General features: G+C 46.2%; 8 protein-coding genes and 1 pseudogene across 28 annotated transcripts; 3 read left to right on the top strand and 6 right to left on the bottom strand.

Moving 5' to 3' along the window:
* Positions 1–13,504: 13,504 nt before the first annotated feature.
* RPS26 (ribosomal protein S26) lies at positions 13,505–16,015 on the bottom strand. The gene is made up of 4 exons (XM_035002408.1): positions 15,808–16,015; positions 15,365–15,542; positions 14,273–14,403; positions 13,505–13,610 (listed from the first exon to the last, which is right to left on the bottom strand). Exons 1-4 carry the CDS (start codon positions 15,808–15,810, stop codon positions 13,575–13,577), a joined length of 348 nt encoding a protein of 115 aa, XP_034858299.1. The 5' UTR covers positions 15,811–16,015; the 3' UTR covers positions 13,505–13,574.
* Positions 16,016–19,856: 3,841 nt separating this feature from the next.
* IKZF4 (IKAROS family zinc finger 4) lies at positions 19,857–42,939 on the bottom strand. 10 transcript variants are annotated; one of them, XM_035002415.1, is made up of 9 exons: positions 42,699–42,711; positions 35,633–35,769; positions 35,426–35,476; positions 28,742–28,846; positions 27,460–27,720; positions 26,611–26,778; positions 23,454–23,603; positions 22,807–22,938; positions 19,857–22,196 (listed from the first exon to the last, which is right to left on the bottom strand). In XM_035002415.1, exons 3-9 carry the CDS (start codon positions 35,463–35,465, stop codon positions 21,436–21,438), a joined length of 1,617 nt encoding a protein of 538 aa, XP_034858306.1. In that variant the 5' UTR covers positions 35,466–35,476; positions 35,633–35,769; positions 42,699–42,711; the 3' UTR covers positions 19,857–21,435. The 10 variants fall into 10 exon arrangements, with proteins under 10 accessions (XP_034858306.1, XP_034858301.1, XP_034858302.1 ...); XM_035002410.1 differs by lacking the exon at positions 35,633–35,769 and having other exon boundaries at positions 35,426–35,473; positions 42,699–42,939; XM_035002411.1 differs by lacking the exon at positions 35,633–35,769 and having other exon boundaries at positions 42,699–42,939.
* A 632-nt stretch (positions 42,940–43,571) lies between these two features.
* SUOX (sulfite oxidase) lies at positions 43,572–49,726 on the bottom strand. Its single transcript, XM_035002419.1, is given in 5 exon segments — positions 43,572–45,111; positions 45,113–45,475; positions 45,714–45,891; positions 46,162–46,218; positions 47,695–49,726. Coding segments are annotated over 5 exon segments (1,887 nt in total). The 5' UTR covers positions 47,937–49,726; the 3' UTR covers positions 43,572–44,064.
* A 71-nt stretch (positions 49,727–49,797) lies between these two features.
* On the bottom strand, positions 49,798–68,194 carry RAB5B (RAB5B, member RAS oncogene family). Of its 3 annotated transcripts, none has more exons than XM_035002422.1 (6): positions 68,133–68,194; positions 55,046–55,308; positions 53,778–53,899; positions 53,390–53,512; positions 52,738–52,831; positions 49,798–52,405 (listed from the first exon to the last, which is right to left on the bottom strand). In XM_035002422.1, exons 2-6 carry the CDS (start codon positions 55,206–55,208, stop codon positions 52,290–52,292), a joined length of 618 nt encoding a protein of 205 aa, XP_034858313.1. In that variant the 5' UTR covers positions 55,209–55,308; positions 68,133–68,194; the 3' UTR covers positions 49,798–52,289. The 3 variants fall into 3 exon arrangements, with proteins under 3 accessions (XP_034858313.1, XP_034858311.1, XP_034858312.1); XM_035002420.1 differs by having other exon boundaries at positions 53,778–53,929; positions 68,133–68,193; XM_035002421.1 differs by lacking the exon at positions 68,133–68,194 and having other exon boundaries at positions 53,778–53,929; positions 55,046–55,365.
* Positions 68,195–69,480: 1,286 nt separating this feature from the next.
* CDK2 (cyclin dependent kinase 2) lies at positions 69,481–75,088 on the bottom strand. 2 transcript variants are annotated; one of them, XM_035002423.1, is made up of 8 exons: positions 74,738–75,076; positions 73,948–74,025; positions 73,724–73,844; positions 72,882–73,052; positions 72,304–72,405; positions 71,476–71,619; positions 70,969–71,172; positions 69,481–70,687 (listed from the first exon to the last, which is right to left on the bottom strand). In XM_035002423.1, the coding sequence occupies exons 1-8, from the start codon at positions 74,851–74,853 to the stop codon at positions 70,583–70,585; spliced, it is 1,041 nt and encodes a 346-aa protein (XP_034858314.1). In that variant the 5' UTR covers positions 74,854–75,076; the 3' UTR covers positions 69,481–70,582. The 2 variants fall into 2 exon arrangements, with proteins under 2 accessions (XP_034858314.1, XP_034858315.1); XM_035002424.1 differs by lacking the exon at positions 71,476–71,619 and having other exon boundaries at positions 74,738–75,088.
* Positions 75,089–75,845: 757 nt separating this feature from the next.
* Positions 75,846–83,514, top strand: PMEL (premelanosome protein). Its single transcript, XM_035002889.1, has 11 exons — positions 75,846–75,921; positions 78,114–78,224; positions 78,372–78,518; positions 79,440–79,574; positions 79,939–80,100; positions 80,380–81,078; positions 81,824–81,940; positions 82,176–82,260; positions 82,370–82,575; positions 82,684–82,771; positions 83,349–83,514. The coding sequence occupies exons 1-11, from the start codon at positions 75,846–75,848 to the stop codon at positions 83,491–83,493; spliced, it is 1,971 nt and encodes a 656-aa protein (XP_034858780.1). The 3' UTR covers positions 83,494–83,514.
* A 190-nt stretch (positions 83,515–83,704) lies between these two features.
* Positions 83,705–104,493, bottom strand: DGKA (diacylglycerol kinase alpha). Of its 6 annotated transcripts, none has more exons than XM_035002426.1 (24): positions 104,332–104,493; positions 98,883–99,027; positions 98,402–98,475; positions 97,941–98,070; positions 97,612–97,686; positions 97,133–97,182; positions 96,702–96,776; positions 96,393–96,512; positions 96,165–96,279; positions 95,002–95,090; positions 94,758–94,877; positions 94,463–94,561; positions 94,184–94,267; positions 93,893–93,966; positions 93,657–93,731; positions 93,164–93,249; positions 92,983–93,072; positions 85,913–86,073; positions 85,600–85,664; positions 85,268–85,358; positions 84,787–84,985; positions 84,561–84,681; positions 84,304–84,364; positions 83,705–84,031 (listed from the first exon to the last, which is right to left on the bottom strand). In XM_035002426.1, exons 2-24 carry the CDS (start codon positions 98,944–98,946, stop codon positions 83,948–83,950), a joined length of 2,202 nt encoding a protein of 733 aa, XP_034858317.1. In that variant the 5' UTR covers positions 98,947–99,027; positions 104,332–104,493; the 3' UTR covers positions 83,705–83,947. The 6 variants fall into 6 exon arrangements, with proteins under 6 accessions (XP_034858317.1, XP_034858316.1, XP_034858318.1 ...); XM_035002425.1 differs by lacking the exon at positions 104,332–104,493 and adding an exon at positions 103,503–103,576; XM_035002427.1 differs by lacking the exon at positions 104,332–104,493 and adding an exon at positions 99,396–99,415.
* A 3,133-nt stretch (positions 104,494–107,626) lies between these two features.
* PYM1 (PYM homolog 1, exon junction complex associated factor) lies at positions 107,627–125,834 on the top strand. Of its 4 annotated transcripts, XM_035002433.1 has the most exons (4): positions 115,506–115,622; positions 116,596–116,686; positions 124,450–124,543; positions 124,940–125,834. In XM_035002433.1, the coding sequence occupies exons 2-4, from the start codon at positions 116,662–116,664 to the stop codon at positions 125,421–125,423; spliced, it is 603 nt and encodes a 200-aa protein (XP_034858324.1). In that variant the 5' UTR covers positions 115,506–115,622; positions 116,596–116,661; the 3' UTR covers positions 125,424–125,834. The 4 variants fall into 4 exon arrangements, 3 of the variants coding, with proteins under 3 accessions (XP_034858323.1, XP_034858324.1, XP_034858325.1); XM_035002432.1 differs by lacking the exons at positions 115,506–115,622; positions 116,596–116,686 and adding an exon at positions 107,627–108,092; XR_004678741.1 differs by lacking the exon at positions 116,596–116,686 and having other exon boundaries at positions 115,530–115,622; positions 124,940–125,366.
* A 10,544-nt stretch (positions 125,835–136,378) lies between these two features.
* On the top strand, positions 136,379–138,011 carry LOC118008436 (annotated as a pseudogene).
* The last annotated feature ends 1,075 nt before the right edge of the window (positions 138,012–139,086 follow it).

The raw sequence follows: 139,086 nt of genomic DNA on the forward strand, positions 1-139,086 counted from the left end.
AGAATAAAGAATTCTCAAAACTCAATAAAGGGGCACCTGGCTGGCTCAGTCAGTGGAGGATGCAACTCTTGATCTCAAGGTTGTAAGTTCAACCCCCATGTTGGGTGTAGAGATTACTTAAAAATAAATAAATAAATAAAAACTCAATAAAAATAAGCAAACTGATTTTAAAAACATGGGCAAAAGATTTGAACAGACATTTTACCAAAAAGATATAAAACCATAATGAGACAGCAACTATTGTCACCAGCTAGACCCCATGACCAGGCCTTTACTGCCCACCTGCTTATACTCACTAACCTTTGTCGTACATATTTTCCTAGGCTCTTCTTCCCAGCTTTCTCCTTAACTCAGACAAACGAAACCCAAAACCACTCCCCAGCTGATGGCAACTGCCCTGATAAGACCTCCCACTGCCCAGATCACCCAGACCTTTTGAGCTAAACCTGACTGGTGCCTGCGCAGATGATCATGGAGTGACCTCTGGAATCACCTACAATTACACTCACCTCATTGTAATACTAAAATCTCTGTCCATTTACATAACATACATGTAGGTGTAGGCATGTTTTCTCAAGGCGCATGCATGACCTTATGCCGGCTGCTAGGTAGACAAGGTTTCCCTATCTAAATATTCAGACTGAACCTAAACAAAAGGAACCCATTCACCCTTTCTTGGGGAGTCCTGGCTTTGGAAGCCATTCCCATGATCTCTTTATTTGCTACAAATAAGTTTTCTTTGTGGGACTACTCAACCTGGTGTAGTTTCAGGAGCGAACTCATGTTGGTTCGGTTACATTATGTACCTATTAGAATGGCTAACATTAAAAAACAACCGAGTGCTGGAGAAGATGTGAAGAAACTGGAACTCTCATACTCTGCTAGGAGCAAAGTAAAATAGTACAATCATTTTGGAAAACAATTCAGCAGTATCTTTTTAAAAATTTTTTAAAAAGATTTTATTCATCTATTTGTCAGAGAGAGAGAGAGAGAGAGAGACAAAGCACAAACGGGGAGAAGCAGGCTCCCCGCCAAGCAGGGAGCCCCACGCAGGACTTGATCCCAGGACCCCGGGATCACAGCCCGAGCCAAAGGCACTCAACCGACTGAGCCACCCAGGCATCCTCTTCTAAAAATTTTTGACAATTTCTTTAAAAGTTAAGTATACACTTACAGTGTGACTCATCCAGCCAGTGATTCCATTCCTAGGTATTTACCCAAGAGAAACAAAAGCATATGTCCACAGAGACTCTGTACATAAATGTTTATAGCAGCTTTATAATAGCCAAAAACTAGAAACACCCGCAAGTGCCCATCAGCAAATGAATGGATAAACAAACTGTGGTACATCCACACAATGAAATCCTACTCAGCAATAAAAAGCAATCATGCAGCAATGATGAATCTCAATATAATTATGCTGAATGAAAAAAGGCAAGATAAAAAAAGTATATATTGTGTGATTTAATTTATGTAAAATTCTAGAAAATGCAAACTTATGGTGACAAAAAGCAGATTAGTGGTTGCCTTGGGACAGGGCTGGGAATGACAGGATGGTGAGATTATAAAGAAGCAAGGGGCAGTTTTGGGGGTGATCCATATGTTCATGATTTTCAGAATGGTGATTGTTTTATGAGTATACATATACTTCAAACCTTTTAAAATTATATACTTTAAATGTCTACAGTTTACTGTATATCAATTACCCTCAATAAAACAATTTTAAAAATTGAGTTTTTAAGGGGCGCCTGGGTGGCTCAGTCCTTAAGCGTCTGCCTTCAGCTCGGGTCATGATCCCAGCATCCTGGGATCTGCCTGGGTCGGGCTCCCTGCTCCGCGGGAAGACTGCTTCTCCCTCTCCCACTCCCCCTGCTTGTGTTCCCTCTCTTGCTGTGTCTCTCTCTGTCAAATAAATAAATAAAATCTTTAACAAAAAATTGAGTTTTTAAGACATAGCGAAACTGAAGACTGGGCCAGGAATAGTAACTTCTGCCGTTTGTAATGTTACGTTATCTAACAGGTTCTATGCAAAGTCCCTTGCTATGTTATTTCATTTATTTTTTTAAAAAATATTTTATTTATTTATTTGACAGAGAGAGACACAGCGAGAGAGGGAACACAAGCAGGGGGAGTGGGAGAGGGAGAAGCAGGCTTCCCGCCGAGCAGGGAGCCCGATGTGGGGCTCGATCCCAGGACCCTGAGATCACAACCTGAGCCGAAGGCAGACGCTTAACGACTGAGCCACCCAGGTGCTCCATGTTATTTCACTTAATTCTCCAGTCCTGTGAAGTACAACGATTACAATTTTTTTTAAAGCTTTTATTTTTAGGGGCGCCTGGGTGGCTCAGTCGTTAAGCATCTGCCTTCAGCTCTGGTCATGATCCCAGGCTCCTGGAATCGAGTCCTGCATTGGGCTCCCTTCTCCGTGGGAAGCCTGCTTCTCCCTCTCCCACTCCCCCTGCTTGTGTTCCCTCTCTCACTGTCTCTCTCTGTGTCAAATAAAAAAATAATCTAAAAAAAAAAAACATTTTATTTTTAGGGGCACCCGGGTGGTTTAGTCTGTTGAACACACAACTCTTGGTTCCGGTTCATGATCTCAGGGTTGTGAGATTGAGTCCTGCATTAGGCTCTGTGCTGAGTGTGGGGTCCGCTTAAGATTCTCTACCTCTCCCTCTGGCATACCACCTCCCCAGCTTGAATGCTCGTTCTCTCAAAAAAAAAAAAAAAAAAAAAAAAGACTTCTTTTTTTTTTTTTTTTTGATCGTTTGTTTTCCTCTTTCACGGCCCTCTGAAGTCAGGGTTCATCATCAGAAAAATCCCCACCTCAACATTCCTTTTATCATGGGCTCTAAAGGAAACCTGGCTCTCCCCCAAAGGACCCTTGACCAGTAACTGAAAACCCTCCATAGCCTCCATTTTGTTTTATTTATTTTTAAGGATTTTATTTATTTGAGAGAAAGAGAGCGGGGGAGGAGGGGCGGGGGCAGAGGGAGAGGGAGAGAATCCTTAGGCAGACTCCCTGCTAAGGTGGGGCTCAATCTTATGACCAACCAACTGAGCCACCCAGGTACCCCCGTATTTTCCATTTTAAGCATCCTACTCTTTGGGGCACCTGGGTGGCTCAGTTGTTAAGCGTCTGCCTTCCGCTCAGGTCATGATCCCAGGGTTCTGGGATCAAGCCCCGCATCGGGCTCCCTGCTTGGAGGGAAGCCTGCTTCTCCCTCTCCCACTCCCCCTGCTTGTGTTCCCTCTCTTGCTGTGTCTCTCTCTGTCAAATAAATAAAATATATATAAAAAAAAATCCTACTCTTTGACTTCCTATTTTTACCAGCTCTACTGTCATAACTCCAACCAGAACTCAAACCCATTGATCATACCCCCTTTCCTTTGGGCCTCACCCTCCCCACGCCTTATCCTTCCTCCTTACCCACCTTAACTTCCATGGTCAGTCATTATAATCACTCCCAGTTATATATTCTCAATTCTTTTGCCCCCTCACTTCAGTGTGCTCATTTGGCTAACCCACAGCTCTGGCTAAATCCAATTCTCTATCCATTGTTTTGTTTTGTTTTTGAGAGAGAGAGAGAGAACATGCGCATGAGTGGGGCGGGGGCGAGAGGGAGAGAGAGAATCTGAAGCAGGCTCCACACTCAGCCCAGAGCTTGACTCAGGGCTGGATCTCATGACCCTGAGATCATTACCTGAGCTGAAATAAAGATTCAGATGCTTAACCAATTGAGCCACCCAGGCGCCCCAATTCTCTATCCATTTTGGATCTATACTCATACAACCAAATAGTTGGGAAAAAATACATAATCGTGCCATGGTCTGACTTTAAATTACTGCCCTCTAACCTCAAATGCTGCTCAGCAATCGCACTACATCAGACTATACTCCCTGGCCCACTCACTTTCCATTCCCCAGATGCCTATTCCATTCTTTCTTCTGTCTCTCTTCAAACCTCCAACTCCCCCTCCCTGAATTCTTATTTTCAGCTGATAACCTTGCCTCCTACTTCATTGAGAAATAGAAGTAGCAAACAACCTATCTGCTTTTGCACTATATATTCTAAATTGTTATTATTATTTTTTAAAGATTTTATTTGTTTGACAGAGACAGTGAAAGAGGGAACACAAGCAGGCGGAGTGGGAGAGGGAGAAGCAGGCTCCCCGCTGAGCAGAGAGCCCGATGCGGGGCTCGATCCCAGGACCCTGGGATCATGACCTGAGCCGAAGGCAGACGCTTAACGACTGAGCCACCCAGGCGCCCCTCTAAATTGTTATTTACATAAACTGTCCATGCTCCTATTCAAGGCCAACCTCTCCACCTGTGCCCTGGACTCCACCCCTTGTCTGTTTAAGGACATGGCTTTCTCTGTCTCCTACATCATCTGCTTTTCTCTATTTCTCTCAGCTTTCCCATCCTTAAGCAACCATGCTGATGTTTCTACCATTTTACAAAATCCTTCTCTTGACCCCACTTCTTCCAGCCACTGCTCTCCTTCCTTTTTCAGCAAAACTGTTTGAAAAAGATGTCTTCAATGTCCTCCCATCCCATTCTCTCTCTCTCTTTACAATTAGTATCATATTTAACAATGATATATGTTAGAGACATTCTGCCCATTCTCTTTTGAACCCATTCTGATCATGCTTTTGCCCCACCTCTTCATTAAAACTTTTTTTTTTAGGGGCGCCTGGGTGGCTCAGTCATTAAGCGTCTGCCTTCGGCTCAGGTCATGATCCCAGTGTCCTGGGGTCGAGCCCCGCATCGGGCTCCCTGCTCAGTGTGAGTTTGCTTCTCCCTCTCCCACTCCCCCTGCTTGTGTTCCTGCTCTCGCGATCTCTCTCTCAGATAAATAAATAAAATCTTCAAAAAAACCCACAAAAAACAAAAAACTTTTTTTTAAAGCCAGTCAAATTTAGCCGTGGGGGGTTGTATACCAACTCTAGTGACACTGATGTTAATAAGTTTTGATAACCCACTACCATTGGACCAGCCTCACTAAAACTCAAGGTCACCAATAATTCCATATTCTCAATTCTTAACTCAGTTAACCTATTAACAGCAGTTGGCACAGTTGATCACTTGCTCCTCCTTGCAACATTTTCTTCACTTGACTTCTAGGACCCTCATCATATCCTAGTTTTCTTCCTACATCATTGGGCTTTCCTTTTGTCTCCTGCTGGTTTCTCATCTCCCTGATTACTAAACCTTGAAGTATACAGGATTCAGTCTCTAGTCTTCTCTTTCGTCCTCCCTCCCATCTATATATTCCTTTCCTAGCCAACCTCATCCAGTTTCATGAATTAAAAACCAATTATAATGTGATGATACCCAAATTTTTATTTCCAGCCTAGGCCTCTTTCCCTTAAACTCCAAATCTTTATATCTGTCTATTTAACATTTTCACTTGGATGTAAAATGTGAAGAAATATATACATACATAATATCAGTACAAAGAAATTAATGTGGATGATGAACGCTAACTTCAGTGTCGTGGTTACCACTCGGAGGGAAAGAGTGGGATGCAATTAGTGGGGAGTTCACAGACTGATCCAACTCTACAGGTAACCCTTTCTTTCTTTTTTTTTTTTTTAAAGGAAGTTTTCTTGTTTTTTTGGGGTTTTTTTTTTTAAAGATTTTATTTATTTATTTGAGAGAGAATGAGAGAGAGCACATGAGAGGGGGGAGCGGGAGAGTGAGAAGCAGACTCCCCGCTGAGCAGGGAGCCCGATGCGGGACTCGATCCCAGGACTCCAGGATCATGACCCGAGCCGAAGGCAGTCGCTTAACCAACTGAGCCACCCAGGTGCCCCTAACCCTTTCTTTCTTAAGCTGGGAGGTGGATATATAAATATTTGTTGTAGGTCTTAAATATTGCATTATATGTTTTACCACTTCCCCTATGCCTTCTGACCTTGCCCTCTTGCTCAACACCCTCTGTTCCTCAGCCATCCTTATTTTTCTTTTTGGCTTCCCCTTTCTCCCAATTGATCTTGGACTCCTCCATCCACCAATCATGACTGAAGCAACACGGTAATTTCCATGTTTCTATTCCCAAACTAGAGCAAATCAATCATGCATATTCTTTTTTTTTTCTAGTACAATTCCTTAATATTTTTCAAAGAATGGCCTGTACACCCATTGTATCAGATTCACTTGGGATGTTATTAAAATGCAGATTCCCAAACTCTACCCTCAAGATCTTTGTTGTTGTTGCTTTAGGTAAACTCTATGTCCAACATGGGGCTGGAACTCAGGATCCTTAAGATCAAGAGTCACATGCTCTACCAACTAAGCCAGCCAGGTGCCCTGTACACTCAAGATCTTTGAATCCTGCTTTTTTGGAGGTAGGATTAGGAATGAAATTTATTCATTTGGCAGAGGTGATTCTTATTCACACAAAGGAGATTATTTCATTCATCCCTGACTTTTCAATAAGCCCAGCATATTTAGTTATCCACAAATGTTGAGCACCTGTTGTATGTCAGGCAATATAATTGACCATCTAGATATTGTCCCTGACCTCATAAGCTTACAGCTCAAGAGACATTTCCAATGGACATACATGGGATGACTTTGGGTAGTATCATTTTTGGTGATAAAAACCATTTTGGTGATAAAAATAGCAATAAACTTTTTTTTTTAAAAGATTTTATTTATTTATTTGAGAGAGAGAGAGAGAGAGAGAGAGAGAGAAACAGCATGAGAGGGGATAGGGTCAGAGGGAGAAGCAGGCTCCCCGCCGAGCCAGGAGCCCGATGTGGGACTCGATCCCAGGACTCTGGGATCATGACCTGAGCCGAAGGCAGTCGCTTAACCAACTGAGCCACCCAGGCGTCCAGCAATAAACTTTTTAAAAAAGATTTATTTTAGAGAGAGAGAGGGAGAGAGAGCACTTGGGGGAGGGGCAGAGGGAGAGGGAGAGAACATCTTTTTTTTTTTTTTTTTAAGAGTTTATTTATTTGAGAGAGAGAATGAGAGAGAGAGAGAGAGCATGAGATGGGGGAGGATGAGGGAGAAGCAGACTCCCCGCCGAGCAGGGAGCCCGATGCGGGACTCGATCCCGGGACTCCAGGATCATGACCTGAGCCAAAGGCAGTTGCTTAACCAACTGAGCCACCCAGGCGCCCGGGAGAGAAAAATCTTAAGGAGACCCTGTCTGAGTGTGGAGCCCGACACTGGCTTAATCTCATGACTTGGAGATCACCACTGGAGCCAAAACCAAGAGTCAGACACTCAACCAACTGTGCTGCCCAGGCATCCCAACTTTTTTTTTTTTATTTTAAAATCTTATGTAGTTTGTTTTTGAAAAAAACATTACCTTCTATTTATGGCAAGTTATTAGTTTTCCATTTAGAATACTGATATGATTTCCTTTTTCATGATAAATATATATAAAAAGTGAGTCAATTCAAAGAAAATGACAGTGTAGATATGACAGAAATAGCAAAAGAGGCACACAAATGCTTGAAGTTGGGAAATACTCATCTAGCATTTCAGAGGTAGTTGTGGTATAATAAAATGAATAGCCAAGACTCATCCCGAACTCAGAGATCTAAGTCAGATCATGTCACTGCTGTGCTCAAAACTCTCCAAAGGAAAAAACAAATAAATAAAAAAAAGTAATGGATTACCATCACACTTTATTTTTTCACTTTATTTTTGTAACAGCTTCACTGAGGTATAATTTACATACTACATAATTCAACAATTTAAAGTGTACAATTCAACTGTTTTTAGTATGGTTCACGGAGCTATGTAACTATCACCAATCACTTTTAGAATATTTTCATTACCCCTAAAAGAAACCCCACGCATTTAGCAGTCACTCCCCTCTCCTCCAACCTCCCTATCCCTAGGTAACCACTACTCTACTTTCTATCTCTATAAATTTGCCTATTCTGGACATTTCATGTAAATAGAATCATACATGTGGTCTTTTAAGACTAGCTTCTTTCACTTAGTATGTTTTCAGGGTTCATCAATGTAGCACATAGTAGCACTCCATTTCTTTTCATGGCCAAATAATATTCCTTTGTATGGATATACATTTTATTTATCCATTCACCAGGTAAGGAACATTTTGGTTGTTTCTACTTCTTGACTAGTATGAATAATGCTGCTATGAACATTCATGAACAACTTTTTGTGTGAATATGTATTTCCATTTCTCTTGAGTATATACCTAGGAGTAGAATGGCTGGGTCCTATGTTAACTGTAACGTTTTGAGGACTGTGTTCCACAAGTGCACCATTTCACATTCCCACCAGCAGTGTACAAGGGTTCCAACTTTGTCACACATTGTCCAGAACTTGTCTTTCATAGTAAAGCCATCCTAGAGGGTATGAAGTGGCATCTCATTGTTTACCATCACTTTTTTTTTTTTAAGATTTTATTTATTTATTTGAGAGAGAGAATGAGATAGAGAGAGCATGAGAGGGAGGAGGGTCAGAGGGAGAAGCAGACTCCCCGCTGAGCAGGGAGCCCGATGCGGGACTCGATCCCGGGACTCCAGGATCATGACCTGAGCCGAAGGCAGTCGCTTAACCAACTGAGCCACCCAGGCGCCCCTATCACTTTCTGAGTGAAGTCTAGAGCTGGCCAGGGCCTACAAGGCCCCACATGATCTAACTTTGTGTACCACAGGTAGGTAGACAATCTCTTATCAGCTCTAAAACAATCTCTTATCAGCTCTAAAACAAATCAAAACAGCTCTAAAACCCAGGATTTTTGGAACTCATATGGCAACAAAACCTGATATGAAACTCATGTTGGGTAATTTACATGACTATTCTTGTATTTTGCTGCAGAAATAGAAATGTTTTGATCCTGGGTACTGCTCCAGATCCCTTTGAGGATGTTACATGTTAAATAGTATATGCTCTGTATTACTGTTCTAATGTCAAAATAAATTCAAAAGCAAGTAAGATCTCAAGGATTTCATATAAAGGATTGTAGATCTGAACCACTTTCCCCTAGCTCACTTGAATTTAGCCAGACTGCCTTGCTTTTTCTGTGACATGCCAGGCATACTCTTTCCTGAAGACATTTGCACTTGCATTTGCACAGCTCCCTCTGCTAGGAAGCTCTTTCCCCATTTATCCGAACAGCTTGATCTTTCTAGTTTTCTGATCAAATGTTATCTTACAGACATAAGGGCATTTTATATAAAACTTACATGAAAACTACAGCCCTTCTTCACACCCGATCACCCTCTCACACTGCTCCCCCACTAAAATGTAAGCTCTATGTATTTTTATCTTGGCCACTGCTAATATCTTCAGTATTTAGAAATGGCTGGCACATTGTAGGTATTCAATAAATATTTCTTGAGTAAGTGATTGTTTTATACCACTTAAACCTCACAAAAATACTGTGAAATAGGAATGATCACCTAAAGATTAGAAAATTGAAGAGAGGGGTGCCTGGCTAGCTCAGTCAGTAGAGCATAGGACTCTTGATCTCAGAGTTCAAGCCTAACATTAGGCATGGAGCCTCCTTAACAAAAAAGATTTAAAAAAATAAAACGAAAAAGTTGGTTGGAGAGGTTAGATAACTCACCCAGGGTCACACAGCTAGAATTATCAGAGGGGAGATTTACATCTAAGAGTCTACTCTCTTAGGTTCTTAACCCGACAGCTCTGTTTAACGGGAGACTGGACTGAGAAACTTAAGTGCCAAGCACAGTGGCAAGTGATACTTATTGAATAAATGAACGAATCTGGATTCTAGCCTGTTCTTTCATCTACTGGCTCAGCTTCCTTTGACAAACCTATTAGCTTATTAATGCATATGAAGTGAACACCCCTCTATACCTAATAGTTACTAAAATAAATTAAATGTATAAACCAAAGAAGCAGGATATTAACCTAAATAGTGTGACAATAATTTTGTTCTCCTACATGGTAAGTTATGGTAATGTAGGCAAAAACAAAACGAAGTACAGGATTTGGGGTTGAGGCAGAGTGGCCCAGGACATGAATGAATCCTGATTACCACAGGGAATTGACTTCAAATCCAATTACCTCAAAGGCAGACCAGAGACTAGAATAGCCCAGAGACTTGCACCTGGCTTGAATACTTTATACATTGAGATTGGAGGATACTTCAGAAAGTTAGGGAGGTGCTGAGATTGCAACTAACTTTTCCTCACCTAATAAAGTCCACTCAAAGTAGGTGGGAGTGGGAGATAGGGACTCAGATGTCTACACCATCTTTTTGGCGACCAGCTAGTAGAAATTTAGTCCACAATAGTTTAGCAGAGCAGGCTGTTCATTTTACTGCCCAACCATCTAGAGAACCTCAAGCTGACTTGTGGGGCACTTCCAATGGCATGACATGAAAACGATGTCCTGGCTGCCCATCAGACAAAGCAAGGTTTGAGTTACTTGCAATGGGTGTTGGGTTGGGAGGTGGAATGGGGCTACTTTACTGCCTGAAGCCCATGAAAATCTTTGTCATCTCTGGCACTCCAAAATCTCAATGAATTTGGGATTATCTGCAAGTAGAAAAATTGCTCAACCAATTCTTAGTTGTGTTAGGCTCTGGAATGTATGCTCCCTGGAGATAGGATCACATTTTTTATTTTAAGATTTTAAGTAATCTCTACACCCAATGGGGGCCTTGAACTTACAACCCCAAGACCAAGACTTGCACACTCCAACTGAGTCAGCCAGGCCCCCCTGGATCACACTTTAAGAATGCAAAAACCTGGGGGGGGCCTGGGTGGCTCAGTCAGTTAATCATCTGACTTGGCTCAGGTCATGATCTCAAGGTCCTGGAATAGAGCTGCTCAGGAGGGAGTCTCCTTGTCCCTCCGTCACTCCGCTAGTGCTCTCTCAAAAAAAGTGCACATATCAGGGGCGCCTGGGTGGCTCAGTCATTAAGCATTTGCCTTCAGCTCGGGTCATGATCCTGGGGTCCTGGGATGGAGCCCCATGTGGGGCTCCCTGCTGAGTGGGGAGTCTGCTTCTCCCTCTACCACTCCCCCTGCTTGTGTTCCCTCTCTCGGTGTCAAATAAAAATCTTAAAAAAAAAAAAAAGCACAATCAGGAGAGCATGTGACTTTTGATCTTGGGGGGTTGTGGGTTCAAGTCCCATGTTGGGTGTGGAGATTACTTAAAAATAAAATCTTTTAAAAAAAGCACAAATCAACTTTTAAACTCCCAGTCCTGGGAGAGCCAGTTAAAACCTATCTCGAAAAAAAGATAGGCTGAGCCTAATAAATATTTCAAGAAAAATTCTGTCATAGTTACATGGCCTGATCTACTACCTGAAATCTGGTTTTAACAAACTGGGATTTGAGAGAACCAGGTTTAGCGTTTTTACCTCGGACCTTTCTTCTAACCAGTGTTTGCCCCTGGTGTAAAAGGGTCATTATACCAGAGGAATGAAGCAGCAGAAGCCTTGTGGGCCTCCCCAGAAGATGGGACTCTTACCTACAATGTGTTCTCACAAATTCAGGGTTTGCCACAGCTGTTCCAGCACATGAACTGGTATGTTGACCATGAGCAAGTTGGAGGCAGCAATTTTTTTTTCAGTTAGAGTTCAATAACAGGGCCACTTCTAGGCTCTGAAATACTCTACTCCTTGCTATCATATTCCTTTGAATAGGCACTTAGAAAAATGTTTCCCCACTGAAAAGTGTTATTTTGATTTTGAGATAGCCAGTGAGCAAGCAAGCCAGCGTGTGAGGGAGTGGGGAACACAGGGAGAGGGACAAGCAGACTCCACACTGAGGGCAGAGCTCGATCTCTGGACCCAGAGATCATGACCTGAGCCAAAACCAGTAATCTGACTGAGCCACCCTGGGACCCCTCCCACTGAAATGTTGTTTTTTTTTTAAAGTATTTTAAAGAGAGGGGCACCTGGGTGGCTCAGTCAGTTAATCATCTGCCTTCAGCTCAGGTCCTGATCTCAAGGGTCCTGGGATTGAGCCCCGTGTGGAGTTCCCTGCTCAGCAGGGAGTCTGCTACTCCCTCTCCCCTCCACTCCTGCTCATGCTAATAAAAAATCTTTTTTAAAAAAAGGTTTTATTTGGGGCGCCTGGGTAGCTCAGATGGTTAAGTGTCTGCCTTCGGCTCAGGTCATGATCTCAGGGTCTTGGGATCGAGCCCCACGTCGGGCTCCCTGCTCAGCGGGAAGCCTGCTTCTCTCTCTCCCTCTACTCCTCCCTGCTTGTACTTTCTCACTCTCTCTGTTGAATAAATAAATAAAATCTTAAAAAAAAAATAAAAAAATAAAAAAAAAAAGGTTTTATTTGACAGAACACGAGAGCGGGAACACAAGCAGGGGGAGTGGGAGAGGGAGAAGCAGGGAGCCTGATGCGGGGCTTAATGATGAGCCACAGAGGAGCCCCTTAAAAAATAAAGATTTTAGATAAGAGTGCACACACAAGGGGAGGGGCAGAGGGAGAAAGGGGAAGCAGACTTCCTGCTGAGCAGATTGACGCAGTGCTCAATTCCAAGTCCAAGACGATGACCCAACAGCTGAGCTGAAACCAAGAGTTGGACAAACTGAATGTGTGTGTGTGTATATATATATTTTAAGATTTTATTTGAGAGAGAGAGAGAGAGCATGAGGGGGGGAGGGTCAGAGGGAGAAGCAGACTCCTCGCTGAGCAGGGAGCCCGATGCGGGACTCGATCCAGGGACTCCAGGATCATGACCTGAGCCAAAGGCAGTCGCTTTACCAACTGAGCCACCCCAGGCGCCCCTGAATGTATATTTTAATCAAATCATCCAAGCTATGGGCTTAGTTTAGCTTGGGGGTTGGGGTAATCCTGTAACTTCATTAGCAAAGCCAGTCATTATCAATCCATATTCCTACCCAGTAACTTTCTAATTTCTGAACTCTAGAAAAAACAAACCATTGTCACACAAATGAAATAAGATAGAGCTTTCCTCCATACTTTGTGTGGCAATTCTCTTTCCTCTTGTGGGACTACCACAAGTTTCTAGGAATGCCTTTGGTATCCTGGACATCTTTATTCCACAGAGAAACACACCACAGAAAGATGCAAATTGGCCAAAAACAGGTTTAGCAGCAGACCAATTCCAAGTCAGTGAATTTTATGAAGTCAAGGATCCAAATACAGATCCCTTTAAAAGCTAAGTCATGAACTTCCTATTGAAGTCTTTGTGTCCCCCACCAGGGTCAGGCAGACCTCAGTCCGTAAATCATCTCCTGATGTGCTCCTCACTCAAGTTCTTCCTGACCCTCCTAGTTCCTTACCCCTGTTTTTAAGACACCAACCATCTACTAGCAAGGTGACATTAATCTAACACCCATGGGTACCTTACCACCCCCCTCACAGCTATGCAAGTTGGGGAGGCCAAGAATACAAATACAAAAGAAACCCAAGCTGAGGTTTTACTTACATGGATAAACTTTCTCCCCCATGAAAAGACTATGTGGCACTCCACACTTCAATGTAAAAATAATTACAGTCCTGGTGACACATACAACTCCCACACTGACAACACATACACTCAAATGCCGTATGATGTGTAATCGTCATTTATTTTTTTCTGGAGAACAGCTTTTCTTCAGTCCTTAAGGACTTAGCTCCTTACATGGGCTTTGGTGGAGGTCGTGGGGCAGCACCCTGAAAGAACAGAACAGTAAATTTAGAAACATTAACGAAAGAATCCCCCCTCAAAGAACTTGACTACTACCCTCCCATCACTAAGAATGCATTTGGGTCATACATGCATGGAAAACTGGTCAATGTGGATCATCTACATTATTCCATCTGAAACAGATTCTAACAGCTCTTCTTTTTTAAAAAATTTTACTTATCTGAGAGAGAGCACAAGTGGGGTGAAGGTCAGAGGGAGAAGCAGACTTCCTGCTGAGCAGGGAGCCCGATGTGGGACTCGATCCCGGGACTCCCGGATCATGACCGGAGACGCTTAACAACTGAGCCACCCAGGCGCCCCCTAACAGCTCTTCTTTAGAACAGTCTCCAAGCAAATGTTTTAGATGTGAGTCCCACCTACCTTACCTATTTAGACCTTAATTTGAGATTCCTTGGGTCCTCATGTGTCTCTTGTCCACCACCCCTCTGGCTTCCACCTCTTTTTTAAAAATACTTACCTCGGGGGCAGCTGGGTGGTTCAGTGGGTTAAGTATCTGCCTTCAGTTCAGGTCATGATCCCAGGGTCCTGGGTCCCTGAGCAGTGAGCCTGATTCTCCCTCTACCCTTGCTTGTGCTCCCCCGCAATAAATAAATAAAATCTTGAAAAAATAAAGAACAAAGATACTTACCGCAGGTCTAAATCGGGGTGGGGGTGTTCGGTCCTTCCGTGCTTCACGAGAGCGATTCCTGACTACCTTGCTGTGAATGGCACAACTCACACAATAATGTAGTTTCACATACAGCTTGGGAAGCACATAGGCTGAGAAACAGAAAGCAAGAGGCACAACAGTAGGTATTACATACCCACATTGCACTTGTTCTCTCGTTCTATCAGTCAAAAATAAACCTACTTACAAAGTTTCACTTCCAAAGCAATCGTTCAGTTTGATAACTTAACACGTCTGCATTTTCACAAATGAATAGTCCCCTACTAACCCTTGTCACCACAGGTACCAAATCCACAGCCTACTGGCAATAAACCAACAATCCAGTTCCTTCAGCAGTTGCACCAGTCCTAATGCCTGTTCCTGGGTCCCTTCTCCTTGCCTAAGTAAACTAACTTGTCTTAAGAAAAATAAATGATCGGGGCGCCTGGGTGGCTCAGTCGTTAAGCATCTGCCTTTGGCTCAGGTCATGATCCCCGGAGGCGGGGATCGAGCCCCACAGCGGGCTCCCTGCTCGCTGGGGAACCTGCTTCTCCCTCTCCCTCTCCCCCTGCTTGTGTTCCCTCTCTCTCGCTGTGTCTCTGTCAAATAAAGTCTAAAAAAAAAAAAAAAAAAAGAAATGATCAAAATAACAGAAAACACACTGCTCCAAAGATCACCCTTGACCAAATTAGACTACCTTCATTTTTGAAACATTCTTAAGATTTAGTCTGTACATCTTTATAACGGGTACTCGAGTGTTCAACAATCCAGAAAGGTTGCTACGTTTTTCACGTTTATACCTAGTGTTCCCCAAATGCTGATACATGATAAACTCTACAAGTCTTTTGCGATCTCACCCTCTAGATAGGCCACCACAAATCATGACCCAAAGACTGCACTATCACACAAGGCCCCACTCTGTCCAGACAAAATTAAAACAAACGAAGCGAAAATACCGGTCTCTTCTACCCACAGTAATCCTAAAGGCCCGCAGAAATTGCCTGGGACGCGCCAGAAACGTGCCCACGAACAGAGCCTGCAGGTGGGGATGGGCTGTGCCAGAAGCTCACTCACCGTCGAAGACACTCGCTTCGGAAATGTCCCTGACGGCGGCGGCCTCTACTATGTTCCGAATAACGAACTTCTTAATGGCCTTATCCTTGGGCACACAACGGGCGCAGTTGGTGCAGCGAATAGGCTGCACGTGGCCGCGGCCCTTTTTGGCACGACCATTATTCCTTCTTTTCTTGGTCTGCATCAAAATGAAGACCCTGTTACCAATGGGGCGCAGCTTCCCCAACCTTAAGCCCCCTACCGGCTACAATCGCGCCGGCAGCCCCGAGAACGGCTCTACTCAGACCTTCAGCCCCTCTGCACATCCCTCCAAGGTCGAAGCAAATACACCCTCTATGTACCCTCCGCCATGATCCAGGCTTTCAAGTCCCCACAATCTTAAGAATCTGTTCCTCTCAGGACCCCACGCGGACCCCCAGCACTCACCACGCGCCACAACTCACCATCTTGGTAGCGAGACCCGAGAGAGAATGTAGCGCCGGTCCCGACTCTCTTATATAGCACGAGATCCCTACGCGCACACAGGAAGACTATTTAGGAGACGTACAGCGAGAACGGCAAAGCCACTTCACTCAGATTTTCTTCATTATTAAGCGTTTACGCTGAAATTTAGTGGTAGAAAGGCGTTTCTCGGGTTTTGTTATCCGTGATAGAAAGTGACCATGGGACTATTTAGTCGGCTGGCGGAAGAAAATTAGGGTTATATGTTTCCCACTAAGCACTACGGACCCTTACCCCGGAAGTAATCCTGGGCGCTGTAATTTTCCGGTTTTGCGACGCTATGCGCGGAAATTGCCCGCGCAGGACCACAAATCGCACTCCCTATCGGAGGTCAGAGTCGGGGAGGTGCATGGGAGTTGTAGTGGAAAGCTGGCCGGCCCTTGGCCCCGAAGCTCTCTGACTGAAGGCGGCGCCGCGCCACCGGGGGACGCTCTCGGCTCATTTCTCTGACAATACTGTTACTTGGTGTAGGATTGAGAAACGGAAGTCCTGGGGGAAAACAAAACATTTTGTTAATTCCTCCTTCCAGTATGGACAAAACCCCACGAAAGGCCATAGGCAAGTACTTGGGTGTTAGCGCCGTTTCTTATTCACTATTTTTTTTTTTTTAAATATCACTGGATCATGTTAGCATAGCGCCAGACACTGTAGTAAGGGCTTTATAAATATTAACTCATTTTACCTTCAACAAGCCTATAAGGTAGGTTCTATTATTATCCTCCCTTTACAGATTGAAAAACTGAAGTTGCAGAAAATTACAGAGTTAGTAAGAGGTGTCCTGGCTCCACTACACTATGCTGCCTTCCGCCTAACAAAAAAATGGGTGAAGGTATATAACCTGGAACAGTAACTTCAACGATTTTGATTCCGACCCATAGCAGAAATGTATTTTACTTTGGTTCTCAATACATACACAGACGTACAAAACTGAAATACAAATTTCATGAAACAGTACCTGCCCTTAGGACATAAGGGGCAATGATATGTTCTGTTTTCTACTTTATTTTTATTTTTTTAAATATTTATTTATTTATTTATTTATTTATTTATTTATTTATTTATTTATTTATAGTTATTTATTTGACAGAGAGAGAGATCACAAGTAGGCAGACAGGCAGGCAGGCAGAGGGAGAAGCAAGCTCCTGGCTCTTCCCACATCGGGCTCCATCCCAGGACCCTGAGATCATGACCTGAGCCGAAGGCAGACGCTTAACCGACTGAGCCACCCAGGTGCCCCTGTTTTCTACTTTATTTTAATAAATGTTGATCAAGCCCCACTAAAGTGATTTCACCACTCAGTGAGTCTGGCCCGTGATTGAAACATACCTTCCTGCATATAAGCTCCATTTACCTTTGGAGAGCCTTCAGAAAGTCTTTAGCTTTGAGCAGGAGTGCTATCTGTGGACAACCACCCAGTTGTCTCCAAAGTTGAAAAAACTAGAGTGTCAAGGGGACCTCCCAGAATTCAGACCAAAGGTGGTACAGATGGAGACCAACCATTCATTCATGAGTCATTCTGGAGTCCGAACACCAGTCACTTTCCCTCAAAAGAAACCCATCGTGGTTTCTTTTCACCTCTAATCCACTTTACTGGGGTTGAAGTTTATTTTGTAACTTTTGTTTTGGCTTCAGAACAACTATATTCATGGTCTCTCTCGAGTTTGAATTTGTTAGTGTTAATGGGTTATGGGAAATGATAGACTTTAGATGGAAGTATCTTCAATTTTCACTTCAATATAGTCTCATGGAAAACAGAAGGCAGACATTAGTGTATGGATTGGCAATGAGATAGGAGAGAACAGGAAAAAAGTTCAGGGTGAAGGGGACAGAAAATAGTTAATATTTAAGACAGAACCAAGTTAATGTTCTTGTCTTGGCTTTTTGGATTTTTATAGCCTGGGAGTTTCAGTGGCGGCATTCCCTGGCATAAAGATATGGGCACAGAATTTGGAGTAACACACTCCTGGGTTCAAGTCTGGGTTTTGACATTTATTGGTTCATTAGTCTGGACACGTTGTTTATTCTCTCTTGGGCTTTTATTTCTTCACTAGTAATGGTGGATCATTCACTTTTAGGTGGTTTCTACAATTACATGAATACTTGGCACAGTGCCTTGCACTTATGCTCAAGAAGTGGTAGATCCTATTATTATCATCATTCATGTTATTGTAACTTGCATTTCCTTGGGCATATAATGTATTTTGCATGTAGTAGGTACTCAAAAAATGTTTGATGAATCTCTGCTTTGGATGGATAGGCAAGTTGGGCTTCCTCTATCCTGAAGGCACTCCTGGTAGGAAAATCTCCACTTTCCACTGTAGGTCGAAAATTCTGTTCTCTCTGTAGCAACAGCTTGAGCATTCTTGTTTGGCTTCCTCTTAATCTTAGGCTTGTTCACCTTCAAAATATTTAGTAGTTGGTACAGTGTGCAGCAAGGAGATCCCCCTCCCTCCCAGCAGAAAATTACAGCAAAATCTGCAAAAACAACCAGGGGTGTTAAATTACTCATGTTTATTTATAACAGACCTTCAGCCAGTACAGTACAAAACTTACAGTAGTATATCTCCGTTACACAAATATTTACTTACAATATATTACATATACAAAATGCTTTGCAATAAGTCTCAAAAGCTAGTTTAACTCCCCTTGAGAAAGGAGAAAAACCCTTTAAAAAAAGGGGGCGGGAGAACCAAAGGAAGAGGGGGAGGTGAAAGGGTAAGGTCCAAGGAGACACCAAGCATAGGCTACAAATGAAACCCTGGGAGAGAGAGAGAGGAGAGGTGGTATTGCACTTGCTTCTGTGTTTTATTTTTTTTCTTTTTGTTCTTCATAACTTCTGATTAAAAATATATATACTATATATATATTATGTACACAAGGAAAGAAGCTGCTGAAAGTATTACAAAATCCCATCCGCAGCTTGGACACTGACACAAAAAAACAAAGGTCTGGAAAAGTGTCTATTTAGAAATTTTCTTGTGTGGTGTTGGTCTTGAATATCAATATAAAAGGAAAACACCTCTTTTCTCCATGTGGGTTTCAATGTGTTTTTTTTTTTTTTTTCTTTTTCTTTACGTTTTTTTTATGCAAAAGGAGCTGGGAGAGAGCATGAGGATGTTTGAGTTTCCAGACCTGGAAGGCTCTGGAAAGTAGGATTTTGTACCTAAGACCCTGGTTAAAGTGCAGTGATGGTCTGGAGAGAGACAGAGTGCCCTTCTCTCCCCTCCTTAGCACCTGGTCTTGCCCTTCCAGTCTCTGCTCTCATGGGCTCAGAGTATAGCCTCAGAGCATAGTCCTTCATGTTCCAGGAGGTTACAGGTGCCAGAGCTGACTGGGGGAGGGGACAGGGGCAACCTAAGGCTCTGATACCCTAGAAGGGACTAGTCCTTATGAGGTGTCACCAAGTACATAGCAGACGCAAAAGAGGTGGTAAGGGGTAGGTCTAACAGGAAGGGGCTCAATAACCAGAACAGTTGAAAAGACCCTAGATATTAATCTCAGCTCTGCTGCCATCCTGAAAGAAGGAGCCAGTTCCCTGGGGTACTGTTGAGAAGACTCTCCCCTTCTCTAGAGACCACTCTCCTTCCAGCTAACTCCCCCATCCTCTGCCCTTGGCAACATCTGTTTATTGCTACATTGTCAAGGAGGAACCATCAACCCACAAAGCCCCTCCTTGACAATCTGGTTCTCTTAGGGAGACTACATAATGGGGGAGAAAAAGAAGGGAGAAAAGTTTTTCTAGGGTCTCCCTTCCCATAGAGGGTAAGGTAGACTCTTCCTAGAGCCCTTAGGAGCCCCAATCCCAGGGTCTGTTCCTTAGCCAACCCTTCACCATCCCCCTAAATTATCCCTGATAGGGAGTGAGAAAAGTAGGAGGCAAAAGAGCCAATAAGGAAAGGACATATGGAAAGAAAGATGGAAGGGAAGAGAAAAGGAGAGAGAGAGAAGGACCAAGTGTTACAACTTGTGAGGTGTTGTGTTTGGTTTTTACTTTCTTTTTTTTTTTTTTTTTTTTTTAAACATAGAAAAACAGCCTTTGGTTTGAATCTCAAGGAAGCAGAGAATGGGATAGCTGTGGCCTTGGGCAGAAAACGCTTGTAGAAAGAGACCTCCACTCACAGTGGAGCCATATCTCCTCCTGCCCCCTTCTCACTGACTAGGTTACCCAAAAAGCCAGGGATCTCTGCTGTGGCCAGGAGGAGCATGCCCCCTCCGGCCCTACATCTGGGAACTGAGTGTAGAAGGGGGCAGTAGAGGATGACCCCCAGTTCAGTTGTGCCCATCCCATTCTTGCTGGGACAAGAATGGAATGAGGTGAGGGGCAAATGCCCTTCCTCGTCCTGGGATAATTTTTGGTTATACTGAAAATTAGGAGAAAAGAGACACCCTTTTCTCCCTGCCACTGATCCTAAGAACAGGGCCCAGAAGCCTGGGAATGAGGGTGAATCCTGCAGGGGGGAGAAGAAGAAGGCAGCATGACTGAGGGGTTGAGATAACCCCTTGTCATCAGGCAGCAACCCACTAGTTTCTCATAGGAGAGGGACGGCAGGAGCCCCTGAGAGCCTAGGAAGGTCACTAGAGTGAAGAAGATTAGAGGTGGAAGAGAAAGAAGAATTTTAACCCACCCCCTTCCTATGCCCTGGTTCCCAATTAGGCACCTGTGGCTCCCAACATGTCAGGGACAGGACTGCAGACCTAGCCTTGGCCCCTGAGAATATAAAATTGGGGCACTCCAAGGAGAGAAAAACCACCACTGAGTAGACTGGCAGGTTGAAGAGAGTAGCAGTGTTGGGGGTTGTTTGAGGAGAGAAGAGATAGATCACATCCCAGAGGGAGATTCCCAAATGTGGGCTTTGAGGAACTCATATTACTAGAGGAACGTCAAGAGGACCCTCAGTCCCACAGTGCCTGGGGAGAATTTCTTCAGCCCCTCCTACTTCCCAATGAGGAAATTCTTCATTTGTTCAAGCATAGTGCAAGCTGCCTAACGTGAGAGGGCACAAGAGGTATGGAGTACCAGGTTGAAGGGTCCCAGAGAGGAGATATAATGCCACAGAGCTCAGGTAGGGCCAGAGGGAGTTATCAGCATCAAAAAGAAAGATAATGCAAAAGGTGAGGACTTAACACAAGAAGCTCAGAACTCTTAGGACCAAGAGGAGCTTCCTACCCCGAGGGCTGTTAGAGAAAGCTGGATCAAAGGAAGAAAAATTAGGCCTAAAGTGGGAGGGGACTGTGGGCCGGAGGGTGGGGGAGTGGCAAGTGACTGATAAAAGTTAAGAGAAAAAAGCAAAAGAAAAATCCACAAATTATATTAATAAATAACTCTGAATATGCTGGGATGAGAGGAGAAGAGGAAGAGGAGAAACATAATCGAAAAGGCCTGTTTCATCACAATGCTTAAGTCAGTCAGGGTAGAGGAGAATAGGTGAGGAGGGGTCAGGGCCAAGTGTGAAGTCAGGTAGCCAGTGGTCTAGGCTACCGAGCAAAACTCCTTGGGATGAAGTGGGGACAGAGCTAGACTCCTTAGGTAGGGCAGTGAAGTGGTGGACTGAGGGGAGGGCGGCAGGTGGCTAGCCCACCTTGTGCTCCCCCCGGACAATGTGGGAAGAGAATTCGTACCGGTCCTGGCTGTGGTAACCACAGATGTTACACTCGAAAGGGTCTCTGAAGCCATGGCAGCCCATGTGGATGGTGAACATGACATGGTCCAGAAAGAGGATTCGGCAGTGCTCACACTTGAAGGCCTTCACGGGCTCACCGCTCTCGCCCACCACCCGGAGCACTTCCTTGGAGGGGCCTGGGGTGCCCCGCAGTAACCCCTCCTGCGGCTTGGGGTCCTCTTTGGCGTAGGCAGGACTGGGCCGGCCCACCACAATGGTGGGAGCTGGCTGGGGTGGGGGACCCTGAGGGAGGGATACCACCCCCCCAACCCGATCTTCGTGGTTGCTCTCTGTGTCTGTGGAGTCCTGGCAGCCATTGCTGGGGGATGCCCCGGGGTCAGTCAGGGGGCCTCGGGCCCGGTAGAGGAGGGGGCCTCCATCGGCCAGGTCCTCGGGTCCCTCACCTGCTTCTCGGGATCCCGGAAGCTCCAGTCGGCCGGGGAGGGGCTGCATCTGGGTGTAGACAGAGCTGATGACAGGTGTGAGTTCTGAGATGCAGTTGGTAGGTGGAAGGCGGAGGGGACGCAGATGTTCTGCCCCCACAAAGGCCAGAGAGCCTCCGAAGCCAGGCTCCAGGCCGTGATGTGCCACCAACTCCACATCCTTCTCATAGCCCCCCGAGTTCACATCATAGGGGATGTCAGAGAGGCTGAAGCGCATCTGCTTTTCACCTGTGGAGGAGAGGATCTCAGCAGAGCTGGGTTTGGAGAATTCCTGAGTTTCCCCAGGATGACTTCTTTGTTTGCTTACCCTGGGGATGGCTGTAACATTATTTACCAGCCCTCATTCACTTCCCTCAAGGTCAGGACCTCTGTGGGGCCACTCCCCAACTCCAGGCTATAATTGTAGGGAAGGACTCAGTCCCAGCCTGGGGCTGATCTTTAATACTTCCTTCATTGCCCTTTATAAAGCTAGAGAGGAACCTCAAGGCCAGGTGGGTGGACCCCATACTCATACTTCCTCCCTGACACTCAGGGCCCTTCTCTCAGATCCCACAGGTGGAAGTCCTTGCTGTTCTCAAAAACTGGGAGAACCTGAGCTCCCTGACCCCCCTCCTCTTAAAACCACCGCAAAAGCCCTCAACACCCTCTTCAGGTACCTTCTCCCCCATCACGCCCCTTCTGTTCTGGGGATGGATTCTGAGCACCAGAGCCTACCAGACAGACCACTTTTTCCCCTCCCATCAAATCTCCAGGCCCAACTGGTCTGATGGCTACCAGAGCTCAGGTTTAGAGGAACTGTGGCTTAAAGCTGATGTCTCCTCCCCAACTGGACTCTTACCTACAAACTTCTGGGGGGTGGAGCGCTTGCGTTTGGTGAGGCTGTTGGCCAGCCGATCAATGAAAGTTGGCCGCTCAGAGGATGAGTGCAGCATGGAGTCTGGCACCATCTCCAGGTCACGTATCTCGTCACCTAGAGGGAAGGAGGTGGGGACAAGTCGAGCATCTGAATCGGGGTGGCATTGGCTCAGCAGCCTTTGCCTGGAGAAAATCAACAGGTCAGTAGCCAAGGAAGATCATCCCCAATACCTGGAAAATTGGGTTCCGCTCACTTCCCCTTCTCTAAAGCTCATCCTAGTAACGTTTCAGTTAATTTGAGGACCATTAGATACATGTGACCCTTGGTTTCATACTTCCTTGTGTTCTCTCTCTCCCATTAGACTGAGGACATAGATCAGAACTTCCCTGACCCCTGGACCTTCCTGCAGCACCTACCACAGGGCTCTGCACCAACTGGAGTGCTTGGCAGATTTACGAGGCAACTGTCCCTTCTCCATAGACCTCATCCCTTTGTCGGGGGGGGGGGGGGGGGGGGGGGCGGGGGGGGCCCCCGCCCGCCCGCCCCCCCCCGCCCCCCCCCCCCCCGCCCCCCCCCCCCCCCCCCCCCCCCCCCCCCCCGCCGGCCCCCAGGCCTGCCTACAGCCACACCTGGTTGGCCGGCCAGAGCTTGGGCTTCAGTGCTGAGACTCTGTAGGTAGTTGTGACACCGCTCTTTGTGCTCCTCCAGGGTACTCTGCTGTTTGTAGCTGCGGCCACAGTAGTTACACTTGTACGGCTTGCCCACTGTGGGGGAGGAGACTGTGGAGGAGACAGGAGAGACATGGCATTGTGCCCTGGTTCTACAAAGCCATCTGGGAGCAAATATGCACTGGCATGAGGAGGAAGGGATGCAGCTCAAGTGAATTCTGCTCGTCTTTCCTTCCCTACCTTCAGCGGCAAGCATGGACAGGTAACCACACCACGGAGAAGGGGACCAGTGCACAGCCACGGGAGTAGAGAGGGGACCGGGGCCTACGGCTTTGGACGGCAGCTGGGCCTCACGGTGGCCAAACTGCTGCTCAAAGGAAGGAGGAGCCAGGGACTTTGTAGGGGATCATCCCTGGCAGGCAGGCTGGCCCCACCCTAGGGTCTTAGATTCTGGGGCCCAGACTGTGGTTTAACCTTTCCATGTGGCAGGCGGGTGCAAGTGCTGTTTATCAGACAAGGGGATTTTTTGCTTTCGACCTATCTGCTTTGGTTTGGGGGAAATTGGTGGGCTGGGGTGACAGAAATGAGAGCCCTTAGATCTGCCAATGTGGGGAGGGGCAGTTTTCACTGACCTTTACTTGTGCTTCTACTCCCACCCCTAGCCTGGTTTTGCTGCTTATTTTTCTTTCTGTCTCTCTACACTGAGATACCAAGAGAGCCCCAGAAAAACCATCACTGATAGAGAAATTCTGAGAAGAGAAAAAGAATAAAAGAAGAGAGGGTGAAATAAAGGAGATGAGTAAAAGAAAGAGAACATCAACTTTGAGGGTCTTTTAAAATTTTTTTAAATAAAGAACAAGTTAGGGGCACCTGTGTGGCTCAGTCGGTTAAGCGTCTGCCTTCGGCTCAGGTCATGATCCCAGGGTCCCGGGATCGAACCCCACGTCTGGCTTCTTGCTCAGCGGGGAGCCTGCTTCTCCCTCTGCCTGCCGCTCCCCAGCACTCGTGCCCTCCCTCTCTGACAAATAAATAATAAAATCTTAAAAAAAAAAAAGACAACTTTTTTTTTTTTTTAAGATTTATTTATTTGAGAGAGAGAGTGGGGGAGAGGAAGAGGGGAAGCAGACTCCTTGCTGAGCATGGAGCCTGATGTAGGGCTCGATCTCACCACCCTGAGATCATGACTTGAGCCGAAATCAAGAATTGGATGCTCAACCAACTGATCCACCTAGGTGCCGCTAAAGACAACTTTTGAGAGATAATATTTGTGAGAGGAGAGAGAAAAGCGAGAGAACAAGGTACTGTATATCTTATTTTACGTATCTTGGGACGCCTGGGTGGCTCAGTCGGTTAAGCATCTGCCTTTGGCTCAGGTCATGATCCCAGGGTCCTGGGATTGAGTCCCGCATTGGGCTCTCTGCTCAGCGGGGAGTCTGCTGCTCCCTCTGCCTGCTGCTCCCCCCGCTTGTGCTCTCTCTCTCTCTGACAAATAAATAAAAATAAAACATCTTATTTTACATATCTTGCTACTATTGAGCAGGGAGGCAGGATAAGGTGTCTCCAGGAGGGTGGTAATTACCCCCCTCCACCCCTTATATATACATACCTACTCTGGGCTTGGTTTAATCAATCTATGCCATTTTGACCTTGCTCTGTAAACCCTAGTCTTTGGGAGATGAGGTGAATGCCATGGTCCCTATCCACCCAAGACTTTTGGGAAAATGGTTTAACATCTGGGAGAGGAACCCCTTTTTTATTATAGTGTGGGTTATATAGAAAGCATCTCACAGAGATGGAACCCAATGGTATACCTGTGTCTAATTCTGTCCCTAATAATCTTCCACAGAACAACATCCAAAATCTACCCTGCTGGCCTCGTTGTTGTTGGTTCAACAGTTCTAGGGACCAAGCCATCCTTGTTCTAAACCAGCAGAGGGAGCCGCCCCTTTTCTGAGGAAAAGGAGTATGATTCTTTGGCACAGAACCTTGAACCTTGATGGAGGTCCAGGAAGGCTGCAGAATAGCTCTGTGGCCAGCAAATCTTTTTTTTTTTTTTTTCTTTCTCCCCCCACCGCAGAGCTTCAGTTTCCTTGTCAGCAAAATGAGGATCACATGAGACAAGCGAAATGCTTTGTAGATCATAAAGCCAGCTCCAAGGTGAGAGAACCTAGAACAAGGTAGGTGGCTGGAGAAATGGTGCTGAGGTGCTTGCTCTGTCCCTTTAAATCCCAGCCCAAGAGAGTTTAGGAAAAGAGAAAAATAGCAAGGAAAGTTGCCAAGGACAGATCCTACTAATTTTTTCCCCTCTGCCCTTCTTCCTGCCTTTTCCCAATTTGAGCTCCTCCTTCCCGCCAGCAGCTTGACTCCTGGTCTCTTCGCAAGGCCAAGCTTAAAACTTAGTAAGATGCTTCAAAAATGCTACCTGCCCAGCTGATTCAGACATATGTTGACTCCAGCAGTGTTGGCTGGGGCTAGGAAAACTGGGTAGTCCAGTCCCCTGGCATGGATCCCAACACTAACCTCTGGACACTCTTGTGACTTGCTCTTGCCTCTGGGAAGGGGACAACCTCTTGGGATGGGGAACAGAGGCTTTTCCTAGGCCTCCTTTCTTCCTTTGGAGTTTGGAGGCCCATGGATATTTTTAGGAACCAGTAGGAAGTAGAGGAGAGGACAGATGGTGGTGGTCCAAGACCTCTGGTATCATGGAGGGAGGTGATGATGGTGATGGGTGTGGGAACCCGAGCATATGGAAGTGTGAGGAAGGGTTTTTCTGGTGCTCAGAAGTGTGGAGGGGGGTGGGGTACAGATGGTTCTGGCAGTAGCATGAACTTTAAAAAACAAAGGGCGGGTAACTGTTAACAGCCAAGAACATCACCCATGCTCCTTTTGCTCCAAGTCACAGAGTGTGGCAGATGTACATTACCTCATCAAAGAGTCCCCCAAATTCCCCAGGGGGCCCTGCTGCCCAGACGAGGGGTTAGAGAGGCAGGGCCCTATCCGCTCTGTGGGTGATCTGCCCTCCTCAGTGACAGACACTGTAAGTCCCCGTATACACTGAGCTCTATTTCTGGGTGTACTGAGGTCCCACTCCTCCTCTCTCACTACACTGGTCACTGACCCGAGTGTGTACGGAGGTGGCCAGTGAGCGCATCACGCCGGCGGCAAGCATAGTTACAGAAGGGACATTTGAAAGGCTTCTCCCCAGAGTGCAGCTTGATGTGGCGCAGCAGGTTCCCCTTCTGGGTGAAGGAGGCACCACACTGGTTGCAGTGGAAGGGCCTTTCACCTGCAAGAGAAACAACAGATCGCCAAGGACTGGGCGTGAGGAATTCTGAAGGTTGAACCTCTTCTCCCACCCTCTGCCCCACCCTGCCTGAGGGAAGGTGCTCAAGACAATTTCTGAGAGGCAGAGCTGAGGCATGCACACAAAATTCCTGCTTTCTAAAGATCCCTCGGGAACAGTCTTACCCTGGGAAGGTGTGGATCAGAGATGAATGGCAGAGCAAAGGGCACCAGGCTTGGAACTCTGGGCCAAAAGACCATTAACCCAAAACCAAGCCCTGTAAGACCCACTCTGGCCCGGGAGCCCAAAGCCTGAGAAAGCTGAGAAGAGGCTTTTGTTTTCCTTTTTTTTGTTTTTGTTTATTTGTTTGTGTGTTTAAATCTGAGACCGGAGGGCCCAAATAATACCCTGGAGTCCTGTCCCTGTTGGATTCTAGGACCCTTCTTGAGGCTACACCATCGTCTCCCTCACCTTCTGAGAAAAGTATCAGCTTTTCTTTATAACGACAGCTGATGAAAGTGCCAGAGAAGTATGAATGTTGAGGGAATCCAAATGCCATCCCCTCCTTTTTTTCATCAGCTGGGAAATGTGCGGGGAGAGACGCTTCCCTGTCTGAGGCCAGCCCACTCCAGGCATGGCCTCCTAGCCCCCCCGGAGCCCCTCCTGGACCCCCGGCTTACTCACCAGTGTGGCTGCGCTTATGCACCATGAGCACATTGGGTCCGATACAGACCATGCCGCAGACATCACACTTGAGCTTGCCGTTGGGCAGCCGGATGCCCCCGGGGGAGTGAGGCTCTGGCCCACTTCCATCACAGTAGCCCAGGGGCTCTGACAACGAGTCTTCCACGATCACACTGTCGTCCTTTTCTAGGAGCCGCTCATCTGGCCCCAGCAGTCTGCTTGACTCCTCATCGCTGTACATCTCCACCTTGATGGAGTTGGCTGGAGGGTGGGATGGTGTTTAGGACAGAAACAGGCAAAAGGGGGAACCTGCCCGCAAACCAGAATGGTACTCCTGAGGTCCAGAAGGCTTTCTCCCAGCCCTGAGACACGCAGGCTTTCAAAGAGGCCAACACCCCAAGTCTCCTGGGTGGTGATATGGTGGTCCTGCCGGGACCTGAAGCAACTTTTTCCTCCCATCCCACCGCCCAGGCAAATAGGCTCCAAGAGAAAAAAAGTTGGGGTACATGGGATGTCTTCTATTCCACTGGGGAGAGGAGGAGGCTAAGGGGAGCCTTTTTCTTCACTCTCTTGTCATTAAGAAAGATGTCTGGCTTGGCCCTGGGCAGGAAGCCAGCAAGTAACAGTGGCGGGAAAATGGTCCTAGGAAGACCAAAGAGACGGCGGGCTAAAGAGAGAGCAAAACTGGAAGACAGACATGGCTCACATTATCCTCCCTCCCCGTAAGACTGAGCCCCTCTATTTCCCCTCCATGAAAATCTGGAGAGGGGGATGAAGGAGGGAGGAGCCACTGAGGAGAAAGCTTTGGCTCTAGCTCTGACCTACATTCCTGGCTATTCCAACCATTTAGAGAATGTCACAGATCTAGGGCCAGCAAGAAGAGGCAGTCATGGGGACCCTATCCAGGCAGGAGAATGAGGGCCGGGAGGGGGAGGGGGCAGGTGATGAGGAGATCCCTCTCATCTCTGTTTCCTATCTGGCTCTACCTTGTGACCATTCCTATGTACTTGCGTCTCCAACTCCAGGATTTCTCTTTGGAGCCTTTACCTTAATCCCACCCATGCCTCCTTTAATTCTACCCTAGTCTGGCAGCAACTGTTCACTCTCCTTTCAGAAGTCAGGAAGACCCTAGATGCTGAGCTCCGTACTGCTTTTGGAGGCTCGAAGCAGAAAACCAGAGGGAGGCAGCGATGGGGAAAATGGCTGCCCATGGAGGGTGAACTGCGGGCCAAACACAAATGGGGGCGCCTAGTGGCAGGGCAGGGCAGGAGGTTGCACTTACCACTGAGTGAGCGGCTGGGAGAAGAGTGCTGGCTGTTGGGGGTGCTCACCGAGGGCCCCACTGGGGCCCCGAGGAACTCCTTCTCCAGAGATGAGTCCCCGCTACCTTGGAGGAGAGAACAAGAGGACAGGTGAAGCTGCAGCTGGAGCCTGTTACCGTCCGTTGCCTCACCTCTTCAAAATTCTGTGACGTCTCACAAACATTGATCTTGTAGCCACGTACAAGGCAGTGTTGTGTGCTCGGCACCATACCTTGTGCCCTCGTCAGCCTGGGTGCCTGGTGCGGACTTCTGCAAGCTCAGTGGCTGCATCTTGCCCACCCTACCTTTATCTAGGCCTGAGGGGAAGAGCATCACTGCCTGACGTCCACAGGAAGCAGGGCTGGGGCTGGGCGGGCCAGGGTGGAGAGGAAAATGGGGGCCTCAGGAGGGAGGCGGTTCAGGACAGACGTTCTTCCCTACTGTTCCTTTCCGGAGCCCCCAACACCAGGTTCGGGATCTGCAGGAAGGGCAGCTGGAATGGTCCCTGAATCTAATGATAATAATAGTAATCATAACGATAGCCGCTAACATGTATTGAGTGCTCACTTTGTGCCAGGCCTGGTTCTATTCACTTTATACCAATTATCTCATTTAACCTTCACAACGGCCCTATGAAGCAGGTGCCAATACTATCTTAATTTTGCAGATGAGAAAACTGCGGCATAAAAGAGGCTGTGGCACTTGTCCAAGGTCACATAGCTGGTAGAGGTGGAACCCAGACCGATCATAGATCGTAAGCACCCATGTCCTGAGCCACCACCTCTGCAACCAGTGGGGAATCACTGTTTTAGCAGAACTCTAATGGGAGCATTAGGCCCATTAGACCTTCTGTAATCAGCACAAATTTGACTACTCCAGAAAGCCTCCTATCTGATATGATTCCAGCACATATTTATTGCTCGATGTTCCCTTGACAGTAAAATAATGAGTTTATTCTCAGTATGTTTGTTGTTAACGTGTTGACAAATTGCTTTGTAAAAATGAGTTTTAAGAGTTTCGTATGTATCTTTAAAAATTAGTTAACATACATGAAGATATGAATCATGTCTTTAAAAAAAAATCCCTCCTCCCCACAATCTTGTGCACAAATTTATAGGTGAAATAAAACACATGTAGGTAAACACACACATAGACACAGACACATATCACAGATGTAGTTACACATGAAGAGAACATACCTATAGGGGTAAACACACCCATAGCCTTCTACATTATCTGCTAACGTGAACATGCATGGATGTGTACACACAAGCCTAAATATGGAAGAGAGAAAGAAAGACACGAGCCCTAAAATTCATCCCTAAAGTCCACCTATTAGTACTTTACCCAATTTCCCAGCTATGCACATACTTACTTTCACAAAATAAAGATTCCATTATAAAATGGTTGGAGTCTTGGGCCTGAGGCAAGTAATCCGGAACACACCCTCCTGAGGGATCCCTCTCCAGCTTTGGTCAGTGGGAAGAAAACAACCACTCAGGACTTTGGGACCATTTCCCATTCATATCCTCTTCTAAAAGTCCCATTTCCCCCATTCTTTCCCATCAAAGCCTGAGGAAATTTGTTCACTCTCTATAGAAAATGCCTTATAGCTTGAAACTGAGTTGTCCCAGCTGGGGCTCTTTAGATGAGCCATGGTTATCTAGAAAAGTTGCCCAAGTCAGAACCACATACATATCATGAAGTAAACATCTCAGAGTTGAGGGTTGAGATGTGTAGATTCAGACCTAGTTTTAAAATACGTCCTTTAACTAAGTGGTAGGGTTTGCTACGGTTAAAGGGGCTAAAAGGGGCATCTCTTCGTTCCTTTTCAGACGTTAGTGCTGACTTGCCCTAAATCACTTGATGTTAGTAATAGGGGAAGAACTGGACTCTGGGCCCTGGTGCCCTAAAACAATGAGTAAACTTGCTAGAAATCCATCTCTAGTCCCAGCCTACTAGGCTGAGACTGCCTCTTGGAGCCAGGGGCTTGATACATGGAGAAAATATGCTTAAAGGGATATTTAGGGGCATTAAGAGGAAAACATCCCTTGTGCCTTTCCTTATGAAGGCCTGGGAACAGGAGGAAGAGCAGGTGCCTCCAGAGCCAGCCTAGTAGTTCGAGAGGCTCTTTGATGCCATTGCCATCCCTAGGGAAAATAGGCTCAAGTCTGCTTTTCTGGGGCTAATACATAAAAATGAATCTGTTTCAGGGGCCAGAAAGTCTTTATGGGGAGGGACCCAGGGATTTTGAGTTCTAGCCGGAGGGTGAAGGGGCCTAGAGACAGATTTAGGAAGTTCAGCAGTTCCTCTGTCGGTCCCAGAAACCCCAGGGAGGGAACTTCAAATGCCTGGGACTCCCAAGAAATCCCAGACTGTCAAAGCCAAGAATTAAGGCCACTCTCAGGTCTCAGAGAAATGTTCTTGGTCACAGTCATCATAGATTGGCTGAACCCCCAGAGGGTAAAGCCAAATCATGAGGTTGACATCAGAGGAACAAGGAGGTGGGTCCAGGGCAGAAAAGCAGGAGGGAGAGAGAGGAAACAGGGCAATGTCCCACAAGCTAAATGTGTTTCACATGCTGAAGGAGACTAGCCCTCCACTCCTGCTGCCCTTCCTCGATCCCTTCAAAGAGTGGCTGCCTCTAGGGAACAGCCATGAGGTCCGAGAACCTCCACACTTCTCTGCTCTCATCCTAACTGCTTTCCCTTTCTTGACCATGGGCTCCGGGGTGGCAGGATGCTAACCTGCTAGCAGGAAACAGTGGGTACAGGAGCGAAGAAAGACGCCCATCCCCAGCTCTATTGTGGGGAAGAGGCTGAGGCCCCTCAGATCTCTGTTCCCGGGTGAGGCATCTGCTGCCAAGGTTCCTCTTTACCTCGATTCTATTACCTATTCCCACCCAGGCCTGTCTCGGCATTTCCCCCTCGGGCAGCTCTACATCTGTCCCCAAGGCCTAATCAAGATGTCACCACAAGCTCCCACTGTCCAAGTCGCAGTCTTTGCTTAGCAACACCAAACACCCTTCCCATCCTCCGCAAGTGTAGGGAGGAACGCCCCCTCCCCCGCCACTCACACTCACACTCACACACACTCACACACGCGCGCGCGCGGCCCCCATCCTCTCCCTCTCCTCAGGCTTGGGAGTAGTTACTGAATCGGCTCCCTAGCCCCGGCAACCCCCCTTCCCCCTCCGCTAGCCCCCTTCTGCCTGAACTTACATTATCCTTCCCTTGCCGGTGAGCCCCTGGGGTGCGAACGCGGCCGCCGCCTTGGAAACGGCGAGGGAGTGCGGGTGGTGTGTGCATGTCTGCGTCTCGGTGGCAGGCAGGGGTGAGCCCAGCCACTCACCTTCCAGGAAGCGCGGATTCCTGGAAGTGAGGGGAACCGCCGTCATTTCGCAGGCAGCGGCTCGGTGAGCGGGGGCCCACGGCTGCAGCCGGCAAGAGGAGCTCAGCCCAGGGTGTGTGTGTATGAGAGAGAGAGAGGGAGTGTGTGAGAGAGAGAGGGAGAGAGGGAGAGCGCAAGCGAGCGCACACGCTTGGATGTGCTTGCGGAGGGGGCTGGAGAGAATGTATATGTGTGTCTGGTGGCGGGGCGGGGGGGGGGGGGGATGCTAGGCTACAGCATCCCTTTCCCAAGCCAGGAAAGGGGTGGGGGTGGGGGGTGTGCACAGGGAGGGGGAGGCAGATGCCGTTGCCCTCGTGCCCAGCAGACAAAGAGGAACTGCACAACAAATGCCTGAGAGAGGCAAGAGTGTGTGTAAGAGAGAGAGAGAGATGGATGGGCCCTCGAGGTGGGAGGGAGAAAGGGGGGCCCCCAGGGAAGGCCCAATCCTCTGCCAGCTGGGGAAGCCAAGGCCCCAGAGGTCATGGGGCCCAGGACATGGGGCAGCTTCAAGGCTCTCAGATCGGCAGAAAGCCCCTCCCCCACGAAACTCGGGCGCTCAGAGTCCCTCCTTTCCCTCCTCCTCCAGGAGGGAGGCCGCTCTCTAGATCTGGGGACAGACAGCCCCCTCCCTCCCAGCAGTGAGAAGACCCAGCAGTCTGGTCTCGGGCTAGTGTTGCTCTGTGGCCCTGAGGCTTCTCAGATCCCGGGCAAAATCCCGGTATAGTCTCCCCACCTCCGCGGCCCTCCCTTCCAGTGCCCCTGGGGCCCAGCAGCCGACAGCCCTGGACGAATCCGCCTTCTATCAAGACAAGGCCTCTGCTCCCTTCCCTTCCAGAGGAGCTGCTCACTGACGTGCTGACCTACTTTGGAGACTAGATTTTCTGATTCCAAGAATTTGGGGGTGGGAGGGGCCATGAAACTTTGGGCTGCCTACCCCTGGATCCCTCTCTAAGGTTCCCTTAAACAGAAAACTGTGACAAGCACTGCTCAGTCAATTAATTGCATGAGCTGGGTTTGAGCAACTCAGTTTCCCCTGAAAGATATGGAATGGAGGTGGGGAGAGAATCCATGTGGTAAGTTAATGGACTCCTCCTTCCTCTCTCAAGACCCCAGGAGGGAGTGACCTGCACCTTTAGAAAGAGACAAGGGGAGAGAGGATGGGTTTTCTGAATTGGGTTCTGTGAGGTGGGAAAATCTCTTTGAAGAACAGGAGAGATACCCCCTTCATCACGTGGCCAGGTGACGGAAGGCCACCAGGTGAGGGAAGCCCACCTGGTGTGGAAACAGAAGAGCTGTGATGACCTTGAAGGGCCACAGTGTGCTTGAGGAGGGGTACACGCAACAGCCTTTCCCACTGCTTGCATACTGGCCCAGGAGAGATGGGTCAGTGCTGGGCTCTCAGATGTCCCTCACGTGGACTGTCTCAGCCATGCCCAGCCCTGCAGGGGCTACTTTACAGAACTAATGTTAGCCCTATGTTGGCTTTCCCTCTTCCCATTCTCTAGGGTAGTTGCTGGCATCTAGAATTCTCAAAACACAGGTGAGGGGTTTCTGGCTTCCCCTTTCATTCAAAAAATACCATCCTGTGCAGAGGCTTCTCTTATCTCAGAAATGTCAACGTGCTGAAAGCAGGGAAAATTTGGATTCATAGCAAATGAAGCAAACACCCTACGAGGTTTTCCTCTAATCCACATTCTCCAGAGACAGAGCTCCGTGGGCTATTTCCCCAGCCACTTTCTCAGTTTCTCATTTACCTACGTTAGGACAGGGACTGGTTTTTATCCATCTCCGTGTTTCCCAGCAATACAACGGGGTCCAGAGTGTGGCTGTTGCTCAGTAGTGGTTTTCTGAGTAGGCTTAACTGAGCAGGAGAGAGAAGGACTGGCTGGTTCCTCAGAAGGGCCATGACTTTCGTTCCAATAAATCTCTTTCAGTTAAATCAGTCCACTTGATCCCTGTCACTCTGACCAGCATGTGGCAGGTATCAAATGCCTTTACCCATTCCAACTCCTTCCCTCCTTAAATGAGAAAGGGGTCAGAGTCAGTGTCTTACCTTACATTACCCAGGTGTTGCCAATGACTCTTATATGTGTGTCTGACCCATCTTGCTATCATCCTTTCAACGTGCCCATAATTCCACTGGTCCCACTTCAGGGTAAAAAAAAAAAATAAGCTATAGGTCATTTCTACAGCGGTGCTTGGATTTCTGATGGGCATCCTCATCATGTCAAAACCCAATTCTGGCTTCCCTTACCTTTTATAATCATTTCCTGCCCTGACATTCTAATGGTCCAAAAAATGATTCCTTCTGTCTTAGAGACAAACTGTCTTAGGCCCTTCTCTACACCCTCAGAGAGGGAGCCAGATAAAGGTCCTCATATCTTTTTACCTTGTTAAACTCTGAAACGACCCCGATTACTTTCATCTCTCTAAAAGCCATTCATACGATCTCTTCTGCCTTCGTAAGAGTATTTGGCAGGTATGCAAAGCCACAGCATGTTATGACAGTGGAAAAGGACTGGGGGAAATGAGAACTGGGCTCTATATCTCTCTTTCAAAGGCTCTATGTTGTTGGCCCACTGGCTGAATTTAGCCCATGGACAAGTTTGGCTTGTTCCACGGAACATTTTTTAAAATATTGAGTCATTATTCTAAAACGAAGACATTTCACATAAAATCTGGATTCCTGACTTCTCTTGAAAAACTGCAAGTTTTGGCCACATTGGATACACATTCGGGCATGACAATGACTGATGGACACTGAGGAGCTGTTGCTCCTTGAGGTAGGACATGTATTCTCTAGTACATGACAGTCCCCACATTCTCTTCTGTGCATTATCCTAACCCCATTCACTCATTTACATACCCACCTGGCCCCTACAGGCCTTTGAGGTTTGAAACCCTGCTCCACTCTCCACCTGGCTGGGACAGAATATCATGTTTGGCCGGTGACCTCAGAGTATAGGAGAAGGACCTACATCTTCCTTCTGTCTCTTTGCTTTAAATCATTCCTATCTAATAGTCTCCACTCGTATTCTCCTCTTATTCCCTTCCCCTTCCCTTAACCCCCAAGAAGTCTGGGAAGAGAATCTCTATTTAGGGAATATAAAATGATAAAATAGATGCACACTACCAAGCACTACCAAGCATGAGTGGCAGCTCTGTGACTGGGGCACCTGAGGTCCTGTGTTAGGCTGAAGGCTGGACTCCACTCTGCTCCACAGGCGAGTGGCTGCTTCCAGCCCGTTACAAAGAGAATGCACAAGAGGGCATACCAGACATATATGAGCGGCCATTGCAGTCTTCTATGTCCATCTTAGAGTCTGCTGAAAGAGAAAATAGCTGCGATTAGAAGCCAGATCTGGGAAGGGAGAAGGCTTCTCTCTAACATTCTGGAATTAGTAAGTTTGCTCCAACCCTATCCTAAAGAAGAAAAACCTCTTACTTGGTCCCGATGAGAAAGAGAATGTACCCCGACTTACAAACCCCAGGGTCTCCTCCAACCCACAACTTCTGCAGGCTTCCCCAGTCTCTGGAGTGGAAACACTGTCTTAACTCCAGGGTGGTCCCGGTTGTGTTGTTTTGAGAGTAGACCCTCCTCCTGTAGGTGGAGCTGATGCTGTGGGAAAGGAGACAGGTTACAGTCCAGCCTTCTGGAGGCAAAGAAACCAGCCCCACAGAAACTCTGTACCTTAAGGTGGGGTAGTAACAAGAAAAAGAAGCTGGATTCTGTCTCAAAGGATTCTCTTTTGGGTGTTGTAGGGGAGGGAGGGGGACAGGAAAGTAGAAGATGGAGAGCAGCCCACCTCAGGTTCAGCGAGGAGTCCTCTCCTGAAGGTCTAATAAACAAATTAAACCTTTAAGTGGCTTCTCCTCACCTTCTTGTCAATTACTTCGCTATGTTTATTTTTTTTTAAAGGCGGAAGCCTGAATTTAACATGCAGGTTAGTCTATTTAAGAGGAGCGAGCAGTAATTGGCAGTAGAGTATTAAACAAATCAAGAACTGAGAACAATTAAAAGTGATAATTTGTTCCAATGAATTATCTCCTTAGGAGCCTGTGGGAGGAGGAAAAAAAAATATCTTTAGTGGAAATTTACATACCTCCAAAATTGATTTCACCAGTCATCTAATGAAAAATAAATACTCCAGGGGCAGATTTGGGGGTACAAGAGTGGGGCAAGGGAACAGCCTGAGCTGCCACCAGGATTCCTGGTCTCATCGAAGGATCTCTCTGAGGCAGATGGATGAAAATTTGGTTTGCTTGTAATACTATACTGTTGGAGGCAAGGGTGGAGGATTCTGGAGGATGCCCAGGGGAAAAGTGTCTATTACCCTGTCTCCCCACTCCCTCAGGTCATTCGCGTGCTGAGAGACATCATACTCCTCTGAAAAGTGTCAAGAGAAAGCCCGAAACATGGGCTTTCCTTCACTTCACAAAGCAGCTGTACCTTAGATTTCATTAGAGAGTCCTAGTCTTACCCAGGAAGCCTGGGTGTGGAAGAAAAAATTATCTAAATTTATTTTCAACTCTTCTTCACATCCTCCCTGGGATGGACTGAGCTTTGGGATCAGACAGCTAGATCAAGCCACAATAATGAGTGGTTCCTTGAAGGTTCCCTTAGGGGTAATGATTAGAAGAGCCCAAGTCCACAGTGGTTAGCAAACTCATACCCTCTGGAACTAGCCATAGAACTTGTGGTGGGCAGAGATTCAAAGAATGAGGAAGGGTGGTCTGGTACTCATGGGGCCCCTTTCATTTCTGAATCATTAGCTCCATAATTGCCCTTTGGGATTTTTCAAAACTGCAAAGCTAAGATGCCACATGTGACTTCCCTTCACACACACACACACACACACACACACACACACACACCCATGCAGGAGAAGCAAGAGTGAGCAAGATTTCCTCCATTTTCTGCTTGGAGAAACTGAGGCTCAGAGCAGCTAAGTGACTTGTCTCAGGGTTCATGGTGAGACTGGAAAAAGAACACAGGTCTCCCGCCACTCTGAGCTGTGCTCTTCCCATTAAACCATCTTGCTTCCTTTCAAAAGTCGTGGATCTTCTTGCTTTTCCCTGGTTCTAACCAGGGAATTAATTAAGGCATCTTTTCCTTTGGTGTGACCCCCGTGGGAGTGGGGTCTGTTACTTAAAAAGAAGAACAAGTTGAGCAGGCTCTAAGAGGAGAAATATGCTAATGTAATGTAATGTGTGTGTGTGTGTGTGAGAGAGAGAGAGAGAGAGAGAGAGAGAGAGGACACAAACGAACCAGGGCCTAGATAAGCACTAGGTAGGCAGAACAGTTGAAGCATAGCATTCAGCCAGCACTGGCTCAGGAAGTGCATCTCATTCTTGGACACCTGCCCAAATGGTCCCAAAACAATTTCCAGAAGGGTCTGAAGGAGTTGTTTTCTGAGTTGGACTTTGTTCCTAGCAGTAAACTGAGCTCTTTTGCTTCTTAATTGCTCTTAACAGGTGCTCCATGACACATCTTGGGCAAAATCAGTGTTTGGCTGCCTCTAACAGGTCCACATGCCAAGTTGGTAACCCTGGAAGTGAGAAGGGACGGAGATTCTGCTGTTCCCAATCCTGGTATTCTGAGAGCCAGGAGCAAATCAGTAGACGTACTTCACTGTTCAAGTCTCCAGGCAGCACATCCCTCCCAACCTTCCCACTCCCCGCCCCTCAAAGCACCTCCTCCCCTGCCTGGCCAGGCAGGCAGATCTTAGTGTCTCCTTAGAGGAACTGGGTCAAATTAGGCACTGCCAATTGGAGACGTACCGCAGGGGGAGGAGGTATAAAAAGAGAGAAGTTAGTTACACAAGACAGGTTTGGCTCAAAGATCTTGGAAAGAAACCGGCTTTATAGCAAGTTAGGCATCATTCAGTGATGGAGGTAGGCACATATGTACTGTAAATTCAGTTCAGTGAACTGAATACAAAGCAACTAGAAATAGCTAGTCTCCCAATTCAAAAGGAAGTGTCACTGTGAGGAGGGAGGAAAGGTTGGTCATTGTAACCTCCGGAGACAAAGATTTTCTTCCCTGTTCTTTTGAATCCACTTGGCACTGTAATAAGAGTCCTCTATGGCCCTGGCTTTCTCCCATCAACACAATATCGCGTTTGAACAGGAATGGGCAGGAATGGACATCCCTTCTAGACAGAAGATTTCCCACCACACTTCCTGACAAGCAACACGTCATGAGCAATCCAAGGTCTGACTTCTAAGGGCAGGTCTGGCATCAGCTACCACCCCAACTTCCCATCTCCACAAAAACATCCCCACAGCTTTCACTATTAGGTGACAAAAATGTCAGAAAGTCAAGTTCTCTCTATGTAGTGGCTCTGAAAGCCTGAAATAAGATGGACATCACAAGTATTTAAAGCTCTTCAAATCCTCTAAAGAATCCTGTTTGATCCGGTGACACTCCAAAATTGGAATTTAAAATACACTCCATGTGGTCTAGTGGGTAGAAAGGTAGTGAGGAGGATATTGTTGGGAAAGAGAGTGGAGGTAGAGAGAGTGGCAAGGATCTGTGCCTTCCTTTTGGTTATTGTTCCCGAACTGCAGCAGGGAGAAGCAGACATTTTTTTCTCTGGTCTCCCCTAGGACCCGGGACCTGAAGTGGAGTGCAGTGATTATTAACAAGACAGAATTTCCCACCTGCCTGGGAGTGAGCAGTTCAGGTACTACAAGTAAACCAAACCCACAGCATCATCCTCTCTTGTCTGTACCTTTGTGAACTGAATGAAATCGACACAAAAATGCACCCAAGTCACTTGGCTGGTTCTGCTGTCTGTCAGGGCTTTGCATAACTGGGGAGGGGAAAGAGGTAAATGATTGAGGGCAGAGGTGGAATGAGGCATTGTCTGCAGCCTGACTGACCACTGACTACATGCCCCTTTCCAGGAAACAGACCTTGACGTCCAGCAGTCTGCAGCTCTGAAATGATCTTTAGGGTCAACCTAGGGCCCTCTGAAGGAAACCCACGAACCTTTTCTCAGCTCATGTGTCTGTCTTTACAGCAGAAAGATCTGACTCATTTTTTCACCAGGCTGAAGATGGTGACCTTCTGTCTACATATAATACAGAAGAAGACAGCTCGACTTCATTATCCAAGTGCTTGGGGAGCTGTGATGAGGGGATGAATTCTCAGGTCATCCTAGGAATGGCCAGTCTCTAAAATAAGAAGGGCCAGGAGCTGGAAACACAACACCTGGACAGTGGGAAAATATCACCTCATTGTCTCCTTTTAGATCTCAGATGGAGGCATCTTTTCTCTTGTTCTTTGCACTTCCCTGTCCTCCCCACGTAGACTGTGGAAGAGAGAGAGGGCTAAGGTTTATGGGTGGGAGGAGAAACAATCCTACCCCTCCCATGTTTCCTCTTAGGACCTAAGGAACTAAGGAAAGGGCCAAACTAAACAGTTTAAATCACTAGGTATGAGGCACATGAGATAATACTCTCTGGGTTTTTTGGATATACCCTTGAGTATTTGAGCCCTGTGTTTATAGAAAGGCCCCACAAAGTCACTGCTATTCAGTGTTTGGGCAGGGGTGAGGGAAGTAGGGCAGCAGAGTTGAATTTGAATTTTATAATAATTAGTTTTGAAGCCAAAGATGCCCTCAAACAAAGTTAGCTCTATCAAGTGAGATTTGAAATTATACGGAAGTCTCAATGAACTCTGCCTGGGGCAGGGTAGCAAAAAGGTGGAAGAGACAGGAACCACTGCCTTTGGTGGCAGTCCTGACCGGAAGTCTCTAATGCATGCTCATCAAAAGGGCTCAGTGTTGTTTGGGCCGGAAAGATGTTTTTGGGCTCCTCTGCTAACAAAGAATCTGGCCGTGAAAATCCAATTTAGTAAGCCTCTCTTCATGTGGAGGGCCTGGGGCAGGGATGTTGTAGGACCTGGGGAATCTTGGAGCTAGAATGGAGCTGAGAGATGATCTCCAATCTCTTGGTTTTTAACAGAAGAAGAAATTAAGCTGAGTCACCCATCTGGTTAGCAACAGAATTAAGACAAATAGAACCCAGGTTACCAAGCAGGTAACCAGTCTTTCCACTACAGTACAAAGTTAAATCTTGCCACAGTGGGAAGGTTTGGGGTCACCACGCTTACCTTCTTTCTCAGGTGTTGAAATGAACAATTTGGGGGTCTGCATCTGAACATTTGGGAGTCTATAAGGTTGATGCCATTCCCACTGGTGGGGTGGGAGGAGATAGGCCATTCATATCAGCACTATCCTTTCTTAGATGCTTCCGTCAGATAAACCTTGAAACTGTCTCCCTGTTTCTAATACAGAATCCACAATTCTTCTGAGAAAAGGAGGCAAATCAAACAGCTTGGAATTCAGAGCCTCCTTCAGGCAGGGTCAAGAGACCAACAAAAAGAGGGAGTACCTCTGCTTATAGCATTGTCTACACCCACAGGGTTCCACACTCTTATTTGTTCTGCTAGAGTAAAATGAGCCTCGAAATACCTGCCCAACAATAACTTATCTTAATTTTTTCCTTGGTTATTTTGTGTGTATGTTGAGGGAAGGAAGATGGCCAGTTCGGGAGAAAATAATTCCTTTGTGGATGTTAGTAGGAGGTAAAAGGTGGGATAATGTTCCCCCCACGCTGGGAAGTACAAGCTGCAGATTTAAACTAAGAGAAAATAAAGAAGAAATGTTCAGTTGCATTTTCACTGGAAAAAATTCAGGACTTCTTTCTGAGCCAAGTCCCAAAATGTGCTTTACCCTTAGCCTACTAAGAAGAAGGGGATTGCCCAGAAGCTACAATTGAACTAACTGCACTCAGTGGGCAAGAAAGAGATTATATTTTGTGCTTGAGACATCAGCATCTGTTGACTCGGGCAAGACATAATTCTCAACCTGCCAAATTGAGGGCAACTTCCACCACCCTGGGACCCACCCCAGAAGCTCCAGTGAGACCTATCCTGCTTCCCAATGGCAACACTATTTTCTTCTTTTAAGACTTTATTTTTATCTCATGAGACACTCTTCTGACTATTCTCATGACCCAGGGAGTTATATGGATTCTCTGGCTTTAGGTTGTTGTAGGGATGGCTGAAGTCCCCCACACCACAAAGCAAGATTCACTGACCCAGTGAAAGACCCATGGGGAGATGTGGGATTCCCAGCTAGGCATTCTCACATACTCCTACCAAATAAGAAGCTACATTTTCAAAGATTGTTTGATTTGGCCTTGTCCTGGCCTTATCCTCAGAATCTGAGTTATCTTAAGTGGAAATATTGTAGGTAGTCAGACACCTGTTTTTTAATGCTTCCTAAGAATATAAACATGTACCTTCACACAGGTAGAGTGAACAAGCAGCAAGCAGTAAGGGGGAAGCAAAAGGCCTCAACAGTCTTCTGCTTGGCCACGATAATGGAAAGCCTAGAGCTGACATGTGAGCAGGTCAGGAATTTCTAAGCTCATGAATGATGCTTTGAGGGCTCAGGCAGGGTAGACTGGGACACAGGTGGAGCTATGAAACCTGTCGGTGGGGGAATCTATAAGAGTCACTACAATAGACAGTTTTGCTTATGAGAGAAGGGACTGAAGCAAAAGAAGGTGTGTAAAACTTGACACAGTGTGGTTGGTAATGCATCAGATCTTCCTGGAAGCAGAGTTAGTAAATTCTTACCTTGGAGAGAGAAATGGGGTATCTTATTTCTTAAACATCTCATATCTAAAGATCTGTGTTCTATTAAACTCCCAACTGTCTCCAGACAGGACCAATCACAAATAAACATTTTTAAAAAGCATAGACATCAAACAAAAATTTCCAAAGTGAGAATCTACAACTCTAGCAGACAAAGGGTAAGAAAATAACTGGGGATGGGGCTGTGTAAGGAGGTACATGGAGGCCTATTTTAGCTTATAACTGCTTCCCAAGTCTGTCTCTCCCTAGAGTTGTCAGCCCCAGGGCTTCCTCTGTTACAGTTCTTTCTTAGGACTCATATGCAGGGAATCTCTTCCTTCCCAGGAACCTGCTTCTCAGGTTCCCTAGACTTCTCACCCTACATGGTACCCTAGACATCACTTTCCACTTCCACTCTAAGTTTCCTCTCTACCACGTTTCTCCTAATCTGCTCATTGCCTCCCAGATCTCCTCACCTAGGCCTATGTCCTCTCTAACCTTCTCGACAAAACCCCCTAATCCCTCGCTTTTTTGCCCAGGTACCCCCTCTGCTTCTCCTTTCTCCACTGTCTCTCTGTTCTACCCCAGCCGTACCCCACCGAGGAGCCTCGCGCACCCAGCTCCTGGCTGTCCTCGGTCCTCTGCCCTGACCCGTGTCCCGCCTTTTTAGGACCCCTTGACTCTCCGTTACCCTCCCCTAAACCTTAAGCCTCGCGCCAACCTCCCCCACCACCCGGGCCAGCTTTCTCCCCTCGAGCCACAGCCCAGGCGGCTAAGCCCTCTTCCCGCCAGACCCCCGCCCGCGTCTCCCCTCACTTCACGCCCAAGCCCCTCAGGCCCCGCCCCCGGCAACCGAGGCCCCGCCCCAGCGCTTCGCCCAAGCCCCGCCCCTCACTCACCTGAGGCAGCTCCGCGCGCGCGCAGGCTAGGGGGGTGTGGGAGAGGGGACGGTATTGGGGAGGAGGGGGGCGGGGCAGCGGGGGTCCCCCACTCTGGCCCGGGCGGCCCAGTGCGGGGGGAGTGGGGTCACTAAGGCGGCGGCAACCGGGCCGGACCCGGGACCCGGGCGCTCAGCGGCGGCGGCGGCTCCATCTCCATCAGCGGCTTCACCTGAGAAGGGACCGGCCCCCCCCATCAACCCCCCCCATCACGGCCGTCCCCCCTCCCCCGAACAACTTCCGGTCCCACTACCAGGCGACAGGCGGCGTGGCCGAACACCGAGCGTCCCCAAGCCGGGGAGACTGCTGGGGGAAAGGGAGAAGAGCTAGGGGAGAGTAGCCGAGCGCCGAAAGATTCAAGTCGGAGAGGCGCGGTCGCGTGCGGAGGGTAACTCAATGACTGCCCCTTCATCTGCATCTGATTTGCAAACTAGGCGCACATTGGACACCCCACGTGCCCTGGCACATCTACCCCTGGTGCCAAGTTTTGCCCTGCCCCTACTAAGAGAATACTGTTTTTAACCTCTCAGCATTCTTTGCCATTCCTGCCAAGTGTAGGAATGGGGAGGGGCGGGGAGGAGCTTAATAATGTCAATTTTTAAAATCTCTCTTGGAGGTATTCTGAGGTCAGTCACCTAAGCAACGCTAGAGATGCCGGCCGACCTCAGAGAAGGACGTCCCACTTCTTGACGTCCCTGCACCAGCTTCCCTTCTCTCCTCCCACCTTGTTTTGGATTATCTCACTACGTATTCCAGTACCAGCGCACCTCCCTCCTGCAACATGCTCACGCTCCAGTCTTAAGAAGTCCCAAAAGTCATAATCTTTTTTCAGAGTTGTATACTTAAACACTTTATTGATGTATTTAGAAAAGTGGAACTATAAAGGGGCAGGATTTCACCCCTCGCAACCCTTGGCAACCCAGAAAGTCAGTAGAAAGTTGCACATACACTTTTCTTACACATATCCACACACATTCTCTGAAGACTCCCAAGAAGAAAAGCAAAATAAAGTGGTGATATACATTAGAAGTGTAGGTGGGGTAGGAAGAGAAGAGTGCTTGTTTACAGAATTTCCCCCCCTTCTCCTGCAGCTCTCAACTCCTGGCACAACAGGAGTTACGTAACATAGCGTCATGGGAGAGTTGGTGCCTGCTTGGAAATGTGCAATGTGTGTATCTATGTGTGGTTTAGGAAGGCACAGTACAGGGTTGTCATCCAAGAAGTGATGATGAAAGGAAAGGTTTTTCTGTGGTAAGGAGGGAAAAGGATGGGTATGGAAAGAGGTTGAGAAAATGACTCTGGGAGTAGGTAATTCCATTTCACTTTCTCATGGGGTGACACGGACGTGGACACGGTGCCAGGCGTTGCTGAGCACACCTCGCAGGTTCCAGATTGGGGCCACCGTGTCTGGTTGCACATTGTAGCTGTCATCTACAGCCTTACAAACAATGTTCAATTCCTTTTTCCCAGCTGGCACAGGGGCTTGCAGCTGCCATAGCCTCCAGGCCCAGGCCTTTCGGGGGCGCTGTTCCTCTCCATCCAGCTCAGCCACCTGCCAGGTTAGGCCCCCATCCAGAGACACATCCACCCTGACCACAGCCCTCCCACCACCACTCCATGCATAGCCCTTGATAGTCACCTCCCCTGATTGTACTGTCTCCCCATCCTTGGGCTCTGTGATGGCTGACTGGACTGGAAGTTCCTGAATAGATGGAGCTGAGTCAAAATCTACTGTGTCCCAGTCCACAGATGGAGAGAAGCCTTTGTAATCCCGCCGCTGCCAGTGACTGTAACTTTCCTCTGGTTCCACACTCACCTTGCCCACCCATTTGACATGGCGGGCACCCACCACACCAGGAACCACCACCCGCACAGGGAAGCCATGGTCACGAGGCAGAGGCTGCCCATTCATCTCATATGCCAACAGGACCTCAGCTTCAGGGTCCATGGCCCGAGCCAGAGGGATGGATGCTCCGTAGGCAGTCCCTGTGGGGTCTGAGTCCAATCCCTCAAAGCACACGTGGGCCTCAGTTTCATAGAGCTGGTGACCAGCCTTGGCTAACACATCACAGAGGCGTGCCCCAGCCCAGCATGCAGTGCTAATGGCCCCAGTATTCCACGCCAGACCTTTTACTTCTTTGAACCGAGTCATCTCAGAGCGTCGGTTGCCAGCGCACTGAAGAGTGACTGTGATCTCGTGCTTAGGGAACTGGTACAAGTCATCCAGGGATAGGAACAGTGACTGACACCCAGGTGGCCCTACTACAAGCAGGCGATAGGTTTCTGGGTCCAGGTTAGGTACAGGCAGATGGTTCCGGGTGAAGAAGATAGGGTTAGGTGTGATATAGTTTTCTGTCAGCAGTTCAGGGGGGGGGCTCTGCATTAAAGGGGCGCTGGCTATTGACCTTCAGGGCTGGGTGACGTATAGGATCATCAGCGTAAGGGTCAGAGGTCTGCAAAGTGGAGGGTGCCTTGTCTTCAGGGCTCAGCTCCCCGACCTTGTACTGAGCCAGTATCTCACGCACATGGGGCTGGTCATGAACGGCATAGAGGGCCCAGAAGGGCTCTAGAGGACCCCCTGCTGCTAGCATCAGCTTTGATGCCCCTCCTGGGTGTAGGTCCACAAATTCTGTAACATCAAACACCTCACAGCCCAGAGTCACCCAGATCCTAGTCTCAGGGCTGCTGTGAGATCTCACTTCCTCTCTCGTGTATATGTGTGGTGACTTCTCAGCAGCCTGCAGGCAGGGCAGGGGTAAGGCAAAAAGAAACATAAATAGTAAGAAGGAATCACTCTAGTTCACCCTGACCCAACCCATAAAGTCATGGCCACTGTGAAACAGAGGTAGCAGACTCCATCTTTACTCTGCAGGAAGACCGTATCACCATGGGCTCTGTGTTAATAGCCTAGGTTGGCTAGGGAGCTTAGTAGGGCCCCTCTGTTCTGACAGTGAAGTCCCTTCCTTCCCCACTTACCCTGCACCGGTGGTCATGATAGGCCAACACTGCACCAAGGCCTAGCAGAGTCCCCATGACTCTCCATCCCCTAGGGCTGGAGTTATCACCAGAGAAGGCAAGGCTGGGGCACTGGGGCTGAAGTGAATCATTTGTAGAGCAGGCCCGAATGCAGAGCCTTGAGGGGACTGACTGGAGCCTGGAAGAGAGAGAGGTCTTCTTAGTAGCACACTTCCGATCATATGAGAGAGACAGTGAAGGCCTGGGGTTTACCAGGTTGGCCATTGGTTCCTTCAGTTGGGACTTTGTTTGTCCAGGGATGGGTGGGGCAAATGGGTGAGCTATGGCTTTCCCTTTCCTCCCTGGTAGTCACCATCTCAACTATCTTATCTGGTAGATAAAACATCATAAAGATACTGGGGGTGGGAGGTAAGGGCTAGGAGACGAGTTCTAGGATCCGATGGCCTACCTGCAGGCCTGTCGGAGACGTGAGATCACAGCCCTGTGCCGCAGCATTGTGGCAGACCTGTGGGAAAAAGATTCCAGGATCAAGACAGGGAGTTCTGGAAGGGGATGATATTAGGGCAACTTGAGGAAACCGGTGGAAGAAGGTAAACAAGGAACTCCCTGGCAAATGAGGATACTTTTTCTGTGGTAATGAGGCCAAAGGATGGGAGTGAGTGAGTGTGTGTGTGTGTGTGTGTGTGTATCCAAATGGGTCCTTAGAGAAAAACCTAAAGGACTTCAGAGAGACTGTGCTGACAGGATGGAAGGGAATGGGGCTGGAGGGAGGGGGTTGGTCTTCTAGAATCACCTATCTCCCATCCTCTATTCTCTACTTTGTCCACTACAGAGAACAATGTTTGGGGCCAAGGGCCGAAAGGACAGAAGCCAAAATATCTACAGTCCAGTTTGCTGGTTTATTATCTCCAAAGTCAGCAGAGGACAACTGAGGGGCAGACTAACTTAGGGAAAAAAAGGTGAAAAAGGTAGTGGTAGCCTAATGGGATGAATGAACTCGGATTCTGGAGTCGAACTGTTTTGGGTTTGTGAAACCGGCCCGGCTATTAACCAGCCCCATTGCCTAGGCAAGATATCAAGCCTCTCAAAACTGTGTCTCATCTGTGAAATGAGATCTACCTAGCAGAGTAGCTGTGAGAAGCAAACAAGTAATAATATTGTCTTTGAAGGCCTTTCAGTCCCCTCCTTTCCTCTACCAACCTTAGGGAAAAAGAAAATAGAACCCAGCTGGGAAGTGGACCCCAACCCAGGGTCCCCACCCCTACCTTGTCTATGCCATTCCTGTGAACTCAGCAAATTGGGAAGTAATGGCCACAGTGTCAGGGGATGCGCTAGGGAAGAAGTAATTTTTCCACTCTGCCCTGCAGCAGTTCCTTCCTCAGAGCACTGAGCAGATCACTGACCCCGGGAATGCCAAAATAGGGAAGAGTGAGAAAAGTCCCAATTGCTGGTGAAATGCTAAAGAGGGGGGCGGGCAGGGAAACTGCGAGGGCGAAGGCAATAGGAGCAGGAGCAGAGTCTGCATTTTACCCCTGGGCCTTGAGATCCTCCCTCTCCCTCCCACCTTACCTCGACGCCAGCAGCCTACTTATAATAACCAGGCTGGAGTGGTGCAAGTAGGGCTGACTTACAGGTGAACTTGGTCAGCCCAGGGTCCCAGGTTTGGGAGAAGCAACCTTCTGCTCCAAAACAGATGCCACACCCCTTGTGCAGGTGGTGGCCCCTTACTCCCCAGGGGCACTTTAGGTAGGAGGGTATATCCAGCCCCAGAGCACCAGCACCCAGTCCCCTGCCACTGCCCAGCCTTGGCACCACAGTGTCTCGTAGCAGCTGGGCAGCGGGAGTGGAGGCGGTACCGGCAGTTTTTGTTCGAACCCACGGGGTTCGGAGCACTGCCGGGTCCCAAGTTACCAGCCCTTATCGCCCAGGTTACCAGCCCTTCCTCCACCTCTTCCCTCTCCCAGCCCCCCAACCCCCTTACCGGGTTCGGCGTCCGCTCTGCGGCTGGTTTACCCGCCCGGCTCCAGACGACGGCTGGCAAAGGGGCGGGGCCAGCACCGTGACGTTGGTCCAGAGTGAAGGACCACTTTCGCCTCTCAGCTCGTCCCCCAGCCATTGGCTGGCCGCTGGCCGCCTCCCAGCTGCTGTGCCCGCCTCCTGGAGCCTGAGGCAGGCAGGGCGCCACGAGGGGAGCTCCGAGCTAAGGCTGTTTTTTGTTTCCATCCCCGCTCGACAAGGAATGGGACCCTCACTGTTGTCCGGAACCGGGCAATGGAAGGTGACGAGGACTCCAAAGGTTGGGCTAAAGGTGGGAAGTTTTGAGATGCCCCCACCCTGCCCCTACAGCTGAGACACAAGGTGCGTTCACTGAAGAGGCCTCGAAATCCAGCAGGCTTTCTCCCGGCGGTGAGCTCCGCCTCTACCCTGTTTTTGACAAACGTTTGTTGCAACTTCAACAGCCTTGTTTGTCTTTTAGTGGAAACAAGGTCAAGCGCTCAATTCTCTTATATCCAACAATAAGAGCAGGAGTGAAGCCTAAATAGTGGTTCAAAGACTTTGAGTTCCCTTGGACTTGCTGATTTTCTTCCCAAATTATGGAACCAACAATATAGCTAGCCATTTTTTTCCTTAGTTAAGTCAATTAAAAAATCATTGGTCATAACGAAAGCAATAACATCTTAACACCCCAAAGTAGGATTATAATCCCTCTCAATCTCAGAGTAGAGAGCACTAAGACGTTTGCAATCACCCTTTATCGTTTGGTGCGGGACTGAAAACTTAACTTTGTTATTGGCTGGCTGTGAACCTGGGGCAAACGTGTCCACACTGCCCCCTAGAGCTCAAAAGGTTGAACTACAACCTTTAAGTGAAGGTCTTCTCTTTAATTTTGGAAGATCATTTCCCCTCCCTTTCTGCTCTAAAGTGAACTAGAGCTTTTGCCAGGAATCAAGGAACCTTGGAGGGAGTACTAAGAGATGGGAAAGGGAATTGACAGGTAAAAGGCGATTTTGGCCCAGAGGTTTTTGGAAATAGAAAGATTTCCAACTCAGCTGTGTTCAATTAAATCTTTGGTGAGGTATGATGCCCAACCTATCCTACCAGCCTTGAAAAACAGGCTCAGCCCAAGGATACAGAGAAATCAGTTAGGAACTCTCTGAAGCCACAGGATAAGACTTCTCCCTGATAACAGTATCACCTTGTGTGCCCCACACATACTTTACATAATTGACATTTAAACCTCAACTTTTCTTCATTTTACAGAAGAAGAAACTGAGGCAGAGAGCAGCTAAGTAACCTGATCAAGGCCACAGCTGGTAAGCTGGCAGATGGGACTGCAATGCCAGCTCTGTTTGACACCAGTCCTCTTTCCTGTCCTTCTGCAACAATACCCAATCTTTCTCTTTATCATTCTCCCCCATCCACCTCCACTTAGACTGTGATGGACTGAAGGGCTTCAAGTACAGTAGCAAACAAGAGCAGATCTAGAAAAAAAAAAAAAAAAGAGCAGATCTAGGAGAAATTTTCCTGTTGGGGTAGAAGCCACATGATCAATTAAAAACACAAATTTAATGATTTTTTTAACCTTCTTTAACATGGACCCCTCTGAGATACAAACAAGGCAATGCACCCTTTTGCTGGAGAAATGCACATAAACTTTTGCATAATACTTCAAAGGATTCACAAATACCACCTCTCCCTCCAGTCTCATCCGTTGTCTGCCCAGAGATCCATAGACACCCCTCTCTCCCACCAATATATGTTTCATTAAGAGGCCTAAAAAGTAAGCTAGGTCAGATTTGATGAGCTCTCTAGTGGCCTGGGAATAGGAGTTTAACTGCAATAAAGGGAATATTTTCCAAATTGGGCTATGTCATTATTCAAGAAAAGATTAAAGGGAATAAGGAGATACCAAGATGTAGGAGAGGGTGTGTTTCTGATTCAATAAAACACTGGATGCCCTTTCTTCCAAATTTCTTGTATCAGACAGAAAAATAGCAAAAAAAAAAAAAAGAAAAAAAAAGAAAAAAAAAAGAAGCAACACTCCAATACACTTTTCTTTTCTTTTTTTTTTTTCCTTTTTTACTTACATTAAATACATCGGTAAATCAGCAGTCGCATTCTGTTACCACGATTGTTATGTTGGGAGAGGAAGAAAAGGGGAAAAAGGCAAATGCTTTCTTAGAAGAAGAAAAAAAAGGACACCCCCCCCAAAAAAAAACTGATCAGAAAAAAAATGAAGAGCTGGGAAATAAAAAGTAAGACCCCCAAGCCCAAGAGAGCTCAAAGGAAAGCAGAGGAGCTGGTAGGAAATAGAAGGAAGGCAGCAGATAGGCCCAGAAGCTAAGGCCAATCCTGTTCCTGAGGGGGCTGGGGAGGGGAGAAGAAGCCTGGAGAAATGGTTTCCCAGCCCCAAGGCAATGAAACACTTCACTCCTGTTCCATGGGGAAAGATGCACAGAGGAAAAAAAAAAAACCACAAAACTTCATTTCTAAGGAATTTAAGAGCGCTATCCTAGTTCTTCCACTTATAAGGACGCACTGGGTGCTTTGGGAGGCTGGTAGGTGCTGGGAAAGGAAGGGGAAAATGTATGTGTGTTTCAGGGCCACGGGAACTAAGGCTGCCCCTGGAAAAGGAAGGGAAATGAGTCTTAAGTGGAAGAACCTAAGCTGGGTCCTTCAGAGTCTCAGCTCTAAGGATTTTTCAGCTGCTCTGGGACAGAAGGTAGTCTGTAAACCAAAGGGTAGAAAGGTTCCAATCCTAGGTCACTGTGACCTTTCCTATCTTACTTCCCCCAGTTTTCCCAAAACTCTGGGCTGGAACAAGAAGGAGTTTAGAGTTCTCTCTTGCCTTGATGGCTTCCCAAAGACATCCTAAAATACCTGATGAAGGATGTGAAGAGTGGCTAGAGATTTAGAAAGGACCCACGTCCCCTGGTGATGTGAGGCAGCTGTGATGGACCTTCAGTGCCAGTTGTCCCCTATTCACAGGAACAGGTGTTATGGTGTGAGGGGGCCACAAGTAGGCCTCTGTGGTATTAGCCCCTAGTGGTACGTGGATTAAACCACTGGCTGGGGGTGGGTATGAGGATAAGGATGGAGGGACTAAACTGAAGATACTAACAAAGGAGAAAAGATTTAGGGCCTGATGGGAGGTGGAGGACAGAACAGACTGTACAGTGGGAATAAAGATCATACCTATTTACAGGGAAGTAGAAAAGACATGGTAAGGGGTGGATCATTGAACATGAACCTTAGGAAAGGACAGAAAACTCCTCCCTCTTGCCTGACCCTTCTTCACTCCCATACCATGGCCTAGGCTATCCTGAGACCACTCTCTAGTTGCTCAGTTAATTACCCAGGAAAGGCAAACCTATACTCGAGAGCTAGGTTGGCAAGAATATAGGTTAAGAATCAGAGTTGGAGGAAGCAAGCAGTGGAGACTGGGCTTGAGTAGCTGCCACTGGTCCTGTTCTCTACAGCCCCTCCCAAAACCTCATATATATACTACCTTGGGTTCCATTTAATTAAAAAGGTGAGAGGGCAGGTAAATCAATCAAAACCCCCCATAAAACAAGTATCCCAAGTGAACTACCACCAATTAAAGTGCAAACTGCAGGGGAATATAGTGGCTGGGGCTGAGGCCATCTAAAGGCCAGAGGGGGGGAAATGCATATGTATACATCAGAGGATGGGTATCAGAAACTGGTCCCTCCTCTAATTAGATCACAGCAGAACCAAAGATGCAGGCAACCAGTGAAGATTCTTTGGAGGACTCTGGGGTCCAGAGTCTCCCCCACTATGGGGGAGGAGCTACCTAAGAGGCTGGGTGAGGGGGAAATTAGGCCTTGGAACAGTTCCAGAGCCATAGGTGACACTGCATCTCCACCTTCTCCACCTCTGCCCAGTTAGCTAACAACACAACTACCCAGTCCCCGAGAGCTTGCCTTCCCTTTCTCACCTCTACCTAGAAACACCCTCCACAAGGCCAACTCATGGAGACTGCAGTGTTTTCAAATGAGAAACTCCAACCAAAAAAAAAAAAAAAGGACCTGTTTCCTTACTCCCTCCTGCTCTGAGCCTTACTCTCCCCCAGGGCCCTTAATGTGACTGAACTGGAAACCTCCTTCCTCAGTTCCTGGGTTCACCACCTTCTCCACCCTGGGGAGAGGAGGAAAAGGGGATCAAGAACAGGGATTGACCAAAAGCAGAAGGAGAAGGGGCAGGAGACAAAAAATGTTTTCTGAAAAAATGAGGAGGAGGAAGAGGAGGAAAGATTAAGTAGGTCACTGTCTTGCACCTATAATACAAAGTGAAGAAAGTTTGTTTTGGAAGGTTAAGTCCTGGGGGATCTGACCCCCAAGCCCCAGAGTAGGGGTAGGAGGCCAGTGGCAACAGCTGCCTGGTGTTGGTTGCTGAAGCGTTAAAAAGTGCCATGACGGAGCTGTCAGAAGGCAGCCCTTGGGAGCCAGGGCTCAGTGTGCTGTTACCGTAGGGGCTGTGTGCTGAGGGGTGGGGGTGGAGGTTATTTCTTAGCTCTCGTGCTAGCTCCATACTTGTTTGCTGCTAGCCACCCCCTCAGTTGCTACAACACTGGCTCTTGTTCTGCTGGGACTGCTCATGGAGATCCACGCCTCGGCTTCGGCCTGCTGCACCCCCCAGATTCTGGGGTTCACTCTTTGGCAACTTCTTAGCTAGAGATAAAAAGAGAAGGGGAAAAAAGTATGGTCGATTTTACTCATCCCTCCAAAGGACTATGGGTAGGGGAGAGATGGGGAAGGGAGAAATCTGAGAAATTAAAAGAATGTTTTGAAGAGGGGAAAAGGTTCACTTGTAAACTACATTGAAAATGAGGGGGCTAAAGCCGCAGCCAAAGGACTGAGGTCATAATGGAAAGTTAAGATATTTCCATACCTAAAGTTTTCACAAGGGGAGACATTCCCCTCTACCCTTATGACTTGGGTTAGTGATCTTGTCTAGAGGCAAGGGAAAAAGACAGGAAGATCCCAGGCTGCTCTGACCTTACCTATTGCCAGGAAGAGATCGTTCACGTTCATAGCTGTCTTGGCTGAAGTCTCCATAAACAATAAGCTGTTGTCATCTGCATAGGCCTGGGCCTCCTGCAAGGGGTGGATGTACCAGTACTCAGAATGTAGGGTAGGAACAAGTATTGCCTTTCCACTCCCATGTAGCACCAGAGCTAGGCAATATCCTAGGTTCCCTCCCTTTAATTGCCCCTCTGAGCCAGCTGGCCCTGGACCCATATTTTGGTGACAACTCCCTCAAGGATAACTCATGGTCTAGACAGCTTAATCCAACAAGCAGGTGTCAGGAATCTTAATTATGAGGAAGAAGGTGAGTTGGTTGGGGGCTTTTAGGTTGTGACACTTGAATAGTCCCTTACCTCAAATTCAACTGCTCCCTCTTTCCCGTTTTCACATCAGTACCCCCATAGCTGGTATTTCCCTACCCCTCTGCTCTGGAATTTTCTTCTGTCTCCTCTAAAACCTCCTGGCTGTCATTAGGGTCACAGTGTTGCTGTATTTAACTTGGTGTGGAACTGAGGAATGAGATGATAAATGTCCTCAGATGAGGTTTTCAGAGAGGGCAGGTTTATGAAAAAAAGGTCCCAAGCACAGAGGGAGTGTGTTACAGAGGGATTCTCTGGGCCATCTTACTTCATACTCCACCATGCGCTTATTGGCCAAGTCAGCTTTGTTCCCCGCCAGGGCAATAACGATGCTAGGGCTGGCCTGTCGCTGTAGTTCCTTTACCCATGTCTTTGCTCGGGCGAAGGTTTCCTAGGAAAACATAAGAGAAGAATTGGCCAGAATGACTGCCAATCCAGGTCCATCATCTTCAAAACCCAGTCTCAAAACTCACCTCTCCCAGGCAGGCTTCCCTCACTGAAACCACTTGTGTCTTTGTAATCCATTACCTCAGTCTTACCAGTACGTGGAAGTGTAAATTATATTCTTATTTTGCTATTTCAAGAACCAGCTTTCTCTTCCCCACCTATTTTAATTCCTCTAAATAAAAGCAAGAGAATCTTCTCAGCCCACTTACCTGATTAGTAATGTCATAAACCACAATGGCAGCTTGGGCACCTCTGTAGTACATGGGGGCCAAGCTATGGTATCGTTCCTGCCCAGCTGTGTCCCAGATTTCAAACTTGACTGTTGTGTCATCTAGACAAACAGACTGGGTGAGGAAGGCCGCTACGGATGAGAGAATGGAGGGTAAGAAGTTGTAAGTGGGAGGGTCAATGGGAAAATCCCAGCCCCCTTCACAATATTTCCATTTTCTGTCTAAGACCAGTCACCACCCAGGTCATTGAGCTAAGGAAAAGGTTTTCCATTCCCCTCCTTATGTATAGGTCCTAGAAGCAGGATTAAGACTGCCCTTGGCTAAGTCCTTCCTGCCAGAAGTTTCTCTACCTAAGGAATGGGGGCACACAAACTATGAGGGTTAGGGAGAAGAACTGACACTTATACCAGTCATCTCTCTTCTAACCAAAATAGAGGAGTAAGAGATGATGACAGAAAATAAGCTTCAGATAGAGGTCACATCAATAATTAATTAGAAGACTTTAAAGCCTGATGGCAAATCCCACCATTATCAATATTATTTGGCTGTTACTTTTTTATATAATCTTCTGCTGGTCCAAGAACACATTTCCAAGGTGACTAGTAAAAGCAGGGAAGGAGTAACATGGGAGTTCTCATAAAAGATCTTTTACTGAACTAGGGCCCTATTTTGGGAGTAGCAGAAGGTAGAAGGTAGCAAAGGTGGGAAAGGCAGATGCCTTTTATCTTTTGTATTTAGTTCTAGCCTCTCTTTTACCAGGCATGTGCATCAGAATCATCTAAGGAGCTTTTACCAACATACATATCTATACCTCCACCAATCTCACTCTATTTCCAATACTATTCAGTAGATCTAGGATAGGGCCCAAGCATGACAGGATGAAAATGTTTCCCAAGTGATTCTGAAATACATTTTTGATTATGAATCACTGCTCTAAACCAACCCTGCTCAAGATGACACTCAACTGAACTTCAAATGGATTAAGAAAAAAGTGGGATGAAGACAAACTGAGATTTAAAAAATTAGTTGATTTTCTTGGTGTGCAATGGTCAACCTTTCTAATTTTCTTCTAGGAAGCAAGGAGACAAACATATACCTACTTTTTGTCATTATGGCAGTTTTTTTTCTGTTTTATAAAGGATTTCCATTCCAAGGAGCTAAAAAGGCCAGCTCCACAGACAGGTACCTAGATCTCCCTTCAAAAGCCTCACTAAACATTGAGCCTCTTCTTTCCCTGAGGTACTCACCTCCAATAGTGCTCTCTTGGTACTCATGGAACTGCCCTTTGACAAAACGTAATACCAGGCTAGACTTCCCCACTGCAGATTCACCCAGCAGGACCAATTTGAACTGGCATATTTTGCTGGCCTGGGGCTGCCCATTGGGCCTGGCTGTGCTTCTGCTAGTCATGGCTAGATTATCAGAATGGGAAAGGGTGGAGGGAGGGGGATGCCACAAAGCGGCAAAGGGGGGAAGGGGGAAGGGGAGGGGACTTCAGACTTCAACAGTCCTGCAAGAAAAAAAAAGTGGGTAAAATTAAACACAGGGACATTGCAGCTGCAATCCATTTTAGAGAAAAGATAAATCTCTTCATTTCTTTGCTCCTATGAGGACTGAATTAAAATCATCCACCATTAAAAGGTTATCCCACTGACAGGGTCCCAGGCAGCTGACACTCAGTGGTAAGAATGGGGAACAGTAAGAATTGCATCTGGGGGCACCTGGGCGGCTCAGTTGGTTAAGCATCTGCCTTTGGCTCAGGTCACAATCCCAGGGTGCTGGGATCAGGCCCTCTCTCTCTCTCTCAAATAAATATTAAAAAAAAAGAATTGCATCTGAAGTGGAGTTTGCCCTACTACATAATCCTCAACTGCCAAGGGAGCTGAAATCTGTGTGAAATAAGTTTATTTCCCATTAATTCCCCACCAGGTCTTCAATTTTTTTTTTTTAAGATTTATTTATTTGAGAGAGAAAGAACGTGAGTGGGAAGGGCAGAGGGACTCCCCACTGAGCCTGGAGCAGGACACAGGGTTCGATCCCACAACCCATGAGATCATGACCTGAGCTGAAACCAAGAGCCAGATGCTCAACCCAGGCCCCCCACCCCAGGTCTTCAAAAAACAGCAAACCGATCAACTTTTGAGACATTTTTCCCCCCTTTTTAGAGGGGGAGAGAGGGAGAGGGGCAGAGGGAGGGGGAGAGAGAATCTTAAGCAGCCTAGGACGGAGCCTGACAGAGGGCTCCATTTCCCAATCCTGAGCTGAAATCAAGAGTCACATACTTAACCAACTGAGCCACCCAGGCACCCCCAAACCAATCAACTTTTAGTTGGCCTGAAGAACACCCGAATGCACCCACAGGTGCCCTAGATCCCCAGTACCCTGGTATCCTGGTGCTGTCTTTCCCCCGACCCCCATCTTTTTTCTAGCTTTCAAAATGAAAGATTTACTCTAGGGGTATGAGAGGAGTTACCCCTCCCTAAGAGCGGGGGTAGCTTCTGGTTCCGTATCCTTCATACATAACCAATAGTCTTCTTGACATTTCTGAAACCCTAACCAGGGTTTATTTGCCAAAAAATCTGTTCTTTCTCATTTCTGGTCAAAGGTGAGTAGAAAGATAGACCACAGACAACCAACAGACCACATTCAGCATCCACTCTTTCACTTTGCTCCTGCCACCTCTCCAAGTCTGAGAATCTATCAAATTGAAGAATCAGTAGGCCTGACCTACTCTCAACTTGCAGCTGTCTTCCAGGTGCCTAGGGATTAGATAACTCTCCTAACAGCTGTAGCCCTCCATATTAGAGGCAAAGAAAGAGGGTGTACCTTCTAAACACATGCAGGAGTCTCAAGAGGATGATGTAGGCGTTTTTTCTTTTTTAAAGATTTTATTTATTTTAGAGAGATAGCGGGGCGGGGGGGACAGAGGGAAAGGGGGAGAGAGAATCCTAAGCAGACTCTGTGCCGAGTGCAGAGGTGGACATGGGGCTTGATCCCAGGACACTGAAATCATGACCTGAGCCGAAATCAAGACTCACACGCTTAACCGACTGAGTCACCCAGGCGCCCCATAGGGGTAAATTTTCAAGCAATAAACATTTGATGAAAATAAACTGAACTACCTATCTTTACCTTTCAAGAGGCCTGGAAAGCTGGTGGTGGAGGAAGAGACAGAGGTTGAGACTCTTGAGAGTCTAATCATCCAAAATTGAATGTATTTCATCATTCTGACTCTGAGGGGAAAGGGACTATGAGATTGAAAGGAATTAGCATGATCAGAGCATGCAAAACCTCTGTCCAAAACCTAAGCATTACTTGGGTTGTACTTTGTTCAAATTAATCTTTTCTTTTTTCAAGGTTGATTCTAGTAACAATCTGTAATTCTAGTAAAGCTAGAAAAGACAGTAAAGACAGACAAGCAGAAAAATCATACAAGAGGCAGTGCAGAGGAACAAAGCCTGTCCAATTCACTGGGTTTATTTTTACAGTTCTGCTTACTAGCTGTGAAGCTTTGGGCAAGTTACTAAATCTGTTTGTGCATTCATTTCATCTGTAAAATGGGATAATAGCCTTATGAGCACTTACTTCATAAAACTGATGTGAGAATTAAATAATAGAATTAATTTTTTTTTTAAAGACTTTATTTGACACAGAGAGACACAGCGAGAGAGGGAACACAAACAAGGGGAGTAGGAGAGGGAGAAGGAGAAGCAGGCTTCCCGCCGAGCAGCGAGCCTGATGTGAGGCTTGATCCCAGGACCCTGGGATCATGACCTGAGCCGCAGGCAGACGCTTAACCTAGGCGCCCCGGTAACAGAAATAATTTAAATGTAAGTATCTGACAAGTGCTCAATGAATATTAAGCTACTAATCATTACTAATGACATCAAGAAAATTTCAGAGCCTTGCCTTCCACCTTTATAAAATGGAAAAACTGCCTACCTCATAGAGTAGCAATGAAGATTAAGGAAAAGATGTGTTTAGCATAGTGTTAAAAAATAAGTATTGTTATTTAGTGGCCCTGATTCACAGAAAAGATGAACTTAATATATTAAAGTATATCTCAATATTAATTTTAACTAATATATTCCTAAAAAGCAGGCTTGATAAGAAGTAGAGAAAAAAAAACAGAAAAAACAAAAGTGTAAAGAGGAAGTTAACGGGAATGAGATAGAAGTGAGAACTCAGAAAAGTCCCAAAGTAGACTGGATTAAGATAGAGGAATGTAAGAAATTACTCTGATTCTACTGGGTATTTTATATTCCTCAGGCCAGTGAGTCCTAAGAATCCAGATATACATAGGCTATTTTGTGATGAAGTTTTCAGTGATTTATGATGAAATGATAAGAAATAGAGACAATATAGCAAGTTTTGCATAAAGCTAAATTTATTCAAGAAAAAAATTTTTTTAAAGTAGGCTCCACACCCAGCATGGAGCCCAACACAGGGCTTGAACCCACGACCCCAAGATCAACACCTGAGCTGAGATCAAGAGTTGGACACTCAACCAACTGAGCCACCCAGGTGCCCCTAAATTTATCCAATTTAAAAGAATATTCTTTATAACAAGATTTCTAACTTACTTTTCTTTTTTTTTAAGATTTTATTATTTGTTTGTCAGACAGACAGTACAAGCAGGGGGAGCATCAGGCAGAGAGAGCAGCGTCCCTAACTTCTTACTTAGTATTAATTTCCTCTCAAAAGTAAATATATATATTATACAAAAAAACCTCTGAGACCTATTTTTAAAAAATTGTAGAGGGGCACCTGGGTGGTTCAGTTGGTTAAGTGCCTGACTCTTGATTTTGGCTGGGTTCGTGATCTTGGGGTGGTGGGATCGAGCTCTGCGCTGGGCTCCCAACTCAGTGTGTAGCCTGCTTAAGATTCTCACCCTCTCGAATAAATAAATAAATCTTAAAAAAAAAAAAAAAGTTGTAGAACAAAACACATGGTTAGATCCTATTTCTGTAAAACAAAATTCTGTATAGAAAACAGTATGGGAGGGGCACTTGGGTGGCTCAGTCGTTAAGCGTCTGCCTTCGGCTCAGGTCATGATCCCGGGGTCCTGGGATCGAGCCCTGCATCGGGGGGCTCCCTGCTCAGGGGAGAGCCTGCTTCTCCCTCTGCCTCTCCCTCTCTATCTGCTTGTGTTCCCTCTCTCGCTGTGTCTCTCTCTGTCAAATAAATAAATAAAACCTTTAAAAAAAGAAAGAGAAAGAAAACAGTATGGGAGGATACATACTCAACCTCTGAGGAGAGTGGGATTGAGGAGGGTGGTATGTGAAGGACTCAAGATTTTTTTCATTCTACACAATTTTTTTAAAATAGGAAATATAAATTTTTAATATTTTTAGGACATACATTTAAAAGCTTTCTAGGGGCACCTGGGTGGCTCAGTCAGTTGAACGTCTGCCTTCATCTCAGTTCATGATCCCAGGGTCCTGGGATCGAGCCCCGCATCGGGCTCCCTGCTCAGCGGGGAGCCTGCTTCTCCCTCTCCCTCTGCAGCTCCCCCTGCTTGTGCTCTGTCAAATAAGTAAATAAAATCTTAAAAATAAAATAAAAGCTTTCTAAATAATTTTTAATGCTTTAAAAAATAATGGTGATAGGCAGTAGTAAGCTTTCTAAATACCCATATATGGGAAAGCAAAACTCTCAAATTTAAATTAGCTGGTCCGGGGGTACTGGGTAGCTTAGCTGGTTAAGCGTCTGCCTTTGGCTCAGGTTGTGGTCCCAGGGTCCTGGGATTGAGCCCCGTGTCAGGCTCCCTGCTCTGCAGGGGAGTCTGCTTCTCCCTCTGCCCCTCCCCCCGCTCCTATTTTCTCTCTCTCAAATAAAATAAAAAATCTTAAAAAAAAAATAAATTAGGGATACTTGGGTGGCTCAGTCGGTTAAGCATCTGCCTTCAGCTCAGGTCATGATCCGGGGGTCCTGGGATTGAGCCCCACAGCAGGCTCCCTGCTTAGCAGCTTGCTTCTCCCTCTCCCCACTGCTCCTGTTCTCTCTCACTATCTCTCAAATAAATGAATAAAATCTTTATTTTTTTTTAAAGATTTTATTTATTTTTGTGAGAGAGAAAGAGAGAACGTGAGCATGAGTGGGGAGGGGTAGAGGAAGAAGCAGACTCCCCACTGAGCAGGGAGCCCAACACAGGCTGGATCCCACAATCCCGAGATCATGACCTGAGCTGAAATCAAGAGTGGGAGGCTTAATCAACTAAGCCACCCAGGTGCCCCTTAATTAGGTTCTTAACCACTAGTCACAGTTCTTTAGCTCTTTTCATTCTCAAACTGTGGGACCAGATCCCAGGACCCTGAAATCACGACCTGAGCCAAAGGCAGACACTCAACCGACTGAGCCACCCAGGTGCCCTAAATGAAATCTTTAAAAAATAAATAAATAAGTTGGTCCACAAAATCCTAAATTCTGGGAACCAGTACTGCAAGAATCAGTTAATTAGGTTCTTCTTTTTTTTTTTTTAAGATTATTTATTTGAGAGAGAGCGTACTTGCGAGCAGGGGGGAGAGGCAGGGGGAGAGAGAGAATCTCAAGCAGACTCCCCGCTGAGCATGGAGCCCAAAACAGGCAGGATCCCATGACCCCAAGGTCATGACTTGAGCTGAAACTGAGTCGGAGGCTTAACCAACTGAGCTACCCAGGTGCCCCTTAATTAGGTTCTTAACCATTAGTCACAGTTCTTTAGCTCTTTTCATTCTCAAACTGTGAGCTGTAAACCAACAGTGACCTTGAAATCATTTGGTGGATCATGATCAGAATATTTGGGGAAAAAAAAAGAAAAAAGAAATAGAATAAAAAATAACAAGTGTATTGCAAATAATAAGAATCATTTTGTGAAAATGTTTCACTTTATGTGCACACACTGAATTATGATATGAAATGTTTTATTATGAGTCATGATAAAAAAAAAAGTTTAAAAAACACTGCTCTGGAGAGGCCTGACAAAAAAAAAGTTTAAAAAACACTGCTTTGGAGAGGCCTGACAATGAAAGATGGGTTAATAAGAATGGGAGAAAGTCAAGTTTCTGGGCAGCCTATAGGCTATGGTTACTATTACAGCACTTCTAGATGAAATGAAGCTGAGGGCTGAATATAGCTCTTCAGGGGTCAGAGGATTCTCCAACCCTGCTACTAAAGTTATGACGCAATTATGAAAATGGGAAGCTAAACTAGACTGGGGCAGTCCCCTGTGGTGTCGGTAAGGGCTTTAGAATCAAGCAAGGTTGAGTTTTATTCCGTTTTGCCAGTTGTAACCCACTGTGATCTTAGGCTACTTAACTCCCTTTGCCTTTCTGAGCCCTAGCTTCCTTATCTGTAAGGATCTTTGGGGAGGGAGGGGAGTAGGAAAAAGTAGTAAAGAACAGAATTTGAATTCAATTCCAAACTTCTGGGTACATTTAAGAAATTTCTTTCTCGGGGCGCCTGGGTGGCTCAGTTGGTTAAGCGACTGCCTTCGGCTCAGGTCATGATCCTGGAGTCCCGGGATTGAGTCCCGCATGCGCAGGGAGCCTGCTTCTCCCTCTGACCCTCCCCCCTCTCATGCTCTCTATCTCATTCTCTCTCAAATAAATAAAATCTTTATTTAAAAAAAAAGAAATTTCTTTCTCTTGGGGCACCTGGGTGGCTCAGTCGTTAAGCGTTTGCCTTTGGCTCAGGTCATGATCCCAGGGTCCTGGGATAGAGCCCTGCATTGGGCTTCCTGCTCAGCAGGAAGCCTGCTTCTCCCTCTCCCACTCCCCCTGCTTGTGTTCCCTCTCTCACTGTGTCTCTCTGTCAAAAAATAAAATCTTAAAAAAAAAAAATTTTTTTTTCTCTTAGAGTTTCTCAGAATCTGTGAGGAATTATTTTTTAAAACATATTTATGTGGCACTACATATACATTGTTTCATAACAAAAGATAGGCCATCATAACGCTACACACTTTAGAAAACAGATGACACCATAGGAAAAAAAAACTACAGATGATAAGCTGATCACGTTTCCTTTAGGTGACATATATATGCTATACTCTTAAGACACAACAGTAAAAGTTACTAGATTCTTTGACTTATTCACTCACATTTTCTTTTTTCTTTTTTTTTTTTTAAAGTAAGCTCTACGTCCAAGGTGGGGCTTGAGCTCACAACCCCGAGATCAAGACTCACATGCTCTACCCACTGAACCAGCCAGGCACCCCAATTATCTGCTCACATTTTCATCTATTTCAAAGCATGTGATCCAAGGGGCAGAACACTAAGCCTCAATGTTACTACTTTACAGTAAGAAAACATGGGAGTTAGAATGGACTGAATTCTCATAGGCAGACACATGGCTCTAGGCCTGGGAAAACAGTAGGGAGTAGGGGAAATGTGGAGATAGGAAACAGTCACAAACACATTCACGTTGCAAAACCTGTCACACACCCCCGCCCCCGACAATAAATTAAGCCAGAGCCCAGACACAATCAGCAAACTTTCTTACTACTAAGCAACCTTGGATCATCACAGATTAAGAACTACTGGGTTAGAAAAAACTACCTCCTGGGGTGCCTGGGTGGCTCAGTCATTAAGCGTCTGCCTTGGCTCAGGTCATGATCCCAGGGTCCAGGGATCAAGCCCCTCATCGGGCTCCCTGATCAGCAGGAAGCCTGCTTCTCCCTCTCCCACTCCCCTTGCTTGTGTTCCTGCTCTCGCGATCTCTCTCTCAGATAAATAAATAAAATCTTAAAAAAAAAAAAGAAAAAACTACCTCCTACCCCAGTGTATCACCTCAATAATATGTCTAACCTTCCCTGTTCACAGTAATTGATGGGCTGCCCATCACTGTGCCTTGATCTTTAATCTCAACATGCATATAAGGGTATCATGCTTTTTATGCAATAGCTAGGCTCTCAAAAGATCAGGGGTACAGAAGTGAGATATACATAAGATTCAAATGATTTGGGGCACCTGGGTGGCTCAGTTGGTTAAGCGTCTGCCTTCGGCTCAGGTCATGATCCCAGGGTCCTGGGATTGAGTCCTGCATCAGGCTCCCTGCCTGTTTCTCCCTCTCCCTCTGCCTTCCGCTCCCCCTACTTGTGCTCACTCTCTGTCAAATAAAAAATAAATCTTAAAAAAAAAAAATTCAAATGATTTCTAGTGGTGATTTTTTTTTTTTTTTTTTGCTAAGAGTTGACAATAAGCCAACGATCCATTCAAAGACAAAAAATAAATCACAGCCACCCAGCCAAGTGGTGTGATTACCTTCAAACCTGAGGCAAAAAAAAGGAGGGCAAGGAAGTTATTCTTCCCTTCAACCCTTTCAGTTTGGAAGAGAAAAAAAAATCAGATTTGACTTCCCTTCGATGTGCAGCTCCACAAAAAAGGTTTATCAAATGACCATTAACTAGGGAGGACTTAGGGTTGATCACAGCATCAGCCCACTGGGGAGGGGAAAGGTGGAGGATGAAGGGGCAAGTTCTTGAGTGTGGGCAGCACCCCTAGCAGCTCAGGAAAGTATAAATAGGAAAGGTTTCTTAGCTTGCTGATCCCAGCTAGAGCAAGACTATTCTTCAGGCCCCCCTCTACATGGTATCTTTGAGTCTCTATGTCAACCACATTATGAAGCCTTTAGAAGTCTATTACCTATTAAGAGAGACTAACTTCCAGATATATAGCCACTGGAGTCTAGCCCACACCCAAATGTCAGCCCCATAAGGTCAGTTTCCCAGTTAAGAGGCGGTCTAGAGGTCTAGTCCAGTCTGTATTTTACAGGTAAGGAAACTGAGGCATATAATATTAATCAACTTGCCAGTATTACCATATAGACAGCTATTACAAATAATGTTAATCAACTTGCCAGGTGTTCTCATACAGACAGCTAAATCTCCTTTTAGCAAGTACTCCTAATTTAATATACCACTATAACTCTTAAGGAAGCAGGAGATGCTAACTCTGAATTGAACTCTGCAGAGGACACCAGGACAGAAAGAAGAGTTCAGACTGATTAGTTTCTGCCTCTATTCAGTTTTGATAAGTACTTCCTTGGGACTAAAAACAAGGTAGCTAGACCCAGGCCTTCCCTGAGAACTGGATTCCAGTTCCACAGTCTTTTAACAGAACTCGCTCATTACTATGCCTCTCTAGAAGGTCTTCATCAACCCTGCCAGGATGGTTGAAATGGAAATAATTTAATGGAAGATGACAGGGAAAGAGTGGTAACTTTTACAAGCGTCTGTGGACCTTGGGACTAATCTAAGAGATTTACTGATTAGGGAAGATAGGGCAAAAGCCAGTAAATACCTTCAACTCTCAACCCAAAATTACTAAAATCTTGAACTGAGAGTTCTACTACTTGGCTCAGCTCTTCCATTGTTTATCCAAGATTAACTAATGAGTCATGGTCTTAAATGAGAGTCCTTCCACTTCTCCCCACTCTCTCCCTTATATTTCCCCAAAAGGTAAAAAGCATGCTTATCTCTTATCAGCATGGTAGTACAAGTTCTTTATTATTGACCTAGAAAAGACAGGAATGCCCTTCCTCACTTTGTCCGCCTAGTAAACTCCTAATTTATCTTTTAAGGCCAAGCTTAAATGTCACCTTCTCTGTAAAATTGCATAATTACCCTCTCACCCTAGCAGAATTCATCTTTGCTTCCTCTGGGGTCCTGCAGTATTAAGATGATATTTCTATCACAGCACTTACTACATTATATAAGTTAATGGTGTGTGTCTGTTCTGCCGAACTATGAACTTCTCAAGAAATGTGACGATTTTTTTTGTCATTTTGACTCTCCAGAGCACAGCACAATGCCTGGTCCCTAGTAGGTGTTCATTAAATGCTCCCTAAATTAATTAATGCTAAAGCAGACCTGCTTCCCTCCTTCATCTATTCCTCCCCTTCTGTGTCATCTGGATAGCTTCTCACTCAGTTCCATTTGGGAATGTTTTTAATAGTCTTCAGAAAACCAATTCTCTCCCTGGCCTCTTTGTGATCTCCCTTGGATGGAGGGCCCCCTTGGGACCCAGCCCACAAAGTACTGTTGCAACTCACATGGGCTAACTGCTTTTCCTGTCACCCGTTACTATGCTCAGATGGCCTAATCATACCCAATATGCGGCCCTCCCACCCTAACACTGAAGCAACTGTGGCTTAAAGTTCCCTGAGTTTTCAGTTAATGTTAATTGTTCAAAAACTTTGGGACATTATCTCTATTAATTCCTGAACTTGAGAAACACAAGTTAAAAAAAAACCCAAACCATGAGAGCTAGTGAACATTCTGAAAAGGTACCCACTGCCCCTAAACCACAGCCACAATCTGGCCCAGAAATCTGCATACACTTTGCTCACCTGGTTGGCTCCTTACTCAGCTCAGTTACTGTTCAATGACTAAATCTTTCCTACAACACTCTTGGGAAGTGGGAGCGTATTGTGTAGGGTTTTAAGGTATCCTTCCTCCTAGAGGGCTGTTGCATTTCCTTATTTTAAGTTCATTGTCTAACACTTTGGTTACTTTCCAATCTGAAATGCTTTAGGATTAGGGAGCAGTTTATACACTTGCTTCTCCTACCCTATGCCTCCTCAGAAGTCAAATTCGTATCAATGCATAAAAACAAGGAAACTATAGAAAAGCAATCCTTGCTCCTGGGAAAACTAAGAGTTACAAGGTATAACTTGTAATCAAGTATGACTTGAAGAATAAGGGGAAAGACCTCTTCTCCAAATAGTTTTTAACTCTCGATCTGTGTCAGATTGTTTCTTGAAGGTAGACTTTGATTAAGAGGAAGGTCGAGGGACACCTAGGTGGCTCAGTGGGTTAAGCATCTGACTCTTGATCTAAGCTCAAGTCTTGATTTCAGGGTCGTGAGTTCAACCCTGCTGGGCGTGGAGCCTACTTAAAAAAAATTAAAAAAAAAAAATAAAAAAGGAAGGTGGAAAAGCAAAAAAAAAGTATAGAAGAAAGGGACAGGTATACCAGCAGGATGTAGAAAATGGCAAAGCCTATAGAGACAATTAACACACACACACAATTTTCTCTAGGACTGGCTTTGCAGAAGGAAAATAAAAACTCCTCGGGGTACATAATCAAAGTTTCTGGGGGCACTGTACAAAGGCTGGGCACACTAGAGCCTTCTAAAGCCAGTAAGGGCAAATTCAATTAATAAGGTGGTAGAATGAAATGTCCCAACTATACTGAAGTTTTAGAGGAAACAATTTCAAATCCAGAGAAACTTGAGAGTTTTCTTATATCACTACAGAAAGACAGATACAGAGGCCCTTTAGGAGAACCATCATCATCTTTTAGGTTAATGAAAGGACAGTTATATAATCTGAACATGCACAGACCATGAACCAGAAGATAGAGGTCTCAAATTCCTCACTTCAGCAAAGATCCAATAATTCTCCCAAACAAATGATTCACCTAATGTTCCTTTCCTGCCCATAAAAGAGAAAAAAGTACTGGCCACCTATTTGGGCATTTCCTAGGATACCCAGTGCACAACTGGGGGCAGGGGGCACTCTGTGTGTTTTAAGGATAACCTAGAGTACACCTCTCTGCTTGTCTGATTTTGATAGAAGGAAGACAAAATGAGAGTAAAAGGAGCACAATAAATAACAGAGTATCATTCCAGACGGGAAAACTGGAAAGAATGAGAGACCAGAGTTTGGTGAGAACGTGAAAACAGAACTGCCTTTGGTGGCACATCCCCATAGCAAAGTGAGATTAGTCTGATCTGCTGCCTCTAGTCTCTGACCTTTCTGGACAAATGAGAGAGGAATATGTGGGAAGATTTACACTTTGTACACTTCTGTACATCCTGAATATTTTAAAATATGTACATATTACTTTTGTAATTCAGAGGAAATGTAGTTATAAAATACATTTGTATAAAAAGGTAAAAGGAGGAAGTATAATAAGGGAAAATCCAATAAACTCCAATCTATGGGGGACTAAAGAAGTCAGCAGACCATTAAAAATGTATGGGGGAGGGTAGACTCCTGTGCCTTAGTAATCCATCTTCTTTTTCTCTACTCACTCCCTTCCTCAAATGCCTCACTGTTGAGGCATTTGACCCAACTTTCTAATAGCACAGAAACCTGGGCTCCTGAAGTAGACAAAGAACAGGGGTGATGCCAACCTTCTGGAATGGAATTTCTCACTCTTCCTCAAATCCGTTCCTCAGTGATACAACCTCTTATTTCCAGGCTTGGTTCCACCTAACCATTACCTGCCTGGGAAATACCCAAGTGTAAGTCCCACAAAAGTTTCACCAACTATGGTCAGAAGATCTCATGGTGGCTGGGGATCTCTAAGCCCCTTTCAAGTGCGGATAATAAAATCACTGATCCCCTGCTTCTAGGTCAGAGATACAGTATCCACCATACACCAGATTATTAAGCGAGAAAGAAACAAAAACCCCCCAAATCCAACTTCTTAGCTCTTTCACAGGACTGCACCCTAACCCAGCTGAGACTGGTAACAAGAAACAGATACTGCACCCTAAACCAGTTCAGGCCAAGGGAAAGTGTAGGGGCTGAGTTTGGAACGGCCAACAGCCACAGAATTTTTTTTTTTTTTTTTTTTAGCTTTTGTCTTCATTAGCTACCCCGGGAGTACCCAAAAACTTCAGGTTACCGCATCTCGATACGAAGAGGAACAAAAGAGTGGGTCCTCCAAGACCCAGATCCTCCGGCCCACCCTTGAGCATTCCCAGAAGCTCCCGTAACTGATACCAGGCCCTGGGGCCACTTCGCCAACTAGTCTTCTAGATTAGTAAAGCTTTCGTCTTTTGCCTCCGTTCTCCCTCAATGAACCCAAATCCCTCTCGGCTCAACTCAGGGGCACCCTAGTTATTTTTATAATAGTCACTTTCCCTGAAGAGAATGGCCCTTACCCAACTAGGAAGCCTTCTCAGGCCCTTCCAATTAGTCATTTCGAGACCCCCAGCCCCGGTTACCCTCGCATACCGGGCGTCAGGTTTGACCCCTCCTCACCTCCCGGCAAACGGGCTTACCTCACCCATGGCCCCGGCCCTTTCCCCCAGCTCCTCCCTCTTCAGCGCTGCTCAATGAGGCCTGCCCCTGCCCTCACACAGCTCGGGGCCTCCCGCGCCGGCCCCTGGCCCGCCAACAGAAGCCGGCCGCCTCCCGGCCTCACCAACTTCGGGCTCCCAGCCCGCCCGCCCCCCTCCTCAGCGCCCCCATTAGGCCTGCGGGGGCCCGGCCCCCTGCTCCCCTCTCCAGTGGGCCACTCTGACCCCTCGCTGAGGCCCAGACCCGCCTCTGCTCTCAGGCCAGACTGTTCTCCTCTCCCGGGCGCCTCCGCCCCTGCCCTCGTAGGCTCCATCAGCCCGGTACCTGGGGCTCCGTCTCCCCCGTCGGGCCCAAGCCTGTGTCGAACAGACAAACAGCTGCAGCTCAACCAAACCCTCCTGCCCCTCCTCCTCCTCTCGTCCTGGGGCGGGGGCCCCAGCCAATAGCACGGTTACCCGCCTACATCAAGGGTGGGCGGTGTGTGCACTAATCCGCCAATCCTCTGGAGAAAGGCGGGCCTCTTCCGGCGCTATCACCAACGAGTACGAGCGAGGGACTGGACAGGCGGGGCCCCAGACCAATACAGAGAGGGAAACTCTGAAGATGGACGAGGTGAGGAGCCACTAAAGAGCGAGCTTTCTGAGACGGGGGCGGTGCACTATTGACAGGCGTAGATGTCAACCAATAATATCTCGACACCGTCATGACCCCGCCTTTTGACTCATAAACATCTAATCAGGTGAGTGATGGAGGCGGGTCAAAGTGAAGCTTTAACCAGTACTGGGAAGATTCGGAACTTGAATGGCAGGCAAGGCGGGGTTGAAAGAAGCCTTAGGAGGGCCGCTGCTGACCTTCGCCCCTCCCCCCGGATTTGGCGGGGACTGACCCTGGGGCCCCGCCCTCTATGACAAATTGGCGGCGTAAAGAGAAGCATCTCACCTGAGGAACCGGAGCCTGGGAATTTAAGTGGCACTCTCGTCGATGCGGCCTCCTTTTTGTGGGGCCCCAGAGGACAGGAATTTTTGGGGTGGCCAGCGCCGGCGGTCTGGGACGTTTTTTGGTGGGGCTGAGACCGAGGCAACTCCAAGAAGTGGTAGCTTGGGGAGACTTTAACCCCCTCCATAATAATTTGTCATACAGACAATTGATATATTGAGTCGTATGTAAATGTAATTAAAATATCTTTAGAAAACTGTGATATGCAACAAAAAGGAAAAACGACGAGCTTACTGGGAAATTCAGTGTCAAGGCGAATTCCCATGGAACCCACGTCCAACCACTTTGCTGTTCCTCAGTCCCTCCTAAGTCTCTGAAATTCTGGAACTGCCACCTTGTATGTATATGTATGTGGTGTGTGTGTGTGTGTGTGTGTGTGCAGGGGATGATTCAGGTTTGTGGGGAAAGTGAAGTATGTTTCCATTTCCCCAACAGTAAAATGCGGGCAACAATTCTAATTTTGCCCACTTTCGGCACTATCCCAATTGCATAAAAGAGGCCGAATTGGGGTGAGGTGGGTAGCCCTGCACAGAGAGATTAGGAAAGGGGCGCTCTGAAACCAACTATCACATACACACATTCATATTCTCTCTCTCACATCATTCTTTCAGTAAATATGTAAGTAAAGGAAAGAGATGAACTATAAAACTAGGAACTTTTGTTTTTAATGAATTACAAACTAAATTACAAATAATGTTAATAGCAAGAACACTTGAAGACAAGAGGTGGGAGAAGAGAGACAAAATCATAAAAAGAAAAAAATACTCTTTTTTTAAACATTCGCATTACAAAATCCCAAGGTGCGCATGGCAACAAATCCACCCATTCCCACTTAAAAAACTACTATAACCTGAATGAAATATAAATATAACTGTTCATCCTTCTTTTAAAGAAAAAAATTTTCCCAATGCCCTCACTCAGTCACAGCCCTAAAAAAGTGTCAGCATTCTCAAAATGATGTCTAAACCCTAACTTCCACTCCTATGGGGTGGCCTTTAGAGGAAGATGGGACCTGGGACATGAAGAACTAAGAATCTTAAGAAGAGAAACATTCAAACAACTTTTCCTTGCCTCATAAGGCCACAGTGAAGCACAGTTCCTGTCCTAGAGCTTCCCAGACACCTCTTGCCCATAGGAGGGACAGAAAGGGGGTTCTAGGGGCAATCATTTCTACTGCAGTCCCATAAGGATTGCAGAGACTGGGAGTCTTGAGTCTCCTACACTGTTAGGTGAGATGAAACACTAAAACTAGTGTATAAATTGGTTGGTCTATTTTTTAACCTAATTCTTTAAAACAGGCTCCTCCCTATGTTTTTGTTTTGCTTGGTTTTCAAAAGTTCCAACTTAGGTCCTCTGCTATCAGTTGGCCTTACAAACACAGTGGCTGCAGAAGGCTTGGGGTGTCTGTCATCCCAAACACAGGAAATAATTTCAGGGCTTTCAGAGATTGGGATGGCAAACCCTATGGGGGTGGGGTAGGGAGAAAGAGTCAGTCTTTTTTTTTTTTTTTTTTTAAATACCAGCCCTCCTCAGCAATGACTAAGAGGAGGAGGAGAGGGTGGTGGAGGGACTTAAGTGCATCTAATACTGAAGCTTCCTTTCATTTTCACCTATTTCTCCCGTCCACCCCTTATATCCCCAGAGTTGGCTGGCTAAGAAGGGGAGGTGGGTGTTAAGGCAGCCAGACAAGATCAGAGGGCAAATAGCCCAGGGCCAAGCCAAATCAGGCCCCTGCTGGAGGAGAGGATGAGACTTGGGGTAGGGGCTGGGGGAAGACATCAGAGTCGAAGGTGTGGTACTGGCTTGGTCACATCCTGGAAGAAAGGGTGAGCCAGAGCTGCCTTTGCTGAAATCCGCTTGTTGGGGTCATAGTGCAGCATTTGCTGGAGGGAGAGATGTATGCTGACTTCAGTGATGTGACAGTGGACTAAATGGGCAGCAGGTGTTCCAAGAAATCAGGAAACCAGAATTCCTTTTACCCAAGGCAGAGTTCCCAATTCCCTCCTCCCTATATTTGAATGGGTATGCCAACAGGGAGAGAGAGAAGCAGGGGCTAGGGAAATGCCAAGACCCAAATTCCAGGGTCTCATCCTTCCTTCATCCTGGAAAAAAACCTGCCCTGGGGAAGTAAAAGAGGAAATGGGTGCCCATCCCCAACTCTCACCGATAGCAAGCTCCGTCCATCTTCATCCAAGGGAGGAACAACTTTGCTAAAATCTTGCCGGGCCCACTTGGGGAAACTCGGCTTATAATCAGGCATAGAAGTAACTCCTGGCCAAACCACTTCATCTGGGGTCCCCAGAGTCCGAAAGATCCGGAAAAGTTGGTCAATTTCAGAATCTCCAGGGAATAGGGCCCGGCGGGTCACCTGAAAATGGGGAAAGAGAAAAGGCCAAGACCCGCACTGATGTCAGTCAAAGCTGCTCCCTGTGCAATGGAGGTTCCCACAGGCAGTGGAAGGTCAGCAGGGCCCCATGACTCCCTCCCCAGGGCCTTTCATGGGGTCAGTCACACAGAGCTTGAGACAATGAAGTCCCTTCATCTGTCTCCTCGCCCCCTCCTTCCTTCCCCCAACCATGCCTTTGCAGATCCCCAAGGCTGGGTGGGGCTGGGAGGGGGTGAATGTCTGGGGTGCCACTGACATGTAGCAAAGGGATCCCAAGCCACTCACGGGGTGTGGGGTAGACACTGCGGTCATCCCCCCTCCTTGTGATGCAGCCACTTCTAGATAGGAGCACAGCGGGCAGAGACTGTGTCTTCCATTTCTTCTGTGTTCCCCACAGCACCTAGCATGGTGCTGGGTACACACTAGGTGCTTAACAAATATTTTTTGATGAATTGAGAGAGGAATATGGGCAATTGTAAGGTAATGTACTGGGGGATAAATGCACATTTTATATACAGGCTAATGGTTTCTAAGCCCCCAGTCACAACCCAGATAAAGGACTATAAAACAAATTGCGGATTTGATTTGAAAATGCAGCCCACTCCACTGTTACATTAAAGGGGATGAGAGCTCCCATAAAAGGCTGGGCCTCAGGGATCCTTCATTCTGAAAAGCCAGAAGTTGAGGGGGACATGATTTAAGTCTGTAGTTGAAATAAAAGATATGGATGGATAAGGTGAATACAGTTGGTTTCACCATATTCCTGGAACCCTACAATTAGGTCTACAGGCCAAATGAAGGAGGCACTGAATATCAGGTACTCATTCTCCCAAATATATGCAAACTAAAGCTAAAACAGCTGCAGAAATGATTTAGCTCAATTCAGGGGTAAGAAATGTGTTTTGAGTGCTAAGGCCATTGAGGCTATACTAACATTGTGATTGGCATCAGGGACAACAGTCCTATCCTTTCCCCCCTACCTTCCTTGATGCTACTCTAGAGAAAAAAACCCTATGATAATAGAAGGACCATGGGTCTAGGCAAAGAAACAGTTGTGTTGTTCTTGAATGTGGGGAGGAGTGAGCTGGGTGGAACTCGGGCTTGCCTCCGTACCATTTCAGCAAAGATGCAGCCCAGGCTCCAGATATCTACAGCTGTGGAATAGTACTTGCAGCCCAGAAGGATTTCAGGTGCTCGGTACCACAGGGTCACCACCTGGGGACAAGAGCAGGAAGGGGAGGGGTGGTGCATGGGGCATGGTGATTCCCACATCTCAGCTCCTCAGTGTTACTCTGCTTACTCTCAGCCTGTTAACAAGCAGCTTCTCTCCCTTCATCTTTCCCATCTTTCTGACTTCCCCTCAGTAAACTTCTTAGACAGAGTTAGCCTCGCCCGTGACTCTGAGGACCATATTTTCTGAACCCGCAATTTGCAATCTTCCTGGAAAACTTGAGACAAGTGGTCATAATTTTAATGGTGTGCCATCCAGCTCTCCTGGCTTGGTATCTATCAAAGCCCAGTTAGCCCCACAATGTGAACTTGGTGCATACTCTAAAACCTCTTGGGGTAGCCAGACATACTTTCCATCTAGTGAGAGAGAAACTGCTGACCAGATAGGTTTAGTAATTTTGTGAATGTCCTTGTTAACACCTCCCAGGAACTTCAGAGAAGAAATGCAGAGAGGGTCTCACCTCATGGGTGTAAGTACGAACAGGGACTCCAAAGGCTCTGGCTAGTCCAAAGTCTGCTAGCTTGATGGCCCCCTCTGCGTTGATAAGCAGATTCTGAGGTTTGAGGTCTCGGTGCAGAACCCGATGAGAATGGCAGAAGGCTAGGCCCTGAAGCAGCTGGAATAGATAGCTCTGACAAAGGAAAGAGAGAGGACTTTGTTTCTCTACCACAGTGAGCTATTAGGGTCTACTCTCTGACTGCAAGGCTCAACTAAAGCCTTTTACTATATTAGATTATAATTACATGTTTATAAGCTGTATATCCCATTGGAGTGAGAGGCCCTTCCAGTGAAGACAAGAACTAGGTCTTATTCAGTTTTGCACTTCTTTTCCATATCCTGTGCCTAGCACGTTGAAGGTGCTCAATAAATGTGCACTGAATAAACGTTTGTTGGTAGATTGAAAGTAGCTCGGGGAGTAAAGAACCCAGCCCTAAAACAGACAACAGAGACTCACTGGCTATTTCTCCTACCAAACAGGTGGAAGGGCTTCTTGGAGGAATCTACCAAGTGCCCCCAAGTCCCATTTATCTGAGTTTCATCTGACTTTCCACCGGAGCTACAAAGTTGACTCACTAGAGTTTCAACTTCTTTGATTCTCCTGCCCAGCCCAGGGGTTAATAAGCATAATGAGCAGTGAAAGAGCCACAAAACAAAGGTGTGTGTGTGTGTGTGTGTGTGTGTGTAGGGGGATGAGGGCTGGGAAGGAAGCCAAGATCACAGATCATCACTCAGTCTGAATTGCCTGCCTTCAATCCCCCCAAAACTTGCCCATGTTGGGGAGGAGTTGTTGAGAAGGATTACCTTGATGAGGGGAAGAGGAATGCCAGTCAAAGCAGAGGCATCCATAAATTTCTTCAGATCCTGATGCAGAAACTCAAAAACCAGGTAGAGTTTGTTTTCTGTGTGGATGACATCCAGCAGCCTGGGAAGGGAGGTCCAGGAATGGAGGTGAGGAAGAGTAATACCCAGGCTACACAGAACATATCCTCCTTTACTGTCAGAGCACCTCCCAGATACATACTTACTTGACAATGTTAGGGTGGTTAAGCTCCTTAAGCAGAGAGATCTCTCTTATAGCAGTACTGGGTACACCCTCCGTCTCACTTGGAGAGGTTGAGAGAGCAGAGATAGGAATGTGGTTACAAATACTCCTTTTCCCCCAGCCCGTCATTCTTTTCCTCCCAATGAGACACCACCCCAGCTTCCCCTAGGAAAGTGAGAAAAGAGAAAGGGTGCTGTAGGAGTTAATTCATGGGTGGACAGGGAGTGGTTTTTGAATACATTAAGGTCATTATTTCTTCTCTTCCCAGGGGTAGGTAAGTAAAGCCTTCTGGTGGAGGTGAAGAAGAGAGAAGGTAACCGGGAAAAAATAGGAGTAGCAGCACCCAGCCTCCCTAGAGGGGCCAGTGAGGTTCAACTGCCATTCTTTTGAAAGAGGTAGAGAATTCTAAGATGAGGGTGGGGTTGGGGCAGTGAGGAGGGTTCTTCATTCAGAAAGGTGCTCTTCACCGGTTCCCACAAAACCCAACTCCACAGGGAGTCCTGGACCCCATCTCAGAGGCCTCCTTCCTCTTCCTGACTGAAGATTTGGGGGCATCACTCGGCTTTGGGGAGGAAGTTTCCCATAGATTCTACAGTGCCCTATACTCTCCACAGGGAAACCCTTCACGGTCCTCCAACCCACCTCTCCACTTCAGAAGTCCCTCCCTGCTACCTTCCGGTCCTTGGACGGCTACCCGTCTGTTGGGGTGGGGGCGGGGGGGGCACTCAAGGAGCTCCCGAGTTAGAGGAGTCCCGGGTACAGAGGCCACTCACGTGTCCAGGCGGATTTTTTTAAGCGCCACCACTTCTCCCGTCACCTTGTTTTTGGCTTTGTACACAACTCCGTACGTGCCCTCTCCGATCTTTTCCACTTTTTGGAAGTTCTCCATGAAGCGCTAGCGAGTCGGGTCAGCCCGGCCCTGGAGCGAGGGCCTGGGAACCCTGCAAAAGGCGGGCCCCGGCTCTCGCGGGGTGGAGGAGGGGGAAACAGGGCCCAGCTCTGCGGCCCCAGGTCGGGATGGAACGGAGTGTATCTCTCGCTCTTGTCAGTTTGTCCAACTTGAAACAATGTTGCCGCCTCCCCTCCAGTTCCCTACCGCCACCAGAGGCCCCGCCCCTCCTTCCCGCGTTTCCCTAGCCCCGCCCCCAGCCCTTCCTATTGGTCAACGTCAGAGCGGAGGGGCGAGCCCAGCGCCCCTAGCTGCCGCAAATGACCCCACCTCTCGCAAGTTTAGTTCCGAGGGTCCTTAACACAAGTTTCTGTCTCGGTGGGGAAGCTAAATGTCTTTTCCCAAGTACCTGGATTTGAAGTCGAGTTTCTTACCTGTGTCCTGAATCTGTAGGGATTTCCTGATCTCTAATTCGCCGTTTCACCAACCCTAGGGAAAATGTGTCTCGCCCTGAAATTCCACCTGGCCCAGAGAGTCTCTCTTGAAAAGCAGGAAGCTAGGAATCTCATTGTATGGGTTTTTTGGGCCTTGAAGATGTTCGTCCCGCCTCTGCCCATCCTATACTATCTCTCTGTTCTGGGAAGCAGGGCCTCTGTCTCTTTGAGAGGTTTCCTGGTTTGACTCAAAAAACAGACTGATTGACTAGCCTATGATGAATTATATGTGTCGGGTACACGTTATGTAGCTGACCTTCAATCAATTATTTCCTAGTCAAGAAGGGAGTGACCCAGTGAAACCAGAAACTGTCATTGAGTAGCGAGATGTCCAGGGACCAGGATCCCTTGTCAGTCTGCCTTTCTCCGGTCCTCCTGCCCCTCCCAAGCCTCTCCTAGAGGGAAAGGAGGAAGGGCTATGCAAATGAGCACCCCTCTCCTATATAGGGGCTTCTCCTAGCCCCCCCAGCGCCTTTGGTTGCTGGAAGAAAGAACAAGATGAATCTGGTGCTGAGAAAATGCCTTCTCCATGTGGCTGTGATGGGTGCTCTTCTGGCTGTGGGGACCACAGAAGGTGAGCGTCGGGTGTGTGGACATGAACAAGTGTGAATTTGGGGTTGCACACCTGCTCTGGTTTTTCCCTTCCTCATGGGAGATACTGGCAATATTTCAGGCTTCTCTCACCCATTTGATTTAGCGAGGACATGGGCATCTGAGCTCCCTCCCTATGTGGAGATTTGGGACTGAGCTTGAAAATAATTCCATCTGCTTGGAAGGGCAAAAGAATAGTGGGTCTTTGTGGCCCTAACTCCGAGGCTCCCTGGGCAATGAGCTGGAGAAGGGGCTTCAAAGGGGAAATAAGTGGAAGACTTAGGGAATGACTCAGGCACTTGGGATAGGGTATATTAAGTGAGGAGTAAGAGAATGTGGTATTGGATAGAAAAGGAAAGGAGGTACCATCTCCCCTCTTTGGGATGGGGATGGGTGAACACAGCTCAGGCTTTTGTTCTGGGGCTGGAAGAGACAGGCAGAGGGGTCTCAGCTGAGCATCACATGAAAGGGCTCTGGGGGATTGGGGCCTCGTGACAGGAGCAAGGGGTGGGGGTGGGGATGGTGAGAGGGTCTGGAATGTCCCGTGCTGCTTTGAGGAGGGAGGGTTGGGAGTGAAGAAAGAATGGGGTATCTTATGATTCTCTTGCTCTAGTGGTGGGATGCTCAATGAGATGATTCTAGATCCCCACCCCCACCCCCAGCAGACTCAGCTAGGTTTCCAGTACACATTACAGGAGTGAAGATAGTTTCTCCTGTGCTAAAATTACAGATATCATGTCCCAGTCTCCCCTTTCTCTCTCTGGATCCCTGGTCTCACAGATTTCTAGGAAGTTCTCGTTGATCTGACTTCCCCTCGTTTATGCTGCAGTTTCAAGTCTTTTTCTTTTACTATTTCCTTAATGTATTCTGGAAACATTCTGTTCATGCCTGTCCACCTGAGCCTCTTAAAAGATTGTGCTTACTTTTTGGATACTGATTTTTTAAATCATAAGAAGACATTTTTTTTTTAAAGATTTTATTTATTTATTTAATTGACAGAGAGAGAGACTGTGAGGGAGGGAACACAAGCAGGGGGGAGTGGGAGAGGGAGAAGCAGGCTTCCCGCCGAACAGGGAACCCGATGCGGGGCTCGATCCCAGGACCCTGAGATCACGACCTGAGCCCAAGGCAGACTCTCAACCGACTGAGCCACTCAGGCACCCCAAGAAGACATTTTTAGATATTTATGAAATTTTATATGAATTGGGTTTGATAATTTTGTCCAGTGTGAAATGACATTGTGCTTATTCAAGAAAATGTTCATATTTTTTATGGATATGTATTGAAATTGTACGGTTAAAATAACAAGACGTCTGGGATTTGCTTCTAAATACTTTAGCCAACAAACAAACAACAACAACAAAGGATAGATAAAGCAAATGTGGCAAAATGTTGATAATTGTTGTCCCTGGGTGAGGCGTATATGTAGATCCATCATATCCCTTTTTCTCAGACCTCTCTCTTGGTCAGTTATAATAATTTTGTCTGCTTGGTCCCCACTCCCAACCTCTGCCTGCCTCTGATCCATCCGCTACATTGCTTGCCATAGTGATCCTTCTAAAACCCTGATCTGGTCATATTCAAAAAGCTTCTGAAGGGTGAATTTTATGGTATATGAATTATATCTCAATGAAACAAACACAATCTCCTGCCGTGGCCTTGCCTACAGAATAAAGGCCAAACTCCTTTGCTTGGCACTCAGAGCCTTCACTTGTCTTCTTGGCCTCATCTCTTACAGTGTGTATCCACCACACTGGTAGTTCCTATCACACCTCATGCTACCATGCCTCCATGCCTCCGCTCATGCTGGTCCTTCTGCCCAGAGTGCTCTATCCCACAGACCAACTCCTCATTCCAGTGGTCTTTCCCAATCCGCCAGAGTGGAACTAATCTCTTTAGTCATTTTGTTGCACTTTGTGCATGTCTGTTATGGCTCATATTAAACAGTACCTTGAATTATTGTAATTTATGGACATGTCTTGAATCCTTTCAGGGCCATGTCCTATTCATTTCTTAAGTCCTTTGTACCTAGCACAGTGCCTGGTACATGGTGGCTATTCAGTAAATTAAAATGTACTTTGAATGTGAGAGTGAGTGGGGTGACATGGAACAGGGCTATCCCCTGACAAGAGATTGAGGGGTGATCGTAGGGCCTTCATGGTACCTTCTTTTTAGGACCCAGACACCAGGACTGGCGTGGTGTCCCAAGGCAGCGCACAACTAAAACTTGGAACAGGCAGCTGTATCCAGAGTGGACAGAAATCCAGGAGCCTGACTGCTGGAGAGGTGGGAACTTGGCAATTTCCAGGGAGGGCATGGGGTGCGGAGAGGAGCAAGATCTGGGCTGAATGTAGCTTGGAAAGATAGGAAGGGGAAAGGTATAAGGGGAAGAAAAACCGTGGAGTCCCGGCTAACGCAGCTGGTCCTTCCCAGGTGGCCAAGTGTCCTTGAAGGTCAGTAATGATGGGCCTACGCTGGTTGGGGCAAATGCCTCCTTCTCTATTGCCCTGCACTTCCCCAAAAGCCAAAAGGTGCTGCCAGATGGGCAGGTCGTCTGGGCCAACAACACCATCGTCAATGGTGAGTACCTCTCTACTCCAGGCGTTTATTCCAAGGGCTCAGATTCCCTGGTGTCCCCAGTGAGCTCAAGGAGTGCCCCCTTCCCCTCTACTTTTTATTTATTTGTTTGTTTGTTTTTTAAATATTTTATTTATTTATTTGACAGAGAGAGCGAGAGAGGGAACACAAGCAGGGGGAGTGGGAGAAGGAGAAGCAGGCTTCCTGCGGAGCAGGGAGCCCGATGTGGGGCTCGATCCTAGGACCCTGGGATCATGACCTGAGCCAAAGGCAGATGCTTAGGGACTGAGCCACCCTTTTTTTTTTTTTAGTGCCCCTACTTTAAAAAAAAAAACAAATTGTATACATATTCTATAATATTCATTGTAGAAAAAATTTTAAAAACACAGATAAAGCAAAAAAAAAAAATACAGTATGCAAAATTGGGGACCCAGTGGACCTAGAGTTTAGACAGACATGGATTTAAATTTGTAAATAATATGTTACCCTGGGCAAGTAACTTAACTGTTCTGTCCTTCCATTCCCTTAACTGTACAATGGGCTGACTACCTTGAATGTTGTTGTAAGGATTAAAATGCGATAATATATAAAGAAGTTAGCATAATGCCTGCCCTAGGCTAAGGTGAGGCTCAGTAAGTGTCAGCTGATACTCTTACTGTTTTTATCCCACCAGCTAGAGCAAACCACTCTAAACATGTTGCTGTATGACCTTCCAATCTCTTTCCTCTGTCTGTCATTAAGTACATATTAATCTATAATTCCAGTTTCCATCCTTTCCGCTACCACCCCAAATGGGTGATAACAAAGGGAATGTCCTATGTAGCTAAGGAGTGTTCCCACAGCCCCTCTCTGGCAGCCATGGTAGGGGTTTTGGTGTATAGACAGGAATGCCAGGTTTCGAGGGTGACTGTATCTACCTTTCAGGGAGCCAGGTGTGGGGAGGACAGCCAGTGTATCCCCAGGTACCTGATGATGCCTGCATCTTCCCTGATGGGAGGGCCTGCCCATCTGGCCCTTGGTCTCATACAAGAAGCTTTGTTTATGTCTGGAAGACCTGGGGTGAGTCATCCACTCTTGGATTTACCTCTTCCTACCTGATCCCCTTTCATTTTGCTCTGTGAGTTTCCTTAATCTTCATTGCCCCCATGGCTCTTTCCTCTTCGATAGCACCCAGCCCCCTCCAACTCTCTCTACTATAGTTGTTTCTGGGGGCCCTTCCCCAATTATTGTCCTATCCCATGGATCCCCTTATCAGGATTCCTTTCCTGACCCCCACAGGACCACCTTCCAAAGACTCTCTGAAATAACCATACTCAGTACATTACTGGACCTTCCTTCTCTGGTGCCCTGTCTCTAATCCTTCCCCTCAGTTCCCTTTGATCAGTACCTCCCCCACCCCTGCTTTTCTTTTCAAAAACTGCAGGCCAATACTGGCAAGTTCTGGGGGGCCCAGTGTCGGGGCTGAGCATTGTGACAGGCAAGGCAATGCTGGGCACACATACCATGGAAGTGACTGTCTACCACCGCCGGGAGTCCCAGAGCTATGTGCCCCTTGCTCACTCCTGCTCAGCCTTCACCATTACTGGTAAGGATTTAGGAAGGGGCAAAGCCAGTCACAAGGGTGCAGGGCGGTAGAAGATGGGGAGGCTTGGCCTGACTGGAAAGGGGAGAGGGGAAAGGGGAAAAAGGAATGGGGAAAGGGGAAATGGTGTGTAACCTTAAAGGGGCAGAGCCAGGAAGACATGGGCAGAAGAATGTGGGGCTTGGAGCCAGTGAAGGGCCAGTCAGCTGGAGTCGGAGGGTGTGGCTGTGAAAAAAGCTGTGGCCCAGGTCTGGTTCTCACCTTTTCTGGCTCCGATCCCAGACCAGGTGCCCTTCTCCGTGAGTGTGTCCCAGCTGCAGGCCTTGGATGGAGGGAACAAGCACTTCCTGAGAAATCATCCTCTGACCTTTGCCCTCCGGCTCCATGACCCCAGCGGCTATTTGTCTGGGGCTGACCTCTCCTACACCTGGGACTTTGGAGACCATACTGGGACCCTGATCTCTCGGGCACTTGTGGTCACTCACACTTACCTAGAGTCTGGCCCAATCACTGCCCAGGTGGTGCTGCAGGCTGCCATTCCTCTCCCTTCCTGTGGCTCCTCCCCAGTTCCAGTCACCACAGATGGGCACGTGCCAACCGCAGAGGCCCCCGGCACCACAGCTGGGCAAGAGCCTACTGCAGAAGTTGTAAGTACGACACGTGGTCAGGTGCCAACTGCAGAGCCCTCTGGAACCACAGCTGTGCAGATGCCAACCACGGAGATCACTACACTTGTACAGATGCCCACTACAGAGGTCATAGGTACTACAACTGAGCAGGTGCCGACCTCAGAGGTCACAGGTACCACACTCGCAGAGACCATAGGTACAACACCTGAAGGCTCAACCGCAGAGCCCTCTGGAACCACAGCTGCCCAGGTAACAACTGAAGAGTCGGTGGAGCCCACAACTGGAAAGGTACCCACACCTGAGCCTGAGGGTCCAGATGCCAACCCATTCGTGCCTACAGAAGGTATAGCAGGTAAGAGGGCCAGTGTGAATGAGGTTCATTGAGGTGGGGCCTCTGTCACTACTCTGAAGAGCTAAAAGCCTTACCTAGGCCCCAGATGTTACCCACTCCTTTGCTTAGCAATGGAGTCCCGTCAGAGCTCCCACTAGTTTTAAGCCCTCAAGTCCCCCTTAATAACATGGAATAGATCTGCAGTTCAGGAAACCAGGGTCTTTCCCTAGGCCATGGAGCGAGAGCTTGTTGCTTCTCTGCCTCTGAGGAGAGCTATTCCCTAAGGAGAAGGCCAGGGAACAGCACGTGGTCATTTACATAATATTTGTATCTCATTTTCTGTGCAAGTATAAATGCATAATATTCTGCCTCAGATTCTGGCACCATTTCGCACCCCTGGATTCCTATCCCAAAGCAGGTCAACCTGAAATTGTGGTAGGAACACTGAAAAGGTAGGCATGACATGGTGGCACAGGGATGAGTTAACTTGTGTCATGTCTAGCCCAGGACCCAGCACGGTGTGGGGGGTGATAAACACTTGGGATTTCTTAAAACTCCAACTCTACTCCTAACTGTGTGACTCTGGGGTGCTCATTCTTCCTTCTGGGCTCTAGTTTCCTTATCTATAAAATGAGGTTTTCCAGGTCTTGTCTGATTCCAAGCTTGGATCCACCAGGTCTGACTCTACCTGGAAAAATGCCTGTGTGGCCTCTACTTCCAGTGAGTCATTTGTCTCTTGACAGCCTCTTCGATCCTCTCCTGCCAGGTTCCCAGAACCCCCTGCTGGATGGCGTAGCTACCTTAATCCTGGCAAAGCGACAAACCCCCCTGGATTGTGTTCTGTATCGATATGGCTCCTTTTCTCTCACCCTGGACATTGTCCGTGAGTCTTGACTGCTTTGGGGGCTGGTGGAGGGAGGTGTGTCCTGCCTAAGGCTGGCCAGTGGAAGCATACCTTGGAAGGAGTTACTCACCGGGACAAGAACACCCAAATCCCAGGGTTTTTATTTTGAAGGCACGGATGGGATTGGGGAAGCAGCCCTAGGGTTTTCCTCTCTGTGGGCCTTTGGAGAGGCCTGGTAGAGGCATCCCAGACGTAAACTCTTGCAACTCTGCAGGGGGTATTGAGAGTGCTGAGATCCTGCAGGCTGTGCCATCCAGCGAAGGGGATGCATTTGAGCTGACGGTGTCTTGTCAAGGAGGGTGAGTGTCCCACTGGTTTCCTGGGAACTCTTGGGTTGACTGTTGCACTGCCCTCTGGTGTCTACTGTTCCTTCCCAGTCGCCCCGACCTAAGCTGACACCTCTTGCAGGCTGCCCAAGGAAGCCTGCATGGACATCTCATCAGCAGGGTGCCAGCCCCCTGCCCAGCGGCTATGTCAGCCTGTGCCACCCAGCCCAGCCTGCCAGCTGGTTTTGCACCAAGTCCTGAAGGGTGGCTCAGGGACCTACTGCCTCAATGTGTCTTTGGCTGATGCCAACAGTCTGGCAATGGTCAGCACCCAGCTTGTAATGCCTGGTAGGTACTTGGACAAGAGTTAGGGTGAAGGGGGTGGGGGCAATAGGCAGAGGCCATCTGGCAGGGAGCAGACACTAACCGAAGCTGTGCCTGGGATTCTGCTCACAGGTCAAGAAGCAGGCCTTGGACAGGCTCCCCTGTTCGTGGGCCTCTTGCTGGTGTTGATGGCTATGGTGCTTGTATCGCTGGTATACAGGTGAGAGCCCCACCATCTAGTTCACACCCCCTTATCCCTTATGACCGCTACTCGTTCTTCCTCAAGAGGAGAAGGAACCACCACTTCTTTTGAAGAAGCATGGTATCCAGGAAAGAACCCAGACTTGGAAGTTAAACACACCTGGGCTGCAGTCTTGCTGGGGGGACCTTGGGAAAGTAGCTTAACGTCCCTGAGCCTCTGATAAGTAGGAAAACTAATATCCGCCCTATGGGCACCCAGTTCTAAAGTGGGAGTACAATAAATGATGATACTGATGACTGTTGTTTATAATAACATCAAGAGTGGAGGAAATTGGGTGACCTGAGTCCTCTACCTGTGAGAAGGGCAGATGCTCTGGCCTGGAGTGCCAAGGTCCTCAAAGCAGAGAAGCTTGTAGGGTAAGAGGGAAATGGACAGAGGTTACCATAAAAACAAGACAAGATGAATCTTGTTGGTGAGAAGGGGAGGGAGCTAGGATCACGGTCAAGTAAACCTGGGGCCTCCTTTTTTGGAGAAGCACAGATAGGCTTCCCTTGTCCATTGCTAATCAGTTTCTCCCTCCTTCTCCCAATTTCAGGCGAAGACTTCTGAAGCAGGGCTCAGCCCTCCCCCTTCCCCAGCTGCCACGTGGTAGCACCCAGTGGCTGCGTCTGCCCCGGGTCTTCCGCTCTTGCCCCATTGGTGAGAACAGGCCCCTCCTCAGTGGGCAGCAGCAGGTCTGAGTAATCTCATGTGATGCTGTGATTTGCCCAGCGTGGACAGCAATGCTTATCTTTCCTCCAGTCTTCCCTTGGAGACTACCATTACCTGAAATAAATCCTCAGAACCTGGTGCTGTTTTTTTTTTTTTTTCTTGCTGTTGGGAGCATCTGTGTCATTTAAGGAGGGGAGGTATATGGGAAGGAGGTGTACCATTTACTTAACAGATATCCCAGTGGGGAGAAAAAAAGTCATTTTATTCAGATGAGGCACTTTCAATGTGTGTGTGTGTGTGCGCGCACGCACGCACGTATGCATGGGAAATAGTAGAGATGGTGCAGGATAATAAATACTGAGAGGGTAGAGGAACACTCCCCTGAGCTGGCAGGAGGTGTGGCAGCAATGTACAGAGCCTAGGAGTAGAGTCCAGGGATGAAGAGGTGGGTTCAAGGCTGGCTTGGAGGCTGAGGTGTTCCCCTCAGCATAAGAAGCCAAAGAAATTGGAGGAGCGAGGGGGTGGGCCCATGAGCATGGGCATCTGGTTCTTGTGGGTGATCTTGATCTGGAAGGGAAGGGGGCGTGTTCAGAGGCAGGACCCCATTCCCTTTGGACTGGAGCAGTAGAGATTGAGGGAAAATCTGTGGGGTGAGGGGGAGTTGCCAGGGTCCTAGAGAGGCCATGGCAGGAAGCCTGGGGCTAAGAAATCATGACTTGGGAGGAATGGTGCACAGGGGAACGTGAGACATTGGGATGGAGTAAGGAAGCTGTGGAAGGGAGGTTTCGGATTCACAAAGCCTGAGGGTGCCATTTTGGGCAGGCATAGGCAATACTCACTGTACAGGGTGTCTGCATCCAGGGTTCTCCATCAATCTGCATGGGGAGGGTTTTTGTGGTGCTGTGGGAGGCCAAGGCAGATTGGTGGAGATTTCTTTACCAACTGAATACCAAAACTCTGTTTCTTAGCTTGGTTTTGAGACCCTTTGTTACCAAGGAAGATCTCCTAGTACAGCTCCTCCCTACCATCCCCATGACCCTTCTGCTCTCCCGGCCCTACTCCTTCCCTCAGAGCCCCTGGCCAGAGTTTTCCTTACTGGAAGGTGATTTCAGAGCACTTGGCCAGCCGATGTCCAGCATTCTTGAGCTTGGTATAAATCTGGCCCATCTCAATTGCACCCTCCAGCCCTACTACTTCCAGCCGCTTGTCGCTTAGGTCTGTGGGTGGGAAGTAAGGAGATAGGTTTTGCAGGAGCGGGGTGCCTCCAAAGGGAGCCACACCTTCCCCTTGGTCCTGCCCACTCAGTTCCCAAGACTGCTCACCTGGTACACAGGTTTTCAGGATATCCGGGTCAGTGATGACTTTAGCTGTAGCGCCTAAGGCCTGGTTGATTCCATGGGTATCTCCATGAGGTCTCTTGGTATCACCCCAGAGGTTGGAACCACCATGCATGCTAGGGATGTTCAGCACTGCGATGCCTTCTAGTGACAGGTTGCTCAGATCCAGTGGTTTCCCACAGATCTGAGAAGAGGAGAGCACAAATCCTTACTTCCTGTCATAATCATGGATGCGACCCCTCCCTCCACCAGATGACAAACTGGGAAGGCCAGGAGTTGGGGGTTTGCAAAGGATGGCAGGAAATAGGGACCAGTTGTATTGAGAACCCGGGAAATTGGGAATGGAGAGCTGGGAGGTCAGAGTATAGGTTCAAGAATAGGGGAAGTTCCTGAGGGCACCTGTGGAGGGAGAGATTAAGATATAAGAAAGTGAGAAGCATGTAGGGTTGGCCCTCATCACACCCACCTCAACTGTCAAAGACTCCTCCAGCTTTTTGCATGTTGAGAAGATGGATTCAGAAGTGGCAAATTCGAAGTACCATAGCTTGTTCTTCATTCTGTGTCAGCCCCAACATAAGGCCCAAGAGGGAGGGGACAAGTTACACAGTGTTGGCAGAGGAGGGCTAAGTGACAGGGAAGGACATCAACCTCCTGACTCCAGTCCTTTAGGGAAGAGGATGGCTTTGGTTGAGGGGCTTCTCAGAGGTGCCACTGTTCATCTAAGTGCTCTGAGTCAAACTTGGCCACAATCTGGTCCTTCCCACTGTGTATGGCCACCCCCACCTCCCTCTCCCTCACCTGCTGTTGAACTTCTCAGGATATTTCTCTCGCATGATGTGGAATCGGTGAGCAATAGAGGCATCCTGGGGAGTTCAGGGCATGTAGGATCAGAGGCCTGCCTCCTCTCTCGGCACAGAATACTCTCTTTAATTCCCCCATTCGGCAGCAGTATGTCCCATGTTCTTTTCTTGCAACTCACACCACTGTACCCCACCCGCCATTTCCCTGTGTCACAGCTCCCTTAACCTCTACCTCCTCTTTCTAACCAGCTCTAGCTTCTTGCTGCTGAACCCATACTTCCTCCCTAGCCCCCATGCCCCATTTCACTGACCACACCAATGGAGAAGTAGTTATTGATGATTTGAAAGGGGACTGGGTCACTCTTTTCTTCAGTTTGTTGAGGTATCACCTCCACGGACCATCGATCCATATGTACCACCTTACTCATCTCTAAATCCTTGAGGATCTTCCCCAAATTCTGCCCCTCATACCCTAAGGATGGGGGAGAAGACAGGTTAGAACTAAGCCATGGGTCTCAGAGGGTCCTCTTCTCAGCTCCCAGCCCCACAGATTCCCAGAGATCCTCTGCCCTGCTTCTGCAGACCCTCCTAGCCCTAGCCAGTGAAACAGCGGGGAGCAGGATGCCTCAGTGGCTCAGTTGGTTAAGCATCTGCCTTCAGCTCAGGTCATGATCCCAGGGTCCTGGGATCCAGCCCCACATGAGGCTCCCTGCTCAGTGGGGGGGAGCGTGCTTCTCCCTCTGCCTGCTGCTCCCCCTGCTTGCTGTCTCTCTCTTTCTGACAAATAAATAAAATCTTAAAAAAAAGAAATACAGGGCAGGGTGCTTGGTCCTAGCTCCCATGGACCAATCTTTCTCTCTTTAAATGTAAGCTCTATGTCCAACGTGGGGCTCAAAATCACGACCCTGAGAACAAGAGTCACATGCTCTACTGACTGAGCCAGCCAGGTGCCCTTTCCATGGAACAATCTTTTTTTTTTTTTTTTAAGATTTTATTTATTTATTTGACAGATAGACAGGGAGAGAAGGAACACAAGCAGGGGGAGTGGGAGAGGGAGAAGCGGGCTTCCTGCTGAGCAGGGAGCCCGATGTGGGGCTCGATCCCAGGATCCTGGGATCATGAACTGAGCCGAAGGCAGACGCTTAATGACTGAGCCACCCAGGTGCCACTCCATGGAACAATCTTAAGGTCAGCCCCTGCTGACCCTTTTCTCCACACTGTCATAGAGAGTGAGTTTCCGGTATGTGTATGCATCTAACAATAACACCAAAGTTCATCTGAAAGATTAGCGGAAACAGCCAGGAAGATACAAAACACTGAAAAAGATGAGTGATGAATAAGGATTCTCTCGCGCGCGCACACACACACACACACACACTTTCTTTCCCTATTCTACCAGAGAGAACACAGTATGAAGCAGTGGTATCAAAGCACTGACACCGGCACAGTGTATAGAATAAGAAGCTCAGTAGTAAGGAACAGAGCACCTACAAATAGCCTCAAATATACGTGGAAATTTAGTATATGATGGCATTTCAAAGACATGGGAAAAGATAGATTATTCAATAAAGGGTGCTGGATGTGGAAGTCACTATTATTTTTTTTTTAAGATTTTATTTATTTATTTGACAGAGAGAGACACAGTGAGAGCAGGAACACAAGCAGGGGGAGTGGGAGAGGGAGAAGCAGACTCCCCGCAGAGCAGGGAGCCCGATGCGGGACTCGATCCCAGGACTCTGAGATCATGACCTGGGCAGAAGGCAGATGCTTAACGACTGAGCCACCCAGGTGCCCCAGAAGTCACTCTTTATACCAAAATAAATTCAAGATGTGTCAAAGAATTTAAATGTAAAAAAATGAAGCAGAATTTGTACTAGCAGAAAACATGAGTGCATATTTTTGAAATCTTTGAGTGGAAAAGGCTGTTCTAGAGCATAATACAAAACTGGGAGCCAAAAAGGGAGAAGACTGATAAATAAAGATTTTTTAAAGATTTTATTTATTTATTCGTCAGAGGGAGAGAGAGAGAGAGAGAGTGCACAAGCAGGGAGAGGAGCAGACAAAGGGAGAAGCAGGCTCCCCACTGAGCAAGGAGCCTCATGTAGGACTCGATCCCAGGACCCTGGGATCATGACCTGAGCTGAAGGCACTTAACTGACTGAGCCACCCAGGTGTCCCTGGTAAATACAATTATATTAAAATTTAAAACTTCCTGGAGCACCTGGGTGCCTCAGTTGGTTGAGTGTCTGACTCTTGGTTTTGGCTAGGGTCATAATCTCAGAGTTGGGGGGTCGAGCCCCACATCAGGCTCCATGCTCAGCGGGGAGTCTGCTTGGGATTCTCTCTTTCACTCTCCCTCTGCCCCTTCCCCCATGCTCGCTCTCTCTCTCTCTAAGAAAGAAAGAAATCTAAAATTTAAAACTTCTTTGGTTAAATAAACACACACCTAAAAAAATACAAACTGGGAAAAAATATCTGCAGCACATATAATAGACTAACTTCACCAACATTCGAAAAATGCTTATAAATCACTAAATCTAAAAAGTCAATAGGAAATGGGCAAATAACACAAATAAACCAATCACAGAAGAAGAAATACAAATGACCAATATGCAGATTAAAGATGCTCAGTATTGGGGCACCTGGGTGGCTCAGTCAGTTAAGGGTCTGTCTTCTGCTCAGGGTCCTGGGATGGAGCCCCATGTCAGACTCCCTGCTCAGTGGGGAGTCTGCTTCTCCCTCTCCCTTTGCCCCTCCCCCTGCTTGTGGTTTTTCTCTCTCTCAAATGAATAAATAAAATCTTAAAAAAAAAAAGATGCTCAGTATTACTAACAATTAAAACAACTGTAAATTAAAACAATTGGTTGACTTTTTGTTGCCTATTGTATTGATAAAGTATAAAGAGATTGACAAAACCAAGTGTTGATGAGATTATGAGTAAACCAACACTCTCATGTGCTGTTAGTTGAAGCATAAATTGGTATTCCATTTTGGAAGGCAATTTGGCAATTTTTATCACAATGCTATCAAATTTTATCAAAACAAGTACTTTGATGCAGCAATTCCACTTTTAGAAATTTCTCCTACAGAAATGGACATACAGGGGCGCCTGGGTGGCTCAGTCGTTTAGCATCTGCCTTCGGCTCAGGTCCTGATCCCAGGGTCCTGGGATCGAGCCCCACATCGGGCTCCCTGCTCAGCGGGAAGCCTGCTTCTCCCTCTCCCACTCCCCCTGCTTGTGTTCTCTCTCTCTGTCAAATAAACAAATAAAATCTTTAAAAAAAATGGACATACATGTAAACAGAGATGTATGTACAAGGATGTTTGCTGAGGTACTCTCTAAAACAGCAAAAAATTGGAAACAATCTAAATGCCCTTCAGCAGGGGAAGGTTATATAAATTATGGCAAATCCATGCCAAGAAATAATGTACAACCACTGAATATAGAATGTAATCTATATGTACTAACATGGAAAGATCTCCAAGACATATTATTCAATGAAAAAAGAAATCCCAGAACAATCTCTGTAGTATGTTCCCATTTATGTTTGTTTAAAAGTTGTGTGTGTGTACATATAAAAACAGGAAAATGAATGCAAATAGGACACAGTGGTAGGCTCTGGGAAGGGACGTAGGGGGAGGAGACCTATACGTGAACACTTACACATTTTACTTTGTAAAGTCTTTTACAGTGAACATGTACTGGGGGTGGGGGAATGTGTTAGCCCGGTGATGGGTGTTAAGGAGGGCACGTTCTGCATGGAGCACTGGGTGTTATACGAAAACAATGGATCATGGATCACCACATCAAAAACTAATGATGTATTGTATGGTGACTAACATAACATAATAAAATTAAATTAAAAAAAAAGAAAATGGGGCGCCTGGGTGGCTCAGTTGGTTGGGCGACTGCCTTCGGCTTGGGTCATGATCCTGGAGTCCCGGGATCAAGTCCCACATTGGGCTCCCTGCTCGGCGGGGAGTCTGCTTCTCCCTCTGACCTTCCCCCCTCTCATGCTCTCTCTCTATCTCATTGTCTCTCAAATGAATAAATAAAATCTTAAAAAAAAAAGAAAATGTACTGATATATTATTTGTGTAACTTTTTTTTATTTGTATAACTTTTAAAAAGAAAATAACTAGCCAAATATAAAATGTTTGTACTCTTGAGCCAGCAATTCTAGAAATATCTCCTAGAGAAATTCTCACATCTGTGTGCAGAGATAGATGTGCAAGGTGTTCACTGCAGCATGGTTGGTAATAAAAAACTGACCACTACCCAAATGTCTATCAATAGGGGACACAATGGAATGCTATTCAGTAGTAAAAAGAGTGATGTAAATCTGACTGTACTGAAATATAATGATAACCACGATGAACTGTTTAGTTTTAAAAAAAGAAGAAAAACATCAATAGAATGATCTCATTGTTTAAGTACATATTAGTATGTGTCTAGAAAGAAAAACATGGAGGAATAGATTCCAAAACTTTAGGGAGTAGATTACAGGGAACTTTTTTGGCATGTGTATCTGAAATGTTTGAATTATTTTTTTTTAAGATTTTATTTATTTATTTGACAAAGAGACACAGCGAGAGAAGGAACACAAGCAGGGGGAGTGGGAGAGGGAGAAGCAGGCTTCCCACGGAGAAGGGAGCCCAATGCAGGGCTTGATCCCAGGACCCTGGGATCTTGACCTGAGCCGAAGGCAGACACTTAACCAACTGAGCCACCCAGGAGCCCCTGAATTATTTTTTACCACAAGAATGTATTACTTCTGTAATTGGGGAAAAAAAGATTTAAAAAAAGTAAGTCTCCACTTCCTCACATTCCACTGATGGTTCAACCCACTGTAATTTGCCTTTCACCATGCCACCCTGCTGAAACTCTTCTGGCAAAGATTGCCAATAATTCCTGCCAAAACCAACAGTAAATCTTTAGTTCTCATTTTAACTCATGAAACTCCTCATTTGGCCTCTAATATACCATTCTCTAAGCTACAGAGGATCCTCTCTGATTGTTCCTTCTTAGTGTCTGTGGTAGGCAGAATAGTGGCCTCTTAAAGATGTCTGCAGTATTTTTATTTTTATTTATTTATTTTTAGGATTTATTTAGTTTAGAGAGAACACATGCATGCGCCTTTGGAAGTGAGTAGGGGGAAGGGGCAGAGGGAGAGGGGAAGCAGACTCCCCACTGAGCTAGGAACCCAGCCTGAGATCTTCCCACCTGGAGATCATGACCTGAGCCAAAACCAAGAGCCAGACGCTTAATCAACTGAGCCACCCAGGCACCCCTGTGTTCTTTTTTATTTTTAAGTAATTGCTACACTCAATGTGAGGCTTGAAACTACAACCCCGAGATCAAGAGTTGCATGCTCTACTGACTGAGCCAGCCGGGTGCCCAAAGATGTCCACATTTTTATCTCCAGAGTCTGTGAATATGTTGCCTTACATGGCAAAAGAGACTTTGTTAATGTGATTAAATTAAGGATTTTTTTTTTTTTAAGTAAGCCTACACCCAACATGGGGCTTGAACTCATGACCTGACCTGGAGATCAACAGTTGCATTCTTTTTTTTTTTTTTAAGATTTTATTTATTTTGGGGCGCCTGGGTGGCTCAGTCATTAAGCGTCTGCCTTCGGCTCAGGTCATGATCTCAGGGTCCTGGGATCGAGTCCCACATCGGGTTCCCTGCTCGGCGGGAAGCCTGCTTCTCCTTCTCCCACTCCCCCTGCTTGTGTTCCCTCTCTTGCTGTGTCTCTCTCTGTCCAATAAATAAAATCTTAAAAAAAAAAAAAGATTTTGTTTATTTATTTGTCAGAGAGAGAGCGAGCACAAGCAGGCGGGGTACCAGGCAGAGGGAGATGCAGGCTCCCTGCTGAGCAGGGATCATGACCTGAGCCGAAGGCAGATGCTTAACCAACTGAGACACCCAGGTGCCCTATATACAAGATTTAGATTATAATATGTACTCAGAGATATTTCTACATTCTGGAATAGTATTTTATTTACACAACAATTTTTATTACATATATATAGAGAGAACATAATTTATATATATAAGTATATATAAAATAGGTATATATATATATATATATTTTTTTTTCTTTGAGTTACATTTTTCATGAGTTCAGGAGTTCCCTATGGTTCAGGGTTTGCAAATTCAAATGCCTCAGTGGCTAGAAAGGTGAAATGAATGAGTGAATAGTAGGGAGCTGAGAAGATTGCGGTGAACTGCAGAATATATGACCCACTTCTTAGAAATAAGCAAGGTTTAAAAAATTTAAAACACTGCAAGGCAAACAATGCAAAACAATACAAGTCATTTCTGTGGGCTGTCTGCTTTCAATCTCTGGCAGGATAAAGTAAAAAACTCCTCAGCACAGCATTCATGACCCTCCATAATCTGGACCCGGTTCAACTCAGTCCTTCCTCTCCCCATTCCCCACCTTGCACTGCATGTCCCAGTCATAATGAATGACTCACACTCCCTAATGCATGCACTACAATGCTGTTTGGCCTTACACAACTTCTACCTAGAATGCCTTTCACTCTCCTTCCATAACTTCTGCAAGATCTCAGAGCTGGACTCTGAGTCCAACAGCCTCAAACAAAGACACTTCAAACTCAACCTGCCCCACCCTGACCTCTTTATCTACCAATACCATCCCTTGAACTCTTTCTGTTTGTAAGGAGACTAGAAAGAGTCTAGAGATCAGAGTACATTTAAGAGACTGTTGCGACTGACTTGGGAAGAAATGATTATAAATGAATGAATGACCCCCGATTAACTGGCTGAGTGGTTGAATGAATCACGGCCAAGCTCCCTGCTAGCTCCATCACTGAACATCTGGTTTAGCTCTTATACAACCTTTCTTATTCCCACGTTGTCCTCCGTATTCCTTGATTCTCTGAGCCCGAAGAATTGGTTGGGAGAAATAGAAGGATATTTTTTGGTATATGGGGAAGAGGACTGTCACCCTGACCCTTCTAGGCTCAGACTGTGGTCTTTGCTTCATCCCAAGCTTTCTTCCTTGGGGACAATCCACTTTGGTAACCACCTATCCGTGCCTCTCTTCTTCCCCAACCTTCTTTCTTTTCTTTTTTTTTTTTTAAAGATTTTATTTATTTATTCATGAGAGACAGAGAGAGAGACAGAGGCAGAGGGAGAAGCAGGCTCCCCGCAGAGCAGGGAGCCCGATGCGGGACTCGATCCCAGGACCCTGGGATCATGACCTGAGCCGAAGGCAGAGGCTTAACCGACTGAGCCACCCAGGCGTCCCCCCAACCTTCTTTCTATAACAATGCCTAGACACCTTCTCTATGTGCCTTTCCCTTCCTACCCAACTCCTCATCTCCCAGGAAAACAGTTTCTAACCACTTACCTCCTCCCCATCTTAGGCACCGAGCCAGATCATTTCCAGTGCCCAGGGGCAACACAGCAACAGGAGGGACAACAGGCAAGTTGGCTTTGTCTAGGAAAGCAGGTCAGGGGATGGATGGAGGGAGTTAGCGCTAGAAGGCCAATGCCCCCGTGCCCTTCCCAGAGCCTCTCCCTGTACTGACCTATGGTCTCCAGAATCCAGCCTACTGTGCCATCTCCACCACACACCAAAATCCGGCAACCGGGAACATCCCTGAAGAATCTGAGCCTGAGATAGAAGGGAAGAGAGAAGATGAGGAAGGACAATAGGATTGAGTCTACCAACTCCTGGACAGGCAGATTACTTCTTATCTCTCATTCCATATGACCCCCCTTCCCTTTGTCAAAAGACTTGTTTTTGTTAAGGTCAGAGAAAAAATACAATGGGGAAAGTTATAGCCACTCCTCAGTGGTTAGGGAGAAACTGGTATCTTTATGTTTTGAGAGCAGAACAAAGATCAGAGAACTCAGGGGCATGGGGATACCCAGCGACATTACTAAAAGCAGCATTCTGAATTCTGCTTTCTTGGGGTCCCCTAGCCCTGTCCTCCCAACATGTATTCTTTTCTGCTCTCCCCCAACATACACAGGCAGACACATACAAACACTGTGATACAGTCCCCAACCTATACTCACCCTGCCTCAGGACCATCCTTTAGGAGGTTGAATACCTGTCGAGGATTTAGTAGATACTGGAATTTCCAAAGCACCCTGTATGAGGGAAAAAGGAAAGTTTATGGTAGGGGATGGACAGTCTGTACTCCATCCTCTTGATGTCCTCCTCAAGGTATGTCCCCTCCATACACACAGATTCCCCAACCTCTATCGGTCCTCCTTCTCCATCTTAGAAGACCCAGTATATCTTTTCTCACCTCTCCCCCTGCTTCCCGCCACTCTTAGGGTTGACAAAGACCAGAAGTGGGTGGGTGTTAGAAACAGGGTCAATCTGCATTTGGGGAAAAAACAAGGATAAGGAAAACAGGATTTTGCCAGTTAAGATGGGCCCTGGAGACAATGACAGAAGGCTGGCCTGCCCCCAAAGATGCTTTCCCCTTCCCCTACCACAGTGGGGCTTCTGGAGAACAAGCATCATTCCCCATGTTTCCCACTTCATTCCCTCCTATGAGGGCTCCAGCCAAGAAACACCCACCCCCTTCATGTACCCGCAGAGCCTCAAAGGTGCTCAAATTTAAGTCATCCATGGTCTTCTGGCTTGTTTTGCTAACTTTACGCTCCTGTCCAGAGGCCTAGAAAGGGAGGGAAGCAAACGGAAGGAAAACTGGATTGTATGTGAATCCCTAAACAGATAACGGTCTGACCTGAATCCTAAAAGTATAGGTTCTCTGCTATAAAGGGACATGGCGTGTGTGTGTGTGTGTGTGTGTTTATATCAGGGGAAGCACTCCTCCTGTCCCCTCCTAGCCACTGCCCAAGGGTCTTACCAGGACACTGGGATAGATGGAAGATGGAGGCAGGATGTGATCCCGCAGCAGCCCACAGTCACACTCATGACCCATGGCTTGCAGGCAGTCATCATGAATCTGAAGGACAAGGTGGGCATACAGACATCATGGAGGGAACCCATCAGCTCTCAACTCTGAGGGTCTAGTACTGGAAAGAGAGCCCTTGGGAGCAAGGGCAACTGTGGCTATGAGGGAGATGTAGTCAGGGAGACCAGTGCAGAGGGCAGTTTAGGGAGGAGCCCCAAGGCGGAGGCTGGAGAGCTCCCAAACTGACCTCTAGGTGGCACCACACACAATGCAGTCCGACTAGACTGTGGTAAATGCGGATCTTCTTCTGACAGCGGTCGCATCGGCCAGACTCACAGCCTCCTCTCACCCACACATGTGATTGGATCTTGGGGAGAAAGGCAATCCCTAGTCTGAGAGGGTCTGAGCAGGGACGAGGGGAAGGGCTGAGGGCAGCAACGGGCCAAGGGCCAGGATGCGGGTGGTAATGGGGTGGGCCTGCAGTCACTCACACCAATGTCCTTCCGAGACTTGGCATAGGTGCTGACTTCACAAGGCAAGGCCTTCATGGCACACTGGTCATGAACGACGTACTTACAGACTGGGCGAGAAGGAAGAGGGTCAGAGCCTTAGTTACAGCCCCTCCGCCATCTCCTCCTTAGCTGGGTGTAAGGCGGGATCATTCACTTAAACTATGAGAGTGGGGTAGAGAATTAAAGTTTGAGGTGGGGGCTCAACTCCAAGACCTGTGCCTTTTGCTCACTCTTCCCCGTGAAAGAGCAATTGCTACCACATGCCTACCCCCACTCCTCCTAAATGCCGGGGACTCAGCTGGAAGATGCAAAGGCCTAGATTTAACAATAGCAATGGCAATAATAGCAGCTAATTTTTATTGCAGACTTAATAATATGAACATGTACCATGCAAAGTACTTTCCTTGCATCCGCTTATTTGATGCTCACAGTTACCTCATTTTCAGGCGAGGAAACCTCATTTTATTTATTTATTTATTTATTTATTTTTTTTTTTTAAAGATTTTATTTATTTATTTGAGAGAGAGAGAATGAAAGACAGAGAGCATGAGAGGGAGGAGGGTCAGAGGGAGAAGCAGACTCCCTGCCGAGCAGGAAGCCCTATGCGGGACTCGATCCCGGGACTCCAGGATCATGACCTGAGCCGAAGGCAGTCGCCCAACCAACTGAGCCACCCAGGCGCCCGGAAACCTCATTTTAAATTGAGGCTTCAAGAAGGTATGTGGCCATGTGGTACACCTGAAACTAATGTAACATTATGCGTCAACTATACTTCAAGAAAGAAAGAAAGGGGGGCGCCTGGGTGGCTCAGTCGTTGGGCGTCTGCCTTCGGCTCAGGTCATGATCCCAGGGTCCTGGGATCGAGTCCTGCATCGGGCTCCCTGCTCGGCAGGAAGCCTGCTTCTTCCTCTCCCACTCTCCCTGCTTGTGTTCCTGCTCTCGCTATCTCTCTGTCAAATAAATAAATAAAATCTTAAAAAAAAAAGAAAGAAAGGAAGAGAAAGCTGTGTGGCTTTCCCGACTAACTAGCCAATGGCAGAGCCCAGGACTCAAACCCAGGTCTCTCGAAGGTCAAAGCAGCATGCTCCTGCAAATAGCTGGGCTGCCCCTCTGCCCCCACACTCCCAGGCCCCACCACTCACGGTTACAGCTCAGCCCCTGTTTGCCAAGACCGATGCTCGACTCGCACAAGTTGCAGTAGACCGGTCGGGGGAACCTCTTGGGTCTCCACAGGTGCTGCCCATTGTCCTTCAGAGTCTGGGAGGACACAGCAGATGCTAGGGAGGGCCTAAGCCCTTAGAGCACCAGCCTCTGGCACACACAACCCAAGGCAGCTATCTTACCCATCTCCACAAGCCTCTCCTACTCACCATCTCCAAACCCAGCAGCACGAGCAGGGGCACAGTGGTGGCCCCAGCCCGGAGCCACTCGGCGAGGGAGACAGAACCACTGCCGTCATAGTCAATCTCTTTCATCATCTCCTGAAGAATCTGAGCAGGGAACGGAGGGGACTTCTGGTGTGAGTGGTCCCTCACATCTGACACCTCTGCCCCCTAGGACATCTGGCCCAGCCACCCTCACCAAGGGAACGCGGCTGCCTGTCAGAGATGGGGTAGGGTAGATGCAGGACTCACCAGGGAGAAGGCACAAGGAGGGACATGAAGGAAAGACTGCCTTACCGGCCTCAGCTCAGACACATCCCAATCCAGGTATTCAGCCACTCGCATCATCTGTATGATGAGTCTGTCCACTTCCTGGAGACCAAGAATTAAGAACCAGAGCCATATCCCACCTCACTACCACCATTCAAACTCTTCCCTAGAAATCCTGGGTTCTGCCCCGAGAGCCACCTCTCATTCTCAGGTGTCTCTGCCAAGTAAATGAATGTCTATGTGTGTTGGTATGTTTGCAAGGTAGCCCCCGATTCATGTGTCTAGCCTCCTCTTCTAGGAACCAAGAGCTGGGGACCCACTCCCAAATTTAGTCCTGGAGGACTTTACTTCTCCCTCTAGCTTCCTCTGCTTCTTAAGACCCTGGAAGAGTTGGGACAGGAGGGCACAGACAAATGGACACATACTCCCTTGGCCAGCATACAGGTCCCCCAACTCACTGAGCTGTCCAGGATTCCATTTCTGTCCGTGTCGTACAGCTTGAAGGTGACTGTGGGGTGTTTTAGGGGGGCCAGGGTCAGTTTGTGAGGGATACCCCCCAAATTCATAACAGAATACAGGGGAAATAAAGAGATGGGAGACATCTTTTAGATGAAGAGCCCAGAGCCTGGTGCTGGGACTGAGAGAGGAGACAAAAAGGGAGGGGAAACACCCTTGGTGAATCTAATAGGGGAGACAGAACACACCTCCCACAACCCAAGAAAAACCCAGGCCACCTACATGAAAACGCACAGGACATGGGAACTGGGGTGACTATGGTAAATGGCATTAGGAATAAGGAGTCTAGGGGAACAGAGGAAATGGGCCCATTCTCTGGCCCCACCTTTGTCTGGCCCTATCAGCCTTTAGGAATCCTGAAAAAATGAGGGAAGGAAGGCTCACATTCCCTCCCCTCTCCCAGTCCAGGATGGCCACTCACATTCTAGCTTGTCTTCTGGCCGGCCACCCTCCAGAAGGGAAAAGTAGCAGGAGACATCACTGAGACACACCACATCTGGTTACAGAAAGGACAGCAGATCTGAGGTTGGGGGTCTCTCTACTCTGGCTCTTCTCTTTTCCTTTGTTCCAACTCTTCCCTTTAACTTTCCTCCCTCCAGCTCCTAGGCCAGCATGGCCATCCTCCACCTCTCTTCCCCAACCCTGCCTCCAACATGTGACTCAATTCAACTCAATTCAACTCTCCCAAAACCCATACTACTTTGACTTTTCTTCCGGAAGTCCAGCTCAGTCCCACCTTCATGACCATACCATTTTCCACAGTGTCTTCTAAGTGACCCATCTTGAAGGACTGAAACAGTGCCAGGCTTAGGTGATTGGGAATGTTATCTGCTTCCAGATAGATTTTCAAAAATTGCTGGAATCCCTCGTACCCAATGGCCTATGATGAGAGCAAGCATTACCCTAGGGAGTGTACAGGATGGGAGGTGGGGACTGAAGAATTAGGAGTAGTAAGGACAGAGACAACAAGTGTAGAGCTAAGAAGCATCTAAGGCAGACTATGGTTTCTTCTCAAGGCTGAGTCCTCAATTACAATCTCTTGCTTTGTCCTATAGCAATAGCTGTGGTAACAAAGGACACTGGGGTATCGAGAGGGAGAACAGAAAGGGGTGGGCCCAGAATAATCCCTGGAAGTTGGGGATCCCAGCAGAGTAGCAAAATCAAAGATGGGAAGAGTTGGTCAAGGAGAGGATTTCCCAGCTGCCACTCACATCTCCTTGGAGATATTCAGCCATTTCACCATCCTCAAAGAGCTTTAGGACATCGCTGACCTTGTTGGTAGAGTCTAGGGTATGAAGAGGATGAAGGAAGAGCATTAGCCTGGTTTGGTTCTCCCTGCCCTCTGCTGGAGTCCCACCCAGACATCCAACAGGAAAAAAGATTCAAGTGAGATGAAGAAGAAATTCCAGGAAGAAACCCAGAAATGCAGAGAGAAATATCGAGAGAATAACATTTCAGATGCTCCAGAGTGGTACCTCTGTTTACATCTCTTCTCTGAGACTTGGAGCAGGCAGCTGAAGTTCAGAGAAGGTAGGTGGAAAGCTGAGACCACAAGACATCTCCCATCTCCCTCTCCTCCCTTTCCCAGCCATAGGCATATCTCAGGAGCTGACTGGCTTAAGGCCACTGGGGAAACTAGGGAAAGGGGGGGATGAGGAGCAGGGATTCTTCAGGATGGAGAGGAAGACTCACATTCCATGTACTTTTGCAGCTGGGCAAAATCATTGGGGCTTATTAGGCCCTTCTCCTTGGCCATCTTTCTTTTTTTCTTAAGGAAGGCCACAAAGGCAGCTTGGTAGTACTTCTCACGCCTGGATCTATGCTTCCAAGGGTAGGTCTGGAGGGAGATGAGAAGAGTATGTGGCATGAAGAGCCAGCTGTCTGCCTGTCTTTGCTTCTGTCCGCTCCATTAATTCTCCACTCCCACTATTATTTCTGTTCTTTCCTTGTCTCTGAGTCCCTCCCAAGTCTCTTCCTTTCCCCCTGTACCTCTCCCTTATGTTTGTCTCTCCCTAACCGAGTCTATCCTGTCTCTGTTTCTCTGACTCATCTCTGACTCTCTCCTCTCCATTTCTGGATCCTTCTTCAGCTCTCCGATTTCTCCCCCAATCTGTCTTGATTCATTTCTGAATCTCCCCCCCCCCCCCCCCGCCGCTTTACAAGTCTATATGTGTCTCTGTGGGTGTGTCCCTCGCCTGTTTCTACCTTTTCTCTCGCCACCCCCAGTCTCTGCAGTCTCTCCTGAACCCGCGCTCTCTCCCATCTCGGATCCTGCAGTCCTGGCCCTTCGGCCCTTCGGATAGTTCTAACTACGGTTGCGGCACGCCTCCCCGGCCACGATCCCATCTTGCTCCGCCTCCAGCCTCGGTCCCCAGCCCCGCTCTGCCACCCACTTCCCGAACCACCCACGCCCCTCAACGACCTCTAGCGCTTCTGACGCGCGACACAGAACCAGCTCTGGCCAGGTCCCCAGCCCCGGCCCCGCCTCGCCTGCGCCCTTCACAGCTCCACTGGGAAGGGCGGGGACCCAGGCGCGCGAGACTGGGAGGAGGTAGGGGAAGAAGGCTCTGAGCATCTGCCTGGCTTCCCAGTTGTAGGCGGGTTGAGCTGAGTGCAGGAGTCTCAGATGCGGGGTTTTCCATGCACCCTGCTAGGTTAGCAGTATTCAGGGAGTCCTAACTTGCAGCTATGGGACCCAGGGACCAAGGAGGAGCCATCATGGGGATCGTGGTGCCCACTGGCCCTGGGGCCACGTCGCAGAGGGCAGCTTGACTTGAAGATTCAGTAACAGAATAGCGGTAATATTTCACATTAGTATAGTACAGCACGGTTTGGAGTCCAGCAAAACTAGAGTTAGTCATAGATGGGTTCCATTCTTAGCCCTGATAGCGCTGCGTGACTGGGACAAATTACATCTGTGAAATGGGAAGAATGATACCTGTCTGCCACAGTTGTGAAGATTAAGTCAAATCGTGTATGAAAAATACCCAGTATGACAACTGCATATAGAAAGCCTACAAGAAATGGTAGTTATTATTGTACTAACAATTACAATTAGAACTTAGGAGATAAGAAATTCCTGGTAGAGCCATTCTTCACATGAAGAAACTGGAGTTTGAAGACGTTGGGACTTCCCAAGTCAGGTGATAAGTGGAGGAGTCAAAGCTCTACTCCAAGAACCATGTGATGGGGCCCCTGCCTGGCTCTGTCCTCCTCTCGTTCCACTCTCCCCTCCACACACTGCCTTCTAATCTCACTGCCCTCCTTTCTGTTCCTCAAGCCAAGTTCTCCCTTGCTCAAGGCCATGAGACTTACTGTTCTCTCTGCCTAGAACACCCTTCCCCACTCTTGGCAGGGCTGCCTTCTTGCTTCAGCTGAAGTGTCAATTCCTTCAAGAGACCTTCCCTGATCCTTCCCTCCTAAGCAGCCCCCCTCTTTTGCACAGCACCCTCCTTCGTTTCCTTCATAGAACTTACGGTGAGTGGAAATTACCTTGCTAATTTATTTGCTTCTTTATTTACTGTTTGTCTTCTCCTACCGAAATGTAAGTTCCACAAGGGCAGGAACTTGTGAGTATTGCTCACCACTATATCCCAATACCTAAAACAGTGCCCAGTGTGTTGTAGGTGCTCCATATTGTTTGTACAAATCGTTGTGCAAAGTTAGGGAGGAGCCATAGGTTGGAAAATATTAGTCCAAATATGGTTAAATGGGATGCCAGAGTATCCGTACTGACAGGGGAAGAGGAAACAATTTGGAACACACACAGGAGGTGCTAAATATTTGTTGAATGAATGAATTTTGCTAAAATGCACTTATTATCGCACTCCATCTGGGGCTTCTGCCTCCCCTTTGCCCACTTGTTTAGGGTTTGTTGGGTAAGGCTCACGGAGTCAGTTAGGGCCTACAAGAATTTCCTTTCTGATGGTGCAAGAATCTTCTTTGCAGCCTCTGCCCTTGGGACATCTCTGCTGTCCACATCTATGTAGTATACCATTCCTCTTCTGGGGGCTCTCTAGGAATACTAAGAAGGGGATCCTGGGACACTGATATTCTGGAGAAAGGACTCCACCCATCTGGCTCTTTTCAATGACTATAATCCAACTTCTACTGCCAACAGATCTAATGAATACATAATAGCCTTAGGGATAATTGGGCCTGTATGGCTTAATTAGGCTCTCTGATTACCCCTGGGGATTCTTAGATGGCTCCAAGGTTCTAGGAAATGAAATCTGGGAGAGAAAGTGACAAGGAAAGAGCAAAGGAGGGACGATGAACAGGAAAGAGGACACATCTCTCTTTTCACAACAACCCCTCCTAGCCCCCCAGATCTTGCATGTAATTTATAGTAGAGGTTAAGATAATGGGCTTTTGAATTAGACAGGCATGGATTGGAATCCTAGCTCTTGGGTGAGTTATTTCATCTTCCTGAACCTGTTTCCTCATTGGTAAAATGGGTACCTAGAGAAATCAGTCACAGCATGGAGATTAAGTAAGCTAATATACGCAATGTACTTAGCAGCTGTAAGGCACAGAGGAAGAACTCAGTAAATGTTAGCTATTGTTGTTGCTGTTATACAAGGGTGGTACACAGAGAAACACATCTGGAGATGAGGAAAAAGGGTGCCAGGAAGGCATCAGTTCTAGGAACTCCCAACAGCAGTGAAGCCCAGTTGTACACTTTCCCCCATTGTGTCATCTCAGGCACAGACAGGTAGTATTGGGATACTGCACTTTGCCTTTGGGTGAGGAGGTGGCTAGAAACTAGACTGTCAAGGTCCAAGGACACCTCTAGGCTGGGACCTTGGACATAAGGGCTCCTGGTATCTTTTCAGTTGTCCTCCTGACTTGTCTCACCGAAAGTCTGGCTGCCCCTGTTGCTGAAAGGCATATAAACTCTTAGGATCCTGGACCTTAACGAACCATAACAAGTCCAATTTTGTCCTCCCTGCTCCATCCCAGCCCTGAGGCTATAACCTGGGCTAGTCCAGGCGAATGCCAGGGTTGGGAGGGTGGGGTCTGCTGCCCGCCTGCCAGCTATCTGTGACTCACCCTTCCTTTCCCTCCTCTGGCTTCCCTGCCCACCCCTACCAACTTGAGGTGAGAAAGTAAGAAGTTGACTTGGGGGCAGAGAATCCTAGAACATCCTCAGAGCTGGGAAGTACCAACTCTCATACTTTACAGAGGAGGAAACTGAGGCCCAGACAGAGAGCCACAATCTCAGGATCACACCCAGACTCTAGACATCCTGTCTTTAGTCCATTCCATTAAATCGTAGTGCCTCTGTTTTCTAGATCTTATTTTAAACAATAAATACTAAAATTGCTGGTAACCAAGAGATAAATACGATTTCCAAGGCCAATGCAAACATTTAAAGTGTCCTTTTTCACTTCAACATTCGTCACTCCCATTCCAAGTCATATAAATTTACCATTACTCAAGAATCTGCTATGCCCCCAGAACATTCAGGCTGACCCAGCAAGAAACCCAAGAAGCAAGCCCAGGCCTGATTACCAGGACTTCTGAATCCCTTAATCACACCAGGGCCTGCATCCTCCTCCCCTTTCCCAGGACTGAGGGAAGGTCTATTCTTTCCTGCCCATGCCTGCAGCTAGTCAGTGGCCCCCGATCCCACAGAGGGAATCATTTGCCTTGAAGTCTCAAAATTCACTAAGCCTCCACAAACATTGCAGGTAGTAATGTTGCCTGATTAAGGGTGTGGTGTGTGTGTGTGTGTGTGTGTGTGTGTGAGTGAGTGTAGTACAGGAAGAAGTTACGATGTTGGCATGGTTGGGGGATGTGGGCTCATACGATCTGAGGCTGAGGAGATGCCCAGTAGTAATCCTATTTCTTCCTCAATAAAGCTCATTTCTCCCATTTAGAGGTGAAAAGTGGGATTCAGACCCAGGTAGTTTCAGAAACTTCCTGGTGACTGGTGTGGAAAGGGTAGGGGTGGGAAGTTGGGGACCAGGAGGCCAAAGAAGAACCCTTCTGCACCCGTGCAGCGCTGTGGAGGTTCCAAAACGGACTTTGCTTGACTCGGGCCCCATGGAGCCGAGCTTCACCATCCCTCCAATGGAGGGGAAGGCAGGGGGAGTTCTGCCTCCGGAGTTCTGGCCCAGCTCTCCCGCCGCCCCCCGCGTCCGGGCGCAAACCCTTCCAGCTACCCGCTCCAGCTGTCGGGCTTCCTCCTTCTCGGCCCGGCAGCCCTACCCCAGCCCGGCGGCGGCCCTTCCCGTGGCCCCCGCCCCCTCCTGCTCCGGGGGTGGAGAGCGGGGGGCGCGGGGGGCGGGGGGCTCGCGGGGTCTCTACCTTGCCTGCGGAGGGCGCGCGGTGGGAGCTGAAGCGCCGGCGCGGGAGCTGGAGCCCGAGCTGGCCTGGAGGGGACGGACCAGGCAGGCGCGGCCGCCGCGAGGCCGCCCCGTTCCTGACGACACAGCTGCCCGCCCCCCGCCCCGAGCTGCCCGCCCGCGCCCAGTGCCCGCGCCCCCGACTCCGGGAACTCCAGTCTGGAGAGGCCCCTGTTTCCAGTTCACCAAGCCTGAGCCCCCAACCTCCCCAATGTCTCCAGGGTTCTGGTCTGCGCCACTTTCTCCACGTTCTGCGCTTCTCATCTTCTTCCCGCCTCGGGATAGCTCGGTTTCTATCCATCTTCCCTTCTTTCTAATCACTCACAGCCTCTCTCCTCATCCCAACCGTGGGAGGTCATGAGAGAGGGCGGGGCCGCTGGTGGCACAGCTTGGCAGGGGCCCACCGAGGCAACGTCTGACCCTCTCCTAATTGCTGCCATCCAGGGACTTTCCTTCCCAACTCCTTTCCATCCACCATTGACCAAATTCATACTCAGAAGATTCCACAGCAGCAAGCCCAGAGTCCCAGACTCTGCATCCTGGGATACAAATGCCTCCCTCCTCCCATGGGCTCCGCAGTGCTTAACACTATCTGAGGCCCACCTTTACCTCTAGGTTTCTCGCCTCCCTAAAACCCAAACCCCAGACGGCTCAGACCTGTTTTCCCCAATGTAAGTACACCTCCTTCTCTCAAGACTCGGGGCCTTCCCTTAATTCTGGGGTTGTTTAGGTGCAAAGAGCACTCTGGTCTGTGTCCACTCTTTCTCCATGCCCTAACCCTCCCACTTTACCTGCTGGCCTTGGCAGGTGCTGTAAAAGGCCCTGGCCAAAAGTAGGGGTGAGAGAAGATCCTTTCAGCTCCTCCTGTCTGGAATCTGTTCTGAAGTTGTTAAGGCTCTTGGGGCAGCATGGATGACGGTGAGGCTTGCAGTGAGTACAAGGGAGATAGACAGAGACCTAGGACTTACTGGTAGGAACTGGGGACTGGGGCATCCTGCTCCCTGGCCCCGCCCCAACCCAGGCTAACCCCCTCCTACCTCTCATTGAAGTAGGGCACAGTAACAGGGTTTGAGTTCCTGGAATCTTCCCTCTTCTACCTGGTGGTAGAAGAGAGGGGGAGGGGAGTGCTGTGTGATGTGTGTATGTTGTGTATATGCATACTCACACACATAATATATACATACTTTTGATGGGGGTTGGAGAGAAGGAATGAATACATGAGGCCCTCTAGTGGAAATAGAGGGATCTAAGCAGTTCTCGAATGTTTCCATACAGGCTTGTTGGAAAAACTCTCCTTTTTTTTTTTTTTTTTAAAGATTTTATTTATTTATTTGACAGAGAGAGACACGGCGAGAGAGGGAACACAAGCAGGGGGAGTGGGAGAGGGAGAAGCAGGCTTCCTGCAGAGCGGGGAGCCCAATGCGGGGCTCCATTCCAGGACCCTGGGATCATGACCTGAGCCGAAGGCAGATGCTAAACGACTGAGCCACCCAGGTGCCCCAAAACTCTCCCATTTTTATCAGAAATGTAGCTGCTGAGTAATAGGGCTTGGGAGTATTGTTTCACCTGAACTGGAGATCTGAGGGAGGCAGGGGTTGGAGAAGGTCTGTCTCTCTGCTCCTGTCTCCCGGTCTTAAAAAGACAAGGGTTCTGCTACTCCCCATCCTTTTTCTCCCCTTCCTTTTTTTTTTTTAATTATTATTTTAAAGTAATCTCCACACCCAATATGGGACTTGAACTCACAACACTAGATCGAGTCGCATGCTCCACCCACTGATTGAGCCAGTCAGGCACCCCTATTTCCCCTTCCTATATAACCTCTTTAGTCATAAGGAACCATAAGCACTTTTGAAGGCCCATTATGCACCGGGTCCTGTGCTTAGTTCTGTAGACAGCCAAAGACATAGCCCCGCTTAAGGACTGTACCAAAGAGTGGCTTGGGGTGTGTGTGTGTGTGTGTGTGTGTGTGTAAAGCCTCCCCACTCTAAGCCATCCTAAACATACAATATAAGAAAGAACAAGTCTCCTAGCAGCTCTTCCAGTTTTCTGCCCCTGGACCTCTCATCTAGAATGATACTAAGCCTAAGGCACTCAGCTTTGCTTGCAAACAATGCTAGCAGTGATACCACCCTACCTATGACCTGTGTTTTTCACTCCATCATCCTCGGATATGTCTCTAATTGAAGTTAAATTGCTCCTGTTAAGACTTTTTTTTTTTTTTTGAGACTTCAAAGTGGGGCACGGGGTGATCTCTCTAAGGAATAGGATGAAATCAGTCATACTCTAGGCTTCTTTGTGTCTTCTTTAGGATCTGTGCTCCATCATATCTCGTCAGTTATTGGTGGGGGTGGGAGGGGAAGAAAGGCCAAGAAACATCGAAGGAGGAGGCGTATAATGCCTACTGTTCCAGGTGCTCATTTCTTTAATCAACCACATCATAAAAATCAGAAAGAAAGAAACCGCAATGAACAAAGGGAAAGGAAAAAACAACAGCCTTGTCTCCCCAGCCTCTTTCTCCTCTTCATTCTCAGGGTGTGTGTGTGGGGGGGGGGGGGGGGCACATCCGGGGCCCAGGGCTGGGTCCCAGCAAGTCTGCTGGGCAGACAATTGAGTTTCACTTCCTGTCAAACCCAGAGCTGAGGCAAGATGTCTGGGGGCACAGTGGGGAGGGCCTAGGGTTGGTGGTCAACAGGGGCCACTTTAGGATTCCCTCTTACAGAAAGGTCCGATTGCATCCCTCTAGTTAAAGGCTTCATCCCACACTCTCACCTGTAATAATCATCAGTAACAAGGCTAAGGACAGGATGCTGACTCAGTGACGCTGAAGCACAATTGCTGAAAGAGAGCAGGGGTGAAGGATGGCAGTGCTAAAACACTTGCAATAACTGTGTATTGAATGCAAATCAGTTTTTTTTTTTAAGATTTTATTTATTTATTTGACAGAGACACAGCGAGAGAGGGAACACAAGCAGGGGGAGTGGGAGAGGGAGAAGCAGGCTTCCCGCTGAGCAGGGAGCCGGATGTGGGGCTCGATCCCAGGACCCTGGGACCATGACCTGAGCCGAAGGCAGACGCTCAACGACTGAGCCACCCAGGCGCCCCGCAAATCAGTTTTTAAATGAGTCTTTTTGAGACCTTCTGAGTTGGGCCTCTGGTGGAAGTCAAGAAGGTAGAGCATGGTATGGAAGACAAGCTGTGACCTGAGAAAACTTCAAAAGCTTCATGTCAAAGCTTTTAGGAGGTTCCTCGTCAGTCATTACTCTCACCTTTTTTATTTTTTTAAGTGGACATACAGCCTAGTGTTAGAGGTAGTTACTAATACTTGCCCCTCTCTACGGGTTCCAGCGGTACAGTTGGACATTAACCTAAGCCAAAGTGGGGGATTTGGAGGAAGGTAAAACAATCAATAATGAAAAAACAATGTAGTAGGGGAGGGCAGAGCCAACACCTGAGGAGAGGAACCTGCAGCTGGTCACTCCCAGGCTGTAGGGGAAACAAGTTCAGCAGGACTTAGCCTTTAAGGAACAACAGCTGCTGAAAAGACAGGGGGAGGGAAAACATTTGGGTTCCTCTAAAGAATAGGAGGCACGGGGCAGGGCAGGACTGCAAAGGGAGTGACCGTGTAAGCCTCGACTACTGGCGAGTTGCCCCGCTTTGGATCCCCAGCGCCCAGACCTGGACAAGGTTCATTAGAATATTAACTGGCTCCGCCCAGAAGCCTTCACCTTGCCCTCTGACCCTGGTGCCCCGCCTGAGGAGGATCCGGGGGTCGAAGGCCGGCAAACCTGGGCCGTCCTCACTACGCCGCCCGAATCCCCGGGGCCTCCCCAGGGGCAGGGCCAGCCAGGGCTGCCCGCCCAACCCGGCCCGCCGCCTCCTTGGTCGTGGAATTCGCCAGCCGCCCTGAGGCTGCGGGGACAGGTGACCGACCGGCAGCACCCTCTGCCTTGCACGCCTCTCTCGCGGATCTCAGTCCGGAGGGTTGAGCTGGGTAGCCGAGGGCAATCGACACGCGATTTCGACCTCCCCACCTTCTAAGAGAGGGTCAGTTGGGGTCTTCCATTCACCCCTGACAACATTGGTGCGCCCCAGTGCGTTCCCGGAGTTTGCGCGCCCCATGTCCCCAAGCCGCTCTGGGACCTGGGTACAGGCTAGGGATTGAAGATTCTCATTTATCAGCCCCACTTTCCGGGTGCAGGTGGGCCTTGCCCCCTTTTCCCTCGAAGGTCCTGGACGAACGGAGAGGGGCCGTGCCTCGGAACTTCTCTCGGCGCCCAGAGGACTCCTTTACACGGAGCAGGCACCCAATATTGGTATCAGTGGCAGTAATAGAGCCTATGGCTTTTATTTTATTCAAGTCTAGCTGCTGCTTCCTTCCTCCTCCACCTCTGTCCACGAAATGGTGTACTCTCCCTTTAAGACTAAAATGGTGGCTGGCTACGATCAGGACTCCACTTCCGGTGGGGAGGGGGGCGGGACCCCAGCCCGCTCACGCCGGAAGTGGTTTGCGTTTTCAAGATGGCGACTCCCTATGTAACTGACGAGACCGGCGGTGAGTGCGGGAGGCGCGGAGCCGCTTCTCCCCGGGCTCTCGGGGCAGGGGTTCGGACTTGGAAAGGGGTCTGTGCCCCGCCCATCCCGGGGCCCCTCCTTTTGCCCCGCCCTCCGGACCGCCTTCCTCATTCATTCTTTCCTATGGGGTGTCACCTGCGCCCCCTTCTGGTCTCGTGTTTGGGGGTCTCTGCTTCCGGTCACCCAAACCCTGGGGTCCTTCAGTGCAAGTCCCTGCTCCAGGACCTTCACGGGCCCTTAGCTTTTCTCCAGCAGCTGGAGATCCCATATCTCTTTCGGTTTCTCCAGGCTTGGGAGCGCCTGTACTCTCAGTTCCCTCCAATTCCAGCTTTTCCCCCTGTTCCCCTCCCCCATTTTTCAGCTGTACCTGCCTTCTGCCCTACCCCAGCTCCTTTTTAGTTCTCTTTCTTGAAGTTGTGTGGGTTAAAGACCTCTTCATTGCTATATAATGCTTTTTACATTCTCTCCCTCATCTTCATTTTTGGGTCACTGAGGTTCAGAGGTGTGAAGGGAAGAGGAACCTAATATAACTTTCAGCTTGAGTTTTCTTCTTGATGGCATCACCCTTCTGTACCTTCTCTGGTGGTGATGGTGATAAAAGTTGAGGGATCTGAGGTGGAAGAAGGCAAACAGGAGGTGTCTAGTGGCCTCTTAAACCCTCTGACAAGTTCATAGAATCCACTATTACTTCTGGCTAGAGAAGAATTTCTGGCCTGGCTGATTGAGATGCTGAAGTGTCCACTGTGTATGAGGGTTTATGTGTTGAAAACCGAAGTCAGTGTTTTCATTCTGGTTTTGTCCCATCGTAATTTCCTCATCTTTAGAAAAATGTGCATAGGAATATCTACCTAGTGACGATCAAATAAGATTGCATATGTTAAAGCAATTTATAAAATGTACAAGGCGTTACTGTTTTTTGTAGTCTTCACTGCATACGTGCAGTCTTCTGTAGAACTGAGACTGTGTATGGTGTGTTTTAAAATGTGCCCTTTATGCTTCTTGCTTTGCTACTTTGCATGTTCTTTACATCTCAGCCCACCTCTCCTATGGTATCTTATGACAAGCCAAGTCTCTGCTACTTCTCTCCAGCCTCACATTTCAAAGTGGTACACAGAACCTCTCTTCTCCTGTTCTCTACTCAGTGGGTCCTTCATCTACTGGCTTCTTTTAATGTGTGCTTTGAAAATATTACTCACTATCCAGTACACTTTATTTTTAACTATTTTCTTTAAACTGATTTCATGATAATCCAGATACCATGTTTCACCCTACCCTCCCACTAAGAGGTATCTTCAGTGCTCTGTGACTATGTAGAAGAGAAGGAATCACACTGCATTTTTGCTTTCTCTTACTTCTAGATCATTGACCTGCCACTGTCACTCTAATCTTTGTGGAAGGTGTTGCCATGCAATTATAGCATTTTCTCTAAAACCTCAGGGTAATCATTTATTGCCCACAAGGGCCCAGACCTATTGCATCACACTTTTTTCTCCACTGTGTTTCTTGCTTTTATTCTCAGTGTCTCCAGCATCTTTGGAATACTCTGATCTTATAGTTCCTCAGCACAAGACGGTTGATTTTCCTTTGTATTTTTTTTTTTTTAAGTAGGCTCCATGCTCAGTGTGGAGCTTAAATTGCCTTGAACTCATGACCCTGAGATCAAGACCTGAGCTGAGATCAAGAGTCGGCCTCTCAATGAACTGAACCACCCAGGAACCCCTCCTTTGTATTTTTAAAGTAGCTGCATATCAGGGGTGCCTGGGGGGCTCAGTCAGTTGAGCGTCCTACTCTTGGTTTCAGCTCAGGTCATGATCTCATGGTTGTGAGATCCAGCCCGGCATCGGGCTCTGGGCTCAGCGCAGAGTCTGCTTGTCCTTCTCCCTCTGCTCCTCCCCCTGCTTGCTCTCTCTCTGTCTCAAATAAATGAATAAAATCTTAAAAAATAAAGTAGCTGCACATCAGAATCACTACAACCGGGACCTCCTCTGTGACACTGCTTCCCTTTCAGGTGCTCTCCATCACTTTAGCCTCCTTACCAGTTACCTTTTTCACTATTTCACATCCACAGAATCTGCTTTGTGCCCTTCTTAGGTTCTTGACCTTTCCCATTTCATCGCATCTACCAGTACCTTCATGACTACCTTTGATGCTGCTCTGCTAGACCTTGGTGACTAGCCACTTTGATACTATCTTCATTGCTTTTCTTCATTTATTTTGATCTTCTGTACTTAGCAAGCACTTCTGTTATCTTGAATCATACCCATCACCTATTTCCTTGGCTTCTACGTCTAGGCCATAGCACATGGTTAGAGAAAAAGCTCAGAACTAGCACTTTCAGTATAATATAACTTAGTGTTAACTTCTGCCAAGATCCCGGCTTCTCTCCAATTCTTTTTTCTTTGCTTATATTCTATCATGGCTATTTCCCCCAACTTTTTCCAGCATTCTGTGACCCTCCCTTTTAATTCTCTCTCTTGTGGCAGATGGCTTCACTTTTTTTTCCCACTTTCTATTTCATTGAAAAGTCAAGGCCTATCATTTTTGTCCCTTTTCTGTTCACAGCCTGATTTCTTGAATAACAGGCCTACACATACTGTTTTCATTTCGTTACTGCTTATTTGTCCCGTAATTCTTTAGTTTTGTTTCCAGCGCCAGCCTCTTCTTAGTTGCTAATTCCCTTTTCTAGTTGATTGGTGGATAACTTTCATTCTTGAATATATTGTCACACCTTAAATTCAATCTGCCCAAAATCAATATATTTTTTTTCCTTCCTTATTTCTGTTAATGGCACCCTTGTCCTAGCCAAACCAAGATCAACCTTTTTTTTTCTTTTAAAGATTTTATTTATTTGACAGAGAGAGACACAGTGAGAGAGGGAACACAAGCAGGGGCAGTGGGAGAGGGAGAAGCAGACCTCCTGCCGAGCAGGGAGCCCGATGTGGGGCTCCATCCCAGGACTCTGGGATCATGACCTGAGCTGAAGGCAGACGCTTAACGACTGAGCCACCCAGGCGCCCCCAAGATCAACTTTTTGCACCATGTCTCTTTTTAATTTTAAATAGACTTTATTTTTTAGAACAGTATTAGATTTATAGAAAACTTGAGAAAATGATAACAGTCAATTCCCATATACGTTACACTCAGTTTCTCCTATTAACATCTTACATTAGTATGATACAGTTATTACAATTAACGAACGGATATTGATACATTTTTTTTAAAAGATTTTATTTATTTATTTGTCAGCAAAAGAGAGAGAGCCCAAGCAAGGGGAGCGGCAGGCAGAGAGAGAAGCAGGCTTCCCGCTGAGCAAGGAGCCCGATGTGGGGCTCAATCCCAGAACCCTGGGATCATGACCTGAGCCAAAGGCAGCTGCTTAACCAACTTAGCCACCCAGGGACCCCTGATACATTATTATTAACTATAGTCCATACATTATGCAGATTTCCTTAGCTTTTACCTAACTTTCTTTTCTATCCCAGGTTCCCATCCCAGATACCACATTACTTTTAGTTCTCATGTCTCCTTAAGCTCCTATTGGCCATTGACGGTTTCTCAGACTTTCCTTGTTTTTGATGACCTTGACAGTTTTGAGGAGTACTAGTCAAGTATTTTATAGGATGCCTCTCTTTTGGAATTTGTCTGATGTTTTTCTCATAATTAGACTGGGGTTGTGTTTTAGGGGTACAACCTCAGAGGAAAAGTGACATTTTCATCATATCAAGGGACCTATCATAATAATTTTTTTACAGTTGATTCTTACCCTGATCACCTGGCTGAAGTATTGTTTGTAAGGTTTCTCCGCTGTAAAGTTACCCTTTTGATCCTTCTCTTTTCCATACTGTACTCTAAAGTCTCTATTCACAGCTGGTACTTAAAGAGTGGGAAGTTACACTTCCTTCCTTAAGGATGGAGTATTTACATACGTTTATTTGGAATTTTTCTGCAGATTTGTCTCTTTTCCATTTATTCAATCATTTATTTATAGCAATATGGACTTTGGGTTATAATCCTATACTATTTATTTTATTGGTCAAATGTTCCAGCTTTGGACATTGGGAGCTCTTTTAGTTGGCCCTGTGTCCCTTTGACATACCCCCAACAGTGTAGGTTTTTGTTTTTGTTTTTTTAGCTCTTCCTTACTTTCTGGCACTAGAAGATGCTCCAGGTTCGTCTTTTTGTTTCCTGTCTCAGTCCTAGAATCAGCCATTCTCCAAGGAGCCCCTGTTTCTTTTACTTGAGAATGGTATCAAGAAACCAAGATCAGAGCACTAGGTATTTTTGTTGTATTTGTTGCATCATCTTTTATTCCTCTCATTCCCCATCCCCTGCCATACACCAGTGGTCAGAATGTCATTTTTCTATTCCTACTGCCATTATCCTTATCCCATCTTCAGTATTTGTCAGCTAGATGGCCTTGGGAATTTTAAACCTTGGGAATCTAAGCTTTAGTTTTCTCATCAATGAAATTGGAATAATAACTCCTACAACATAGGATTATTTGAGAATTAAAATTTAAATGAAAGAATGTACATTTCTGATACATAGAAAGTGCCCAGCGAATGGTTCTGTAATTATTACTGTTATGTAATGATATGGATCAGAAGAGATTATATATGCAAAGTATCAAGCATAGTACTTGATTCATTCTGCATGCCTGATAAAATTCCATTTTCCTTTATCCTGAAAATACTGCTGTGACCTCCTAAATAGTTGTCCTATCTCCATTCTCTCTCTCTGTTCCAGTTCATATGACACACTGTTGCCAGATTACTGTTTCTTAAGTACAGATTTACGTATGTAATTTTTGTTCAATATAAGTCATTCACCCAGAGTCTACTGTTTAATTTGGCACATATCCTTCTGATCTTTATTTTTTCTGTGCATTTTAAAACATTTTTGAATTAGATGGTATATACAATTATATTTTGCCTTTTCATTTAACCTTATGCCATAAATATTTTTCCTTACTCTTTGTAAACGTTTTAAAAAATACTGGCAGTGTTTTATTTTATTTTTATTTTTATTTTTTTTTAGATTTTATTTATTTGACAGCACAAGTAGGCAGAGTGGCAGGCAGAGGGAGAGGGAGAAGCAGGCTCTCCACTGAGCAGAGAGCTGGACGTGGGGCTCGATCCCAGGACCCCAGGATCATGACCTGAGCCGAAGGCAGCCACTTAACTGACTGAGCCACCCAGGCGCCCCTGGCAGAGTGTTTTATTGTTTGGGCACGCACCCTCTCTTATGTTTCTTCTGTTACGGAAGTTCTATTTTATTTATTTATTTAAAAGATTTTATTTATTTGTCAGAGAGAGAACACGAGCAGGCGGAGCGGCAGGCAGAGGGAGAGGGAGAAGCAGGCTCCGCGCTGAGCAGGGAGCCCAATGTGGGACTCAATCCCAGGACCCTGGGACCATGACCTGAGCCAAAGGTAGACGCCACCCAAGCATCCCTGTTATTGAACTTTTAGATTGTTTCCAGGATTTTTGTTAGAAGAACTCTATGAATATTTTTTTTAAAGATTTTTATTTATTCATTTGACAGAGAGAGAGAATGAGAGAGGGAACACAAGTAGGGGGAGCAGGAGAGGGAGAAGCAGGCTTCCCGCTGAGCAGGGAGCCCGATGCGGGGCTTGATCCCAGGACCCTGACCTGAGCCGAAGGCAGCTGCTTAACTGACTGAGCCACCCAGGCACCCCGTCTATGAATATTTTTGTGCATAAATTTTTGCCTGCATTTAGGGTTATTTCCTTAGGATTGAGTTCCCAGAAGTACAATTACTGGGTTAGAGGCTACAAGCATTTATTGACTTATTAATTATAAAGTTAATTCATGTTGATTGTAGGAACCTTGGAAAATGTTTTTGTAAGCAGTAAAAAATATAAGTCACACGCATATTTGATATTCTAGAACCCAAAGGTAACTATAGTTATACTTCCTTTTGGTTTTCTTTCTGTACACATATGTAGCATATCTATATTTTACATAATTGGGATCATACCAAATGGCTATATTTCCCAAAATATGATCCTTGGAATGCTTAGTAGTCCCACGAGGTGTGCTACAAAATAAGTAAAAACAAGATAAATAACATAAATAAGGTTCCTGTGGTCAAATAAATTTGGGAAGACTGTAAATCACATTCCTATTGTGGATATTCACATGAATAAGAACACATTAAGTCCTGCTGATAAAAACAAAATTGTTTTTCTGTGTTTAACCCAGAATTGCCCAAACTATTTAACAATTTTGGGGGGTAACCTTTGTTAATATCTTATGGAAGTAGTGTTTTATATAACAAAAGCTTTGGAAAATGCTGGGAAATGATAGGGCTGCCTTTATTGTCCTGCTATGTTAGCCAAATTGCTTTCTAAAGGGTTTTACCACCAACAATATATGACTATGCTGGTTTAACCACGTCTTTGACCGCACTGGTATTCTCATCTTCAAAAATTCTACTACTCTGACAGATGGAAATTGTATTTTATTGTTTTATATTTATATTTTCTTTGATTATTAGGTTGAACTTTTTTGTATCTTTTTCATTTATAACACTATATGCAATGGTAGTGTAAAATGCACAACTTTTGGAATAAACCCACAGCCTGGGTTTGAATTCTGCAGCTTATTGACTAACTTTGGGCAAGCTATTAAATTTCTCATCATCTCTCTTTTTGGAATTGATTGTGAAATTTACGTATGTAAATTCGCTTTTAGATACTCTTTAATATGAGCACAAACCACTTTTCGGTATAGTATCACCACATACTAGGTCTCTGCTTGTAACTCCCAGTGAAACTGGGCTATGTGGTATAAGACAGGCAGAATACCATTGTGCCGTTGTGATCTTGGACACATCTTTAACCTCTTGAAGACTCTTAATCTCAGCTGTAGATGATAATATCTACCCATTGTCTAGATTCAATAAAGCAATATATATAAAGTTCCTGATGCACTGTAGCCACTTATTAATAAATGCTCTTTTCTAACTGTTCTTAACATACTGTGAGTTTTCCACTGCTATGATTTTGCTTGTTGTTACTCCTCTTAGAAGGCCCTTTCCCTTCTTTTCTCTGCCTGCAGGAATATCAGCCACTGATTTGTTATTGTTGTTATTACTGCTACCTAGCATTTAAGGTCAGGTCCCTGAGATTCTCCTGATTTTCTGTCACCTTCCCCCATCAAATAGGGTGTGATTATTTATTCTCTTGAAATCTAGTACCAGTATGTATCAGTGTCTCTTAAGATACCAAAGACATTTATATTTTTGTTTTATTCCTTGCCTAATTTGTCCACCCTCTTCCTTAGGCAATAAATTGCTTGATTTTTTTTTTAAGATTTTATTTATTTATTTGACAGAGAGAGCACAAGCAGGGGGAGCAGCAGAGGGAGAGGGAGAAGCAGGCTCCCCGCTGAACAGAGAGCCGGACTCTGGGATCATGACCTGACCCGAAGGCAGCCACTTAACCGACTGAGCCACCCAGATGCCCAGATGCCCAGATTGCTTTAAAGTAGGGACCATTTTACTCCCTCTTGGTAATCCCTATAGCACTTAGTAGGGTACTTTTCTCATAGGAAGCTTTTTTTTTTTTTAATTATTTATTTATTTGAGAGAGAGCAAGAGAGAGATCATGAGCAGGGGGAGGAATAGAGGGAGAGGCAGACTCCCCGCTGAGCAGGGAGGCAGATGCGGGACTCGATCCCCCTGGGATCATGACCTGAGCCGAAGGCAGATGCTTAATGACTGAGCCACCCAGGCGCCCCTCATAGGAAGCTTTCAATAAGTGTTTATTACATTTAATTTATTTGTAGTCTGGTTTCTGACTACTCTGCTTTTCTGAAGCTGTATTCTTGGAGATAACTAGAAATTTCCAAATTGCCAAAATCAGTAATCTTTTTCTACTCCATTTTCCTTTTAATCTCTGTGCATTATCCAATACCCTTAATCAGCTACCCTTAAAACTCTTTTGGTCTCCATGGCATAACACCGTCCTAGTTCTTCTCTCCTAGAATTGTTTTCTGTTACTGCTGACACCTTTTCTTTCTTGAGGAAGATGATCATGACCATTTTTCCAGGGTCATGTCTCCATATTGGATCTTCTCTTTCTATATTTTCTCCAAGTATTAGAAATCACATCTTGGTGTTATAATTCTTGGCCCTGAGATCATCCCAGGCTCAGATTTGTCACACAGATCTCCTTTCTTACTTGAAACAGGTCACAGGGATTCAACACACCTTTAACAGTCACTTCCACCTAACCCCTTAGAGTTCTCCCAGGCCTTGCTTGCTTCACTATGTCCCTGCCACCCCGAAAACAAGGCCCTTTTACAGTTTAAGGCAACAGATTAAGGATTACAAAACAGCAGATGTGGGAAAATAGCTAAATTTACCAAGTTCTTACAGTAGCAGTCTCTAATCTGTAGTTTCTTTCTCAAGGGGGTTACTGACAATCCTGATATCCTGCCCTTGGTTTTTATTTCTAGGGGTAGGAATCTCCAAACCACTCCCTTCATTTTGACTTTACCTTTGGATACCATGAAGGCCAGAGGATGGAACCAAGAGAACATAAAATAGGTGCTCCTTTGTGATAATGGGCTATTTGCATCTCAGGGCTTCCAGTTAGGATGGCCATTCAAGAAGCTTCTGCCCGTCTTTAATCATGTTCCATCTTTACTAGTCTTAAGCCTTGAAGTATAATCTTTGTGCAGTTATCTTATTTATGTTTCTAGCATTGTCCTTTTCTCCTTAATTTCATGTAAAACACTCCCTGTCTAGAATTGAATTAGTTATTTTCACAAAGTTGTCATCTTCTCTGGACTTTCTTTATGGTGGTGGTGGTGGTGTTTGTTTTAATTCCAGTATAATTAACATACAGGGTTGTATTAGCTTCAGGTATTGGATTTTCTTTGTGTCAGTGATTTTTATCCTACAAATTTTGCACATTCACGAGTGATACTGTAATTAGTTTGTGTTCTTTTTTGTTTCCTTTCTTCCTCACTAGAATGCGTGATACAAAAAGGCAATACCCTTGCTTGCTTTATTCATTGTTGTATCCCTAGCTCCTGTTACAGTGCCTGGCGCAACACCCAGTGCTCAATAAACATTTAAAATCCATGTGTGAATAAATATTATTACCATATGCCCAATTTACCCACAGTTATGTTGTGAAAAATAAGAGAATACATGTGAAAAGCACCAGATTAAACCCATTACAGCACTGTTTCAATTATCTCGTCTATTTCAAATCTTGGCAGTCTTCAGGTCCTGTTGACTTCTTCATAATGAATTTCTCTTTCATTTTCCTTTCAGTACCCATAGAGACTATTTAAATCAGTTTTTCTCTATGGTGGTTGTTATTTTCATTTGTTCTACTTTTAGTTTCTATTATACATTTTGAGGTTAATCCTCAAGCACTGCTTTGAGCAGATCCTCTGTACTCTGGTTTTGCCCTTCAGTGTTCTCCCACAGTCTGAAGCTTAAGTACAAACTCAAGAGGAGATTGGATACCTTTCATATCCTGACTAATTTACTTCTAGTCTCTTTTCCCATTACATGTGCTTTTTGCCCTAAATATACTAGGTTTTTGTTCTCTAATATGATGCTTTAATTAATTAATTAAATAATTAATTAATTAATGTATATATTTTTATGGGAGGGGAGAGGGTCAGAAGGAGAAGCAGTCTCCCTGCTGAGCCGGGAGCCCGATGTGGGACTCGATCGCAGGATTCTGGGATCATGACCTGAGCTGAAGGCAGTCGCTTAACCAACTGAGCCAGCCAGGCACCCTACTTATTTATTTAAAAGAAAACATTTTTTTAAAAGATTTTATTTTTAAGTAATCTTTATACCTAATGTTGGGCTTGAATTTGCAATCCCGAGATCAGGAATCCCATGTTCTACCAACTGAGCCAGGCAGGTGACCCTCTTTATTTATTATTGAGTTAATTACAGCCTTCTATAGGCCAGGCCCTTTGCCTCAGAGATCAAAGACAAAGTCTCTGCTCTCAAGGAAGTACACAATTATGTTAAACATTAGAGCATGATAAAGGCCAGAACAGGTGCTGTGCACAAAGGGCTACTTTTAACCTGGCTTGGGGTGGGAAGGTCAGGGAAGACCTCACTGAGGAGTTTATACTTGAACTTGACCTTTAAAGACCAATAGGAATTAACTAAGCTAAGAATCAAGGAAAGTCTATTCCAGGCCAAAGGAAGCAAAAGCAAAAAGGCATAGAGAATAGAGACACAGGTCTGGTAAGATTTGTGAATATTCAGTGGCTGGAGCAGAGTGTGAGTGACTAAGTGCTGAGAGACTGGAGACTAGCAAGGCCTTTTGTGTGTAGTCCCGTCCTCCATGTAAATACCCTGAGGGCAATAGGAATCCAGAAGGAATTTTAAGCAGGGTCCTTACTAGTCTGATTGGTCCTTTTGTGTTGTCCCGTATGCCTGAAATACTTCCCTTTTTTGTCTTTTCTCGTAACTACACTCCCCCCCCCCACCTCCACCTGTCTAAATCCTGCTCATCTTCCAAAGATCACAACAGGTCTGTTTGTCCTCCACAAAATCTTTATAAATCACCAGGTCAAAAGTAATTTCACTCTCCGTTGTGTGCCCCTTCTCCAAACGATTTAGGTTTGAAACCTAAAATGAGATTTTTTTTTTTTTAAAGATTTTATTTTTGGGGCGCCTGGCTGGCTCAGTTGGTTAAATGCCTGCCTTCAGCTCAGGTCATGGTCTCGGGGTCCTGGGATGAAGATGCACACCTCCCTCCGCCCCATGGGGCACCCTGCTTAGCAGGGAGTCTGCTGCTCCCTCTCCCTCTGCCCCTCCCCCACCCCCTGCTCAGGCGTGCTCTTTCTCTCTCAAATAAATAAAATCTTAAAAAAAAACCAACCAAATGAATATAAAGTTAAAAAAAGATTTTAAGTAATTTCCACACCCAACATGGGATTTGAACTCACAACTCTTGAGATCAGGAGTTGTATGCTCCACTGACTAAGTTAGCCAGGTGCCCTTAAAATGAGATATTTTTAAAACGCACAATATAACAACATTAGTGGGCATTCTTAAAAAGAAAGATTATGGGACGCCTGGGTGGCTCAGTCGGTTAAGCGTCTGCCTTCGGATCAGGTCATGATCCCATGGTCCTAGGACTCGCATCTGGTTCCTTGCTCAGTGGGGAGTCTACATCTCTGCCTGCCTCTCTCTGACAAATAAATAAACAAAATCTTAAAAAAAAAAAGATTATTTATAATCATCACCTGACACCTTTTCATATTGCACATTCTTTTCTAAACTTAAAAATATGCAAAACATTTAATAATTGAAATCCTGGTATATTTATATAGTTTTATTATGTTTCACATTATGTCACATTATGTGATTTAAAATTTTATTATCATTCCTTGAAATTATATCATGTCTCTTTGAAGTTTATTTTTAAGTAATCTGTACACCCAACATGGAACTTGAACTTGCCACCCCGAGATCAAGAGTCACACACTCTTCTGACTGAGCCAGCCAGGTGCTGGATGTATTTTTAGTGGATGTGTTCTACACTGTTCCTATATATCTGGACTTGAAGTTTGTTTTTAATTTTTAGCTCTTTATAGATAATGCCATAATTTTCCCATGATTATCTCTCCCTTCTCTTTTTTTCTTTTTTTAGAATTAATCTCTGCAGCACTCATTTTATTTTTAAAAAGATTTTATTTATTTGTCTCAGAGAGAGAGAGGGAGAGAGCACAAGCAGGGGGAGGGGCAGGCAGAGGGAGAAGCAGGCTCCCCGCTGAGCAAGGAGCCTGCCATGGGACTCGATCCCAGGACCCTGGGATCATGACCGGAGCTGAAGGCAGATGCCTGACTGAGACAACCAGGCGTCCCATCCCTTTCTTGTTTTTGTTTTTATTTTTTTCTGTTGGAAGTATTTCCTTATGCTAAATTCTCAAGGTTGGAATTACTAAAAGTGTTGAATTATTTTTTACTTCAGCCCCTTACCCCTCCCACATCAGTGACTTCCCAGGTGTTGTTGATTCTTTGATAATGGATCTGGCATGGGTCTCGTCCTTTTCCCTTCTCACCAGTTCAGCCAGTTCTGTGTCTCATGCCGGGGTCATTGCACCCTTTTTTCCCCTGATTTCCTGAGTCTCTAGTGTTTTCCCTTGCCAATTCACCTTTTCATCCTGCCAGATTAATTGCCCTAAAACACTGCTTTGGATAAAAGAGTCATTCATTGGACAAATATTTATTAAATGCATACCATGTGCCAGATATTAAACTCCTTAGCTGGCATTTAAAGGTCTGAATGTCCACCCCCCTCATCTGCTTTACACCAGCCCTCTGATTCAGCCACCATCTCCTGAACATGCCATCTCTGTTCCCATGGGTGACATTTTGTTTCAGGATGAGCTTCTATTTCGAATCCATTCTGCCTCCTTGTTTACTTACATGAGTTTGACTCTTTAAAGCCCAGCTCCAGTCAGTCCTCCCTCTATGAAGCGTCACCTTTTTCATTCTTCAGTTTATACTCTTGTCTTTAAACTGTTGCATTTAAGCAAGTGTTACCCTCAGTGCCTCTCTTTCATTCACCAGGTAAACTTCAAATTTCTCAATGTTGTGTTGAAGGCTTTCCAAGATCTGGCCCCATTTTTTTATTATTCCCTAACACGAACTGTCTGATTCACCCAGACTCCTCTTTTTGTTCTCTCAATACTCCACGCCCCTTCCCACATCCATGCCTTTCTTTGCTTGCTTGTTCTTTGTCCAGTCTCTTCTACCTGTCAGATCTTACCCATTTTCTTTAACAATTTTTTTTAGTTTTAATTTATTAATGATACTTGCATTTTGAATAAAAAGCCAATTCATAGAACAATATATAATCCATATGGAAGGACTTAGACTTGACTTTTTTTTTTTAAAGATTTTATTTAATCATCTGACAGAGAGAGCACAAGCAGGGAGAACAGCAAGGAGAGGGAGAGGGAGAAACAGACTCCCTGCTGAACAGAGAGCCTGACATGGGGCTCTGGCTCGATCCCAGGCCCCTGGGATCATGACCTGAGCTGGAGGCAGATGCTTAACCGACTGAGCCACCCAGGCGCCTCTAGACTTGATTTTTTACTTTTCTTTTACAAATCTGTCTTTCTTTTTACAAAAGTAATACTTAAAGAAAAAAAAAAGTAATACATGGGATGCCAGGCTGGTTCAGTTGATGGAGCCTGTGACTTCTTCTCAGGGTTGAGTTCAAGCCCCACGTTGGGTGTGGAGCCTACTTAAAAAAACAAAACAACACATAATACAAGATAATATAGGTATATATAAGATTTTTAAAAACATATTAATGGTATAAAGATATCTATGAGGGCAGAAAGTATATATGTTAATGGTTAATGGTTTCTATTACCTCTTCTTCCAGGTTGCCCCTCTTAAGATAACCAGCATTAAAGGCTTGGTACCTTGGTATGTGTCCTTCCACACCTTTCTCCTTGCCCCACTGCATAGACCGTATGAACTGTTAAGTGCTGCTCCTTGCCCCAACGAGACTGGGAGCATACCTTACAGCAGCAGTTCTCAAAATGTTGTCCAGGACCCTTGGAGGTTCCCTAAGACCCTTTCAGGAGGTCTGCAAGGATAACTATTTTTATTATATACTAAGATGTTGATTGCCTTGTTTTGCTGGGTTGACATTTGCTCTGAGGGTGTAAAAGCAAAGGCGGACGGAACTGCTGGCCCCTTAGCACTAATCAAGGTAGTTACACCAGCTCCCACTCATTGTGCTCTTCACTGCCACATGCTTGCAGTAAATAATGCCAGTTTCACTTAATATCCTTGATTAGGGGTGCCTGGGTGGCTCAGTTGGTTAAGTGTCTGCCTTCGGCTTGGATCGTGGGTCCTGGGATTGAGCCCCACGTCGGTCTCCCTGCTTATCGGGAGCCTGCTTCTCCCTCTCCTCCCCGCTTGTGCTCTCTCTCTCTATATCTCTGTCACCTAAATAAAATCTAAAAAAAAAAAAAAAAGAATATCCTTGATTAAACACTAAGATTTACTAATTTTATTAAACCCTGGCCCTTGAATACACATCTTTTTACTTTTTTCCAGCTTTATTGAAATATAATTGATATATAACATTGTATAGATTTAAGATGTGCAATGTGACGATTTGATACATGTATAGTTTGTGAAATGTTTACCACAATAAGGTTAATTAACACATCCTTCACATAATTACCATTTTGTTGTTGTTAAAGTCTACTCTCATAGCAACTTTCAAGTATACAATACAGTTCTGTTAATGATGGTTACCGTGCTGTACCTTAGATTCCCCAGAACTTACTCATTTTATAACTGAAAGTTACTCATCTTTTTAATATTCTCTGTGGACTAACTGGGAAGTGAGGATGAAACACTCGGCTGCATACTGAAGTAAGGTGGGGTCTTAAGGAAAAGCACTGGCACAGTTGTCCACCAGTTGCAAGCTAAACAGGCTTCCTTTTCACGGAACACCATTTTTATGTACAAGAACTGCTGACAAACTCATAATTGAGAACTGGGTATCTGATAGACATTTTCCTGAAAATGAGGGAAGTGAGCCTGTCATTTCAAGGAAAACAACTGACAGTATTTGTTGCCAGTGGTAAAATTCAAGAAAATTAGAATTCTGGAAAACTTGTATTTGCCACTGTGAGCTTGACAGTTTGCCAGTAAATACTTTTCTGGTGAGATTAACAGGTATGTTTGTTTTTTTAAAGATTTATTTATTTATTTTTGAGAGAGAGAGTGAGAGAGAGCGAGCATGAGCAGGAGGAGCAGAGGGAGAGAGAATCTCAAGCTGACTCCAAGCTGAGCTTTGAGCCTGATGCAGGGGCTTGATCTCTTAACCCCCAGACCACCACCCGAGCTGATACCAAGACTCAGATGCTTAGGGCGCCTGGGTGGCTCAGTTGGTTGAGTGATTGTCTTCGGCTCGGGTCATGATCCTGGAGTCCCAGGATCGAGTCCCACATCGGGCTTCCTGCTCAGCAGGGAGTCTGCTTCTCCCTCTGGCCCTCCCCCCTCTCATGCTCTCTCTCTCAAATAAATAAATAAATAAAATCTTTTTAAAAAAAAAGAGTCAGATGCTTAATTGACTACCACCCAGGCAGCCTGTTTTTTTTTTTTAAGGTTTATTTATTTTGGGGGGGGTCAGAAGGAGAGAATCTCAAGCAGACTCCCTGCTGAGCATGGAACCTGACGCATGGCTCCATCCCACGACCCTGAGATCATGACCTGAGCCAAAACCAAGAGTTGGACACTTAACCAACTGAGCCACGCAAGGCTGCTGGTTTTTTTTTTTTTAATATTGCATAGTAAAATGGATAATATTACAAAACAAGAGCGAAAGGGGGATCCTGAAAGAAAAAACTTTGAGGATTACTACTCTACACATTGTCCTGCCACTTGCTTTTTCACTTAGTATATCATGAGCACCATTCAAGCCAGAGTCAGTGCATTAATATCTTGACATTCTTTTTCATAACAGCATGGTGTTCCATCATGTGGATGATCCACATGTATTCGGGTACTCGGATATTGATGGCCATCTAAGTTGCTTTCAGTTTTTCCTGTTTTAAGTAATGCAGCAACAAACATCCTTTACATATATCCTGTGTACTGGTGCTTTTATATTCGTAGGATGGATCCTTAAAAGTTGACCTGTTTTTCATGACCTATCTTAATAGAACTTCCCCTCTCTACTCCAGTCCTTTCTCCTTCCTACAGTTCTTGTTTTTGCCCCCTTTTGGCCTCTTATTCAGTTACTGCCTTTTGATGCCCCCATGCTATTGTCTTGTGTTGTTTTTTTTTAAACTCTTCCTCTTTGCCTGTCCTATCTTGCCAGCTAGAGATTAAAAGTAGAAAATAGTATAAAAATAGAAACTCCTGGGGGCCTGGGTGGCTCAGCTGGTTAAGCGTGCAACTCTTGGTTTCGGCTCAGGTCATGATCTCAGGGTCGTGAGACCAAGCCCACACCGGGCTCTGCACTCAGCAGGGAGTCTGCTTGAAGATTCTCTCCCTCTGTCCCTCCCCCGGTGCGCACGCGTGCTCTCTTTCTCTAATAAATAAATAAATAAAATCCTTAAAAAAAAAAAAAGAAACTCCTGAGGGTGGGGGTGGTGTTTGGGCACTCAGTGAATAAATGACAAGAGAGGGATTGAAGGTTGATGAGAGAAAAGGATGCCTTCATGGTTGCATCTAGTGGCTGGATGGATGCTAAGGAAAGCTGTGTGCATTCATGCATTGTTTCAAATTGGAAACTATTTGAAAATTAGGAAGAGTAACTATGTAACTTAATTCTCTCATTGCAGGCAAATACATCGCCTCAACACAACGACCTGACGGGACCTGGCGCAAGCAACGGAGGGTGAAAGAAGGCTATGTGCCCCAGGAGGAAGTCCCAGTGTGCGTGATTAGGCGTGAGAAGGGGGTACTTAATGGGGTCCCTACAGAAAAGAAGACTCTCCTGATCCCAAGACCCTAGGAAATGGAAGGAGGGAGCAACTCTCTGAAAAAGAAGAGGAGAGGGGCTGAGATTCAGGGATGCGGGAGGGGGGTTACAAATGCCTAGTCCTGTTCCTATGGCTTCTGTTCTGCAGAACCTCCAAATAGCATTCAGAGACCAGGAACTTTGAGACCTAGAGACCTTCCCATAGCCTGCAGAACAGGGGCAAATTGCAGAGGGACCACAGGAGAGGAAAGAAGCAAGAAAGTGAAAAGGCTGAAGTGATTTGGAAGGTTAAGAAAAGGGTTCCAAAAGGCAGTGATTCTTTGAGACCTGTTGACCTCTCTTCCCTGCAGGTATGAGAACAAGTATGTGAAGTTTTTCAAGAGTAAGCCAGAACTGCCCCCGGGTCTGAGCCCTGAGGCCACTGCTCCTGTCACCCCGTCCAGGCCTGAAGGGGGCGAACCAGGCCTCTCCAAGGCGGCCAAACGCAACCTGAAGCGGAAGGAGAAGCGGCGGCAGCAGCAGGAGAAGGGGGAGGCGGAGGCCTTGAGCCGGACTCTCGATAAGGTGTCTTTGGGAGAGACTGCCCAGCTCGCCAGTGCTCCGCAGGGCTCCCGGGCAGCCCCTGCAGCTGCCTCTGAGCAGCCTGACTCAGCCGTCACCACCGAGAAGGCCAAGAAGATCAAGAGCCTCAAGAAGAAGCTTCGGCAGGTGGAAGAGCTGCAGCGGCGGATCCAGGCTGGGGCAATCAGCCAGCCCAGCAAAGAGCAGCTGGAGAAGCTAGCGAGGAGGAGGGCACTACAGGAGGAGCTCGAGGACTTGGAGCTGGGCCTGTGAGGCCTTGGGGGAGGGGGGTATGGACTGCAGAACAAACCAGGGGGCGCTCTGGGGTCCTGGGGAATGTGGGCAGCCTCGGTCCGGAGGGGGTACCCCCGTACTGACTCCCACCTCTCCTGGCCCAACTCCGTCCTCCAGAGCCGAGCCTCGCTGTCATTCCTTCCCTCTTCTTCCCGACTCCGATTTTTTGGACTTTTCTCCCTCCCATTCCCAGTGTTGAAAATCTCAGTGACTACCCCAGGTACCTTTGCTGCTGATTGGGTGTCTTGTTGAAAAGAAGATTGGGTGGGTGGGAATCTCTTGCAGAACTGAGGTCGAGGGTAGGGGGAGTACACCCAAGTCTTGGAGTCTCGGTTCCTGTTCACAGTGTTTATGGGTTATTTCTCCCTCCATCCCTCACCTTTTTTTTTTTTTTTTTTTTTAAAGAACAGAATAAACTCAAGTAGACAACATGTCTGGCTTTGTCCCTCTCTTTTCAGCTTCTAGGCTTCTAGCAGTTGTTTTAGTTCCTTCAGTTTGGTACAGGAAGACAAGTGTTGGGAGTAATATTACTTTTATTTTATTTTATTTTATTTTTTTAAGATTTTATTTATTTGACAGAGAGAGAGAGAGAGAACACAAGTAGGGAGAGTGGCAGGCAGAGGGAGAGGGAGAAGCAGGCTCTCCGCCGAGCAGGGAGCCAGACGCAGGGCTCGATCCCAAGACCCCAGGATCATGACCTGAGCCAAAGGCAGCCGCTTAACCAACTGAGCCACCCAGGTGCCCCTTTATTTTAAAGATTTTGTTTATTTGAGAGAATGAGACACAGAGAGAGCACAAGCATGAGCAGGGAGAGGAGCAGAGGGAGAGGGAGAAGCAGACACCTGGCTGAGCAAGAAGCCCAACATGGGGCTGGATCCCAGGACTCCAGGATCGTGATCTGAGCCAAAGGTAGATGCTTAACCAACTGAGCCACCCAGGCGCCCCTACTTCTTTTAATTTTTTAAAAAATTGTGAGTGTATGACTCAATTAGCAACACTGGTTTCTATACATGTTTGCTCAGACTTAAGTGAATAGTAATTAGGTTATAATAAAATGAAACTTAGAACAACTTAGAACATTAATTTCACATGTTAATTTACATGTGTCTTATTCTCATGCTGCATAGCAATGGGGCCTTTGTACCTCCCTTACTGGTTCTTTCTGAAGCTCTTTTGAGATTTTACCATCTCAGATGCCACCCCAAGATGGCATTGTGGGACAAACTAATACAAGTAGAGGCATTTACTGGGGCGCCTGGGTGGTTCAGATGGTTGGGCGTCTGCCTTCAGCTCAGGTCATGACCCCAGGGTCCTGGGATCGAGCCCCGCATCGCATCGGGCTCCCTGCTCAGCAGGAGGCCTGCTTCTCCCCCTCCCACTCCACCTGCCTGTGTTCCCTCTCTCGCTGTGTATTTCTCTGTCAAATGAATAAATAAAATCTTTGTTTTTTAAAAAAAGAGGCATTTACGCCAAAAAGAGCTGTCACTTAATTTTTGCATATGCGATTCACCCCCCCCCAACTTATCACAAGCTTTCTTTCTATCCAGCTGCTAGTGTAGAGACCAATGGTCCCCTGGAATGAACTGTCTTAGTTGTTCCAAGTTCTTAGCCTGACTCATAAGGTCCCACACAATCTGGCCTCATTTTTTGCCATTCCTCAACTCTGGCCAAACCGCTCCAACTATACTGACTACTTTTTCATTGAATGAGCCATATTCTCTCTGACCTTCAGTCATTTGCCCTTACGGGTCCCTCTGCCTATAATACTCTTCCTTAGTCTTTGGATCTCAATGTCATCCTCTCTAGGAAGACTTCCATTACACTCAAATATTAATTTAGGTGCCTCTCTAAACTTGCTTCCTTACTTAGGTTTGTAATGACATTTATTACATCACGTTGTTATGCTTGTTTACTTGTTAGCCCTCTTCCTCCTCATTAGATCATTGCACTCCAGGGCGCCTGGGTGGCTGAGATGGTTAAGTGTCTGCCTTTGGCTCAGGTAATGATCTCCAGGTCCTGGGATCGAGCCCCATGTTGGGCTCCCAGCTCAGCGGGGAGTCTGCTTCTCCCTCTCCCTCTGCTTATGCTCTGTCTCTCTCTCAAAATGAATAAATAAAATCTTAAAAAAATAGAGCACTGCACTCCTTGAGCCCTGGGACTGTTTATCATCAGTGCATCCCAGTACCCCAAGTAGTAAATTCTCAAATAATTGAATAAATAAGGCCACAAGCCATGTGTAGAAACAGAAGATGACGGATAATTTGTGCTTCGAACAGCTGAGCTCAGTTAATGAGGACTTGCCTGGGCACCTCAGTGTGAGACTAAAAGCCTGAGTTCCCTTGTGTAGGACCCCTGCACAATTGTAAAGATTTTATAAATATGACTTAATTGGCTTATATATAGATGTTTGATGTTTTACAAGTTCAGGTGTTTTAGAGGAATCTATAAAAACTATTATTAAGGAATGATTAATTGATTTGCAGAAGGGTATGCCACAATAAACCTTTAAATTTCCTGGATCTTAAGTAGTTTGATTAAAGTTTATTTTGATATTTGTTGGGCCATGTTGTTAGTCATTGTGTCAGTCTGGAGGGATGCAATTATGAATACACTGTAGAGCCTTCATTTAAGGAAGCTATTAAGTTGTATAATTCGCTAATACTAGGCAGATTTAATTAAGTGCTAGACAGCACTGTTTTGAGGGATAACTAAAAGAAAAACCATTTCTTCTAATTGGGGGAATGGAAAGACTTAATGGTGGTGTTGGATTTTGAAGATTATGACTCACATCTCAAGAAAGGCAGGTAGGGGAGAGCAAACATGGCAGGCAGCACGAAAGGGATATGGTGAGTTTGCTTTCAATTCTGTAGGGGCAAAAAAAAAAATTCTGTAGGGGCACCTTTCCTTACAAAAAAATTAGTGTTGATATAGGATGAAAATTTGCACATAAAGTAGTGTTTTTCAAAATGTGGGTCATGAAATCGATTTAGAAAGTGGTGACTAGTAGTGTGTTTTGTTCCTCAAGTTTTTTTTTTTTAAAGATTTATTTATTTTAGGGGCGCCTGGGTGGCTCAGTTGGTTAAGTGCCCAACTCTTGGTTTCAGCTCAGGTCATGATCTTAGGGTTGTGAGATGGAGCCCTGCATTGGGCTCCCTGCTCAGCACGGAGTCTGCTTGAGGTTCTCTCCCTCTGCTCCTTCCCCCGCTTGCGCATTCTCTCTCTCAAAATAAAGTATTTTAAAAAAGAGATTTATTGGGCGCCTGGGTGGCTCAGTTGTTAAGCGTCTGCCTTCGGCTCAGGTCATGATCCCAGGGTCCTGGGATCGAGTCCCACATCAGGCTCCCTGCTCGGCGGGAAGCTTGCTTCTCCCTCTCCCACTCCCCCTGCTTGTGTTCCTGCTCTCGCTATCTCTCTCTCTGTCAAATAAATAAATAAAATCTTAAAAAAAATTAAAAAAAAATTAAAAAAAGATTTATTTATTTTAGAGAGACAGAGAGAGAGTCTCAAGTGGACTCTGAGCTGAGCGCAGAGACAGAGGTGGGGCTCAATTTTATGACCCTGCGATCACAACCTGAGCCAAAACCAAGAGTTGGACATGACCGAATGCACCACCGAGGTGCCCCAAGATTTTGTTTTTAAGTCATCTTTACACCCACGTGGGGCTGGAACTTACAACCCTGAGATCAAGATTCACATGCTCTACCGACTGAGCCAGCCAGGCACCCCACTAGTGATATTTCTAAATGGAGTAGAATAGAAAATAGCAAAGACTGATGCTTAATAGGAGTAAATATGTCTCAGGATAATTTTGTTTCAGAGTATATGTATATCACTATATCAGTGTTGAGTGAGATCATAAAATGCATTTCTCACCTTGGTTTGCAGGAAAATAAATTTGAAAGCCACTAATAAAAATCAATAGTAAGGGGCTAGGGCATCATCACACACTCTCTCTCTAGTCTCTGTATTTGGGATGGATGGGGTAGAAGGATACTAGTTTAATTATTTCCCCAATGGGCTCTTGTAGCTTATGGAAAAGTAAATTAGCTTCTCTCTTACTTCTTACTCTTGAAGCTATCTTACTGTTTATTTGGCAATTCTTTCCCCCTTGCAGATGATTCCAACTAATGTGTAAATAGTAAAGATTCTAGGGATCTGGAAGTGAGTTATTTTAGAATCAGCTTACCCTCAGGGGCTCAGAACCCATGTGTTAGTTTCTTATTATCCACTAGGTGGTACTGTGAGGGGCCGGTATTTGCAAGTTATCCTGTCTCTAGACTCCAGCTTGTTTTCAAACTAGCAGATAGGTTTACTTAGGCAGAAAATCTTTTCTCTTCAGGCTCCCAGGCATTCCAGCACAGGGTGTCTAGGTCTCCCTCCCTTCCCCAACCATAACCTTGTCCTACAAATTGAGGAGGATAGAGAATCTGGGATCGAGAAGGTACAATTTTTTTGTCAGTATTGCCATCTCTCAAAAGAAATCAGAAATGCTTTACATTCCCCCATGGAGATCAAAGAAGATGCTGAAGTGCAGTGGAAGGAATGGAGGTTATACCCCCAAGACAATAACTGGCTTAGTGGGGGTAATGGAATTGGCTGGGAGGAGGGGAGGGAGAAGATGTTAAAGGATCTCTTCTTTCAGAGGCACCTGGGTGGCTCAGTCCATTAAGCAGAGTTAAGCTTCTGCCTTCAACTCCGGTCATGATCCTGGGGTCCTGGGATGGAGTCCCTGTGTTGGGCTTCCAGGGAGCCTGCTCTCACGCGCTATCTCTGTCTCTCTTCTCTCTCAAATAAAATCTTTTTTAAAAAAATAAATATTTTGGGGTGCCTGGGTGGCTCAGTCGTTAAGCGTCTGCCTTCGGCTCAGGTCATGATCCCAGCATCCTGGGATGGAGCCCCGCATTGGGCTCCCCGCTCTGCAGGAAGCCTGCTTCTCCCTCTCCCACTCCCCCTGCTTGTGTTCCTTCTTTCGCTGTGTCTCTCTCTGTCAAATAAATAAAATCTTTAAAAAAATAAAAATAAAAATAAATATTTTTAGGGGCGCCTGGGTGGCTCAGCCATTAAGCGTCTGCCTTCGGCTCAGATCATGATCCCAGAGTCCTGAAATCGAGCCCGGCATCGGGCTCCCTGCTTGGCGGGAAGCCTGCTTCTCCCTCTCCCACTCCCCCTGCTTGTGTTCCCTCTCTCACTGTGTCTCTCTCTGTCAAATAAATAAAATCTTTAAAAAAATAAAAATATAAATAAACAAATATTTTTAGGGGCACCTGGGTGTCTCAGTCAGTTAAGCGTCTGCTTTCGGCTCAGGTCATGATCCTGAGGTCCTGGGATCGAGCCCCGCATGGGGCTCCCTGCTCAGCGGGAAGCCTGCTTCTCCCTCTCCCACTCCCCATGCTTGTGTTCCTTCTCTCTGTCAAGTAAATAAATAAAATCTTAAAAAAAAAAGAAAAAAGAAAAAGAACTGCTTTAAAAAATAAATATTTTTATTTATTTTTATTATTTTATTTTATTTTTAAAATTAATTAATTAATTAATCAGAGAGAGCGAGCATAAGCAGGGGGAGTGGCAGGCAGAGGGAGAAGCAGGCTCTCTGCAGAGCAGGGAGCCCGATGTGGGGCTCGATCCCAGGACCCCGGGATAACGACTTGAGCCAAAGGCAGACACTTAACCAACTGAGCCACCCAGGAGTCCCCCCCAAATAAATATTTTTTAAAAAGGATCTCGGGGTGCCTGGGTGGCTCAGTTGGTTGAGAGTCTGCCTTTGGCTAAAGTCATGCCCCATGTCGGGCTCTCTGCTCAGCGGGGAGTCTCCTTCTTCCCCTCCCTCTGCCTGCCACTCCCCCTGCTTGTGCTCTCTCTCTCTGTCAAATAAATAAGTAAAATCTTTAAAAAATGTTTTTTTAAAAAAGGATCTCTTCCTTGGGAAAGCAACAAGTTATAGAATTTGATTATATTCAGCAAACATTTTTCAAGAGCTTTCTATAGGATAGGAGAACACAAAGTTGAATAAATTTTGGTACCTACTTTCTAGGTTCAAGAAAAACAAAGAGACAACACTCAACAATAATACAGTGTGATAAATAGGGGCATACACAGGGCACTGTGGAAGCAGAGAAGGGACCCCTACGTCAGTTGTGGTGGGGGGGCAGGGAGATGGTGACCAGGGAAGATTTCCCAGTGGAGGTGACACCTAGGCTTTCATCCTGCAAAGATGAATAGGAGCCCTCCAAATCCACAAGGTTCTGCTGTACTCAAGTCTCCCCTGGTGACTTCATTTACTCCTGTGATTTCAACAACTACCTCTGTGCTAATAACTCTCAATGTTTCCCTAGCCCAGTCATCTCCAAGACCTGCCCATCCAGTGTCTCCTATTTGTATGTCACTGTTCAAATTCAACTTGTCTAAAACCAAGCACTGAAAGAGAGCCAAGGCTTTGATTTTTATAGTAATCATATAATTTTTATCCTTATTCATTGTATGGGTGGATATCACTTCCTGTACTTACTGCACTGTACTTTTGCACTTACTGCAAAAGCACACTAACTGATCTCCAACTGAGATCTCTCTCCACCACCCATTTCCCCAGTCTGTCCGACACACTTAAATCTTCAACAAGATTTATCTTCCTTGAGTCCAATATTTATGGTATCATTTCATTGAACAATAACCTTTAGACATTCCCTTTGGTCTATTCAATGGAGACCAAGCTCCTTCATCCAATAGTCAAGGCAGTCCCTATGGTCTGAATATTTGTGTTCCCCACACCCCTCCATTCATGTTGAAATTCTCACCCCCAAAGCTGATAGTATTAATAAGTGGGGACTTTGAGAGGTGATTAGGACTTGAGAGTGGAGCCCTCCTGAATGGAATGTGTGCTCTTATAAAAAAGACCCCACAAAGCTGCCTAGACCTTTCCACCATGTGAGGTTATAAGAAGTCTGTGACCTGCAGGAGGGCCCGTGACCATGCTGACACCCCGATCTCAGACTTTTCAGCCTTCAGAACTGTGAACAATAAATTTCTCTTGCTTATGAGCTACCCAGTCTGTAGTATTTTTTTATAGCAGCCTGAATGGTTTAAGACGGCACTCTCTGTTCTGGTCCTGAATGACTCTTTCTAGCTTTATATTCTATGATTCCCTTAAAGGCATTTTACGCCAAATTCATCTACTCAATGTTTATTTCCTGAATATAGCTTACACTTTTCTACCTCAGTGTCTAAGTTTGCTATCATGATGCTATCTATGTTTGGATAACATTAAAGGCAGAAAACATACAGGATGATTTATATTTTAATATATAAAGAGCTCTTACAAATCAATAAGAAAAGACAACCACTCGGGGCACCTGGGTGGCTCAGTCGTTAAGCGTCTGCCTTCGGCTCAGGTCATGATCCCAGGATCCTGGGATCGAGCCCTGCATTGGGCTCCCTGCTCTACGGGAAGCCTATTCCTCCCTCTCCCACTCCCCCTGCTTGTGTTCCCTCTTTCGCTGTGTCTCTCTCTCTGTCAAATAAATAAATAAAATCTTAAAAAAAAAAAAAGAAAGAAAAAAGAAAAGACAACCACTCTAATAGAAAAAATGACAAAACACAGACAATTCCAGTTGATATGGTTGGATTTAAATCTACCACCATGCTGTTTGTTTTTCATTTGTCCTATCTGTTTTTTTTAAAGATTTTATTTATTTATTTGACAGAGAGCAGAAGAGCACAAGCAGAGTGAGTAGGAGAGGGAGAGGGAGAAGCAGGCTCCTGGCTGAGCAGGAAGCCTAACATGGGGCTTGATCCCAGGACCCTGGGATTATGACCTGAGCCGGAGGCAGACGCTTAATGGACTGAGCCACCTAGGCGCCCCGTCCTATCTACTTTTGTTCCTGTTTTCCTGCTGATCTTGGATTGAGTATTTTTAGTATTTCATTTTATCTTCACTTACTAACTATATATATTTTTTTCAGCAGTTGCACTAAGGCTTACTATATGCATCTTTAACTTACCACAGACGACCTTCAAATAATATATGATTTCATGTGTAATGTAAAAACTGTATAGTAGTATACTTCCATTTCCGCTTTGCACATCCTTCTTGCTATTGTTGTCATACATTTTACTTCTACATATATCCCACTGTATATTATTACTATTTTTGTCTTAAAGAATCTATTATTTGTATTTCTTTATTTATTTTAAGTAATCTCTACACCCAATTCAGGGCTCAAACTCACAACCCCAAGATCAAGAGTCGCAAGTTCTACTGATTGAGCCAACCAAGTGCCCCAGAGTCAATTATCTTTTAAACAACTCTTTAGAAATGTCTTTTATATTTACCTACATATTTACTATTTCCATTCCCTTAATTTGTTTGTGTTGATCTCAGTTTCCCTTTGGTATCATCTTTCTTCCATCTGAAGAACCTCCTTTGACATGTCTGGTAATGTAAGTGATAAAATTTTTCAGCTTTTGTTTGTCTTAAAATTTCTTTTTTGTCTTCATTTTTACATACACTGGAAATACTATTGTAAGTTGACACTTTTTTCATTTAGCACTTTAAAGGTGTCAATCAATCATCTTCTGTCTTGAATGTTTCTGATGAGAAGTCAATGCTTATGCTTGTCTTTGCTTCAGTATTTATATCTTTTTCTCGGTCTTCTTTTCAGATTTCCTTTTTATCATTGGTGTTCAGCAATTTGATTATGCTATGTCTAGGTATAATTTTTTTTTTTTGTATTTATCCTGCGTGAGATTCATCAGATTTTTTGGATCTGGTAGTTGATATTTTTTCACTAAATCTTGTGAATTTTTTGCCATAATTTCCGCAAATATTATTTTCTGCTCCCCTTGTTTTCCAGTGCTCCAAATTACATATATGGTAGAATGCTTGATATCATCCAACAGATCACTGAGGCTCTCTTTATTTCTCCTCCAGCTTTCTTTTCTCTCTGTGCTTCAGGTAACATAGTTCTTATTTCTACATCTTCAAGTTCACTGATCTTTTCACCTTCATCATCTAATTTTCTGTTAAGGCCATACAATGGTATTTTTCATTTCTTTTGTACAGTCTCTATATCTTTCCTCATTGGATTTATGGTTTTCTTTAAATATTTGAACTTATAACTGATGTTTTGAAGTCTTTACCAATTAATTGCATAATTTCTGTCATTTCTGGGTCTGTTTTTACTGTCTAATTTTTCTCCTGGCTATAGATCACAGTTTTAAAAAATTTTGCTTATTTATCTATTTATTTATTTGGTGGTTGGAAGGAGCATGTTTATTAGACACTGGACATTGTAAATGTTACATTGTGGAATTTCTGGATTTTATTGTCTTTCTTGAAGGGCATTGGGCTTTGTTCTGACAGGCAGTTAATTTACTTGCATATCAACTTGATATTTTTGAGGCAAATTTTTAAACTTTGTTAGGGCAGGTCTAGAGTAGCTTTATTCTTGAGTTAGTTAGTAGAAGTCCACTCCTAAGGCACAGCTTTTTTGAGGTAACTAATGAATGCTCTGAATGTTTTTTTTTTTTAAAGATTTTATTTATTTATTTGTTTGAGAGAAAGAGAGAGAGAGAAACGGCACAAGAGGGGAGAGGGTCAGAGGAAGAAGCAGGCTCCCCGCTGAGCTGGGAGCCTGATGTGGGACTTGATCCCAGGACTCCGGGATCATGACCTGAGCTGAAGGCAATCGCTTAACCAACTGAGCCACCCAGGCGCGCAATGCTCTGAATGTTTGACATGGTCTCTCCAGTCTGACTAGTTAGAACTCTAATTTCTTACATCCCTGTGTAAGCTCCAGTAATTATTCACTTTATAATTCCCCTACAATTGTTCTTTACCTGGTAGTTTATTTTTGGCCAGTTTTAAGGAGTCTGCCCTCTCATGCCATGCACGTGCAGCCTACTGTTCAGCCAAAGACTCACAGGACCACTATGCACATTTGTGGAGCTCTTTCTTTGCATAGCTCCCTTCTCTCTAGTACTGTCTCACAGAATCCAGCCTCCTCAGCCTCCCTGAAATCAAATCTCTGTCTCCTCAGCTCAACAAAACCACGTACTCTGCTTGGATTTCCCATCCTTGTGCTATATAGTCTGAAGAGAATTTATGGGTAGATAGTTGGGATAATTGGAAAGTGCACATAATTTGCTTTTTCCTTTTCTCTTAGGGCTCACAATCTTATGCTACCTTTGCCCAATATCTTAAAACAGTAGTTTCATGAGGCTTGCTGGATGGGAGGTGGGGGGGTGTTGGGGTAACTGGGTGGTGGGCATGAAGTAGGGCACGTGATGGAACGAGCACTGGGTGTTGTATGCAACTGATGAATCACTGAACTCTAACTCTGAAACTAATAATACACTATTGTTAATTAATTGAACTTAAAATTTAAAAAAAGGAACCCCCCCCAAAAAACACAGAAGTTTCATATATTTTGTGCAGTTTTCTAGGTATGTGTGTGTGTGTGTGTGGTGGGAGGGCTAGTCTGATGCCAGTTACTTTGTCATAGTCAGAAATAAGAAGACAATTCAATTTTCACTTGATATAGAATTCTATATAGAATTTCTTTTATTACTTCAAAGATGTCATTCCATTGTCTTCTGACTTGTATTGTTATCTTTGTTTTCCTATGTGTAATGTTTCTTTATCAGAAATGAAAAGTAAAACAACCAAATACACTTTATTCTTTTTTTTTTTTAAGATTTTATTTATTTATTTGACAGAGAGAGAAACACAGAGAGACAGGGAACACAAGCAGGGGGAGAGGGAGAGGGAGAAGCAGACTTCCCTCCAAGCAGGGAGCCCGATGCAGGGCTCGATCCCAGGACCCTGGGACCATGACCTGAGCTGAAGGCAGACGCCTAAGACTAAGCCACCCAGGTGCCCCATAGAAGAGCTTTTTAATTAAAAAGAAATAGGAGTCCGCTCCCAAGTGCATCTGCAATTCAAAATGTCGCACCCATCCCCTGAAACTAATCCCTTCAACCCCAGTAACCCCCAGGTCTTCTTTGGTGTGGATATTGGAGGGAGAAAGTTGGTAGAATTGTCTTAGAATTGTTTGCAGATGTTGTACCCAAAACAGCAGAAAAATTTTGTGCTTTGTGTACAGGAGAAAAAGGCATTGGACCCACCACTGGGAAACCTCTCCATTTCAATGAATGTTCTTTCCATTGAATTTTTAAGAAATTTATGATTCAAGGTGTAGACTTCTCATATCAAAATCGGACAGGTAGAGAAAGTATTTATGGTGAAAAATTTGAGGATGAAAATTTCTTTTTTTTTTTTTTTTAAAGATTTCATTTATTTACTTGAGAGAGAGAGGGACAGAAAGACAGAGAGAGAGAGCATGAGTGGAGAGAAAGCCACCCAGGTGCCTGAAAAAATTTTTTTTAAAGATTTTATTTATTTATTTGACGGAGAGAGACACAGCAAGAGAGGGAACACAAGCAGGCGGAGTGGGAGAGGGAGAAGCAGGCTCTCTGCGGAGCAGAGAGCCCCACGCGGGGCTCAATCCCAGGATCCTGGGATCATGACCCAAGCCAAAGGCAGACGCTTAATGACTGAGCCACCCAGGCACCCCTGAAGATGGAAATTTCTATTATAAGCATGATCAGGAATGTCTATTGAGCATGGCAAACGAAGGCTGCAATACAAATGGTTCTCAGTTCTTTATCACAATAGTTTTGACTCTTCATTTGGATGGGAGACAGGTGGTATTTGGCCAAGTAATTAAAGGAATGGGTGTGGCAAGGATACTGGAAAATGTAGAAGTGAAAGGTGAAAAACCTGCCAAATTGTGCATTATTGCAGAATGTGGAAAATTGAAGGAAGGGGATGATTGGGGCATATTCCCAAAAGATGGTTCTGGTGACAGTCATCCAGATTTCCCTGAGGATGCAGATATAGATTTAAAAGATGTAGATAAAATTTTAGTAATAACAGAAGACTTACAAGACATTGGAAGTACTTTTTTCATATCCCAGAACTTGGAGATGGCCATTAAAAAATATGAGAGGGCGCCTGGGTGGCTCAGATGGTTAAGCGTCTGCCTTCGGCTCAGGTCATGATCCCAGGGTCCTGGGATTGAGCCCCGTGTCGGGCTCCCTGCTCAGCGGGTAGCCTGCTTCTCCCTCTCCCACTCCCCCTGCTTGTGTTCCCTCTCTCGCTGTGTCTTTCTCTGTCAAATAAATAAATAAAATCTTAAATATATATATATATGAAAGTTTTAAGATATGTGGAAGGTTCAAAGACTGTTGTTGAGAAAGCAGATAGATCGAAGCTGCCACTAATAGCTTTAAACTGCGTGCTGAATATTGGTGCTTGTAAAGTGAAGATGTCAAACTGGCAGGGAGCAACTGACAGTTGTTTGGAGTCTCTTGAAATTGACCCATCAAATACCAAAACATTGTACCCTAGAGCTCAAGGATGGCAAGGATTAAAAGACTATGATCAAGCACTGGCTGATCTTAAGAAAGCTAGCACGGGAAGATAAAGCTATCCAGGCAGAATTGCTGAAAGTCAAACAAAAGATAAAGGCAAAGAAAGATAAAGAGAACGCAGCATATGAAAAATTGTTTGCCTAATAAGGAACTCAGTTTTATTTAAATATTACGCATTGATTGTATAAAGGCAATAAGAAAATTTAAAGGTTTTTGTCTGTTATATATGATCCCTGATGTGTTTCCTTTGATACTTCAGTTTCCCATTATTTACAGTTTAGGAATACTAAAAACGGTTCACTCTTAAAAAAAAAAAAAGGTGTTACAAAAACAAACAAACAAACCCCACAAAAAAACAAAAAACAAACAAGAAAACCCAAACCAAAACAAAAAGAAATCATGCTGATTACATTTATATAAAATATAAAAATAAGTAAGACCATTACTACTGTTAGAAGTTAAGATGGTGGGGGGTGCCTGGGTGGCTCAGTTGGTTAAGCGACTGCCTTTGGCTCAGGTCATGATCCTGGAGTCCCAGGATCAAGTCCCGCATCAGGCTCCCTGCTCAGCAGGGAGTCTGCTTCTCCCTCTGACCCTCCCCCCTCATGTGCTCTCTTTCTCTCTCTCATTCTCGCTCTCTCAAATAAATAAATAAATAAAATATTAAAAAGAAAAAGAAGTTAAGATGATGGTTACATTTGGGAGTAGTGACTGAAAGGGGACATAAAGGAAATTTTTGAGATGCTAGATAAATATATATGTATATATTTTAAAGATTTTATTTATTTATTTGAAAGGAAGAGAGAGCACACAGGAGTGGGGGGAGGGGCAGAGGGAGAGGGAGAAGCAGACTCCCCGTTGATCAGGGAGCCCAATGTGGGGCTAGATCCCAGGACCCTGAGATCATGACCTGAGCCGAGGTCAGACTTTTAACTCACTCCATGCAGGCGCCCCTGATATATATATATATTTTATCATGATTTTGTAATTATATCCTAAAAACCCCAAAGCAAACAAAGAAAAACTTGGTCACTTTTAGAGGTTTCTAGGTTATTAACTAAGTATTCCCAAAAATTTATAAATAGAGGAAAGAATCAAACATATATTCTAACCTGTAAAGGACTATATTTCAGGGTTACCTAATAATTAATAAGGGAAAATTTTTTTTTTAAGTAAGCTTCACCCTGGGAGTAGAACTAACGACCCTGAGATCAAGAGT

This window comes from Mirounga leonina, unplaced genomic scaffold, assembly GCF_011800145.1.
Source record: "Mirounga leonina isolate KUSES-001 unplaced genomic scaffold, KU_Mleo_1.0 Mir_126, whole genome shotgun sequence".
NCBI classification, from domain to species: domain Eukaryota; kingdom Metazoa; phylum Chordata; class Mammalia; order Carnivora; family Phocidae; genus Mirounga; species Mirounga leonina.

Coding starts and splice junctions, on each gene's coding strand:
- RPS26 (XM_035002408.1), bottom strand. Junction 14,404..15,364: donor CGAAGCGAGTGTCTTCGACG/GTGAGTGAGCTT, acceptor TCTGTTTCTCAG/CCTATGTGCTTCCCAAGCTG. Junction 13,611..14,272: donor CACCCCGATTTAGACCTGCG/GTAAGTATCTTT, acceptor CTGTTCTTTCAG/GGTGCTGCCCCACGACCTCC.
- PMEL (XM_035002889.1), top strand. CDS start 75,846: ATGAATCTGGTGCTGAGAAAATGCCTTCTCCATGTGGCTGTGATGGGT. Junction 78,519..79,439: donor CAACAACACCATCGTCAATG/GTGAGTACCTCT, acceptor TCTACCTTTCAG/GGAGCCAGGTGTGGGGAGGA. Junction 82,576..82,683: donor CACCCAGCTTGTAATGCCTG/GTAGGTACTTGG, acceptor TTCTGCTCACAG/GTCAAGAAGCAGGCCTTGGA.
- DGKA (XM_035002426.1), bottom strand. CDS start 98,946: ATGGCCAAGGAGAAGGGCCTAATAAGCCCCAATGATTTTGCCCAGCTG. Junction 94,268..94,462: donor CCATCTATCCCAGTGTCCTG/GTAAGACCCTTG, acceptor CTCCCTTTCTAG/GCCTCTGGACAGGAGCGTAA. Junction 85,665..85,912: donor ACTACTTCTCCATTGGTGTG/GTCAGTGAAATG, acceptor TGAACTCCCCAG/GATGCCTCTATTGCTCACCG.
- CDK2 (XM_035002423.1), bottom strand. CDS start 74,853: ATGGAGAACTTCCAAAAAGTGGAAAAGATCGGAGAGGGCACGTACGGA. Junction 71,173..71,475: donor CAGTGTCTACCCCACACCCC/GTGAGTGGCTTG, acceptor CCCCATTTTCAG/GTGACCCGCCGGGCCCTATT. Junction 70,688..70,968: donor ATGGACGGAGCTTGCTATCG/GTGAGAGTTGGG, acceptor CTCTCCCTCCAG/CAAATGCTGCACTATGACCC.
- RAB5B (XM_035002420.1), bottom strand. CDS start 55,208: ATGACTAGCAGAAGCACAGCCAGGCCCAATGGGCAGCCCCAGGCCAGC. Junction 53,513..53,777: donor TTTATGACATTACTAATCAG/GTAAGTGGGCTG, acceptor ATGTTTTCCTAG/GAAACCTTCGCCCGAGCAAA. Junction 52,832..53,389: donor AGCGCATGGTGGAGTATGAA/GTAAGATGGCCC, acceptor CACCCCTTGCAG/GAGGCCCAGGCCTATGCAGA.
- IKZF4 (XM_035002410.1), bottom strand. CDS start 35,465: ATGGACATAGAAGACTGCAATGGCCGCTCATATATGTCTG. Junction 27,721..28,741: donor TCCCAGCCGCTCACTCAGTG/GTAAGTGCAACC, acceptor CCCACCCTCCAG/CCAACTCCATCAAGGTGGAG. Junction 26,779..27,459: donor GCATAAGCGCAGCCACACTG/GTGAGTAAGCCG, acceptor TTTCTCTTGCAG/GTGAAAGGCCCTTCCACTGC.
- PYM1 (XM_035002432.1), top strand. CDS start 108,059: ATGGCGACTCCCTATGTAACTGACGAGACCGGCG. Junction 108,093..124,449: donor TGTAACTGACGAGACCGGCG/GTGAGTGCGGGA, acceptor CTCTCATTGCAG/GCAAATACATCGCCTCAACA. Junction 124,544..124,939: donor CCCCAGGAGGAAGTCCCAGT/GTGCGTGATTAG, acceptor TCTTCCCTGCAG/GTATGAGAACAAGTATGTGA.